Source organism: Notolabrus celidotus, chromosome 6, assembly GCF_009762535.1.
Source record: "Notolabrus celidotus isolate fNotCel1 chromosome 6, fNotCel1.pri, whole genome shotgun sequence".
Lineage (NCBI taxonomy): Eukaryota > Metazoa > Chordata > Actinopteri > Labriformes > Labridae > Notolabrus > Notolabrus celidotus.
The window spans coordinates 112390-221918 of record NC_048277.1 but is presented as its reverse complement, the minus strand read 5'-3'; the positions used below and the strand labels follow the sequence as shown (position 1 = coordinate 221918).

Below are 109529 nucleotides of genomic sequence, written 5' to 3'. Positions count from 1 at the left end.
GCAGGTCTAGTGGCTCCTACGTAAGATTGTGGAGTAAGATTAATCTAAACATTGATTAAGCAAAACAAAAGGGGGGGGGATCCCACGTATGCACGTACCCAGGGAGAACATCAGGATTAGATATCAAACAGTGATAATGGGGTAGATTTTTCCAGATTGATCCGAGTTCTGCATTATCTGAACATACCAGTTGATATACGTTATACAGAGAGACAGAGAAAGAGGATGGAGTAGGAGCTGAAGACATGCAGACTGGGGCCTCCACAAGGTGTTCCCCCGGCTCACCCTCAATGCATCTTTAGGGTGACCAGGTCTGAAGGATTGCCTTCTTTGCCACTTGATCCATCTCACCACTAGGTGGTGATCAATTAACAGCTCTGCTCCTGGACACTCAGATTCAGATTTTTGTCATAGAAACAGAGTCCTCATCACCAATGTTTTAAGTAAGATTGGTCTAAACATTGATTAACCAAAACAATGCCCCCCCCCCGATCAGCTGTATATCTTTGTGTTCTTTCTCTCTTCACTTTGATAACAAGTGAAGATGGTAAGTTTGAAATGTGTTGAATGAAATGACCTCTCTGTGGTGTCTTTTCTGAAAGTACATGGAACATGTGTGTTGATGCTTGAGCTGATATTAAGCTGAAACCTGGACACTGGACACTTTTTGCACCAAATGTAATATTTGAGTTTGGTTAAATTCTTCCTGTACACAGTTTTTCAGTGTTGAGAACTGAAACAATGATTGTAATTAACTCTACTCAGGTTTCATTTTTCACACTTGCAGCTTACTCAGACACTGGGCTGTTAAAGTATATACATTTTATCATTATGATGTGCATCTATGTTTTGATGATTTGTGCAAATCTTTTGCTTGTTGTGGTAATCTTTATGAACAGAAGCTTACATAAACCTATGTACATATTTCTCTGCAGTCTGTTTGTGAATGAGCTGTTTGGTAGTACAGGGTTGTTTCCATTTCTCCTGGTTCAGATTCTCTCTGACATTCACACTGTTTCTGCTCCTTTTGGTTTCCTACAGATTTTCTGTTCTTACTCATACGTAACTGTTGAATTTACGAACTTAGCAGTAATATCCCATGACAGATATGTTGCTATATGTTATCCCCTTACAATATAATGTAAATATGACCTCTTTCAAGGTTACCATGCTCATTGCAGTGGTATGGTTACATCCTTTTTTAGGGCTGTTTGTTACGACTGCTTTGACTGCCTCTTTACAGCTGTGTGGAAACATCATAAATAAAGTCTACTGTAACAACTACTCCATAATTAAACTGAGTTGCTATAACACCAAAACATACAATTATTATGAACTAATTGCTGCTACTTCAATAATTTGTGTTTCACTGTCCGTGACATTTACACTTACATGAAGATTCTTCAAGTCTGTTATTCTGGTTCCAAACAGACCCGACAGAAAGCTGTCAGTACCTGCACACCTCACCTGGCCTCTCTGCTCGACTATTATTTTGGGGCTTTTTTTCTATTACTAGAAAACAGATTTAATATGAACAGTGTACCGTACATGTTGCAAATATTACTATCATTGTATTTTCTTATTTGCCAACCACTCCTAAACCCTTTAATTTATTAAATATTTTCTTCCGTTCTTTTGGAAAGATTAAAGGGGACATATCACGCTTTTTTCATCTATATATATTGGTCTAAGAGGTCCCCAAAACATGTCTTTAAAGTTCATGCTCAAAAAAACACTTTGAAATCAGATTTTGGCATGCCTGAAAAGTCCTCTTCTTCATTCCTCATCAGAACACTCTGTTTTCCCTCTGACCACGCCCCCTCAGGAAGTGGATGTGCCTCGGCTCTCCAGCACGTTGATCTAATGTTTACATGTTGGCTGAATATACACGGCTGCTCAGAGATCGCGTTACTTCAACCCTCTGAATCTGATCCTGACGGAGAGGCGCCTGTAGCAGGACCTTTCTGAAGGATTGGTCACAGATTTAGTGTTTCTTGTTGTTTTATTTATCAGTATGTAGACGTGTGTCTTGGTACACAGCTACGAACATGTAGCTATGTGGCTATGCTAACTAGCGCTAGCACTTATCCATGATAAATAAAAATCATCCACTAGATCTTCAAATCTGCAGACGTGGGGAGTAAAACCGACCTCTGCCAGAAAGGCAGCAGGACCTTTTATGAAGGATTGGTCACAGATTTAGTGTTTCTTGTTGTTTTATTTGTCAGTATGTCGACGTGTGTCTTGGTACACAGCTACAGCTACAGCTACAGCTACAGCTATGAACATATAGCTATGTGGCTATGCAAATTAGCTCTAGCACTTATCCATGACAAATAAAAATCATCCACTATATCTTCAAATCTGCAGACGTGGGGAGTAAAACCGACCTTTGTGTTCATTAAGACAGTCAACAACTAGCATGCCTCCCTCCTAAGCTCCCTGTTAGCACACATTTGTGCAGGTAATGAAAAACAGAGGAGGGATTCAGTATTATTTTATACAGTCTATGGGCTTAACAAGCTCCGAGCTCTGACTCCGTGACAGACCGGATATTGTTGTTACGTAACAAAAACACGGAAGTCTGAAACGGCTCGTTTCACACACATTTACAGAAAGGTGGAGAAATCAGAACAGGGGCAGAATGGATTCTTTTCATTCTCGGGGGGTTTGTAGACATGCCAGGGACACATATTTCAGGTAGAGAACCATTAAAAAGTCCATTTTGCATGATATGTCACCTTTAAAACATCCAACTGATCTAGTTGATCCATGGCACTGAGTCTTGAATAGAAAGGTAAATCATCCTCAGTATGAATCTATTTCACTGACAAAATGTGTGGAAATGTAAGAAATGTCTGTGTGTGATAAAATATGTTGCATAAAATAATTTGTATTTGATGGACTTTGGTCGAATATTTCTATTTTTACAATGATTTTACAGTTCTGTAGTCTTGTTGGTCAACACTTTGGCACTTCTTTAGCTTTGTAAACTGATTATCAGTTCGTATACAATAAATATTGTCATGAAGTTATATTACTAGTCTAAGACTACTTTGAGATTCTCTTTCATTGACTTCTACCACTTAATGGGCTTATTTATTTGTGGATTAATAAATATTACCTAACAGTTTATCAGTACATGAAATCGCTAGTCCTATCACCATTTGGACTTTATGTAACACTTAAGCTATTTGATTAACTGTATACATATATCACCATCTCTTGTATCAGTCCTGTGATCTGGATTTTATTCTGGATGGTGCTGTGGTTTGTGAAAATGCTGCACTCAGAATTTCTCACTTTGCTCTGAGTTATGACTCAAAGCTGGTGTCTGTAGTAAGGGAGTGGCCTGATCCAAATGACATCTCACAACTGCGCCACCTCCTGGATCTGGCCTCTTATTACTCCTAATTTATCAAAGACTTTGCTACCATTGCCAGCCCCTGGCACCGACTGACTTAGAAAGGCCAAGTGTACCAGTGGACCTAATACTGTGCAGCCTCCTTTGGGCAGTTAAGGTAGGTGCTAGCTGAGGCCCCAAAAAATGGCTTACTCAGACCCCAAACAGCCTTTAGATGTGGACACAGACACCGGCAATGTGGGTATTGGAGCTGTGCTGTCCCAGGAGGGAAAGCTTGGGGAACTGGTCATTGCATACTACAGTCACCCCGTCAGCAAGATAGAGAGGAACTACTGCATCATACGCTGGGAGCAGCTAGCTGCATCCTAGACAGTTGCTATATGGGCAGAGATTTCTATTGAGCACTGTTCATGCTCCCATGCATGGAGCTGGTCACCTCCATGCAAATGCAAACTCAAACGCAAATGCCTTCTCTCGACGGCCCTGTGAGGAGGACAAACGCAATACAGCTGGCGAGCTGAGGACAGGAAAAATGTCTGCCTGGTGGTCGTGCTCCAAATCAGTGCTGCAGATAGAGATTGACTCCCAAACAGCTTGTGACACAAACTTTGAGCTCATTGATCCCAAATAGTGTCACCAAGACCAGAGCCTGTTCCTCCCAGTGTCCAGGTCTGGGTGGGGACCTGTCAGTGATCAGTGTAAGCAGCTGTTTCAGCATTGGACCCCAAGACCAAAGCCCTCTACTCTCAATGCCAAAACAGTTTCCTATACCGTCATTGGAGGTCACACGGAGGCCACTGTAATCTCATCCAGCTCCTGATTCCTGCCAGCTGAGACAAACTGTCCTTCAGCTTGTCCATAGAGAAGTGGGGGCCGGTCACTCCAGAGTTGCCAAGACTTCACATCAGTTGAACCACTACAGCTGAAGCGTGGTCAATGACATCTTCTATTGGTTTAGAGCACAATGACTAGGTCTGGAACTGTGAGGCCATTGTGTTCAGAGAAGTTTGCCAATGACTGGGTATCAATGAGGCTCAAATAACTTCACTGCACCCATGGTGTGATGGTTTGGTGAAATGGTTTAACCACACACTGGCCACCCAACTTGCAATTTTGACCAACCATTGGCGATGGGACTGGGACTAACATCAAACAAGCCCTGGCCTAGGCTGTTACACAGCAAAAAAGGCCTAAAACTTTGAACCTGTCGCTGTGGTGGGGGTTTATAGTCCAGAATGGAAGAAAAGTCTCCCCAAAAGTTGACAAGTCACAGGAGTGGGCCCTATACAGTCCTAGGGAGACTGTTAGATGTGGTTTATCAGGTCAAGCTGGTGATACTCCAGCGTGACTGTCTTTGGAATTATGGGACAGGTAACTTGTGAAATGTATCTGTAAATCCCTGCACAGTTATCAAGATGTTATGTTACACTATGTGTTCTGTTAATGTTGTGTCAGGCACACAGTCAGTACATGCCGTTATTAAGTGGAGGAAGGTTGAACCATGAGTGACAGTTATACGTCTATGGAGAATGTGTGCCAGTTGTTCATACCGGCTGCTCCACCTGTTCGATGTGCAAAACAGTCCTGCATGTTTCTGTGCTGAACTACCCACTAACAGTTACCACCAGCACTCATCAGATTGTAAATATTTCCCACTCCAAGCACGAACACTTTCCATGAAGACATTTTACATAAAGAGCAGATCTAGACTGGACTCTTAAATAAAATAATCATTGTGCATCAATCCACTTTATTTATACAGCTTCAAATAGCATTTAGACATGCAGAACACTTTACCAAAACCTTACTGTGTTGAAATCCGAGCTGTTGGCTCAGGGCAAATGGAACTGTCAACACATTAAACACATACACAGTTCATCTAAATGAGTGTTTACATTTGCTCTTCAAAAACCAGCTCAGCTGTTTGTGCTGTTATCAAGTGCATGTTTGATTTCTTGTATGACAGTACAGTGACCCTTAGACATCAAGAAAACTGGACTCATTAAAAGGTATTCATAAATATTTGATCTCAACGATTGAGTTGGATAATCAGAGCTTTAGAACAAAACAGGCTTTTACATATATTGAATATTTTGGACATTTTCAGGCCGTACATGACCGGGTTTAGGATCGGCTGACATGTAAGAAGGTATGAGGACAAAAATATAGACAGCAGACTTGGTACTCCGCTCATATTCAGCCTGCTCTGAATAACTTCGAAGCTAATTCCAAAAGCAAAGTTGAGCAGAGAGGCCAGGTGAGGTGTGCAGGTACTGACAGCTTTCTGTCTGGTCTGTTTGGAACCAGAGAAACACACTTTAAGAATCCTCATGTAAGTATATAAGATCCAAATCAGAGGAGCAATAACTGTCAATGCAGAAATAAAGAGCCCGTAAATGTTATTTATTGTGGTGTCAGAGCAGGCCAGTTTAACTATGGAGTAGTTATTACAGTAAACATTGTCAATAATGTTCCCACACAGCTGCAGAGTAGAACTCAAGGACACTGTGCCAACAACAGAAAGACAAGCTGTTAACCATGACACTGCAATAAGCACAGCAACCTTTTTAAATGTCATAAGAGAGTTATATTGCAGAGGATAACAGATGGCAAGATACCTGTCATAAGAAATGACGGCTAAAATATAAAACTCTACACAAAAATATGAGTACACACAGAAGATCTGCAGGAAACACAAAGGAACAGAAACAGTGTGACTGTCAGAGAGAATCTGAACCAAGAGGAGAGGAAGGGACCCCGTACTACCAAACAGCTCATTAACAAACAGACTGCATGGAAATATATACATAGGTTCATGTAAGCTCCTGTTCTTACAGATAACAACAATGAGCAACAGGTTGGCACACAGAATTAACGTGTAGATAAACATTACAATCATGAAAAACAAGTGTTTTAAAACCCTGGTTTCAGAAAAGCCACCGAGCCTGAAATGAGAAAAATGTGTAAAATTGCTCATGATTGATCACCACCCATTACCTCATTAACCATAAGCAGAGGACCTGCAGCAGGACCAGGTTGTATGGAGACATTACACAGACTCAAGATACTTACAGAGCTGGCTCACTTTAATATTGTAAACCCTGTACCTTTAACTCCAATGGCATGGAGCTGTGCCCGTGCTTCCCCATGTTCACCTGTTTTCAGCTTCAGTAGAGCAGCTGCACATTAAGTGCAGGTGAGTTTACTTTGGATCACCTGATTTGGTTGTGATTAAATACCTTCTAAGATAGTCACATGACTGGCCCTGTGGCCAGTCATGTGGCTGTCTGGAACAGCTGAGGGATTCAAAGTGATGACAATAACTCAGAAAACTGAAGATTGACTCCAGGACCTTTGTGGAAAAATACTTCTAGGGCCATAAATGAAGTTTGAAGACATGGAGTTGGAGGTCTTTGTGGAGGAGGGAAATAAACACATCTGTGAACTCCAGCAGAGACATCTCAGCGTTAGAAACGTGATTTGGGAGGCCATCTGTGAAAAGGTGAATGATGTGAGAAAAAACAGAAGATCTGCCGATGAAATAAACGCATCTACTCTTCTCCAAAACGCAATCAGTGTTTTGATGGAGTTTAGAGAGCGATTTGATGAGACTTAGTCTGCCACTCTTGCTCTAGAAAAGTTAGGCGTCACTTAGATGAAGACAGTCGCCTCACTGTCCCAGGGAGCAACTTTCGGGTGAACGTTTTCAATGCCTGATATCATCATCCAGCAACTGTCCCAAAGGTTCACCAGCTTAAATGGAACTGGGAACATATTTGAGTCAATTCGCCCCAACACACAAAAGCCCTTGATGAGCACGATGGGACAGAATAGACAGAGTGGACATGTCATGTTATCTATTGAGAATGACAGATCAAAGAAAATGGACATACAGTGCATCGTGGACAAGTCCGCGGAGCTTAAGGCTCGTCCAAACAGTGGTGAGTAGGCCGAGTACTTCATGTTGATTTTTTGTTTGTATGTGAACATGTGGGCCGCTGTGCCAATTTGATTAAACTTTATAGCTGTTGATACAGTGACCTACTGTGCTCTCATTAGTTGAAAAAGTTAGTCCTTGGTGCTCCCGGTTAGTACGTCAGCTTTGCGCGCGCTATCAAGTTTGCATGTGTTTTTATACACGCAAACCTTTAGTAGATCGGGCCCTTAGTACGGTAATTAACTGCAAGGTAATCTCCCTGCCGACCAGAGATTGGGCGGTTCTCATGCTCTGGACTATGCTCTCTGTCCAGACCCCCTTTTTCCTTGTTACTTAATATTTTTTCAGATGAGTGGAAGTTCATGCCTCCTTCACCAAATGGAACCAGAGAAGATAAAGGTGTCACATTTAATTCCCCAAAAGTTTCTTTTAGCGATGAAGACTCTCTCTTCAAGACCACAGGTCATATAATATGATATAATATAATGGAGGGGGAAGATTAACCTCCAACCCCTCCCCTGTCTTTGTCTCAACCTTGGGATGAAAGAGACATCTCTCTAAACGAACTATTATCATTCACCAAAAGACGTGAACAGATTGGGAATTAGTGCTGTGAAAGTTTATTTGAAATGTGTTAAAAAGTAATTTTTGATCTCTAATGCTGGGTTTACACCAAACGATTTTCACAGTCTCAGACTAAAAATTGAAAATCTTCAGTAAATCTGGGGGTTTTGGTGGAGTCACAGCGCGCCCCCGTCTGCTCGACCGTTAGGTTTAAGGTGGTAGTCTGCGCTGTTTTCTATCAGTCTTCTCCTAGTCTTTGGTCTGCGATAATATCAAACGCGTTTGATATTATCGCAAGTCGCAGTGACGTAACACAATCAACAACCAATAGATGAGCTCTGACAAAAGCGGAAACAGGAAACCGTACATTCAAAGTGGAGGAAAACATGGAGGAGCGTGAGAGAGAAGTACCGGCGGTGAAACGACGAAAGTGGACCGTCCAGAAGGAGGAGCGGATGGTGGAGCTGTGGGCAGATCAGCCCTGCCTGTTCGACATAAACTCTCGTACATACCACGACAGAGTTGAAAAGGACATATCGGAAATAACACAACATAATAAACATTCCACCATTCCCCCCCCTCTCCCGCCTCCCTTCCACCCCCTTATTTTAATGCACCTCACTAGATACTGATATAGGTAAAGACATGGGGTGGGCCGGTTTTATACTGGGGGGGGGCAGATTGTGGTGCAGTAGTGCGCTACGGCTCTCCCTCCTCTCTCCCGCCCCCCCATCCCCCCTATTTTAATGCACCTCACTAGATACTGATATAGGTGAAGATATAGGGTCGGGGGGGCGGGTTTTATACGGGGGGTGGGCAGATTGTGGTGCAGTAGTGCGCTACGGCTCTCCCTCCTCTCTCCCGCCCCCCCATCCCCCCCCCCCCTATTTTAATGCACCTCACTAGATACTGATATAGGTGAAGATATAGGGTCGGGGGGGCGGGTTTTATACGGGGGGTGGGCGGCGGATTGTGATGCAGTAGTGCACTACGGCTCCCCCCCCCCCTCTCTCCCGCCTCCCTTTCTGCCCCCCCTATTTTAATCCACCTCACTAGCAAACATACATACAATGAAAAAACAAACAAAACAAAATTGAAATCATATCACACACACACAGATCAGGTTTGGCGGGGCCTTAGTGTTTGGCTCAGCCCTACTCGTTGGGGCTCCATCGGGGCTGGGTGGGTGGCTGGTGTCCCTGTCACCCTCCGTCCCCCTGCTGCCCCCTCCCCTGTGGGGGCCTGGTCCGCGGCTGCCCTCGGGCCGGGTTTCCCAGGGTTCCCTCGCGGTCCTCTTGGGGGGGTGGGGGGGTGCGCAGCTGGGGGGGTGTTACTACAGCAGCCATTGGGGTGTCCCTCCATGCCTCCGCGGCCTGGTCCATCAGTCGCAGGGCGTGGGTGGGGGGCGCGGCTGGGGGGAGTGGTCGGGCCGTCTTGGGGGGGCAGGGGGGATTGGCCCTGCCGCCTCCGCCCTCCCCCCGCTCCGGCGCGCCGGTTGGCGGGCTCTGGTCCTGGTCCTGCCCGTCTGCCTGGCTGTCTGCTCCTGGTGCCGGGCCCCCTCGGCCCTGGTGGCTCCTTTGGCTCCGTCTTGGGGGGTTGTGGGGGCGGTGTTGTGGGGGTGTCCCTTGGGGGGGCTGCGGGATCTCTCCCCCCCTCGCCCCCCTTTCCTCCTACTGGGTGACCTGGGGGTCGCCCTGGGTGCTCCGGCGGTACCTGTTTGCTTCCGGTCTGGGTCCTTGGCTTGTCCCCTGGCCTGGGTCTCCCGCGGCGGGTTGGGTCCTTCGGTCTGACTGCTCTCGCGGCCCGGGTGCCGGGCCGTACCGCTCGGGTGATCTGACCCAAGTGGTTTCATCTGCACCAGTGGTGGTCTTGTTACACAAATAGAACACAGCACGGTAGCAACCCTCTGCGACCCAAGCTTCAGTAATGATTGTGGACACTAAGGGTTGCTTAATCATTAGTATCACCCCACGGATTTTTTTTGGCATCATGGTGAGATGGTCCCTCTCCATCTAAGTGTGTTAGGTCTCTCTCTCCTTCTCTCTCCATGTCCCTTTGTATCTCCTTATGTAATCTTTCTTTCACTTTCTCTTATTTATATTTTTTTGGTCCACCTAGGTGTGCACAGCCCTCTTTTACAGAACATGATATTAGCTGTCAATAAAAGATAGGCCAGAGTTCTAAGAGGGATGGTGATGGTTGCATGCACACAGTCACAAGCACAGAAGAAAAAGGCTTTCTTTCTTTTCTTTTGCTGCAAGAATAAATTGCATTAATATTTGACAGTTTGTGACAAACATGACACAAACCAGAAATATATATGCAGACAAGAGAAAGAGAAAAAAAAAAAAAGAAAAAAAAAAAAAAAAGAAAAAAAAAAGAGTTGAAAAGGAGAAGCAATGGACCGAGATAGCAGAAGCCTTGCAAATGCCCGGTAAGTGTGCAAGTAGCTAACACGCTAATAACGTTAGCTCTGTATTGAACGGCATAACGTGCTAGTTAGCTCATATTTGCTCGTGATAAGAGCACGAACGAGAGACAACATATGTGGGAGTGAGCAAACTTAACTTTATACAAAGAAAATAAACATGTCGTTTGGGCTAATGCAACCAATTTATGTTTCAGTTGCTGAGGTGAAAACAAGGAGCCTGTCTCTGAGGACACAGTTTAGCCGTCTCCTACGACCTCGACCAAGTGGAAGTGGGGAAAAGACTCTCACTTCCAAACAGAAGTGGATCTTGAGAGGTTTGGACTTTCTCAAACCGTTCGTCACCCCTCGTAACACTGAGACCAGTCTTGTTGTGAGTATTCACCATGCTCTATAGCACACTGTGTTCGTAATTTGTTTTGTTGTACAGCACTTTGGGTTCAATTTCTTGTATAAGGGTGCTATAAAAGAAAAATAAGTATTGTTTTAGTCCAAAATTGGTATTGATATAGCTTCATAGCCCCCCTGACTGGATATGGTTGCTCTAAAGTTACCACCACTGTACTTTCAAACAGATTTTGAAGTCTATACAACAGTATAATAAATGATGGAAAACCACAAAAAATGGCAAATTAATGTGTTTAAACAAATGATCTCTGTATAGTATCAATAAACTTTTGATAATGTTTCCAAACTGCTAATAGAATTTCCACTATTATGACAAATACTTTGTCAATCTTATCCAACAGATTGAAGACGATGAGACAGACACACAGGGGACAATGGCTGATGATGAGGTATCCTCTCTCGTTGAAAATTCTACTCTGGACAAGGACATCACAGAGTCTGTGTTCAGGCCTTGTACACCAGGCTCATCAAGGTCCTCAAGCCCACCACCATCAGAGCCCAGAGTCCACCAGTCTTTAAACAAAAAAGCAAGACGTGTCAGTGACAATGAAATTGAGCTTGAGAAGCTTGAATTGCTGAAAGAGATGTCCAAAGCTGTTAGATGTGGTTTCAACACAGAAAAAGATGATAAAATAGAAGGAGAGTTAAGCTTTGGACGGCAGGTTGCAGTTGAGATCAGTCACATCAAAGATGCAACTTTAAAAACAAGAGCCAAAAAAAAAGTCATGACTATACTGTATGACTTTCAAGAAGCAGATCAACAGCAACTGACAGGCACGGCACAATACAGGCCACAACCTAATGATCAGCTTAACTTTTGGCCACAGCCAACAGCATCACAATACATAACTCAGGGTCTGCAAAATAGTCAAGTCCAGCCTTACATTCGTCCTCAGACATTACAACCACCACCATCACACCAGCACACACACAGCCTACCTCAGGGGCAACCAAGTTTCATGCAACTCCTTGAAGACAGTGAAGATAATTAAAACAAGTTTGAGTTTATATAGTTAACATTGTGTATATTGTTTACATTTTACAGTTGAGGTACTGTTTTATATTTAATTTGTTCCGATGTGTAAATTACACAGGAAGTATATGTTTAAATAGTGCTGATGTTCAGACACTTGCATAACTGAAACACAATGTTTCAACGAGAGTATTTTTTTGGCACTTTTACCTCACAGCTAATGTGGCTGAAAAGGCTGTTCTTTTCAGAATGTTGTGTATGCACTGTGAAAATGGCATTTTGCTGTGAATATCATTTTTTCTAAGTTTTAATTCCAAAGATTGTAGCCTGTGTTTGCTCCAGTGTGGAAGTGCCTATTCTTCTCAGAATAACAAATAAACAATTTTTCAATAAGTACTTGATTTTAATTTAACTTATTTGCTTTACAACAAAAAAAGCACAATGGTGATTTATCCGATACCAGTACAATACAACAGTACAGTTGAGCCAGTACAACAGAAGTTTTTTCCTTTTTAAATTAAAAAAGGCAGACTTGAATACAAACATTTACAGTATTTCCATAATATAGAGGAGTGTGTCCCTATGAGAACATAGTCACAAAATAGATTTTGAATGGGGGAATAACAGGCAGTCAGGGATATTGCATCATTGCACTTGTGCACACATTATATGTGGTGCTCCTGCCATGGCACTTGGCCTTCTGGTGAGTTGAAGTACTCCTTCATCATGTCCCTCAGATCTTTAGCCCTTTGTGTTGGATTGCGTGCTCTGTTGTTTGCCAGATCATGGAACGCCCACTGGCCTTCTTGCCTCCAGGATCCAGGGATGAATTCATGGTCATCAGTTTCTCGGTCTGTCAAGGTAGGCGGCACATAGGGCTCTGATCTGTGTGCTCTCAAGAAATTGTGGATCACACATGAGGCAAGTGTAATTTTGACGACCTTGTCCGGATCTAGACTAATGGTTGTTCTGAAGACCCGGAGCCTGTTGGCAAGAATTCCAAATGCGTTTTCCACAACCTGCCTAGCTCTCGACAACCTGTAGTTGTAGATTCTCTGGTCATGGTCCAGCTGTCGGTGTGAAAATGGCTTCTGTAGATGAGAGCGTAGGGGAAATGCATCATCTGCAACAAGCATGTATGGCATGACAGTCTCTGTGTTAGGGAGGGGTTCTGGTGGGGGTACATTGAGAAGGCCTGCTTCCATTGCTCTGCGGAGGTCAGAGTGGGCAAACAAACCACCATCTGACAGTCTGCCCTGGGCCCCTACACTCACATACACAAATTTGTACTGTGCATCCACAACTGCCATTAATACCACAGAAAAGCGGCCTTTGTAATTGCAGAAAGTGCTGCCCGAATGACCAGGGGGCTGTATATAGATGTGTTTGCCATCCAGTGCACCCAGGCAAATTGGGTACTGCCACTTCTCAAAGAAGTCTGCGGCAATAGCTCTCCAGGCAGCCTCTGATGTTGGTGTCTACAAAACAACGGAAAACACACATATCCAGTACGCCTCAATTAGTGATAATGTTTCATTTACATATGGTTACTGTCCAATGTAAGAGCACAGATGTTTTGTTAAGTTTTAGTGTTTCACCTTGAGGTAATCCTCCTTCATGACCTCATAGAGAGCCTCACACGTGGAGAGGATGATCTGTGATACAGTCGTGCTTCCCATGCGGTATTGGAAACCCAGAGATTTAAAGGTTTCACCTTGAATGGAAACAGTACACAAATACAAGACTTACCATTTAACTGTAACAGAGCAGGTGGAGACATGCAGAATTACAGTTGTGTGTGAAAGTTTGTGCACCCCTTTAAAAACAGCATATGATATGGTAATATTTTAATTGAAAAGGTGAAAAATTCTCTTGGGTATATGGAAAAAGGACATTTTTATGCATATCTACATTTTATTTGGGGGGGGGGGGAGAACCCAAGTATGCACATACCCAGAGAGAACACACTCACTCCAGGGATTAAATCCAGGAGCCTTCTTGCTGTGAGGCAACACCTCTATCAAGATTAGATATCAAACAGTGATAATGGGGTAGATTGATCCGAGTTCTGCATTATCTTAAAGTACCAGTTTATTTTCGTTATTTCGACCATTGATGGACTCTGTTTCTATGACAACAAATCTGAGGAGTAGAGCTGTTAATTGATCACCACCTAGTGGTGAGATGGATCAGATGGCAAAGAAGGCAATCCTTCGGACCTGGTCACCCTAAAGATGCATTGAGGGTGAGCCGGGGGAACACCTTGTGGAGGCCCCAGTCTGCAGGTCTACTGGCTCCTACGTAAGATTGTGGAGTAAGATTAATCTAAACATTGATTAAGCAAATGGGGGGGGGATCCCACGTATGCACGTACCCAGGGAGAACATCAGGATTAGATATCAAACAGTGATGATGGGGTAGATTTTTCCAGATTGATCAGAGTTCTGTGTTATCTGATGTACCAGTTGATATACGTTATGACAGAGAAAGAGGTTGGAGTAGGAGCTGAAGACATGCAGACTGGGGCCTCCACAAGGTGTTCCCCAGCTCACCCTCAATGCATCTTTAGGGTGACCATGTCCGAAGGATTGCCTTCTTTGCCACTTGATCCATCTCACCACTAGGTGGTGATCAATTAACAGCTCTGCTCCTGGACACTCAGATTCAGATTTGTTGTCATAGAAACAGAGTCCTCATCACTAATGTTTTAAGTAAGATTGGTCTAAACATTGATTAACCAAAACAATGCCCCCCCTCCCCCCTGATCAGCTGTATATCTTTGTGTTCTTTCTGAGACGTTAAATCAACTCTCCATAAAAGGCTTCTTTTGAACATCAATAATAAAAACAGTATGAGAGGTCCCTTGCATATTAACTTCAGTAAGTTGCTTTGGGTGTCCACTTTCCTGAAAGCTTTAAAAGAACCAGACACAAAAATGTATCTCATGAAGGAGGGACTTGTGTTATATCTCACCGTGTCATTCACTTTGCAGTTTCTCACCTTCATATCACTTTGATAACAAGTGAAGATGGTAAGTTTGAAATGTGTTGCATGAAATGACCTCTCTGTGGTGTCTTTTCTGAAAGTACATGGAACATGTGTGTTGATGCTTGAGCTGATATTAAGCTGAAACCTGGACACTGGACACTTTTTGCACCAAATGTAATATTTGAGTTTGGTTAAATTCTTCCTGTACACAGTTTTTCAGTGTTGAGAACTGAAACAATGATTGTAAGTAACTCTACTAAGATTTCATTTTTCACACTTGCAGCTTACTCAGACACTGGGCTGTTAAAGTATATACATTTTATCATTATGATGTGCATCTATGTTTTTTTTTTTTTAACTTAATTTTTATTCATTTTTCTCATCAACAATACAATGTGAAAAATATGTCTTTTTTTTTTTTTTTCAGCTGTATAGTTACATTCGGACAAATACTTCTCTCCAGAACAAGTTTAGTTTTGGACATGACCAGAAGATGTGGGTATGGTTAGCCACATGGGTTCCGCAATTCCTCCAACAGGAGCTAGGATGTGCCTGGCACATTTTGGATGATATTTCCGGAGTTCTAAAAAATCTAGTAACAATTTTCCATTTAAACTCCCTCCATGTGTTTGAGTTTGTAACCAAGTGTGCTTCTGTACAGACCTCTTCCCAAATGTCTTCTGATATAGCCATGTTTGTTTCGATTTCCCATCTCTGCTTCACCCGCAGTGTGTTGTTTGTATTCATAGTTAAAAATATGTTATACAGTTTGCCAATTATTTTCTTATCACCCTTCCCTTTTTATATAAGCATTAGGAATTCTTCTATGGGGGTGGGATTTATAAGTTTGTCCCACTCCTTTTGAGTCTTCAAGAAGGTTCTTAGCTGTAGGTATCGAAAGAAGTCTGTCCTAGGGAGATCAAATTCAGTTTTCAGCTGTTCAAATGTTTTAAAAACATTATCTCCAAGCAATTGGTGCAGGTAGCACAGCCCATTATCTGACCATCTTCTGAACCCAATATCCAGGTTGTTAGGTGTAAAAGACTCCATGAAGCCAATGTTTGTTAATGGTGAGATAAGCTTTGGCAGCCCAAAAGCTATCTTTATTCTATTCCAGATTTTGAGAGTGGTCTTAGTCCAGTCTGCCAATTCTTTTGAAGATGTATTTAAAAAAGGCAGGAACTGCATAGGCACTGGGCACATATTTTTCTCAATGTTGAGCCAGCGTGTGTATGTGCTATTCTGCATCCATGCTGTCAAGGGCCTCATTTGTGAGGCCCAGAAATAATATTTGAGGTTTGGGAGTTTTAGACCTCCATCTAACTTAGATAACTGTAGGTTTTTCAGCCTTATTCTAGGGCGCTTATTTTGCCAAACAAATTTTGAAATTATTTTATCTAAATTGTCAAATGAAGCTTTTGGAATTTCTACAGGTAGCATCTGAAATAAGTACAACAGTCTGGGCAGAACATTCATACGAATACTTTCAACACGACCAAAAAGGGTCAGAGGGAGCGTAGACCATCGTTCCAAGTCACTATGTATACATTGAATTAGCTTACCATAATTAGATTCAAATACATTTTTTAACGCTGGGGGGATGTATATACCAAGGTATTTAATGCCCTTTTCAGGCCATTTGAATCCACTTTGATGTTTCACACTTTGTGGGATTCTGCTGTTTATGTCCATAGCCTCGGTTTTATCAACATTAACTTTATAACCGGAATAATATCCAAATTTAGAGATAAGCTCCTTTAAATGTGGTATTGTTAGTGCTGGCTCTGTCAAATATAATAATACGTCATCCACATAGAGGGATAATTTGTGCTCCTCTCCATCTATTACAATTCCCTTTAAATGCTCATCATCTCTAATTAACTGGGCCAATGGCTCTACAGTCATGGCCAAACGTTTTGAGAATGACACAAATATTCCATTTTCACAAAGTCTGCTGCTTCAGGGTTTTTAGGTGTTTTTGTCAGATGTTTCTATGGTATAATGAAATACAATTAGAAGCATTTCATAAGTATCAAAAGTTTTTATTGAGAATTACACAGAATTCATGCAATAAGTCAATATTTGCAGTGTTGACCCTTCTTTTTCAAGACCTCTGCAATTCTCCCTGGCGTGCTGTCAATCAACTTCTGGACCAAATCCTGACTGATGGCAGTCCATTCTTGCATAATCAATGCCTGGAGTTTGTCAGAATTTGTGGGTTTTTGATTGTCCACCCGCCTCTTGAGGATTGACCACAAGTTCTCAATGGGATTAAGATCTGGGGAGTTTCCTGGCCAAGGGCCCAAAATCTTAATGTTTTGTTCCCCGAGCCATTTTGTTATGACTTTTGCTTTATGGCAAGGTGCTCCATCATGCTGGAAAAGGCATTCTTCATCACCAAACTGCCCTTGGATGGTTGGGAGAAGTTGCTCTCGGAGGACGTTCTGGTACCATTCTTTATTCATGGCTGTGTTTTTAGGCAAGATTGTGAGAGAGCCCACTCCCTTGACCGAAAAGCAACCCCACACATGAATGGTCTCAGGATGCTTCACTGTTGGCAAGAGACAGGACTGATGGTAGCGCTCACCTCGTCTTCTCCGAACAAGCCTTCCTCCAGATGCCCCAAACAATGGGAAAGGGGATTCAACAGAGAAAATGACTTTACCCCAGTCCTCAGCAGTCCAGTCCCTGTACCTTCTGCAGAATATCAGTCTGTCCCTGATGTTTTTACTGGAGAGAAGTGGCTTCTTTGCTGCCCTCCTTGACACCAGGCCTTCCTCCAAAAGTCTTCGCCTCACTGTGCGTGCAGATGCACTCACACCTGCCTGCTGCCATTCCTGAGCAAGCTCTGCACTGGTGGTGGCCCGATCCCGCAGCTGTAACACCTTCAGGAGACGGTCCTGGCGCTTGCTGGACTTTCTTGGGCGCCCTGGAGCCTGTTTGGCAACAATTGAACCTCTCTCCTTGAAGTTCTTGATAATTCGATAGACGGTTGACTGAGGTGCAATCTTACTCGCTGCTATAAACTTCCCTGTTAGGCCCTTTTTGTGCAATGCAATGATGGCTGCACGTGTTTCCTTGCAGGTAACCATGGCTAACAGATGAGGAACAATGGTGTCATGCACCATCTTCCTTTTAAAGTGTCCAGTCACTCAATCATGACAGATTGATCGCCAGCCTTGTCCTAATCAACACCCACACCTGTGTTAATGTGTGTGACACCTGTGTGTCATTGAAATGATGTTAGCTGGTCCTTTTGTTGCAGGGCTGAAATGCAGTGGAAATGTGTTTTTGGTGATAAAGTTCATTTTCAAGGCAAAGAGGGACTTTGCAATTAATTGCAGTTGAGCTGATCACTCCTCATAACATTCTGGAGTATATGCAAATTGCCATTATAAAAACTGAAAGAGCAGACTTTGTGAAAATTAATAGTTGTGTCATTCTCAAAACTTTTGGCCATGACTGTACTGTACTAAGTGCTGTTTTTTTATTTTAATAAACAAAAACAAATTTGTTTAAGACATAAAAAGTTTACAAAAAGTCCTGAAAAAGCTTGAATATAGCTGACTTGAAATTAAGTTTGTGCCTTCTGAACAATGCAATCATAATATTCCTTATTCATATTGCACTTAATGTTAACACTCAGTGATGAAAATAAACAGGATTTTGTTGTTAAAGCTCATTCATTCATTTATTAATTCATTCAGTCATATACCAAAATCCATTTAAATTGAAAAATGTTGCTTCTCGTGTCAAATATTGATATGCGATTAATTGAGATTAATTAATTACAAAGCCTCTAATTAATTAGATTTTTTTTTATAGCGTTCCACCACTAGTTTTTAACTTATGAATTAACATGTTAATGGAGTCTAAAATAAGTTTTTGTTTTTTTTTTCTCTCGACAGATTTCTTCAAGCCCTCTCATGAAGTGGAAATGTAAGTTTTGTGCATTTTCAACTAATTGCCAAGGGAAAATACTACAGCACTACAAAGAACGACATGGGCATCATCGAAGGAGTTCAGGACTCCTCTGTATTCACAAAGACTGTTTGAAAACTTTTCAAACACAGGCTGAACTTAAAATTCATTTGAAAGATCATACAAAAGCTTCTACAATCAGAACCAAATTATCTTTGTGTAAATTCTCTGATATTAGTGACATTAACAAATACTTTGCTCACTTGAAGACTCATTTGAGAAAGAGAGAAACTGTTAAATGTCCCTTTGTGGGGTGCTTTTTCAAGTCTTGTGTTGTCAACTTTTACAGCTCATAGAAGTCGCAATCATAGATCTTCCATCTTGGAAGATTTCAGGCCAGAGCTTTTTGCACAGAATACTCTTTCATTGCCTGTAATAGCGGAGGATTTTGTTTCAGACACTGAAGATTTACCTGAATCTGAATCTACAGTCATGGCCAAAAGTTTTGAGAATGACACAAATATTACATTTTCACAAAGTCTGCTGCTTCAGGGTTTTTAGGTGTTTTTGTCAGATGTTTCTATGGTATAATGAAATACAATTAGAAGCATTTCATAAGTATCAAAAGCTTTTATTGAGAATTACACAGAATTCATGCAATAAGTCAATATTTGCAGTGTTGACCCTTCTTTTTCAAGACCTCTGCAATTCTCCCAGGCATGCTGTCAATCAACTTCTGGACCAAATCCTGACTGATGGCAGTCCATTCTTGCATAATCAATGCTTGGAGTTTGTCAGAATTTGTGGGTTTTTGATTGTCCACCCGCCTCTTGAGGATTGACCACAAGTTCTCAATGGGATTAAGATCTGGGGAGTTTCCTGGCCAAGGGCCCAAAATCTTAATGTTTTGTTCCCCGAGCCATTTTGTTATGACTTTTGCTTTATGGCAAGGTGCTCCATCATGCTGGAAAAGGCATTCTTCATCACCAAACTGCCCTTGGATGGTTGGGAGAAGTTGCTCTCGGAGGACGTTCTGGTACCATTCTTTATTCATGGCTGTGTTTTTAGGCAAGATTGTGAGAGAGCCCACTCCCTTGACCGAAAAGCAACCCCACACATGAATGGTCTCAGGATGCTTCACTGTTGGCAAGAGACAGGACTGATGGTAGCGCTCACCTCGTCTTCTCCGAACAAGCCTTCCTCCAGATGCCCCAAACAATCGGAAAGGGGATTCATCAGAGAAAATGACTTTACCCCAGTCCTCAGCAGTCCAGTCCCTGTACCTTCTGCAGAATATCAGTCTGTCCCTGATGTTTTTACTGGAGAGAAGTGGCTTCTTTGCTGCCCTCCTTGACACCAGGCCTTCCTCCAAAAGTCTTCGCCTCACTGTGCGTGCAGATGCACTCACACCTGCCTGCTGCCATTCCTGAGCAAGCTCTGCACTGGTGGTGGCCCGATCCCACAGCTGTAACACCTTCAGGAGACGGTCCTGGCGCTTGCTGGACTTTCTTGGGCGCCCTGGAGCCTGTTTGGCAACAATTGAACCTCTCTCCTTGAAGTTCTTGATAATTCGATAGACGGTTGACTGAGGTGCAATCTTACTCACTGCTATAAACTTCCCTGTTAGGCCCTTTTTGTGCAATGCAATGATGACTGCACGTGTTTCCTTGCAGGTAACCATGGCTAACAGATGAGGAACAATGGTGTCATGCACCATCTTCCTTTTAAAGTGTCCAGTCAATCAATCATGACAGATTGATCACCAGCCTCGTCCTCATCAACACCAACACCTGTGTTAATGTGTGTGACACCTGTGTGTCATTGAAATGATGTTAGCTGGTCCTTTTGTGGCAGGGCTGAAATTCAGTGGAAATGTGTTTTTGGTGATAAAGTTCATTTTCAAGGCAAAGAGGGACTTTGCAATTCATTGCAGTTGAGCTGATCACTCCTCATAACATTCTGGAGTATATGCAAATTGCCATTATAAAAACTGAAACAGCAGACTTTGTGAAAATGAATAGTTGTGTCATTCTCAAAACTTTTGGCCATGACTGTACTGTACTAAGTGCTGTTTTTTTATTTTAATAAACAAAAACAAATTTGTTTAAGACATAAAAAGTTTACAAAAAGTCCTGAAAAAGCTTGAATATAGCTGACTTGAAATTAAGTTTGTGCCTTCTGAACAATGCAATCATAATATTCCTTATTCATATTGCACTTAATGTTAGCACTCAGTGATGAAAACAAACAGGATTTTGTTGTTAAAGCTCATTCATTCATTTATTAATTCATTCAGTCATATACCAAAATCCATTTAAATTGAAAAATGTTGCTTCTCGTGTCAAATATTGATATGCGATTAATTGAGATTAATTAATTACAAAGCCTCTAATTAATTAGATTTTTTTTAATAGCGTTCCACCACTAGTTTTTAACTTATGAATTAACATGTTAATGGAGTCTAAAATAAGTTTTTGTTTTTTTTTTCTCTCGACAGATTTCTTCAAGCCCTCTCATGAAGTGGAAATGTAAGTTTTGTGCATTTTCAACTAATTGCCAAGGGAAAATACTACAGCACTACAAAGAACGACATGGGCATCATCGAAGGAGTTCAGGACTCCTCTGTATTCACAAAGACTGTTTGAAAACTTTTCAAACACAGGCTGAACTTAAAATTCATTTGAAAGATCATACAAAAGCTTCTACAATCGGAACCAAATTATCTTTGTGTAAATTCTCCGATATTAGTGACATTAACAAATACTTTGCTCACTTGAACACTCATTTGAGAAAGAGAGAAACTGTTAAATGTCCCTTTGTGGGGTGCTTTTTCAAGTCTTGTGTGTTGTCAACTTTTACAGCTCATAGAAGTCGCAATCGTAGATCTTCCATCTTGGAAGATTTCAGGCCAGAGCTTTTTGCACAGAATACTCTTTCATTGCCTGTGATAGCGGAGGATTTTGTTTCAGACACTGAAGATTTACCTGAATCTGAATCTATATCTGAAGCTGAATCTGGACTTGATAATGAAACGTCCATTCAACATCAATTGGGATCTCTGTTTCTCCGCATGCAAACACTTTTGCATGTATCAATTTCAGCAGTACAGGAAATAATTGATGAGTTATTTGACATTGGAGAATTAGCTCATCGAAATATAAAGACAGTTATCCATAAAGTTTTGAAAGACAATAATTGGATAGCTGATGCCTCTGTGGTAGCTTCATTGACTGAAGAATTGCAAGCTTTGAACCCACTCAAATTTCTCTCAAGGGACGGGCCTCTTGGCACTGATCGCAAAAGACAGTCATTTTATAGAAAGAACTTTAAAGTTATTGAACCAGTTGAATATTTGTTAAATGCACAAGAAAAAAAGTGCTCATTTGTTTATGTTCCTAGTTTAGAAGTGCTTTGTAAACTGTTGGAAAGAAATGAAATCCTTCAGACACTAAAGACCTCCTGTCAACGAGATGGTCATTACAGTTCTTTTCAAGACGGAGAATACTTTAAAGAGAACAAGATTTTTACTGAAGGATTAGGAATAGCTCTTGGATTATATATTGACGATTTCGAAATTTGTAATCCATTAGGCACTTCAAGAAAGAAGCACAAAGTTTGTGGTATCTATTGGGTGATTGCCAACTTACCTAGAAGACTCCGATCATCATTATCCTCAATTTATCTAGCTGTGTTGTGCAAAACTGTCCATGTAAAAGAATATGGTTACAGCAAGGTTCTAGCACCTCTAATTAGAGATCTTGAGCTCCTTGAGAGAGAAGGTGTGTTTGTTCAGCGTCTTGGCTCAAATATTAAAGGAACAGTTTTGTGTGTATCTGCAGACAACTTGGGTGCACACTCACTTGCTGGATTCCAAGAGTCTTTCAATGTTGAAAAGTTTTGCAGATTTTGCTTGGCAAATCATGTAGATATTCAGAAATATGATGTTAAATGTGGGGTTTTTAACTTTAAGAACACCAGCATTGTTTGATGAAGCTGTTAATGTGCTTAAGCAAAGGGATGTGTCTTGTGTTGATGGTGTGAAGAAAGACTGTCCTTTAAACACTCTGACCCATTTTCATGCTGCAAAAGAATTTCCACCAGATTTTCTACATGACGCATTAGAAGGAGATCTCATTAAGTTACTAACCATAGACCTTTCTGGAGTCCCTGAGCTCCATTGTCTCGTAGGTTCCTCTGAGCTGCCGTAGACGTCCCCCTGCTGTGGACGATCTGGACCCCAGCTGATACGGACGTGCTGGACTCCAGCGGCAACAGCTTCTACGACTCGTCTCATCACTATCACTTTTCTCTCTTACTCCCCTCTATCTGTCTTTCCAGACCCAACTCAGTCGAGGCATGATGGCTGTCTAACATGAGTCTGGTTCTGCCTGAGGTTTCTGCCTGTTAAAAGGAAGTTTTTCCTCTCCACTGTAACTAGCTAAATACTGCGATGTGCAATGCTCATGATGGATTAAGGTGGGGTCAGACTGAGTCTTACCCTGTCTTGGTGTTGGGTCTCTGTTCATAATTTGACATAGTGTGGTCTAGACCTGCTCTGTTTGTAAAAGCGTCTTGAGATAACGTTTGTTGTGATTTGGCGCTATACAAATAAAGATTGATTGATTGATTGATTGCTAAGAAGTACTTTACATTGACGGAACTTAATTGTAAAATAACAACATTCCCCTTTCAATTCTATGACAGAACTAACAGGCCTCAGACAATACAGACATACTTTCGAAAAAATTGAACTATTGGTGGCAATGGACATGAGAACTGGGCGCTTCTGAGATTTCTTCCGCTGTTTGTTGGCCATCAGATCCCAGAGGATGAAAAAACTTGGCATATCATTCTTGAATTAAAAGACATTGTTGAGTTGTTAGCCAGCCCCTCATTCACGACAGAAACCCTGTGCTACCTACAAGCTAAAATCTCTGACCACCGACAGTTGCTTTTAGAAGTTTTTCCTTGTACTAAATTGCGCCCTAAACATCACTTTCTGGAACATTATCCGACATTAATCAAAAAAGTTGGTCCTCTAATTGAATTTTGGACAATAAGATTTGAGGCTAAACATTCTTTTTTTAAAAAGGTGGTTCGTGATGCTGGCAACTTCAAAAATATTTTGCACACTTTGGCTACAAGACATCAACTAATGCTGGCATATTACCTAGAGATGCCAAGTGTTTTTAAACCAAGCATCGAAACTGGACGGGTATCTGTTGTCTCTGTGGATATTTTGGATGATGCTGTCAATGTGGCTATACGGAACACGTTTAGAGGTCTGGACTCTGTTTCACTCACCTCCACTGCCTTTTTGAATGGGACAAAATATTCAAAAGGAATGGTACTCTCAGTTGGGCACACAAGTGGACTGCCAGATTTTGGGAGAATACTGGACATTTGTTTAGTAGAGTCCAGCATATTTTTTGTTATTGAACTCTTTACAGCTGGATTTTTGGACCATCTGAGGTGTTACCAGCTGACCAAAAAAGAGCCTGCAGTAACTGTGGTTGTTGACCCGGACCAGCTGAATGACTACATCCCTCTGGCTGCATACCTTGTTGATGGAAAGCTGCTCATCACTCCAAGGACATTCATGATAGAATAAGGTATCAATAAAAACACCCATGCTCATTTAAACCCTTTTTATTTAACACCTGTTAAAGTTAAGCCTTGCTAACTTACTGCTTGCCTAACATAATCATACACATTATTTCAGACTATACATTTCTTCACTCTTATACTACAATTTGTAGTCCAGGCTGCTTCTACTGTTTGCAGTTGTTTTGAGCTTTGTTTTTTTTTCTTTGTGTGTCACTCTGTTAAAGCGGTTGGTGCCTCCAAGATGCTTCTCCGAGTTATTGTGTCCCCTCAAGAGATAAGACATGTCACCTTAGAGACCATTCCTGAGTCTGTCGACAAGTTATGTGAAGAACTGCGCGGCAAAATGGGCTTGCGAGATCAGGTTTGGCCTTAGTGTTTGGCTCGGCCCTACTCGTTGGGGGCCCATCGGGGCTGGGTGGGTGGCTGGTGTCCCTGTCACCCTCCGCCCCCCTGCTGCCCCCTCCCCTGTGGGGGCCTGGTCCGCGGCTGCCCTCGGGGCCGGGTTTCCCGGGGTTCCCTCGCGGTCCTCTTGGGGGGGGGGGGGGGTGCGCAGCTGGGGGGGTGTTACTACGGCAGCCATTGGGGTGTCCCTCCATGCCCCCGCGGCCTGGTCCATCAGTCGCAGGGCATGGGTGGGGGGCGTGGCTTGGGGGAGTGGTCGGGCCGTCTGGGGGGGGCAGGTGGGATTGGCCCTGCCGCCTCCGCCCTCCCCCCGCTCCGGCGCGCCGGTTGGTGGGCTCTGGTCCTGGTCCTGCCCGTCTGCCTGGCTGTCTGCTCCTGGTGCCGGGCCCCCTCGGCCCTGGTGGCTCCTTTGGCTCCGTCTTGGGGGGCTGTGGGGGTGGTGTTGTGGGGGTGTCCCTTGGGGGGGCTGCGGGATCTCTCCCCCCTCGCCCCCCTTTCCTCCTACTGGGTGACCTGGCGGTCGCCCTGGGTGCTCCGGCGGTACCTGCTTGCTTCCGGTCTGGGTCCTTGGCTTGTCCCCTGGCCTGGGTCTCCCGCGGCGGGTTGGGTCCTTCGGTCTGACTGCTCTCGCGGCCCGGGTGCTGGGCCGTACCGCTCAGCTGGTCTGACCCAGGTGGTTTCATCTGCACCAGTGGTGGTCTTGTTACACAAATAGAACACAGCACGGCGGCAACCCTCTGCGACCCAAGCTTCAGTAATGATTGTGGACACTAAGGGTTGCTTAATCATTGGTATCACCCCACTGAGTTTCTTTTTGGCATCATGGTGAGATGGTCCCTCTCCATCTAAGTGTGTTAGGTCTCTCTCTCCTTCTCTCTCCCTGTCCCTTTGTATATCCTTATGTAATCTTTCTTTCACTTTCTCTTATTTTTTTATTTATTTTTGGTCCACCTAGGTGTGCACGCCCTCTTTTACAGAACATGATATTAGCTGCCAATAAAAGATAGGCCAGAGTTCTAAGAGGGATGGTGATGGTTGCATGCACACAGTCACAAGCACAGAAGAAAAAGGTTTTCTTTCTTTTCTTTTGCTGCAAGAATAAATTGCATGAATATTTGACAGTTTGTGACAAACATGACACAAACCAGAAATATATATGCAGACAAGAGGAGAAAAAGAAGAAGAAAAAAAAAGAAAAAAAAAACGAGAAAAAAGGAAAAAAAAAGGAAAAAAAAAAAAAAAAAAAAAAATGGGCTTGCGAGGAAACTTCCTTCTGCAGTTTGAAGATCCAGACTTTGGAAATGAGCTCTGCAATTTGACAGATATCAAAGAACTACCAACGGATCGAGCAACGCTGAAAGTTTTGATCACATTTTCTGATGCTGTTTCTGACTCAACATTGGATACTGCAAGTTTGAGTTCCCCAAGTAACAATTCATCAGTGGAATGGCCTGATCCATTTATTATCCCTGATTTCTCCCATGATGTTGAACTTCAGCTGACCGCAGCTAATGATGCCTATGCCAAGGAAGGAACAGTGATGGTCGTCTCCAAGGGCGTCAAGAGTGAAATACTGGACAAACTAGCCGATATGATATCCAAAGTCACCGCCTATCCGAGTAAGGAACATTACGAAAGTGTAGCCACAGCTCTTGTAGCAAAGCACCCTTGTCTCAGAGAGCTGGGTTCTGAGAAGGGATGGTATTGCTGGGTATTCAGCTTGAAATTCAAGATGGGCAATTACCGTCAGCGATTGATGGCAGCTGGATGCCCTGAAGTTGTTGTAAATAAGAGAAAGAGGGGACAAACAAGCAGCAAGGTGTTAAAAAAGTCAAAGAAGGGAGAGGTCCACTACTTGCCAGATCCACCTGCAGGACAAAGCGCATTTACATCTGAGGAGAATCGGAAGACCATGCTTCTAGAGGTGCAGAAGTGTGATCCAGACTTGCAGCTCCTGGATGAAATGATGACTGCAACATTCTCTCAGCGAAGAAAAGAAGTAATTGGTGACGAGCCACCCGTCTCTGAACTCGTGAACAGATGGCCTGCATTGTTCAATGAGAGACAGGTAACTAGTGCTAACTCAGACATCCACAAACAAAAATGTTCTGTATTTGTCTACTTTAGCAGCATTGCTAAAGATAGGTTGTAATCTTCATATATCATAATTTGATCTGTACTGGCTACCCCACTACTTGTGTTTCAGATCAGAGCTGAGTTTGGAAGAATAGTCACCACAGATCTGCTGTCCTTCCTGGAGGGACTTGATGCTTGGACGCCGAGTCTCTTGCAGTTGTGTAAAGCAGCCATTTCATCAAGCAGGAGGTTGACCCTTCAAAGTGTTATGCAGTGCCTTGAGAAAGAGGTATGTATAGTGTGAATTTGTCAATGTGAACTTCCATAAGAACTTTAGTTTAAATATTGCATGAACTCACTTTTGTCTAACTTTATGTAGGACACAAATCAGAATAGGAGGACAGCTGTCCTTCTTGGTCTTCCAGGTTTCTTCGCAGAGGATACTTCAGAGATCATCAGGATGTGTGATGTAAGAAAATATATTAACATATTTATGTAATACTAATGATTGACTAGATTTACATGTATTCATTTTAAACAGAAGTAAACATCCCTTTTTGTGGCTGTGGCCAGGGGCCGGAGCCACCTATACAAGTCAATGTTTATTTTCGGTCACTCCCTGATTGAGTCACTCACTCACTGCAACTGTTGAACTGCGCATGCGCAGCCATCAACTTCGGCCACAGCCACTAAACCAGGCATCTGGTTCTTGTTTTCCACAACATTGCAGAACCTTTTTCATTCAACGTTTAGTACATAATTCAAAAGTTACTGGCTGTTCAAATGCTTTAAAATGAACTGACAGGCAGTTTTAAAAAGAAAATGTGATGATGATGATGATGATATAGACTGCTGAACTTCATAATTTAATCACAATAAATGCATAGCTGCGTATGAGGTGTATTGTAATGCAACTACAAATTTTAACCACTTCCAGGCAGTTTTTATTTTTGTTTTGTTTAAACTTTGCTCTCCATGCTTGTAGCCTGCTCCTCAGTACCTTTGAGGTAGGCAGTCCAGCGGTACAACTGAATGATAGGAACCAAAACTAAGTTTGAACGGGGTTGTGTGGGGATCTTTCTTGCATCAAAAATATGCCAATAAAAGTGTTTGTTTTCATATTATTGTAAGTATTTGACAACATTATAAAGAGAGTCCACAAATCAAATTCAAATACCACATCAAAGTATTCAGAATTGTCTAAATATTCAGCCATGACTTCAGAAATAAACTATAAGTTCCCTGTCAAACTTACTTTTGGTTTCAGGCAAAAATGAAACTCACTGAATGCAGCATGGATCAGCCTGATTTTGGTTCCTATCAAAGGAGAACTTAGGGATTTTTGTACCTGGGCTGTATTTAGGGTTGTCCTGTGGTGCACACAGGACAACCCTAAATACAGCCCAGGTACAAAAATCCCTAAGTCATCCTTTAAGGATAGACAGAAGTTCTATGGGTTCAACAATTGTCGGAATCAAGATTGTGTGAAAAGAGGACGATGGGCCCCCTGAAATTTTTAAAGGCAGCAGGGTCACTGGTCTATCTAAAGGGGACAAACATTTTTTTTTTAAACAATACACCTGTTGAATTGCAATAATATATAATAATGTACACTTTTATTAGTTGAAGAGGTACATGGTTGTTTCCTCTTGCATACTCAATCATGAATAAGTTTTGCCAATTTAGTGTCAACGTATTACTAACATTATTTTTCCGAATTACATGCAACAAAATAACGATTTAATTTGTCCAATTGTTTCAGGTTCATGGTGAAACCCTGGACGTCTTAATGAAGGGAATGCGTGTCGGACTTCTCATTGGACATGAAGGCGTTCTGCACGATGCGTTCCCAATGCAAGTCTTTCATGTGGCTGTGGTGGTAGAGGAGACGATCATTCTTCATGACATACCAGATGTGGCCACTGGTTTCGCTTTGCTAATGGGAACAATCTACTGCCTGAATCTGGAGTACCCTTCTGAGATGAAGTGCTCATTTGAATTCATGCAAAGGGTCGTCATGAAAATAAAACCTGACCACTGTTCAGCCAGGATACATGGACTCAGAAACAAGCTACTGAGGTATCGTCTATAAACTGAAAAGGGCACCTTTAGGTGCAGTTTATGTACCTAAGAAGGAAAAATCGAAAACAATACACAATTGTTGTGTCCTCTGGAGAAGAATAAAGAGCCTTCTGATCCATTCAGAACTACCGGGCCATGTCAAACCAAATTGAATCACTACTATAAAAACTGTTAGAATAAATGTCTGCACTTGTTTTTATATGTACTTTTTTGTTGTTGAAAAAAATAACATTGTGAAGTCTTAACTGAGGAAAGTCAGTGAAGTTCATGTTCTGCATTGTTCATAACTGCGCTTGCACAGAACGACTTGATACAATATTGTTAAAGCAGTGACCTTCGTGATGTGTAAACCAATGTCATAGCGCTAAACCTGTTCATATTGAAGCAACTTGAGCATCACTGTATATATTTTGTTGTTGTTGCAAAAACAAGGTCTTAACTGAGAGGAACGTTATCGAGGTTATTGTTACTCTGCGCTGTTCATAATTGCTTTTGCACAAAACGACTTTATGTATTGCTGAAACAGCCATTTATGTGTGATGAGCAAACTAAGATCAAAAAGTCACCTTTAACTTTAAAATAATTGTTAAGCAATATTGTTATGCTCCTTATCCATAGTCATTCGTTCCCTCTGCCCACATACCTTCCTCTGACAAATTCAATATCTGTTTTCCTCACTTTTATCTCCATCTCATTTCATCTCTCTTTTTTTTATCTCTTTGTCTTCTTCACTTGTCTTACTTCTTTTGTACCAATTCTGTTAAACCTTAGAGAAATCTGAAATCTATTTTGACAGATGTTTGAGCAGTTTTGTTGAACAGCTTTTAAAAACTTGTAAAGCTATGTAAATGTTTCAGTACACCTTGCCAACTACTGAACTGCTGTCCTCAACTCCACCTTTTAGTGTTGGATGGGGACAATACATTGCAAAAGTTGAGGCATGAGCGTTGTTAAAATAAAGTTTGTTTTCAGCTCTAAATTGATTCATTATAAAGTCTAAATATCTAATCTAAGTATAGTCAAGATGAGGAATAAAGTTGAAAGGTTAGAACAATTTAAAAACATTAGCCCTTTTAACTTAGAATAGCAATTAATATGAAATATTATAAAGTCATCTTAACTTAAAAGTGTAAGTTGAAATGACAGGGAATTGTAAGTTTACAAGACAAGATAACGTGAGTTTTCATAAATGGACAATTCAACATAGTAACTCAACTTAACTTTGAGACTTAAGTTGAAAATACAAACTACCATTAGTTAAACAACTTTTATAACTTAACAGTCTGAGGTGAAACAATGGTTACTTTCAACTTGAGTTTACTCACATTTGTAAGGCAGCAGGTGAACTTTCGTTTCTAAGTTTAACTGACTTAAAATGTCTTACAGTGTGTGTTTACCTACTTTATTGTCTAAATCCAAACATCAGAACTCATCTTTCACTTATTGTTTATACTTGATGACCCATTGATAACTGGTATGCATGAATAGGAACATGTTTAAAACTAAAAAAAGATCAGATAAGTGTTTCCATATTCTTTGGTTCAAAGTCAGATTAAACAGAAATACCAGAACAAAGATGAAGAAAACAAAAAGTGTTCTTAGTTTATTTGTTATTGGTCTGAGGTGTTTGTGTGTGTGTGTGTGTGTGTGTGTGTGTGTGTGTGTGTGTGTGAGTGTGAGTGTGTGTGCGTGCGTGCCTGCGTGTGTGCATGTGTGTGTGCTGCTCTGAGGTGTGTGTTTTGGTCTGAGGTGTGTGTGTGTGTGCTGGTCTGAGGTGTGTGCGTGCTGGTCTGAGGTGTGTGTTTTGGTCTGAGGTGGGTGTGCTGGTCTGAGGTGTGTGTTTTGGTCTGAGGTGTGTGTGCTGGTCTGAGGTGTGTGTGCTGGTCTGAGGTGTGTATGCTGGTCTGAGGTGGGTGTGCTGGTCTGTGGGGAGGTCATTACAGTGTCTCTGAGGACCAGTGGATCCAGTGCTGAGGTCTGCATGCTGATTGGTCTCACTGGTTAACAACTCTGACAGTAATTTGCTTCAGGGGGAATTGGTGGAAACTGTGGCTGAAGTGAGGACACCTCAGGGACACACATGTTGACAGACTGGATTGACCTTTGACCTGGTAGAGTGACCTCACCTTAGCCAACAACAGCAACCTTTCTGGGTTTTCGTTAGTGTGTGAAATGTTTTTATTTCTGAGAATGACTTCAGAAGACTGCTTGGAGCCTGATTCTTGGTTTAGTTTGCTTTTTAAATTATGATCCTGTTAGTTTACTGTTTAAAGATATTGGATCATGAAACATGACTCATCGATTCAGGATGATGATTAAAATGACAACTATGATAGAACAGAAAAGAAAAAGAAAATTAGAAATATATTAAAAATTACATTAAAATTTTAATTTAAAGTGGGTTAAAATAATCTAAGATAGGAAGGCAATGGCAAATAAAAAAGTCTTAGTCTTTGATTTAAAAGAGGTGAGAGTTGGAGCAGACCTACAGCTTTCAGGGAGTGTGTTCCAGATATGTGGTGCATAATGACTAAACGCTGCTTCACCATGTTTTGTTCTGACTCTAGGAACTGAAAGCAGACCAGTACCTGATGACCTCAGAGGTCGAGGTGGTTCATAAAGTAGTGGCAGATCAGCAATGTATTTTGGGCCTAAACCATTCAGGTCTTTATAAACCATCAGCAGGATTTTAAAGTCTATTCTCTGACAGACAGGAAGCCAGTGTAGAGATCTAAGAACTGGAGTAATGTGGTCTAATTTTTTGGTCCTTGTTAGGACTCGAGCAGCAGCATTCTGTATGAGCTGCAGCCGTCTGATGGACTTTTTAGGGAGTCCTGTAAAGACCCCGTTACAGTAGTCTAGTCTGTTAAAGATAAATGCATGGAGGAGTTTTTCTGCATCCTGCTGAGACATGAGTCCTTTAATCCTTGATATATTCTTAAGGTGATAGTAGGCAGACTTTGTAATTGTCTTAATGTGGCTGCTGAAATTAAGGTCTGAGTCTATGACTACACCAAGGTTTCTGGCTTGGTTTGAACATTTCATTTCTGAAGAAAGTTCTGACTCGTCCAGTCATTGATTTGTTCAATGCATTTACTCAGTGTTTGTATGGGACTATAATCCCCTGGTGATATGGTGATGTAAATGTGTGTGTCATCTGCATAGCTATGGTATTTTATTTGGTTGTTTCTTATTATCTGACTTAAGGGGAGCATGTAGATGTTGAATAGTAGAGGCCCCAGAATGGATCCCTGAGGTACTCCACATATGATTTTCATTCGCTCAGATGTGTATTTACCTATAGACACAAAATAGTCCCGGTCATTTAAATAGGACTTAAGCCAATTTAGTACTGCACCAGAGAGTCCCACCCAGTTTTCAAGTCTGTCCAGTAGTATCTTGTGGTCAACTGTGTCAAAAGCAGCACTAAGATCAAGTGATACCAAAACTGAGATTTTGCCATTGTCTGTGTTTAAATGAATATCATTGAGGACCTTGACTAGAGCGGTCTCTGTGCTGTGATGTGATCGGAATCCTGATTGGAAGACATCAAAACAGTCATTTATCATTAGATAATTGTTCAGTTGTTGAAAAACAGCTTTTTCAATAATCTGACTTAAAAAAGGGAGGTTTGATATCGGCCTATAGTTGTTAATTTCTGATGCATCTAAATTGTTCTTCTTCAGGAGGTTTAATTACTGCTGTTTTCATGGCCTGGGGGAAGACACCTGAAAGAAGAGACATGTTGACAATTTGAAGCAGATCTGAGGTCATGCAGTCTGAAACCTTTTTGAAAAATGGTGATGGTAGAATATCAAGGCAGCAGGATGAGGATTTCAAATGTTGTATTATATCTTGTAGGTTTTTGTAATTTATTGGATTAAATTGTGTCATAGTGATTGAGTTGTTTTTTGGTGGACACACAGATAACACATTCCCAGTACCTCGTACAGTAGTGCTGACTGCTTGTCTGATTTTCTGAATTTTGGCAGTGAAGAAGAATGCAAATTCATTGCAGGCCTTGGTAGATAAATGTTCAGAGGCCACTGGCACAGGGGGGTTTGTTAGCCTGTCGACTGTAGCAAACAGGGCGCGTGCATTATCTTTGTTTTTGGTGATAATGTCTGAGAAGAAGGTCTGCCTTGACTTTTTCAGTTCTAGATTAAACATGTGAAGTCTTTCTTTATAAATGTCATTATGAACCTGAAGCTTTGTTTTACGCCACCTGCGCTCAGCTTTTCGACATTCCTTTTTTTCATGTTTGACCTGCATGGTATTCCTCCAAGGCGATTTTTTCTTATTGGAGACCACTTTTACTTTAGTTGGTGCAATGGAATCAATAATGTTTGTAATTTTTAAAGTGAAATCTTCTACAAGTTCATTTGCAGAGAACCTAGAGAGGGGGGTTATGGAAGAGAAAGCCTGAATAAATATATCACTGGTACTTTCAGTAATGTAACGTTTTGAGATAACCTCAGTTTGAACATTAGTGTTCACAGATAAATCACTTTCAAAGAAAACACAGCAGTGATCAGAGAGAGCAACATCAGATACCAGAACCTTGGAAATGTTTAGACCCTTGGAGATAACCAAGTCTAGGATGTGGCCCCTGTTGTGTGTGGTCTGCGTCACATGCTGAGTGAGTCCAAAGTTGTCAAGGACATAACACAGTTCTTCAGTCACTCTGTCCTCAGGTTTGTCAACATGGATGTTAAAATCACCAACAATTAAAACAGAATCAAAGTCAGTGCAGATAAGAGACAGTAGTTCAACAAGGTTATCAAAGAAATCAGACAGTATTTAGGTGGTCTGTAAATATTAAGAAATATAGACCGAGAGGATGTATTTAACTGAAGAGCCACATATTCAAAAGAAGTGAAATTTCCATAAAACACCTGCTTGCATTTGAATAACTCATTAAAAATTATACTAACACCTCCTCCTTTTTTATGCGTTCTAGTCTCACTCACAAAAGAGAAGTTTGGAGGGCATGATTCAATGTGTACAGCAGCACTGTCATCTTGGTCCAACCAAGTCTCCGTTAAAAACATAAAATTGAGATTATGTTTAATAATAAAATCATTTATTAAAAAAGATTTGCCTCCCAGAGACCTGATATTTAATAAAGCTAAGTTTAGTGAGTTAAAACCAGTTGTGTTATTTTTTACAGCTGTTTGTGGCTGACGAGGAATTGGAGCTAAATTTAATAAGTTGGCAGAATTAGTCGAGTATCTTCTGTTTCTCAGCAGATTTACCCTTTTTCTATTACCTGCCAACAGAGGAATTGAGGAGGCTACCTGAATTCCACAGGGCCCCGGCTTTTCCTGGTTGAAAACATTAATGATATCAGCTTTGAAGCCTGGACCCGGCCCATATCAGTTAGAATTGTTATGATGATGACGATTCTGAGGAGGTGAAGGGGCTTTGTGAAGTTTGTGAAGATTAAAGCTCAACACATGTTGAGCACGTTGGATATTCCAGTCTATATGTAACATAGAACCTGCGAGCTGCTCCTCCCTGCCTGTAGCAATATGGGACAGCAGATTAACAGAAGTTGAAGGACCGCTGGAACCTCTTTATTTACTCCTCAGACACCTTTGAAACTAGAAAGACCAATGAAAGCTCTGCACAGTTGCTGCATGTTTGGACACTGAGCAGAAGGGAAAAATGCAGATGTGGAGAAAGACCTTTTTTTTTTGTATTCAGTTGCTGTCTGGTGACAGGGCGTGCATCCCAGGCTCTTTCACCGTCAAGGTGGGGGCTACATAGTGTCCAAGTATGTGGGCATGTTTGGACAGTCGTCTGGAATTATGGGACAAGTAACTCGTGAAATGAGAGAACTTTGAACCTGGTTCTGTGGTGGGGATTTACAGTCCTGAATGGAAAAAGATTCTCCCCCAAGTTGACAAGTCACAGAAGTGGGCCCTGTACAGTCCTAGAGAGACTGTCAGATGTGGTGTATCAGGTTAAGCTTGTGAAACAGAACCAGCTGGCGATACTCCAACGTGACTGTCTTTGGAATTATGGGACAGGTAACTTGTGAAATGTATCTGTAAATCCCTGCACAGTTATCAAGATGTTATGTTACACTATGTGTTCTGTTGCTGTTGTGTCAGGCACACAGTCAGCTCATGCCGTTATTTAGTGGAGGAAGGTTGAACCATGAGTGACAGTTATACTGTTGTGTCTTAAACAGATAAAAGTAGGATTTCATATTCCTCAGCTGAAAGACGACAGTGCTGCGAGTTCTCAACATGGTTTCTTTATTGAACTCTGACTCTGACAGGGGCAAATCAACGTGGCTCAGCAGAGCTCTCACAATACAGCATCGCCCTCTAGCGGCGTTGACATGAAACAACATGGTGATTCCACACAAAACCTAAATGAGCACACACAACTTCTGCTTACTGTGCTTATCCTTTTTAAACACCACATATACGTCTATGTAGAATGTGTTCCAGTTGTTTATACCGGCTGCTCCATCTGTTCGATGAAGAGCCTGTGGATGAGCCAGAGTCCTGTTTTAGGTTTCTGTGCTGAACTACCCACTAACAGTTACAATAGTGCTGGGCCTGATCTACTAAGATCCCAAATAACGAGCGCTAATTTGTGTGGCCTTAAGCGATAAATGAAGTTTGAAGTCATGGAGTTGGAGATCTTTGTGGAGGAGAGAAACAAAAACATGAACTCCAGCAGAGACATCTCAGCGTTAGAGACACGATTTGGGAGGCCATCTGTGAAAAGGTGAATGCTGTGAGAAAAAAACAGAAGATCTGCTGATGAAATAAACGCATCCACTCTACTCCAAAACACAATCAGTGTTTTGATGGAGTTTAGAGAGCAATTTGATGAGACTTAGTCTGCCACTCTTGCTCTAGAAATGTTAGGCGTCACTTGGATGAAGACAGTCGCCTCACTGTCCCAGGGAGCAACTTTCGGGTGAACGTTTTTAATGCCTGATATCATCATCCAGCAACTGTCCCAAAGATTCACCAGCTTAAATGGAACTGGGAACATGTTTGAGGCAATTCACCTCAACACACTGCTGCAAGCATGAGATGAGGAATTACACAGAGCTGCCTGGCGCAGCTCAGTGAGCGCTCATTCTCCAAGTTAAAACTAACTAAAAACCCCTTGATGAGCACGATGGGACAGAATAGACTGAGTGGACATGTCATGTTATCTATTGAGAATGACAGATCAAAGAAAATGGACATACAGTGCATCATGGGCAAGTCCGCGGAGCTTAAGGCTCGTCCAAATAGTGGTGAGTAGGCCGAGTACTTCATATTGATTTTTTGTTTGTATGTGAAGATGTGAGCCGCTGTGCCAATTTGACTAAACTGTATATCTGTTGATACAGTGGTGTACTGTGCTCTCATTAGTTGGAACAGTTACAGTGGGTGTCAGAATGATGCGGTCGCTATCCGTGGTACTGAACTCCTTTGAATTTGATTTGTTTTATTATTATTATTATCATTAGGGCCCGAGCACCGACAAGGTCGGCAAGGCCCTTTTGAAACCCTAAGGATTATTATTATCATTCTTTGTTTCTTTCGTCTGACTTTTGAATCCCCAATGTGCTTGCCTTAACGCGGTTCAAAAGTCCACAATTATTGCACATGCACCAGGCCTGGCAAAAATTTCGAAATTTTTGCGGTCCCGAAAAAAAATTCCCCAAAATGGCTAAACGGCGCCCCCTTGAAGTTGAAAATTTGAGAGGCCAGCCCCATAATACGGTTCAACATACATGCATGTCGGGGGTCGGTATCATGCCAAGACCTACAAAAAATTCTCTTGACGTCGTGGTGAAATCCCAACAGGAAGTCGGCCATTTTGATTTGACCCGATTCGCAAGGGTACGTATTTATGTAAGCTCCTCCTACAATTTTGCTCCGATCAACTCCCAACCACGCACATTTTGAAGTAGACACATTGACGATCAAAAGCTATCAGACAGAATTTCTCTAAGTCAATCGGTGTGGGCGTGGCACCTCGCTACATCTGGAGGACATTTTGAAAAACTCTAAACAGTAATATCTCTCATATGCAATAATGGATCAGGCTCAGGCCGGTCATGCATGATAAGTGCCCCAGCCTGAACACCTCTATAGGCAAATATTCACCAATATCATATAGCGCCCCCTACTGGCAGCAGAAAATCACATGTCCTACAGTTTTTGTCCAATCAACTCCTGCGTCGCACCCAATGTCGTTGTCACACTGCAGATGAACATTTGTCAAAGGGTACCTCCTAAGTCAATGGATGTGGGCGTGGCCACGCCTCAAACTCTGATGTCTCGCCGTGAAACAGGAAATACTTATAGCTCCTTCATACAGTGTTCAATTTGTTTGATCTTACATACACATGATCAGGGTCCATCCCTCAACACACCTATGGACTCATTTATCTACTACAGCCATAGCGCCACCCACAGGAAATACATGGTACTGACATTTACATACAATCTCCGATCTCTTCCAAATTTGACATGTTTCATCATGGACCCAGCCTGAACTCATCTATATACACATGTTTGTCATATGATTAGCGCCACCTATTGGACACAATGAGTATTTACTCTCAGAAAATGTTTTTAACATGCTTGTGATCCCAACTCTTTCTATAATGATCTGTGATGAACAATCCTTCAGAACATAATTAAAGACACAGCAGCACCTACTGGTGACAGGCAGTACTGCAATGTACACAATGCTGATAACTGCACAGGTAAGCTCACAGTTTCAGCCTAGGCAGCACAGCAACACCTGCAGCACATCAGGCGGTGGCTTAAATCAGGCGGTGGTGCACATCTGGGACTTGCGCACATCAGGCGGTGCTTGAACGAGGGCCCGCACATCACCGCTTGCGGCTTTAATTATTGTTATTTTGTTCTCTTGGTTTGATTGACTAAAAACTGTAGTAATGCTTGTAAGCCCCACTGTTGCGGGCATGTTGTAAAGTTATGATGAGCTTTACAGTAACCGCAGCCATGTGTGCGTAACGCTGTGCCAGTTTGCACCTGCCTTTCAAACGTGCTAAATATAGACACAAAAACACATTGCGTGTGCTAAATGATTACATTGCATCTCCTCCCAGTATTTTGCTCGTTCTGATAATCTGCATGTAATATTCATATGCATGAAGGCAAATACGCTAAATGGATAGCGAGTGCTATTTTGCTCGCAATCCTCGGCGCACCCGGTTAGTACATCTGCTTTGCGCGCACTATAAAGTTTGCACGTGTTTTTATACACGCAAACCTTTAGTAGATCGGGCCCTTAATGTACAGATAGGTTTTTTTAAAGTCATGCGGCAGTGGAACTATTGTTTAGAACACTGAAACCTCCTCATCTCTCACAGTTGACAGATGCTTTTTTTTCAGTCTACAATTTAAAGTTTCACCGCCCACCACACTGCCTCCCCCTGCCTCCCCTTGCCTCAACGCTCTGCCACTGTCTCAGTTCTTCCCTGTATCCCCGACGAAACGGTTCACCATCAACGCAGGTGTTAAAAATTCAACCAGTATTCTTGACCCCATTACCCTCATTCTCAAGAAACCTTGACTCAGTGCACTGGGGCGCTGGTGGCCTAGTAGTCTAAGCGCCCCACATATTGAGGCTGTAGTCCTCATTGCAGAGGTCGCCTGTTTGACTCCCGACCGGCCGACCATTTACTGCATGTGTTCCCCCGCTCTCTACTCCCCACATTTCCTGTCTCTCTTCAACTTCCTGTCAATAAAGGCGAAAAAGAACACCACTGACCCTTCCACATTCAACTCACTGCTCATAACTCACTATTAATAACTCACTGTTAATAACTAACTGTTCATAACTCACTGTTCATAACTCACTGTTCATAACTCACTGTTCATAACTCACTGTTCATAACTCACTGTTAATAACTAACTGTTAATAACTCACTGTTCATAACTCACTGTTCATAACAAACTGTTCATAACTCACTGTTAATAACTAACTGTTAATAACTAACTGTTAATAACTCACTGTTCATAACTCACTGTTCATAACAAACTGTTCATAACCAACTGTTCATAACTCACTGTTCATAACTCACTGTTAATAACTAACTGTTCATAACCCACTGTTCATAACTCACTGTTCATAACTCACTGTTAATAACTAACTGTTAATAACTCACTGTTCATAACTCACTGTTCATGACTCATTGTGTATAACTCACTGTTCATAACTCACTGTTCACAGCTCACTGTTCATAACTCACTGTTCACAAATCACTGTTCATAACTCACTGTTCATAACTCACTGTTCATAACTCACTGTTCATAACTCACTGTTAATAACTAACTGTTAATAACTCACTGCTCATAACTCACTGTTCATGACTCATTGTGTGTAACTCACTGTTCATAACTCACTGTTCACAGCTCACTGTTCATAACTCACTGTTCACAACTCACTGTTCATGACTCACTGCTCATAACTCACTATTAATAACTCACTGTTAATAACTAACTGTTCATAACTCACTGTTCATAACTCACTGTGCATAACTCACTGTTCATAACTCACTGTTCACAACTCACTGTTAATGACTATCTGTTCATGACTCACTGTTAATAACTCACTGTGCATAACTCACTGTTCACAACTCACTGTTCATGACTATCTGTTCATGACTCACTGTTAATAACTCACTGTGCATAATTCACTGTGCATAACTCAATGTTAATAACTCACTGTTCACAACTCACTGTTCATAACTCACTGTTCATAAGTCAATGTGCATAACTCTCTGTTCATAAGTCATTGTTCACAACTCACTGTTCATAACTTACTGTTCATAACTCACTGTTCATAACTCACTGTTCATTACTCACTGTTCATAACTCACTGTTCATAACTCACTGTTCATAACTCACTGTTCATTACTCACTGTTCATAACTCACTGTTCATAACTCACTGTTCATTACTCATTGTTCATAACTCACTGTTCATAACTCACTGTTCATAACTCACTGTTCATAACTCACTGTTCATGTGTGATTGTGCTGTTATTTTTTGTTTGATTTGTGTGTGTTTTTTTTTTTTCCTTTGTATTTTGATTTTTTTGTTTTAACTATTGTTCGGTGTCTTTGAGTTATTGAAAAATGGTTTGTAAAATAAATGTGTAACTATTATTTTTTTTTTACAGTTGGAGCTATCAACACCTATAAACATTGAGGTGCAGTTACCACCAGCTCTCAGCAGATAGTAAATATTTCCCAATCTAAGTGAGCATGGCTGTTAGCACCAGTGTTCATAAATTAGGTGTGTTTTGCAATAAGCCTTGCTTGCATAGAAAAGGGTCTGTTTTGCTCCAAATAAATGCACAGTGGATCGTTTTAATGTATGCAAACAGCTCTGGCGTACAGAGACACTATACACTCAGCAGAGCAGTTTATTGAGCATTGAACCCTTTGTGGGTGCTCTGTGAATTAGACATATACAGCTGAGGACTTTTAGTCTATTTGCACAGATTTAGCAGCTGTAAAAGATGCACAATCTCCTAATGAATCAGGACCTGAGAGTTAATTCAGAGCCTTGTAGTGCTATTTGATGATGGGAAGGCAGTCTGTAGTTTGCTGGAGACTTTTCTCAGCTTCAAAAAGTAAGACATCTCTCTGTGGAGCAAGCAGTGATCTGGCTCCGACTAAAACAGCTTAACTGATGTTGGTAGTGAAGGAATTGGGTGCATCAGAGGAGGGAACTATTGCTATAACCTCAGATGATAAATAAATGACTCATAGTTGGTTGCTTTGTGCCATGTTTTACATCTACAGCTCTAAAATGCAACAGCTTTACTGTCACACTATGTTGCACAAGAAAATGTGTAAGCAAACAAGCTTTGGAGGAATCAATATCAGGAAACTTCCCACTAAGACAATCAGCCTGTCAGTCTAATATTTGTCTAGCACCAGTTCATAACAACTGTTATATCAGGACACTTTCCATGAAGACATTTTACAGAAAGAGCAGATCTAGACTGGACTCTTAAATAAAATAATCATTGTGCATCCATCCACTTTATTTATACAGCTTCAAATAGCATTTAGACATGCAGAACACTTTACCAAAACCTTACTGTGTTGAAATCCGAGCTGTTGGCTCAGGGCAAATGGAACTGTCAACACATTAAACACATACACAGTTCATCTAAATGAGACACACTAGGATTCAACAAGTGTTTACATTTGCTCTTCAAAAACCAGCTCAGCTGTTTGTGCTGTTATCAAGTGCATGTTTGATTTCTTGTATGACAGTACAGTGACCCTTAGACATCAAGAAAACTGGACTCATTAAAAGGTATTCATAAATATTTGATCTCAACGATTGAGTTGGATAATCAGAGCTTTAGAACAAAACAGGCTTATACATATATTGAATATTTTGGACATTTTCAGGCCGTACATGACCGGGTTTAGGATCGGCTGACATGTCATAAGGTATACGGATAAAAATATGGACAGCAGACTTGGTACTCCGCTCATATTCAGCCTGCTCTGAATAATCTCAATGCAAATTCCAAAAGTAAAGTTGAGCAGAGAGGCCAGGTGAGGTGTGCAGGTACTGACAGCTTTCTGTCTGGTCTGTTTGGAACCAGATAAACACACTTTAATAATCCACATGTAAGTATAAAAGATCCAAATCAGAGGAACAAATACTGTGATTACAAGCATAACTATGCCGTAAATGTTATTTATTGTGGTGTCAGAGCAGGCCAGTTTAACTATGGAGTAGTTATTACAGTAAATATTGTCAATAATGTTCCCACACAGCTGCAGAGTAGAACTCAAAGACACTGTGCAAGCAACATTAAGACAAGCAGCTAACCATGACACTGCAATAAGCACTGCAACCTTTTTAAATGTCATAAGAGAGTTATATTGCAGAGGATAACAGATGGCAAGATATCTGTCATAAGAAATGACGGCTAAAATAAAAAACTCTATACCCAAATATGAGTACACACAGAAGATCTGCAGGAAACACAAAGGAACAGAAACAGTGTGACTGTCAGAGAGAATCTGAACCAAGAGGAGAGGGAAGAACCCTGTACTACCAAACAGCTCATTAACAAACAGACTGCATGGAAATATATACATAGGTTCATGTAAGCTCCTGTTCTTACAGATAACAACAATGAGCAACAGGTTGGCACACAGAATTAACGTGTAGATAAACATTCCAATCATGAAAAACAAGGGTTTTAAAACCCTGGTTTCAGAAAAGCCACCGAGCCTGAAATGAGAAAAATGTGTAAAATTGATCATGATTGATCACGACCCATTACCTCATTAACCATAAGCAGAGGACCTGCAGCAGGACCAGGTTGTATGGAGACGTCACACTGGCTCATTTATATTGTGAGCTCTCATTTGAAATGTTAGTTCCGATTGCTGGGACCGTCTGTGCCTCCCAGTGTTCATCTTCTTTTGGGTTAACTAAAGCAGCAGAACAATGTTAGTGAGTGCAGATGAGTTTACTGCAGAGCTTGTGTCTTGTTGAGTAAATACCTTCTAAGATAGTCACATGACTGGCCACAGGTCTGGAACAGCTGAGGGATTCAAAGTGATGACAGTAACTCAGAAAACTGAAGATTGACCCCAGGACCTTTGTGGAAAAATTCTTCAAGGGCCAAATATGAGTCAGGGATTAGATATCCATCCATCAACCTTTGACCCCTTATTACATTCAGGGTAGCAGGGGGGGGGGGAGAACCCAAGTATGCACATACCCAGAGAGAACACACTCACTCCACACAGAGAGGCACCTGCCCGTCCAGGGATTCGAACCAGGAGCCTTCTTGCTGTGAGGCAACACCTCTATCAGGATTAGATATCAAACAGTGATAATGGGGTAGATTTTTCCAGATTGATCCGAGTTCTGCGTTATCTTAAAGTACCAGTTTATTTTTGTTATGTGCTCTTTGTATCAGAACATGCTAGGCCAAAGACCATTGATGGACTCTGTTTCTATGACAACAAATCTGAGGAGTAGCGCTGTTAATTGATCACCACCTAGTGGTGAGATGGATCAGGTGGCAAAGAGGGCAATCCTTCGGACCTGGTCACCCTAAAGATGCATTGAGGGTGAGCCGGGGGAACACCTTGTGGGGGCCCCAGTCTGCAGGTCTAGTGGCTCCTACTCCAACCTCTTTCTCTGTCACACTCCTCATCACCAATGTTTTAAGTAAGATTAATCTAAACATTGATTAACCAAAACATTGACACCGGACACTTCTAGTTCAAGTATCTCAGGGTCTTCTTTGTGGGATAAAACATATTGCGAGATTGAAAAATGACATGTTTTTGTTTAATTGAACCTGGATTGTTGTTAAATTATATGTACCTGTCTCAGACTCATGGTCAAACTGAAGACTGTACAGAAGTCTAACAAAGTCCTAACAAAAAAGGAAACAGTCTGTCACATCAGCCTAGGTTCAGCTTCTTGCTCTGGTTACCATTTACTTTCAGAATCCTTTAAGGCTTTACATTGTCAGGGCCCTGCATACCTCATTGTTCAACCCCTCATTGTCCTAAAAGACTGTACTGTATGATAACTTGGTGTTTGTAAACCCTAGTACTAGAATATTATTTATGTTTTGCAATAAGCCTTGCTTGCATAGAAAAGGGTCTGTTTTGCTCCAAATAAATGCACAGTGGATCGTTTAAATGTATGCAAACAGCACTGGCGTACAGAGACACTATACATTCAGCAGTGCAGTTTATTGAGCATTTAACCATTTGTGGGTGCTCTGTGAATTAGACATATACAGCTGAGGACTTTTAGTCTCATTTGCACAGATTTAGCAGCTGCAAAAGATGCACAATCTCCTAATGAATCAGGACCTGAGAGTTAACTCAGAGCCTTGTAGTGCTATTTGACGATGGAAAGGTAGTCTGTAGTTTGCTGGAGACTTTTCTCAACATGAAAAAGTAAGACATCTCTCTGTGGAGCAAGCAGTGATCTGGCTCTGACTAAAACAGCTTAACTGATGTTGGTAGTGAAGGAATTGGAATGCATCAGAGGATGGAACTATTGCTATAACCTCACAGGATAAATAAATGACTCATAGTTGGTTGCTTTGTGCCATGTTTTACATCTACAGCTCTAAAATGCAACAGCGGAGAGAACCCACGTATGCACATACCCAGGGAGAACACACTAACTCCACACAGAGAGGCTCCTGCCCGTCCAGGGCTGTGAGGCAACACCTCCTCCTCCTCCTCACTCCTCATCACCAATGTTTAAAGTAAGATTAATCTAAACATTGATTAACCAAAACACTGACACCGGACACTTCTTGTTCAAGTATCTCAGAGTCTTGTTCGTGGGATAAAATATATTGCGAAATTGAAAAATGACATGTTTTTGTTCAATTGAACCTGGGTTGTTGTTAAATTATATGTACCTGTCTCAGACTCATGGCCAAACTGAAGACTGTACAGAAGTCTAACAAAGTCCTAACTTTACTTTTGTTTTTACTGTCTGGTAATATTGAACTCAACCCCAGTCCAGATGTAAATTGTCTGAGTACTCCAACTGAATTTAAATCTAGATCAGGGCTTGGTGTTATACACCTAAATGTTAGAAGTCTATTGCCAAAACTTGACCTAGCTAAAATCTGGGCTAAATCGACTGATGTAGACATTCTTGTCTTTTCTGAAACTTGGCTAAAGAAATCCATCACAGATAAAGATATTGCTATTGAAGGTTATAATGTTTTCCGTTGTGACCGCCCCAGAAAAAAAGGTGGTGGCATAGCAATATATGTCAAATGGAAATTTCATGTTACTGTTCAATCATCTCTTTCCCTCAGCAGTCAATTTGAATTTCTTACTCTTAAGTTGGAGCTGCTAAACGGCCACTTTCTCACCATCGTAGGCTGCTATAGACCGCCCTCTGCTAGTAGTGAGACTTTATCTTCACTGACTACACAGCTTTCAACCTTAGCCTCCAATGAGTTTCTTCTCACAGGAGATCTGAACTGGGATTGGTTATGTTCAAGTTCTGATAGTTTTAAGTCTATGTGTGATTCTTTTAACTTAAAGGTGACATATCACGCTTTTTTCATCAATATATATTGGTCTAAGAGGTCCCCAAAACATGTCTTTAAAGTTTATGCTCAAAGAAACACTTTGAAATCACATTTTGACATGCCTGAAAAATCCTCTTCTTCAGTCCTGCTCAGAACACTCTGTTTTCTCTCTGACCACGCCCCCTCAGGAAGTGGATCTGCCTCGGCTCTCCAGCACGTTGATCTAATGTTTACATGTTGGCTGAACATACACGGCTGCTCAGAGATCACGTTACTTCAACCCTCTGAATCTGATCCAGAATCTGATCCTGACGGAGAGGCGCCTGAAGCAGGACCTGCCTGAACAATTTGTCACAGATTTAGTGTTTCTTGTTGTTTTATTTATCAGTATGTTGACGTGTGTCTTGGTACTGTTGTATCTTGACCGCCCATGATGTGTAGATGTAGAAGGAATCTTCGTGACACTGGCTTGCTTGTTTAGTAATATATTTATTACTAGAAAACAATACCAGTATCGAACAAGCACCCGGAATGCTTGGGAGAACAGCTCTGCAAATCTGCTGACTCTCAGAATGCTGTTGACCAGCACCTTTTATAGGTCTTTGAGCCAATGACATAGCCTACTGCAAAGCCCAAACTTGTCCTGATCTCTAGTTATTTACTATACCCTCCTGGGCTCTGCTAGCCTAATGGTTACAAAACTTGTCCATGTATGTCACTAAATTGGAAGGGGGTCTCAACCAAAATTCCTTGAATGTCTGGGGCAACATAGGTTTCTCTTTGACTTGTTTTACGTCAGTTACTTATTAACTATCAGATACTTCAGTACACAGCTACGAACATGTAGCTATGTGGCTATGCTAACTAGCGCTAGCACTTATCCATGATAAATAAAAATCATCCACTAGATCTTATAATCTGCAGGCCTGGGGAGTAAAACCGACCTCTGCCAGAAAGGCAGCAGGATCTTTCTGAAGGATTGGTCACAGATTTTGTGTTTCTTGTTGTTTTATTTATCAGTATGTAGACGTGTGTCTTGGTACACAGCTACAGCTATGAACATGTAGCTATGTAGCTATGCTAACTAGCGCTAGCGCTTATCCATGACAAATAAAAATCATCCACTAGATCTTCAAATCTGCAGACGTGAGGAGTAAAACCGACCTTTGTGTTTATTAAGACAGCCTACAACTGGCATGCCTCCCTCCTAAGCTCCTTGTTAGCACACATGTGTGCAGGTAATGAAAAACGGGGGAGGGATTCAGTATTATTTTATACAGTCTATGGGCTGAACAAGCTCCGAGCTCTGACTCCGTGACAGACCGGATATTGTTGTGACGTAACAAAAACACTGAAGTCTGAAACGGCTCGTTTCACACACATTTACAGAAAGGTGTAGAAATCAAAACAGGGGCAGAATGGATTTTTTTCATTCTTGGGGGGTGCCATCCATGCCAGGGAAACATATTTCAGGTAGAGAACCATTAAAAAGTCCATTTTGCATGATATGTCACCTTTAACACAAATAGTCAACGGGTCAACACGCCCAAACCTTAAATGTCCAGAGAAATCTTCTCTCCTTGATTTATTTTTAACTAATTCTCCTCATAAATATTCAGATATTGGTATTTTTGCCAACGGTTTGAGTGATCATTGCGTTATAGCCACTGTCAGACGAGCTAAGCTCCCCAAATCAAAGCCACGTATTACTTTTAAACGTGATTATTAACGTTTCTGTGTGCAGGGTTTTCATCATGATTTATGGCACTTTGATTGGTCCAGGGTCTCACTTTTTAACGATGTAGAGCTGGCCTGGAAGTACTTCTATGATGCTTTTAATATTATCATAAACAAACACGCCCCTCTTCGCAAGCTTAGAGTGAAGGGTAAAAACAATCCTTGGTTCTCCCCTGAGCTGTCCAGTCTCCTTAAAGCAAGGGATGACGCCTGGGCTAAGGCCAGAAATTCTAAATCCCAGGGTGATTGGCTGATTTTCAAGCAGCTCAGAAATCGCTTTACTTCCCTTGTTAAAAAGGCTAAGTCTGATTTTTATATTGATAAAACTACTTATAACCTAAATGATCCCAAGAAGTTCTGGAGAGTAGTTAAATCTTCATTTGGGGATGAAATCACAGATGAATTGCCTGCTTGCATAGTAAAAGATGCACATATTCTAGCTGACAAACCAGCCATTCTTAATTATATTTAATGAACACTTTGTTTCATCAGGATCTCTATTTGAGTCCTCATATCCTTCTGAGCAGGGGTTCAGCCCTCAATCACCATCTGCTATTGCCATGGCTCCAGGATTTGATCTGACTCCTTTTGATGTAGCCGAGGTCCACAGGGCTTTACAGCAACTGGATTCAGGTAAATCTGCAGGACCTGACAATCTCAAGCCTTTCTTTTTGAGGTCAGCTGCAGACTTTATAGCAGGACCTTTGTGTTATATTTTTAATCTTACTCTTTCTGAAAATGAGATTCCAAGAATATGGAAGTCTGCTTATGTTTTTCCCCTGCTGAAAAGTGGTGATCCCTCTGTAGTGAACAACTATAGGCCAATTTCCAAATTGTGTGTTCTCTCCAAAGTTTTAGAAAAGTTGGTCGGTGAACAACTGAAATGTTTTTTAGATGCACATGGTGTCCTCTCACAATATCAGTCAGGTTTTCGTAAACAGCACAGTACAGTAACTGCTGCTGTTAAAGTGCTAAATGACATTATAGAGGCACGAGACGGCCGAAAATATTGTGCAGCTCTCTTTATAGACTTGTCAAAAGCCTTTGACACAGTCGATCATGGCATCCTGGCAGACAGACTCCACAAGTTTGGATTATCAAACCAGGCTGTTAATTGGTTCTCTAATTATTTATCAGGTAGAACACAGTGTGTCCAAGCCGCCAGGTTTTCTTCCTCTTTCCTCCCTGTTCTGAAGGGCGTGCCTCAAGGTTCTATATTAGGGCCACTGTTGTTCACAATTTATGTGAATAATCTATGTGATAGTTTGTCTAATGCTGTGTCTCATTTATATGCTGATGACACAGTAATTTATTGTTCATCTTCTTCAGTTTTAAAATCCCTTGAGTTCTTGCAATCAGCCTTTGATAATGTTCAGTCCCACTTGACTCAGCTCAAGTTAGTGCTGAATGCGGACAAATCAAAGACCGTGGTATTTTCAAACAGCTTCCGTCTCACCTTCCCAGGCTGTTTACGGCTCATGGTATTGAAATTGAAATGGTCACATCTTATAAATACCACAACTTCTTTACCCTTATGGAGAGCTGCTTTTTATGAATGCTCCTGATCAGTTTTTAAAGAAATTAGATCCTGTGTATCACTGTGCTTTGCGTTTTATTACTGGTTGCAGCGATCATGAACATCACTGTTCCTTATACGCTGCCGCACACTGTCCGTCTTTCAGGGCTGGACTGGGACCAAAAATGGCCCTGGCATTTTTGGCCACGGCAGCCCACTATGATTATTTATATGATATGCAAAGGCACACAACATACCAGAGGATATATGTACTCATTGTGTTGTTTCAAAAATTAAAATGAAGCCCAGCAGCCTATATGGAAGAGAGTAACCATGTTAAAAATGGATACGCTCTTTCACTACTCACAGAGACTTTCATCATGGGAGAGATGGCCACAGTGTCATAATTCCCATCTTGAAGTGGAAGTGGATGTCAAAGAAACACTGCTAGTGATGTCTTTTCAATGTTTAATGAAATATACTGTTTATACAAATACACAATTTAAGACCCACAGTAAGACCATATATCCCTGTAAAATAAAGAGCTCCTCATCAAAGTGGCACCTTAAAGGATGAAAAACAGAGAGAGAACGAGAGAGAGAAAGAGAGAGAAAGAGAGAGAAAGAGACAGGCAGACAAAGAGAGCAGGGATCAGTGAAGGTATAGTTTAAATAATGTTTAGGTGAACAGAGAGATAACAGCTTATTTTGTACTTACATATGCTGAGACAGAAGGTTACATGGACCTTGGTGCTCTGAGGGAGACAGAAAGCAGAGGTGAGGTCAGATATGCTAGATTCATCTGATACTGTCTCTTCTGTAATGAAAATAAGAGCTCTTTAATAAACTCACAATGAAAGAAAAAGAACACATGTAAACTCCACATCAGGGAAAGGCAAACCTTCACTCCAAAGGGAGAGAAAGAGAGGACAAGTGGGTCAAGAGTGAGGATGAGACTATTTCAAAACATTTATGTTGACAGTATCGGTGTATTTAAAATAATGCAATAATAGATGGTTGCATTCATTACAGTCACTCTGTAAGAGTAGTAGCCTTTAGGACCATCCAGGTTGATGTCAGCAAGAACACATAACAACAGTATACAGTGTAGTAAACTTACAAATGTGAAGAGCAAGAACACATAACAACAGTATACAGTGTAGTAAACTTACAAATGTGAAGAATGCCTGTGAAGTCCACACCAATGAAAGGCACATCCCTGGAACACCACAGAGGGACAGGGGCCGCACCTGCTGCCGCAGTCCAACTTGAGGTGGCGATGGCAAACATAGCAGTAAGTTTGGCACACTTTGCTGTGTCCACTTGTTTTTAGCTTTTTTCTCACAGCTTTTCTACGCCCCCCTTGCGCTTTTGTTGTTTATCCATTTCCACTCACTTCTGTCCAACTCCTGTCAGCTCTAATGGCAACATTTGATAACCTAGGTCAAGCAGACTGCGGTCAAGTGAGCCGTCTTTTGCAAAACCGTCGTCAAGCCAGCCGCCCCTCGAAAAATGATACGCGACTATACAGGGAGTTACGGTACGGCTGCTGCGAGTGACAAAAAAGGAGGAATGAAGCCGTGTAGTTCCAAAATTTGTTATTGAATATGAAAATGAAAATAAAGAAATACGGAAAAAGTACCAGTTCTCAGATTATTTTTAAATTCTGCTCAAATTGCACACTTTGATATTTTGTCATATTGATCATTTTATTTAGAAAAATTTGGGAGCGGTGACAAAGATCTTTCAATGCATTATTGTTCCTCAAGTCCATAGTTGTTACCCTGAAATTTCTCAGCAGATTTTACTGTGTAGTTTTTGAGAAAAATAATGTTCAATTCTGCTCAAATTGCACGGAGACGCTTTGATATTTTACTCATTTTCATTATTTTATTTTGAAAGATCTGGGAGAGGTGACAAAGATCTTTCAATGGATTATTGTTCCTCATAACAACTGTTATATCAGGACACTTTCCATGAAGACATTTTACAGAAAGAGCAGATCTAGACTGGACTCTTAAATATAATAATCATTGTGCATCCATCCACTTTATTTATACAGCTTCAAAGAGCATTTAGACATGCAGAACACTTTACCAAAACCTTACTGTGTTGAAATCCGAGCTGTTGGCTCAGGGCAAATGGAACTGTCAACACATTAAACACATACACAGTTCATCTAAATGAGACACACTAGGATTCAACAAGTGTTTACATTTGCTCTTCAGAAACCAGCTCAGCTGTTTGTGCTGTTATCAAGTGCATGTTTGATTTCTTGTATGACAGTACAGTGACCCTTAGACATCAAGAAAACTGGACTCATTAAAAGGTATTCATAAATATTTGATCTCAACGATTGAGTTGGATAATCAGAGCTTTAGAACAAAACAGGCTTTTACATATATTGAATATTTTGGACATTTTCAGGCCGTACATGACCGGGTTTAGGATCGGCTGACATGTAAGAAGGTATGAGGTGAAAAATGTGGACAGCTGAGTTTGTGCACCGCTCACATTAAACCTGCTCTGAATAACCTCAAAGCCAATTCCAAAAGCAAAGTTGAGCAGAGAGGCCAGGTGAGGTGTGCAGGTACTGACAGCTTTCTGTCTGGTCTGTTTGGAACCAGAGAAACACACTTTAAGAATTCTCATGTAAGTATATAAGATCCAAATCAGAGGAACAAATACTGCGATTACGAGCAAAGCTATGCCGTAAATGTTATGTGTCCCGGTGTCAGAGCAGGCCAGTTTAACTATGGAGTAGTTATTACAGTAAACATTGTCAATAATGTTCCCACACAGCTGCAGAGTAGAACTCAAGGATACTGTGCCAACAACATAAAGACAACCTGTTAGCCATGCCACTGCAATAAGCACAGCAACCTTTTTAAATGTCATAAGAGAGTTATATTGCAGAGGATAACAGATGGCAAGATATCTGTCATAAGAAATGACGGCTAAAATAAAAAGCTCTACAATTACATATGAGTACACACAGAAGATCTGCAGGAAACACAAAGGAACAGAAACAGTGTGACTGTCAGAGAGAATCTGAACCAAGAGGAGAGGGAAGAACCCTGTACTACCAAACAGCTCATTAACAAACAGACTGCATGGAAATATATACATAGGTTCATGTAAGCTCCTGTTCTTACAGATAACAACAATGAGCAACAGGTTGGCACACAGAATTAACGTGTAGATAAACATTACAATCATGAAAAACAAGGGTTTTAAAACCCTGGTTTCAGAAAAGCCACCGAGCCTGAAATGAGAAAAATGTGTAAAATTGCTCATGATTGATCACGACCCATTACCTCATTAACCATAAGCAGAGGACCTGCAGCAGGACCAGGCTGTATGGAGACATTACACTGGCTCATTTATATTGTGAGCTCTCATTTCAAATGTTAGTTCCGATTGCTGGGACCGTCTGTGCCTCCCAGTGTTCACCTTCTTTTGGGTTAACTAAAGCAGCAGAACAATGTTAGCGAGTGCAGATGAGTTTACTGCAGAGATTGTGTGTTGTTGAGTAAATACCTTCTAAGACAGTCACATGACTGGCCACAGGTCTGGAACAGCTGAGGGATTCAAAGTGATGACAATAACTCAGAAAACTGAAGATTGACCCCAGGACCTTTGTTGAAAATTACTTTAAGGGCCAAATGTGATCAAGTAATCTAAAGATAGTGAAGCAGACATCTGAGGGAGCCTGGAAATATTTTATATTATACTCTTTTTATTTTTGTGTGTGTTGAGCTCAACCTCAGCCTGCTGAGTTTACAGGGCAGGGGAGATTTATCTTTGCTCTTGTTGAACAGAAGAAAACCCAAAGGAAGAAATAATCCCAGGAATGTCTGTGAAACCCAAAGTGATGACAATAACTCAGAAAACTGAAGATTGACCCCAGGACCTTTCTGGAAAAATACTTCTATGGCCAAAAATGAGTAAGGGATTAGATATCCATCCATCAACCTTTGACCCCTTATTACATTCAGGGTCGCAGAGGGGGGGGGGGGGGCGTGGAGAGAGCCCACATATGACATACCCAGGGAGAACATGCTAACTCCACACGGGCACCTGCCCGTCCAGGGATTAAATCCAGGAGCCTTCTTGCTGTGAGGCAACACCCCTATCAGGATTAGATATCAAACAGTGACAATGGGGTAGATTTTTCCAGATTGATCCGAGTTCTGCGTTATCTGATAATGTGGTTACTTGAACAAGGCATGTGTTTGTGAGCTGTGTGCGAAAACCACATATGGAGGTGACTGTGAGTACTTTCCATTAATTCTTAACTTTTGGCATTCAGCCCGAGCTCAGGCTGCTGAGTTTGAAGGGCAGTGGTGAGAAACCAGATTTTTAGTTTTAAGCAGCGGAGAACTAACAGGAAGAATTCATCAGTGGGATGTTGGTCACACTGGGTTTACAACTGATAATGTTGAAGAACAATGCTGATTTCATCCTGGCTGTGGGACAGTGGACCACCTCTTCACCCTTGCAGGACCCCTGCAGGGAGCAGGGAGTTTGTTCGTTCAGTTGACATGTGTTTGGTGGACTTAGTGAAGGCTTTGAATCGAGTCCCTTGGGGTCTAGTGAAGGGTACCATGGGAGTATAGGTTTTCAGGACTTTTCGACTTGCTATCCAGTACCTGTATGACCAAAGTGAGAGCTGTGTCTGGCACTTGCCAGGGTTACCACTGCTTCCTGTTGGCTTTTTCAGGCTACTTCTAGGTCCAAGGCCATGGTTCTTTGCTTGATCATGGTGGATTGTTCCCCACAGGGGAGAAATGAGTCCTCGCTCCAAGTGAAGAAGTTTAAGAACTTCATGGTCTTGTTCACAAGTAAGGGATAAGGGACCATGAGATTGAAAGACAGGTTGGAGTGGGCAGAAGTCGTCCCAGACCATTGTGATGCCTATAGCAGCATGACAAAAGCTGGTCCAAGCCTGATCCAGCTTAACTATAAGCTTTATCAAAAAGGAAAGTTTTAAGTCTACTCTTAAAAGTGGAGAGGGTGTCTGCCTCCCGGACCCTGACTGGTAGATGATTCCAAAGGAGAGGGGCCTGATAACTGAAGGTTCTACCTCCCACACTACTTTTAGAGATTTTAGGTACAACTAGCAAGCCTGCATGTTGGGAGCGTAGAGTTCTAGAGGGGTAATAGGGCACTATGAGCTCTTTAAGATATGAAGGTGCCTGATTTTTAAGGGCTTTGTAGGTTAAAAGAAGGATTTTAAATTCTATTCTACATTGTATTGGGAGTCAGTGTAGAGAAGCTAACACTGGAGAAATGTGCTCTCTCTTCCTAGTTTTAGTCAATACTCGAGCTGCGGCGTTTTGAACTAGCTGAAGAATCTTTAGAGACTTATTGGGGCAGCCTGATAAGAGGGAGTTACAGTAATCTAACCTGGAGGTAACAAATGCATGGACTAGTTTTTCTGCGTCGCTCTGAGATAGGAAGTGTCTAATTTTAGAAATATTGCGCAAGTGAAAATAGGCTGACCTTGAGATTTGCTGAATTTGGGAATTGAAGGATAAATCTTGATCAAATAGGACTCCTAGATTCCTAGCCGAGGTCCTGGATGCCAGACTAATGCCGTCTAAGGTTCTTATATTATTAGAAAAGGTCTCTCTGAGGTGTTTGGGGCCGATAACAATCACTTCAGTTTTTCCTGAGTTTAGCAGTAAGAAATTTCTGGTCATCCAGGTCTTTATGTCTTTTAGACAGGCTACTAATTTAGATAACTGATTGGTTTCTTCTGGCTTCACTGATAGATAGAGCTGAGTGTCATCAGCATAACAATGAAAATTAATAGAGTGCTTCCTCATGATGTTACCTAGAGGAAGCATATATAAGGTGAAAAGAATTGGTCCTAGCACTGATCCTTGTGGAACTCCCTGACTAACCCTGGTCTGCACTGAGGACTTTTCATTAACGTGAACAAATTGAGATCGATCTGTTAGGTACGATTTAAACCAAGCTAACGCAGTTCCTGTAATGCCAATTAGTTGCTCTAATCTCTGTAACAGGATTTGATGGTCAATCGTATCGAATGCAGCGCTAAGATCTAATAAAACAAGTACGGAAAGAAGACCACTGTCTGAGGCCATTAGTAGATCATTGGTTACTTTTAACAGTGCAGTCTCTGTGCTATGGTGGGCTCTAAACCCCGACTGAAAGTCCTCAAACAAACTGTTGCTCTTAAGAAAGTCCCAGAGCTGAACTGACACCACTTTCTCCAGGATTTTAGAGATAAAGGGGAGGTTAGATATCGGCCTATAGTTAGATAAGGAGCCTGAATCAAGAGTGGACTTTTTAAGGAGAGGTTTAATTACAGCTACTTTAAATGATTGAGGTACATAGCCTGTCAGTAAAGACATATTAACCATACTGAGTAAAGAACTGCTAACTAGTGGAATTACTTCTTTTAGCAGCTTAGTTGGGATTGGGTCTAAAAGACAGGTCGATGGTTTAGCTGAAGAAACTGTTGAAACCAGTTCAGGAAGGTCAATGGGTGAAAAACAGTCTAGGTATACATCTGGCTTTAACGCCGTTTCAATGGTCCCGCTGTTGGTAAAGGGTCCTACACTAGTTAACCACATTACTCCTCATCTACCGGCCGCCAAAACCAAATACAGCTTTCATCACAGAGATACATGACCTCCTCTCAACTGTATACACAACATCTGCCAATGTTGTTATACTTGGTGATCTCAACATCCATGTCGACTCACCCACCTGTAAAACCGCAGCGGAATTCATACAACTACTCGACAACCTCAATCTGACACAACATGTTCACGTCCCCACACACGTCAGAGGACACACCCTAGACTTGGTCATCACTGACTCCGCCCCCCTCAGCAACCTGCAAGCCTACGACCTGGGTGGTTCCGACCACAGAGTCATCTCACTGGACTTAACACTACAGTACCTCTGCACTAAACTCAAGCGCCAAATCTCCTTCAGAAACATCAAAAATATAGACCCAGATTCAATAACACAAGACTTCCATCACCTCTGCTCCTCCATTCAAGTCTCATCAGCCAACAACTCAGTAGATATATACAACAAGACCATGAGCAACATCCTCGACACCCATGCCCCTGTCAAAACCAGGACAGTCACTTTCAAACATTCAGTACCATGGTTCAATGATGAACTTCGAAAAATGAAGACAGCTGGCCGTGCTCTGGAGCGGCGGGCCAAAGTCTCTGGACTCACTGTTCATAAGCTGGCACACCGTGATCACCAAAAGCTCTATGCCAAAGCTCTCCAGGATGCCAGATCTCAGTTTTACTCCACAATCATCAGCAGAAACCCTGGTAACTCAAGACCATTGTGATGCAGAGGGATGTGAGCCTGAAGGCCAAGCTTTGCATGAACCAGTTGATATACGTTATGTGTTCTTTGTTTCAGAACACGCTAGGCCAAAGACCAATGATGGACTCTGTTTCTATGTCAACAAATCTGAGGAGCAGAGCTGTCAATTGATCATCACCTAGTGGTGAGATGGATCAGGTGGCAAAGAAGGCAATCCGACAGACCTGGTCACCCTATAAATGCATTTAGGGTGAGTCGGGGGAACACCTTGTGGGGGCCCCAGTCTGCAGGTCTAGTGGCTCCTACTCCAGCCTCTTTCTCTGTCACACTCCTCATCACCAATGTTTACAGTAAGATTAATCTAAACATTGATTAACCAAAACACCCCCCCCCCCCCCCTCCTTAAACTGAGTTGCTAAAACACCAAAATAAACAATTATTATGAAGTAATTGCTGCTACTTCAATCATTTGTGTTTCACTGTCCGTGCCATGCTTGAGCTGATATTAAGCTGAAAACTGGACACTCCATCGTGACTGTCTTTGGAATTATGGGACAAGTAACTTGTGAAATGTATCTGTAAATCCCTGCACAGTTATCGAGATGTTGATTAGGTGTGTTTTGCAATAAGCCTTGCTTGCATAGAAAAGGGTCTGTTTTGCTCCAAATAAATGCACAGTGGATCATTTAAATGTATGCAAACAGCACTGGCGTACAGAGACACTATGCACTCAGCAGAGCAGTTTATTGAGCATTTAACCCTTTGTGGGTGCTCTGTGAATTAGACATATACAGCTGAGGTCTTTTAGTCTCATTTGCACAGATTTAGCAGCTGCAAAAGATGCACAATCTCCTAATGAATCAGGACCTGAGAGTTAACTCAGAGCCTTGTAGTGCTATTTGACGATGGTAAGGCAGTCTGTAGTTTGCTGGAGACTTTTCTCAACATGAAAAAGTAAGACATCTCTCTGTGGAGCAAGCAGTGATCTGGCTCCGACTAAAACAGCTTAACTGATGTTGGTAGTGAAGGAATTGGATGCATCAGAAGATGGAACTATTGCTATAACCTCAGATGATAAATAAATGACTCATAGTTGGTTGCTTTGTGCCATGTTTTACATCTACAGCTCTAAAATGCAACAGCTTTACTGTCACACTATGTTGCACAAGAAAATGTGTAAGCAAACAAGCTTTGGAGGAATCAATATCAGGAAACTTCCCACTAAGACTATCAGCCTGTCAGTCTAATATTTGTCTAGCACCAGTTCATAACAACTGTTATATCAGGACACTTTCCATGAAGACATTTTACAGAAAGAGCAGATCTAGACTGGACTCTTAAATAAAATAATCATTGTGCATCCATCCACTTTATTTATACAGCTTCAAATAGCATTTAGACATGCAGAACACTTTACCAAAACCTTACTGTGTTGAAATCAGAGCTGTTGGCTCAGGGCAAATGGAACTGTCAACACATTAAACACATACACAGTTCATCTAAATGAGACACACTAGGATTCAACAAGTGTTTACAATTGCTCTTCAAAAACCAGCTCAGCTGTTTGTGCTGTTATCAAGTGCATGTTTGATTTCTTGTATGACAGTACAGTGACCCTTAGACATCAAGAAAACTGGACTCATTAAAAGGTATTCATAAATATTTGATCTCAACGATTGAGTTGGATAATCAGAGCTTTAGAACAAAACAGGCTTTTACATATATTGAATATTTTGGACATTTTCAGGCCGTACATGACCGGGTTTAGGATCGGCTGACATGTAATAAGGTATGAGGAGAAAATTATAGGCAGCAGAGTTTGTGCACTGCTCACATTAAACCTGCTCTGAATAACCACAAAGCAAATTCCAAAAGCAAAGTTGAGCAGAGAGGCCAGGTGAGGTGTGCAGGTACTGACAGCTTTCTGTCTGGTCTGTTTGGAACCAGAGAAACACACTTTAAGAATCCTCATGTAAGTATAAAAGATCCAAATCAGAGGAACAAATACTGTGATTACAAGCTTAACTATGCCGTAAATGTTATTTACTGTGGTGTCAGAGCAGGCCAGTTTAACTATGGAGTAGTTATTACAGTAAACATTGTCAATAATGTTCCCACACAGCTGCAGAGTAGAACTCAAGGACACTGTGAAAACAACATTAAGAAAAGATGTTAACCATGACACTGCAATAAGCACAGCAACCTTTTTAAATGTCATAAGAGAGTTATATTGCAGAGGATAACAGATGGCAAGATATCTGTCATAAGAAATGACGGCTAAAATAAAAAGCTCTACATTTACATATGAGTACACACAGAAGATCTGCAGGAAACACAAAGGAACAGAAACAGTGTGACTGTCAGAGAGAATCTGAACCAAGAGGAGAGGGAAGAACCCCATACTACCAAACAGCTCATTAACAAACAGACTGCATGGAAATATATACATAGGTTCATGTAAGCTCCTGTTCTTACAGATAACAACAATGAGCAACAGGTTGGCACACAGAATTAACATGTAGATAAACATTACAATCATGAAAAACAAGGGTTTTAAAACCCTGGTTTCAGAAAAGCCACCGAGCCTGAAATGAGAAAAATGTGTAAAATTGCTCATGATTGATCACGACCCATTACCTCATTAACCATAAGCAGAGGACCTGCAGAAGGACCAGACTGTATGGAGATGCTACACAGGCTCATTTATATTGTGAGCTCGCATTTGAAATGTTAGTTCCGATTGCTGGGACCGTCTGTGCCTCCCAGTGTTCACCTTCTTTTGGGTTAACTAAAGCAGCAGAACAATGTTAGTGAGTGCAGATGAGTTTACTGCAGAGCTTGTGTCTTGTTGAGTAAATACCTTCTAAGATAGTCACATGACTGGCCACAGGTCTGGAACAGCTGAGGGATTCAAAGTGATGACAATAACTCAGAAAACTGAAGATTGACCCCAGGACCTTTGTGGAAAAATACTTTTAGGGCCAAAAATGAGTCAGGGATTAGATATCCATCCATCCATTGATGCCCTGCCTCAACACATGCCACGCCCACAATTTTAGTTTGAACAGAATTCCTTTAACACTAATTTAATCGGTAATATGTCTGCTATAGAATGTGCCTTGTTTGAACTGAATCGGAGAAAAACTGTAGAAGGAGCTCTCAAAAGTATGCACCCTTATTTTAGCTGCGTTTTTTATGTTCAAAGCTAGGTGGCGCTCTTCCTGTTGAGTTTGGGATATGGGTGCAAGAGGCTTTTTTGTGCGTCCGGATGGCATGTATATGTGTAAAATTTTTCAAGCATGTAGCTCAAAATAACCCCTATGGGGAGGGGTTTTTGAAAACTGTAGGGGGCGCCAGTGAGCACATTTTTGCAACTTTTTTTGCGAAACCCATAAAATGTCGCAATTTTTTCCCTGGACTGACGAGTGAGTTGGATGAGGTGAAATTACGCGCATTTTAAAGTCACAAAATCCATTTTTTGACGTTTTTTTTTTATGCCCCTCCCCAAAGTCCGACACGCCCTCATCTTTCGTCTAAATGGAATGCCTTTACTTTGTATTAATCGTCAATGGGTTTACTATAGAATGTGCCTAGTTTGGACTGAATCGGAGTATGCACCCTTGCACAGACCCATTTTGGAGCAATTTTGCATGTTCAAAGCTAGGTGGCGCTCTTCCTGTTGAGTTTGGAATATGGGTGCCACTGGCTTTTTTGTGCGTCCTGATGCCATAAATATGTGTACAATTTTTCATGCATGTAGCTCAAAAAACTCGAGGCGTAGGGTTTTATTTTTACCTCTAGGGGGCGCTACTGATAATTTTTTTGCGAGACCCATAAATTAGTAAAATTCCACCAGGCCCGATGAGTGTGCAAAAATACTCGCACTTTCATTAACGTTCAGGGGTCCAAAACTGCAATTTTCTATAATATGAAACCCTTAGGGTTACAATAGGGCCTTCGCCACCATCGATGCTCGGGCCCTAATTAATTGAGTGTTTCCTCATGATGTTACCTAGAGGAAGCATATATAAGGTGAAAAGAATTGGTCCTAGCACTGATCCTTGTGGAACTCCCTGACTAACCCTGGTCTGCACTGAGGACTTTTCATTAACGTGAACAAATTGAGATCGATCTGTTAGGTATGATTTAAACCAAGCTAAAGCAGTTCCTGTAATGACAATTAGTCGCTCTAATCTCTGTAACAGGATTTGATGGTCAATCGTATCGAATGCAGCGCTAAGATCTAATAAAACAAGTACGGAAAGAAGACCAATGTCTGAGGCCATTAGTAGATCATTGGTTACTTTTAACAGTGCAGTCTCTGTGCTATGGTGGGCTCTAAACCCCGACTGAAAGTCCTCAAACAAACTGTTGCTCTTAAGAAAGTCCCAGAGCTGAACTGACACCACTTTCTCCAGGATTTTAGAGATAAAGGGGAGGTTAGATATCGGCCTATAGTTAGATAAGGAGCCTGAATCAAGAGTGGGCTTTTTAAGGAGAGGTTTAATTACAGCTACTTTAAATGATTGAGGTACATAGCCTGTCAGTAAAGACATATTAATCATACTTAGTAAAGAACTGCTAACTAGTGGAATTACTTCTTTTAGCAGCTTAGTTGGGATTGGGTCTAAAAGACAGGTCGATGGTTTAGCTGAAGAAACTGTTGAAACCAGTTCAGGAAGGTCAATGGGTGAAAAACAGTCTAGGTATACATCTGGCTTTAACGCCGGCTTCAATGATCCCGCTGTTGGTAAAGGGTCCTACACTAGTTAAAGGTAAGAGGTTACTAATTTGATCTCTAATCTTTATATATCTCACCGTGTCATTCACTTTGCAGTTTCTCACCTTCATATCACTTTGATAACAAGTGAAGATGGTAAGTTTGAAATGTGTTGAATGAAATGACCTCTCTGTGGTGTCTTTTCTGAAAGTACATGAAACATGTGTGTTGATGCTTGAGCTGATATTAAGCTGAAACCTGGACACTGGACACTTTTTGCACCAAATGTAATATTTGAGTTTGGTTAAATTCTTCCTGTACACAGTTTTTCAGTGTTGAGAACTGAAACAATGATTGTAAGTAACTCTACTAAGGTTTCATTTTTCACACTTGCAGCTTACTCAGACACTGGGCTGTTAAAGTATATACATTTTATCATTATGATGTGCATCTATGTTTTGATGATTTGTGCAAATCTTTTGCTTGTTGTGGTAATCTTTATGAACAGAAGCTTACATGAACCTATGTACATATTTCTCTGCAGTCTGTTTGTGAATGAGCTGTTTGGTAGTACAGGGTTGTTTCCATTTCTCCTGGTTCAGATTCTCTCTGACATTCACACTGTTTCTGCTCCTTTTGGTTTCCTACAGATTTTCTGTTCTTACTCATACGTAACTGTTGAATTTACAAACTTAGCAGTAATATCCTATGACAGATATGTTGCTATATGTTATCCCCTTACAATATAATGTAAATATGACCTCTTTCAAGGTTACCATGCTCATTGCAGTGGTATGGTTACCTCCTTTTTTAGGGGTGTTTGTTACGACTGCTTTGACTGCCTCTTTACAGCTGTGTGGAAACATCATAAATAAAGTCTACTGTAACCACTACTCCATAATTAAACTGAGTTGCTATAACACCAAAACATACAATTATTATGAACTAATTGCTGCTACTTCAATAATTTGTGTTTCACTGTCCGTGACATTTTACACTTACATGAAGATTCTTCAAGTCTGTTATTCGGGTTCCAAACAGACCCGACAGAAAGCTGTCAGTACCTGCACACCTCACCTGGCCTCTCTGCTCAACTATTATTTTGGGGCTTTTTTTTCTATTACTAGAAAACAGATTTAATATGAACAGTGTACCGTACATGTTGCAAATATTACTATCATTGTGTTTTCTTGTTTGCTCGTCTATGGAGAATGTGTGCCAGTTGTTCATACCGGCTGCTCCACCTGTTTGATGTGCCAAACAGTCCTGCATTATGTTTCCATGCTGAACTACCCACTAACAGTTACCACCAGCACTCAGCAGATTGTAAATATTTCACACTCCAAGTGTGAACACTTTCCATGACGACATTTTACAGAAAGAGCAGATCTAGACCGGACTATTAAATCAAATAATCATTGTGCATCAATTCACTTTATTTATACAGCTTCAAATAGCATTTAGACATGCAGAACACTTTACCAAAACCTTACTGTGTTGAAATCCGAGCTGTTGGCTCAGGGCAAATGGAACTGTCAACACATTAAACACATACACAGTTCATCTAAATGAGACACACTAGGATTCAACAAGTGTTTACATTTGCTCTTCAAAAACCAGCTCAGCTGTTTGTGCTGTTATCAAGTGCATGTTTGATTTCTTGTATGACAGTACAGTGACCCTTAGACATCACGAAAACTGGACTCATTAAAAGGTATTCATAAATATTTGATCTCAACGATTGAGTTGGATAATCAGAGCTTTAGAAAAAAACAGGCTTTTACATATATTGAATATTTTGGACATTTTCAGGCCGTACATGACCGGGTTTAGTATCGGCTGACATGTAATAAGGTATAATGACAAAAATATAGACAGCAGACTTGGTACTCCGCTCATATTCAGCCTGCTCTGAATAACCTCGAAGCAAATTCCAAAAGCAAAGTTGAGCAGAGAGGCCAGGTGAGGTGTGCAGGTACTGACAGCTTTCTGTCTGGTCTGTTTGGAACCAGAGAAACACACTTTAAGAATCCTCATGTAAGTATATAAGATCAAAATCAGAGGAGCAATAACTGTCCATGCAGTAATAAAGAGCCCGTAAATGTTATTTATTGTGGTGTCAGAGCAGGCCAGTTTAACTATGGAGTAGTTATTACAGTAAACATTGTCAATAATGTTCCCACACAGCTGCAGAGTAGAACTCAAGGACACTGTGCAAACAACAGAAAGACAAGCAGCTAACCATGACACTGCAATAAGCATGGCAACCTTTTTAAATGTCATAAGAGAGTTATATTGCAGAGGATAACAGATGGCAAGATACCTGTCATAAGAAATGACGGCTAAAATATAAAACTCTATACCCAAATATGAGTACACACAGAAGATCTGCAGGAAACACAAAGGAACAGAAACAGTGTGACTGTCAGAGAGAATCTGAACCAAGAGGAGAGGGAAGAACCCCATACTACCAAACAGCTCATTAACAAACAGACTGCATGGAAATATATACATAGGTTCATGTAAGCTCCTGTTCTTACAGATAACAACAATGAGCAACAGGTTGGCACACAAAATTAACGTGTAGATAAACATTACAATCATGAAAAACAAGGGTTTTAAAACCCTGGTTTCAGAAAAGCCACCGAGCCTGAAATGAGAAAAATGTGTAAAATTGATCATGATTGATCACGACCCATTACCTCATTAACCATAAGCAGAGAACCTGCAGCAGGACCAGGCTGTATTGAGACGTTACACAGACTCAAGATACTTACAGAGCTGGCTCACTTTAATATTGTAAACCCTGTACCTTTAACTCCAATGGCATGGAGCTGTGCCCGTGCTTCCCCATGTTCACCTGTTTTCAGCTTCAGTAGAGCAGCTGCACATTAAGTGCAGGTGAGTTTACTTTGGATCACCTGGTTTGGTTGTGATTAAATACCTTCTAAGACAGTCACATGACTGGCCACAGGTCTGGAACAGCTGAGGGATTCAAAGTGATGACAATAACTCAGAAAACTGAAGATTGACCCCAGGACCTTTGTGGAAAAATACTTTAAGGGCCAAATATGATCAAGTAATCTAAAGATAGTGAAGCAGACATCTGAGGGAGTCTGGAAATATTTTATATTATACTCTTTTTCTTTTTGTGTGTGTTGATTTCAAGCTCAGCCTGCTGAGTTTACAGGGCAGGGGAGATTTATCTTTGCTCTTTTTGAACAGAAGAAAACCCAAAGGAAGAAATAATCCCAGGGATGTGTGTGAAATGAAGTTTACAGCTAATTCTAATAGTTTTTTATGTAAGTAAGTAAGGCTGTGAGTAGGACTGTCCCGATCTCAGAATTTCACCTGTGGAATATCATGGGCAAAAAAATGTGCCATATCAAATATGCGATCAAGTTTGCACGTGTTTTTATACACGCAAACCTTTAGTAGATCCGGCCCTAAGTTGGGCGGCTTTGGTGAAAGTTTGAGTGGATTTTGATCCAAAATGATGTGGCCATTGTCACATCTTCCATTTGTTTGTTTTTGAATTTTTGTTCTGTGAGCTTCATTTGTAAGCCTCAAAGGTTCCTGTCTGATCACAGGTTAAGTGTTACATTACCTCTTCTGGGTTGTTGTGTTTACCTACATTATTGTCTAACTCCAAACAGCAGAACTCATCTTTCACTTAGTGTTTACGCACTTTATGTGTGTGTGTGCGTGTGTGCGTGCGTGCGTGCGTGCGTGCGTGCGTGCGTGCGTGCGTGCGTGCGTGCGTGCGTGCGTGCGTGCGTGCGTGCGTGCGTGCGTGCGTGCGTGCGTGCATGTGTGTTGGTCTGAGGTGTGTGTGTGCTGGTCTGAGGTGTGCGTGCGTGCGTGCATGCGTGCGTGCGTGTGTGCGTGCGTGCGTGCGTGCGTGCGTGTTGGTCTGAGGTGTGTGTGTGCTGGTCTGAGGTGTGTGTGCTGGTCTGAGGTGTGTGTGCTGGTCTGAGGTATGTGTGCTGGTCTGAGGTGTGTGTGCTGGTCTGAGGTATGTGTGCTGGTCTGAGGTGTGTGTGCTGGTCTGAGGTGTTAGTGCTGGTCTGAGGTGTGTGTTTTGGTCTGAGGTGTGTGTGCTGGTCTGAGGTGGATGTGCTGGTCCGTGGGGAGGTCATTACAGTGTCTCTGAGGACCAGTGGATCCAGGGCTGAGGTCTGCATGCTGATTGGTCTCACTGGTTAACAACTCTGACAGTAATTTGCTTCAGGGGGAATTGGTGGAAACTGTGGCTGAAGTGAGGACACCTCAGGGACACACATGTTGACAGACTGGATTGACCTTTGACCCGGTAGAGTGACCTCACCTTGCCCAACAACAGCGACCTTTCTGGGTTTTCGTTAGTGTGTGAAATGTTTTTATTTCTGAGAATGACTTCAGAAGACTGCTTGGAGCCTGATTCTTGGTTTAGTTTGCTTTTTAAATTATGATCCTGTTAGTTTACTGTTTAAAGATATTGGATCATGAAACATGACTCATCGGTTCAGGATGAGTTCAAATTAAAGCACAACACATGCTGAGCACTTTGGATATTCCAGTCTATATGTAACATAGAACCTGCGAGCTGCTCCTCCCTGCCTGTAGCAATATGGGACAGCAGATTAACAGAAGTTGAAGGACCACTGGAACCTCTTTATTTACTCCTCAGACACCTTTGAAACTAGAAAGACCAATGAAAGCTCTGCACAGTTGCTGCATGTTTGGTCACTGAGCAGAAGGGAAAAATGCAGATGTAGAGAAAGAAACATTTTTTGCATTCAGTTGCTGTCTGGGGACAGAGCGTGCATCCCAGGCTCTTTCACCTTCTGCACCTACTGCGGAGGGACAGTCCCATCCACTCCGCCATCGTCGGCTCCCAGGGGATTTGTGAGACGTTGTTGTGGGTAGATGGATTGCTCGGGACAGCTAACCGTCAAGGTTGGGGCTACATAGTGTCCAAGTATGTGGGCATGTTTGGACAGCCGTCTGGAATTATGGGACAAGCAACTCGTGAAATGAGAGAACTTTGAACCTGGTGCTGTGGTGGGGATTTACAGTCCTGAATGGAAAAAGATTCTCCCCCAAAGTTGACAAGTCACAGGAGTGGGCCCTGTACAGTCCTAGAGAGACTGTCAGATGTGGTGTATCAGGTCAAGCTTGTGAAACAGAACCAGCTGGCGATACTCCAACGTGACTGTCTTTGGAATTATGGGACAGGTAACTTGTGAAATGTATCTGTAAATCCCTGCACAGTTATCAAGATGTTATGTTACACTATGTGTTCTGTTGATGTTGTGTCAGGCACACAGTCAGCACATGCCGTTATTAAGTGGAGGAAGGTTGAACCATGAGTGACAGTTATACTGTTGTGTCTTAAACAGATAAAAGTAGGATTTCATATTCCTCAGTTGAAAGACGACAGTGCTGCGAGTTCTCAACATGGTTTCTTTATTGAACTCTGACTCTGACAGGGGCAAATCAACGTGGCTCAGCAGAGCTCTCACAATACAGCGTCGCCCTCTAGCAGCGTTGACATGAAACAACATGGTGATTCCACACAGCACCTAAATGAGCACACACAACTTCTGCTTACTGTGCTTATCCTTTTTAAACACCACATATACGTCTATGTAGAATGTGTTCCAGTTGTTTATAACGGCTGCTCCATCTGTTCGATGAAGAGCCTGTGGATGAGCCAGAGTCCTGTTTTAGGTTTCTGTGCTGAACTACCCACTAACAGTTACAATAGTGCTGGGCCTGATCTACTAAGATCCCAAATAACGAGCGCTAATTTGTGTGTGCAAATAATAATTTTGCACGTGTTATTTCTGGGCGTGTTGCGGGTGATCCACTATGACTGCGTGCGCAAATGATAACAAGTGCAAAAGTGGTGAGGACCGCCCTATTTTACGAGGATTTTGCGTGTGCTATCGGCTGTCACCATGGAGAGTTTGAGAGAGCAGAGTGGTCTTAAGCGATAAATGAAGTTTGAAGTCATGGAGTTGGAGATCTTTGTGGAGGAGGGAAATAAACATATCGGTGAACTCCAGCAGAGACATCTCAGCGTTAGAGACACGATTTGGGAGGCCATCTGTGAAAAGGTGAATGATGTGAGAAAAAACAGAAGATCTGCTGATGAAATAAACGCATCTACTCTACTACAAAACGCAATCAGTGTTTTGATGGAGTATAGAGAGCAATTTGATGAGGCTAAGTCTGCCACTCTTGCTCCAGCTACTCAATTGGGAAGTCAATCTCAGTTTTGAAACAACCAGGGCCAGAAAAGTTAGGTGTCACTTTGATGAACATCTCACTGTCCCAGAGAGCAACTTTCAAGTGAACGTTTTTAATGCGTGATATCATCATCCAGCAACTGTCCCAGATATTTAAGAGATGAGGAGTTACACCAAGCTGCCTGGCGGCTTAGTGAGCGCTAGTTCTCCAAGTTAAAACGAACTAAAAACCCCTTGAGGAGCATGACGGGACAGGAGAGATTGAAAGGACATGTCATGATATCTATTGAGAATGACAGATCAAAGAAAATGGACATACAGTGCATCGTGGACAAGTCCGCGGAGCTTAAGGCTCGTCCAAACAGTGGTGAGTAGTCCGAGTACTTCATATTGATTTTTTGTTTGTATGTGAACATGTGAGCCACTGTGCCAATTTGACTAAACTGTATAGCTGTTGATACAGTGGTGTACTGTGCTCTCATTAGTTGGAACAGTTAAAGTGGGTGTCAGAATGATGCGGTCGCTGTCCGTGGTGCTGAACTGCTTTGAATTTGTGTTGTTTTATTATTATTATCATTATTTTGTTCTCTTGGTTTGATTGACTAAAAACTGTAGTAATGCTTGTAAGCCCCACTGTTGTGGGCATGTTGTAAAGCGATGTTATGATGAGCTTTACAGTAACCGCAGCCATTTGTGTGGAAAGCTGTGCCAGTTTGCACCTGTCTTTCAAACGTGCTAAATATAGACACAAAAACACCGTCCGCTATCTGTTTCAGGTTTGATAAATCACATTGCGTGTGCTAAATGATTACATTTGCATCTCCTCCTCCCAGTATTTTGCGCGTTCTGATAATCTGCATGTAATCTGCATATGCATGAAGGCAAAGACGCTAAATGGATAGCGAGTGCTATTTTGCTCATTTGACAGACGCAATCCTCGGCGCACCCGGTTAGTACATCTGCTTTGCGCGCGCTATAAAGTTTGCACGTGTTTTTATAAATGCAAACCTTTAGTAGATCGGGCCCTTAATGTACAGATAGGTTTTTTTAAAGTCATGCGGCAGTGGAACTATTGTTTAGAACACTGAAACCTCCTCATCTCTCGCAGTTGACAGATTAATTTTTTTCAGTCTACAATTTAAAGTTTCACCGCCCACCACACTGCCTCCCCCTGCCTCCCCTTGCCTCAACGCTCTGCCACTGTCTCAGTTCTTCCCTGTATCCCCGACGAAACGGTTCACCATCAACGCAGGTGTTAAAAATTCAACCAGTATTCTTGACCCCATTACCCTCATTCTCAAGAAACCTTGACTCAGCCCTGATAGTATGTGTAATTTCCAGCCCATCTCCAACCTCCTATTTCAATCCAAAATCCTGGAACATGCTGTTGCCTCTCAAGTCAAGTCACACCTCACCAATAACACCCTATAACACCAATAACACCAGTTCAAACTGGTTTCTGTTCCCAACACAGCATAGAAACAGCGCTCCTCAATATCACCAATCATCTCCTCTCCTCGGACTCTGGCACCCTCAACATCCTCATCCTCTTCGATCTCTCTGCGGCCTTCCACACCATACACCACACTATTCTTCTCTCCCACCTAGAAGAGACACTCAACCCTGGCACTGCTCTCTCTGGGTTAAAATCCAACCTCACGACCTACAACAACTCATTCACATTAACAACTGCTCCTCGTCCAGAGCACCTCTGTCTCAAGGCTTCCCCTAAGGCCTGGTCCCTTCCTGTCCATCAAATGCTTGCTCCCCCTGGGCAACATCATCCATCAGCATGGTCTCTGTTGTCATTATTCCACGACGACATCCAGCTTCATTACCATTAATTCCATCACCACAGAAACCCACTCCACGCTAACAAACTGCCTCATCAAAATAAAGAACAACTATTTTTAAACTATGACAAGTCTGACCTTATTAGCCCAAGTCCCTCACATATTCCACCCCACGCCTTCATCACATCCTGCCTTGATTACTGCCCTAGCATCCTCTACATCAAATCATCCAAAGTCCTCTGTAAACTTCAATACATCCAGAACTCTGCTGCAGGCCTCCTCACCCGCATGTGACCACCCCTGTCCTGCAACACCTCCATTGGCTCCCTGCACCTTACTGCTTCCACTGTAAAATCCTGCTCCTTACCAACAAGACCCCCCACCACCAGGCCCCTTCCTACCTCACTGACCTCCTCCACCATCACACTCCCTCCCTCAATCTCTGCTCTTCAGACACCAACCTCCTTCCTCCACCTCTCTGACCCAGGCACTGAACCTGGAGGAACAGAGCCTTCTCTGAATTCACCTCCTCACTCTCCACACATATTCAGATGTGCACTGGGGCGCTGTTGGCCTAGTAGTCTAAGCGCCCCACATATTGAGGCTGTAGTCCTCATTGCAGAGTTCCCCTGTTTGACTCCCGACCGGCCGACCATTTACTGCATGTGTTCCCCCGCTCTCTACTCCCCACATTTCCTGTCTCTCTTCAGCTTCCTGTCAATAAAGGCGAAAAAGAACACCACTGACCCTTCCACATTCAACTCACTGCTAATAACTCACTGTTAATAACTAATTGTTAATAACTCACTGTTCATAACTCACTGTTCATAACTCACTGTTAATAACTCACTGTTAATAACTCACTGTGCATGACTCTGTGTATAACTCACTGTTCACAACTCACTGTTCACAACTCACTGTTCACAACTCACTGTTCAAAACTCACTGTTCACGACTCACTGTTCATAACTCACTGTTCATAACTCACTGCTCATAACTCACTGTTCATAACTCACTGTTCATAACTCACTGCTCATAACTCACTGTTCATAACTCACTGTTCATAATTAAATGTTCATAACTCACTGTTCATAACTCACTGTTCATAATTAAATGTTCACAACTCACTGTTCATGACTCACTGTTCATAACTCAATGTTACTAACTCACTGTTCATACCTCACTGTTCATGACTCACTGTTCAATACTCACTATTCATTTCTCACTGTTCATTACTCACTGTATATAACTCACTGTTCATAACTCACTGTTCATAACTCACTGTTCATAATTCACTGTTAATAACTCACTGTTCATAACTCACTGTTAACAACTCACTGTTCATGACCGACTGTTCATGACTCACTGTTCATGACTCACTGTTAATAACTCACTGTTAATAACCCACTGTTCACAACTCACTGTTCATAACTGACTGTTCATGACTCACTGTTCATAACTCACTGTTCATGACTCACTGTTCATGACTCACTATTCATGACTGACTGTTCCTGACTCACTGTTCATAACTCACTGTTAATAACTCGCTGTTCACAACTGACTGTTCATAACTCACTGTTCATAACTCACTGTTAATGACTCACTGTTAATGACTCACTGTTCACAACTCACTGTTCATAACTCACTGTTGATCACTTTGTGATTGACTTTGTTATTTTTTCGTTAGATTTGTGTGTATTTTTATATTTCCTTTGTATTTATATTTTTTAGTTTTAACTATTGTTTGGTGTCTTTGAGTTATTGAAAAATGGTTTGTAAAATCAATATGTAACTATTTTTTTTTTACAGTTGGGGCTATCAACACCCATAAACAATGAGGTGCAGTTGCCACCAGCTCTCAGCAGATAGTAAATATTTCCCACTCTAAGTGAGCATGGCTGTTAGCACCAGTGTTAGTAAATTAGGTGTGATTTGCAATAAGACTTGCTTGCATAGAAAAGGGTCTGTTTTGCTCCAAATAAATGCACAGTGGATAATATAAATATATGCACACAGCACTGGCGTAAAGAGACACTATACGCTCAGCTGAGCAGTTTATTGAGCATTGAACAGCTGAGGTCTTTTAGTCTCATTTGCACAGATTTAGCAGCTGCAAAAGATGCACAATATCCTAATGAATCAACACTGTAAGAAATCTCTCTGTGGGGCAAGCAGTGATCTGGCTCTGACTGAAACAGCTTATCTGATGTTGGTAGCAAATGTGCATACTGTGAAGTTTTTAAGACATGCAGAACACTTTACCAAAACCTTACTGTGTTGAAATCAGAGCTGTTGGCTCAGGGCAAATGGAACTGTCAACACATTAAACACATACACAGTTCATCTAAATGAGACACACTAGGATTCAACAAGTGTTTACATTTGCTCTTCAGAAACCAGCTCAGCTGTTTGTGCTGTTATCAAGTGCATGTTGGATTTCTTGTATGACAGTACAGTGACCCTTAGACATCAAGAAAACTGGACTCATTAAAAGGTATTCATAAATATTTGATCTCAACAATTGAGTTGGATAATCAGAGCTTTAGAACAAAACAGGCTTTTACATATATTGAGAATTTTGGACATTTTCAGGCCGTACATGACCGGGTTTAGGATCGGCTGACATGTAATAAGGTATAAGGATAAAAATATGGACAGCAGAATCGGTACACCACTCAAATTCAACCTGCTCTGAATAGTCTCGAAGCAAATTCCAAAAGCAAAGTTGAGCATAGAGGCCAGGTGAGGTGTGCAGGTACTGACAGCTTTCTGTCTGGTCTGTTTGGAACCAGAGAAACACACTTTAAGAATCCTCATGTAAGTATATAAGATCCAAATCAGAGGAAGAATAACTGAGATTATGAGCAAAACTAGGCCGTAAATGTTATTTATTGTGGTGTCAGAGCAGGCCAGTTTAACTATGGAGTAGTTATTACAGTAAATATTGTCAATAATGTTCCCACACAGCTGCAGAGTAGAACTCAAGGACACTGTGCAAACAACAGAAAGACAAGCTGTTAACCATGACACTGCAATAAGCACAGCAGCCTTTTTAAATGTCATAAGAGAGTTATATTGCAGAGGATAACAGATGGCAAGACATCTGTCATAAGAAATGACGGCTAAAATATAAAACTCTACACTAACATATGAGTACACACAGAAGCTCTGCAGGAAACACAAAGGAACAGAAACAGTGTGACTGTCAGAGAGAATCTGAACCAAGAGGAGAGGAAGGGACCCCGTACTACCAAACAGCTCATTAATAAACAGACTGCATGGAAATATATACATAGGTTCATGTAAGCTCCTGTTCTTACAGATAACAACAATGAGCAACAGGTTGGCACACAGAATTAACGTGTAGATAAACATTACAATCATGAAAAACAAGTGTTTTAAAACCCTGGTTTCAGAAAAGCCACCGAGCCTGAAATGAGAAAAATGTGTAAAATTGCTCATGATTGATCACGACCCATTACCTCATTAACCATAAGCAGAGGACCTGCAGCAGGACCAGGTTGTATGGAGACGTTACACTGGCTCAAGATACTTACAGAGCTGGCTCACTTTAATATTGTAAACCCTGTACCTTTAACTCCAATGGCATGGAGCTGTGCCCGTGCTTCCCCATGTTCACCTGTTTTCAGCTTCAGTAGAGCAGCTGCACATTAAGTGCAGGTGAGTTTACTTTGGATCACCTGATTTGGTTGTGATTAAATACCTTCTAAGACAGTCACATGACTGGCCACAGGTCTGGAACAGCTGAGGGACTCAAAGTGATGACAATAACTCAGAAAACTGAAGATTGACCCCAGGACCTTTGTGGAAAAATACTTTAAGGGCCAAATATGATCAAGTAATCTTAAAATAGCATCAAGGTCGTAGTTATTATCCACCGTCTGGGTATTAAATCTGGACACAAGCATCATGGTAGACTTAGAAACAAACTGAAGAAGTAGAGAGCGGTTTAAGGGAAGTGACGTGATGCTGGGAACAGCACCAGATACACCACACCACCAGGAGAAGTGCCCCTCAGTATGACCGCAGCAGAGGTGAGGAGGACCCTGCAGAGGATTAACCCCCCTAAAGCTGCAGGCCCTGACAAAAGCCACAGTACAGAGAGACTATGCACACTAGCTCACTGGACATTTTGAATGACTTATGGCCAATAGCCCTCACCCCAATAGTCATGAAGTGCTTCCAGAGACTGGTAAGGATCACACTGAGAGCTCCTTCAATGTCCCTGTGGACCTGTACCAGTATGCTACCAGGAAAACAGTTCCATTGATGATTCCATCTCACCTGGAGAGCAAGGATGCTTATGTTCAATTGCTCTTCCTGGACTTCACTTCCTCCTTCAATGCTATCATCGGTCAAACCCAGGTGTAAAAACTTGGAACAACCAGACTGAGCCCCTCCATAGGTAACCGGGTCCTGGACTTTCTACCAAAATCCCTGACAAATCTTCTCCCCCCTGTTACACTCAGCACTGGCTCCCCCAGGGCTGCTTGCTGAGCCCCTCCAGCTGATGAACGACTGCTCAGCAAAATACCCAAGCTGTCATATTGTGAAATTTGTGGATGACACAGCAGTACTGAGACATGACACCAGCAATGATGAGTCCCAGTACAGACAGGAGGGGGAACACCTGGTGGGTTGGTGCAGGGAAAACAAGTTCTGCATCATGAAAAAACTAAGGAGATAATCGTGGATTTCAGGAAGGGCAGACATGCCCCCCCGTTCCCTGGACATCTGTGGAAGTGGTCTCCAGGCAGGTACCTGGGCATTCACATCTTTGAGGACCTCAAGTGAAGCATGAGCACTTCAATGATATATCTTTTGGTTATTTCGCTTTTGTTGGATAGAACAGCTGAAGAGAGTGGGGGAAGACATGCAGCACATGGTCGAGGCCGGGAGTCGAACCTGAGAACCTGCGACCCCAGCGACGAGGACTAAAGCCTCTGTATATGAGGCGGGCGCTTAGACAGTGAGGCCAATGGCGCCCCAGGCAAGTACATTACCCGCCTGGTAAACCGGCGCCTCTACTTTCTGAGGAAGCTGAGGCGTGCAGTACTTGGGAGCTCAGTCCTGAACTCGTTCCACAGATGTGTGGTGGAGAGGGCCCTGTGCTCCTGTGTGGCGTGGCAGCTGGTCTGCTGTAGAGAAGAAGGCCCTGCAGAAGGTGGTGACAGCTGCATAGAGGATTTAGGGGAGCGGCCTACCATCCACCAAAGGGGCAGTGGACAGTCATTTTTGCTCTTTTAAACAGAAGAAAACCTTTCCTCCCCTGTATTGTTAGACAAAACACAGCACAGGACACGTGGACACACCTCTCCCCTCTCTCTCTGTTTATCGTCTCCTCTCAGGTTGGCTCTTCTGTCTGTTGTGCCCTGACCTGTTGGACACACTGAGGAATCAGCTTTGATGTGAGTTACTGTTTAATTTCATCAGGCTGGAATCAGTCTGGATGTTTGGAGGATAGCACAATGATGAGAAACAAAACTATCCCATAATGATCTTATAATGCGTCAAAGCTGAAGCTCCTTCAAACTGTGAAACTAAATATTGGCTTTATGAGGAAACAAAACATCACGAGGAGAAAAGATAGAGGAGGATGTTGTGACATTGACTTGTTTGCACACCAGTAAACAAACAGGTCACCTGATCCAGGTGCAGCCACTGTTGGCATTTGATTGACTGTGTGCCACGGTCATGGGGGGGCGTGTCGTCACTGCACTGTGTGAGGTGTATAAGAGTGACTGCAGGCTGAGCTCCTGTCGGCTGCTCGCTTGGCGGCTCGTCTCTCTGTGATGATGTGATGTTGTGACTTCCTGTTAGCTCTGATTAATTCGTTCATGTGTGTTTGCTTGAAGTGTAGCTCAACTAGTCGGGGTCAAGCTGCAGAACTGTGTCCCTGAGTCACTGAGCTGAGGTCGGTCTGACCTTTAAACCACTCTGAATCTGCTCCTCTCTCTGCTTCTTCATGTGGAGGATTATTTAACCTCAGGCTGTTTCTCAGGTTTTAACAGGTTGCACATGATGATAAATATTTCTGTTGTATCATGTTGTACATTTTCTGCAGCAGCTCACGAGGACAGACTGTCTCTGGGGATTTCATCTGTTTGTCACAGGCTGTAATGAGTCAAACACAGAGCTCAGTATTTCTGTGCTGGTGACAAACAGCTGAGCCTGATGCAGTTTGATCATCTTTGCTGAGAGCAGCTGATGATTCAGATTTTCTGCTTTGAGAAAAATCTAAGTTTGATGATCTCATAACTAAAAGAGTTCATCATCATCAGAAATGAGTCCCTGAAAGGGTTCAAACGTGGTCAACATAAGAGTCTGAATATTTCTTTGCAAAGAGGTGAAACTGTTTATTCTGAAGGTGAAGAGATTCATCCTGTTGTTTGAGTTTTCATTTGTTCTCTTGGTGGAAGCTGGTGGCATATGACAGACTTATTTCTCTGGGTGTGAATCTGTGGACAGAGAGTTTGCTTCCAGTCGGGTCTCTGACTCTCTGAGGTTGAATGTGAGAGACATGATGGAGAATCGCTCTGAGCTCATCTTTGTTCTTCAGGGTCTGAACGACTCTCTGACAAACCGTCAGATCTACTTCTCCTTTGCTCTCCTGTCGTATCTTTGCACCATCTTTGTTAACCTGACCCTCATCGTGGTGGTCTGCCTGGAGAAGTCGCTTCATGAGCCCCTGTACGTCTTCCTGTGTAACCTTTGTGTTAACGGGATCTGCGGAGCATCCAGCTTCTACCCAAAGCTTCTCCACGACCTCCTGGCTGACTCTCATGTCATCACGTACGCCAGCTGTCTGACTCAGATCTTTGTGGTTTATGGTTACGTGTTTGTTGAGTTCACCAGTCTGACTATCATGGCGTACGACCGCTACCTGGCCATCTGCAAGCCGCTGCAGTACCACACACTGATGACGGCACAGCGAGTGGCTCAACTGCTGCTGCTCACCTGGAGCTTCTCGCTGCTGGAGATTTCCGTGGGCATTGCCCTGACTGCCCGCCTGCCGCTCTGTGGACGCCACATCCCCAAGATCTTCTGCACCAACTGGGAGGTGGTGAAGCTTTCGTGCTCAGACACCACGGTCAACAACATCTATGGCTTTGTGCTCATGTTCTCACACATCTCTCAGACTGTACTCATCCTGGTGTCCTACACACACCTGGTCCACGCCTCGCTGCACATGCAATCCAACCGCAGGAAGTTCATACAGACGTGTGTGCCGCACCTCATCACACTGCTCGTCTTCACCGGCTCACTGCTGTTTGACGTCATGTACTCTCGTTACAGCGGCAGCAGCACGCTGCAGACGCTGCACAACATGCTGGCTGCAGAGTTCCTGGTGGTTCCGCCCCTCGTTAACCCCATCATCTACGGCATCAACCTGCATCAGATCCGCTCCAAGATGCTCCACTACTTCACACACAAACCACAGACTGTAAGACCACATCCATGAAAAACAAGATCACTATGAAAACAATCTACTGACACTTCCTCTCAACTCTCCTGACTGAGAGCATTTCTGTTTCAACTTTCCTCCTGAGGACTGAAATGAAAGCAAAATATGAAACCAGGTCTTTAGTCCTACTTCATGTTTGACCAGAGCTCTAAAGCAGACAGAGGGTTCCTGTGGAGATGAAGAACGTTTAGTTTGCTGTCTGCTTGAGTTCTGAAAGTTGTGTGTTGTTGTATTTTGGCCAGGACTTCTTTGTAAAAGAGGTTTTGTATCTCAGCGGGAAAATTCCTGATCAATGAAGCTTAAATAAAAAATCAAGCTGTAACATTTAAATCAGAAACAATCCAAGTAAAGGAGAAATATTCTCCTTATAATGAACCAGTGAAAACGTGACGCCTCATGAAAGCTGCAAAAAGAAAAATCTGAAACAGATTAACAAGTAAAAGTATAAACCAATGTTTGGTCATTTAAATGCACAAAAACAAAGACTGATGACTTCTTTAGATTCCACTAAGTTATAGAAACACCACGACACAGAGGAAACTAAATCTATCGTGGAACATGCTTGTTCACAAAATTCAAACATGTTTGAGAACGTTTTTAAGAAAATACTGTTTAAAGCTATGGTAGTCACAGAAAACTAGCATGAATTTGAATGTAGCACTTCCTCAGGACTCCGTCTAAGATCTTTGAAGAGTTAATTTCTCTTGGTGAATAAAGTGAAACAAAGTGAGGCAACATGAAAAAACAAACACGCCAAAGTTTCAGACTTTATTGGTGGATTGTCGAAGGAACCACAGTTACAGCAGTCCTCATGTTCACCGCTCTGTTCTCCATTCAAACAACTAAAACACGTTTTACCCACTTTACAGTGACCCCTGAACACATCACGGCTTCTGTGCAACCTGAACGTCACATAAATATCTTTTTACGGTAACAGTATAAAAATAAACATCCTCAACATTCAGCCCAACATCAAAACACAAAGAACACACACATCTGACTCCCTGTTTGGTTAAAGGGACATTCCTGTTTTTTATATGGAAGTTTGTTCAGGACAAAACTACTAACTGAACAGATGACTGCACTAAAGAGCAAACAAACAAACAAACAATAACTAAAGTACCTGTAAAAACTGAAAACTGTAATTGAACCTGCACATTTCGTTTCTTTTAATTCTCTTTGGTTGATGAAATGTTTGTTCTATGATTTTTATAGAGTCACAAAAAAAATAAAATTAAACATGAACGCATACAATTAATCAGAGAGACAGAAGGTTTTTGGTATCTGCGTAAATGAAATGATTGTGACTGTAGAGATGAAAATAAGTGTTTTTATAAAGTATTCAGATATTCTGTTTGTTACAGCAAACATCTCCACACTCTTCTTCTTTGGTTTACACTTTGATTAACGTCACTCTTAAATTAAAAATAAAGGTTTGTTTGATAGGGCAGAGGATTAAATATCTGAAGTCTTCATATTATCAGAATGAAGCTCTGCCTGTTAGCTCTGCTTCAGAACAGAGGTTACGGAGTGTGCTCAGTCTGCCTGTTAGCTCTGCTTCAGAACAAGCAGTTTGTCCTGGTGTGGAGCTGATGAGCTGAAAGTTATTTATGAAACATACTCAAAGTCTAATTTTACAAGAAGCTCCACGTTCCTTATTTTAGTGCAGGAAGCTGCTCCTCTGATTTTCTCCTTCAAAATAAAATACTTTTTCCTCTTATGTTCACGACTCCTCTCTTAATATGATGACTCCTTTAACAGTAGACTAAATACTCGTAGACATACGTCTTTCTCCTCCTCATATTAAGACTGTTCTTATAAATTAAGGACTTGATGACTTCTATAACATCACTCAAACACCCCGCTGTAGGTCAGCATGTGGGGGAGCTTGTTTTGTTTGGGATGATTCGTTAAAACTGAGAGAAAGATAAAAACCTCTCAAACAAACAAACAAACAAACAAACAGCTATGAGGCCTGAAACAGGCAGCAGGGAGTTCCTGTAACAATAATAACAAAGTGATGAAAATTTTTCTTATGAAGAAATCTTAAAGTAAAGACTCTAAAAGGGTTTTTTTCTTCTTCTCTTCTCCTCCATGAAAATACTTTTATGTTCCCGCACACGCTCAGTCTCAGCACTGCCCTTTTTACCCATCATGCTCTCTGCTGAGTGATAGAGGATGGAGGACACAACAGTTCAGGTCGGGTTTGGACTCAGGGAGGCAGCAGTTGGGTCTAAGAGGACCGACTCGTCTACAAGCAAGACAGGATGTGATGTCATCAACAGGAATCAGCTGTGGGCTGAAGGGACAGGGTACACGAGAGGCGGAGCTAGACACAGCCACGAATCAGGTTGTTCCTCTAAGGCTCCAGGAAGTCATCAAGCAGAGCAGTGGTGACCTTCCTCAGCTCCTCCTCCAGACGGGACACCTCACTGCAACAGACACACACTGATGATGTCACTGATGATGTCACATTAAATGCTCCTTCGGGACGTATCCACAGCAACACAGAGGTGATAAGTCAAACTGTGTGTGTGTGTGTGTGTGTGTGTGTGTGTGTCAGTCAGCTGACCTGTTCCCCGGCGTTGCGCAGTACTCTGTGTATAATTTGATTTTGGGTTCGGTACCGTTGGTTCTCAGCGTGGCCACGACGCCGTTCTGCAGTGTGAACGTGATCATGTGACTGTTTCTGGTCACAGGAAGAACCTCCACAGGAAACAGGAACTCACAGGCTGTAATGATGTCATTTTAACTGTGTGAGACTCTGCATCAAGTTTGGCTCTAAGTCAGAAGAACATTACGTCAGCTCTTATTCTGAAGGCAGGATTTCAGCCATGTAAAGTTAGCTGTTATTCAAAAGGCAGGATTTCAGCCATGTAAAGTTAGCTCTTATTCTGAAGGCAGGATTTCAGCCATGTAAAGTTAGCTCTTATTCTGAAGGCAGGATTTCAGCCATGTAAAGTTAGCTCTTATTCTGAAGGCAGGATTTCACCCATGTAAAGCTAGCTCTTATTCTGAAGGCAGGATTTCAGCCATGTAAAGTCAGCTCTTATTCTGAAGGCAGGATTTCAGCCATGTAAAGTCAGCTCTTATTCTGAAGGCAGGATGTCAGCCATGTAAAGTCAGCTCTTATTCTGAAGGCAGGATGTCAGCCATGTAAAGTCAGCTCTTATTCTGAAGGCAGGATTTCAGCCATGTAAAGTTAGCTCTTATTCTGAAGGCAGGATTTCAGCCATGTAAAGCTAGCTCTTATTCTGAAGGCAGGATTTCAGCCATGTAAAGTTAGCTCTTATTCTGAAGGCAGGATTTCAGCCATGTAAAGTTAGCTCTTATTCTGAAGGCAGGATTTCAGCCATGTAAAGTCAGCTCTTCCCATAGGAAAAGAAATTTAGAGAGGAGATCTCAAAAGTGTCTCATTTATGTCTCCTAGACAACAATGAGATCTGTTTGAAAGCAAAATGAGACTATAGCTTATGTCCCCTGATTCTCATTCTTGCCTCCAGAAAAAAAGTTTCAAAAAGTCTCAGCTTCGTCTCCCTTTCAGTTCAAAAGGAGACCTCGTCAAAATCTGAAATGATTCTCAGGTATTTCTCAAGTGTTGTGACTCCTTTAGAGCTCAGGTGGAGAAACCAGGGAGCTCTCTCAATTGTCTCAATCTAACCTCATCCATTTGTTTTTGTCAGACTCAGTTTTTGTGTCTCAAGCTGAGCTCAGATGGAGCAAAGAAAGAGCCTGAGCTTGTCTTTTCATGAACATTTATAGTGTCCTGCAAAATTAAGATTTGAATGTAATCGTCCAACAGTTCAGGTCGGGTTTGGACTCAGGGAGGCAGCAGTTGGGTCTAAGTGGACCGACTCGTCTACAAGCAAGACAGGATGTGATGTCATCAACAGGAATCAGCTGTGGGCTGAAGGGACAGGGTACATGACAGAGGCGGAGCTAGACACAGCCACGAATCAGGTTGTTCCTCTCAGGCTCCAGGAAGTCATCAAGCAGAGCAGCGGTGACCTTCCTCAGCTCCTCCTCCAGACGGGACACCTCACTGCAACAGACACACACTGATGATGTCACTGATGATGTCACATTAAATGCTCCTTCGGGACGTATCCACAGCAACACAGAGGTGATAAGTCAAACTGTGTGTGTGTGTGTGTGTGTGTGTGTGTGTGTGTGTGTGTGTGTGTGTGTGTGTGTGTGTGTGTCAGTCAGCTGACCTGTTCCCCGGCGTTGCGCAGTACTCTGTGTATAATTTGATTTTGGGTTCGGTACCGTTGGTTCTCAGCGTGGCCACGACGCCGTTCTGCAGTGTGAACTTGATCATGTGACTGTTTCTGGTCACAGGAAGAACCTCCACAGGAAACAGGAACTCACAGGCTGTAATGATGTCATTTTAACTGTGTGAGACTCTGCATCAAGTTTGGCTCTAAGTCAGAAGAACATTACGTCAGCTCTTATTCTGAAGGCAGGATTTCAGCCATGTAAAGTTAGCTGTTATTCTGAAGGCAGGATTTCAGCCATGTAAAGTTAGCTCTTATTCTGAAGGCAGGATTTCAGCCATGTAATGTGTGCTCTTATTCTGAAGGCAGGATGTCAGCCATGTAAAGTCAGCTCTTATTCTGAAGGCAGGATGTCAGCCATGTAATGTGTGCTCTTATTCTGAAGGCAGGATTTCAGCCATGTAAAGTCAGCTCTTATTCTGAAGGCAGGATTTCAGCCATGTAAAGTTAGCTCTTATTCTGAAGGCAGGATTTCAGCCATGTAAAGTCAGCTCTTCCCATAGGAAAAGAAATTTAGAGAGGAGATCTCAAAAGTGTTTCATTTATGTCTCCTATAGACAACAATGAGATCTGTTTGAAAGCAAAATGAGACTATAGCTTATGTCTCCTGATTCTCTTCTTGCCTCCAGAAAAAAAGTTTCAAAAAGTCTCAGCTTCGTCTCCCTTTCAGTTCAAAAGGAGACCTCGTCAAAATCTGAAATGATTCTCAGGTATTTCTCAAGTGTTGTGACTCCTTTAGAGCTCAGGTGGAGAAACCAGGGAGCTCTCTCAATTGTCTCAGTCTAACCTCATCCATTTGTTTTTGTCAGACTCAGCTTTTGTGTCTCAAGCTGAGCTCAGATGGAGCAAAGAAAGAGCCTGAGCTCGTCTTTTCATGAACATTTATAGTGTCCTGCAAAATTAAGATTTGAATGTAATCGTCCACAAAGTTACAATTCTCATTAAAACATTTGAACCATTTGCAAGATCAGCTATTTAGATGTGAAATGATCTCTTCTTTGACTTCACAATATGGTCCTTTCTTTACAAGTCTGTTTGGAACAAAACAACTTCACAAAGATTTAGTGGATTTGAGAGAAATTGCAAAATATAGAGATTTCATACCAGGTATGACCGACCATTTATTTAAAATATGGACCGCAAAAGAGCTGACCAGATTTAGCCAGATTATTACAACTCAAGAGATTGATTGGCAGAAGCACTGGTGGCCTAGTGGTCTAAGCGGCTCACATACAGAGGCTACAGTCCTCGTCGCAGGGGTCGCTGGTTCGATTCCTTGCCGGTCAACCATTTCCTGCATGCCTTCCCCTGCTCACCACTCCCCACATTTCCTGTCTCTCTTCAGCTGTCCTGTCAAATAATGGCCAAAAATATATTTTAAAAAATAGAAGAAAATTCGCCATTAATGAGATCTCTCATTGAAGAATAAGACTCATGTCATGGTCTCAACTACTTCTCCTAGTGAATTTTAGGAGAAACTAATGAGAAATGAATGATAACAATTTGAAACTTGAATGAGGCTGAAGTGAGAATCTCAATTTGGTCTCCGGAGACTTAGAAGAGAAAGCCCTGAGCAGTAAAATTTTCCTCTGGGTTATTCTGAAGGCAGGTTTTAGGTGATCTGAACTTCAAGTTGTGTGTTTGAAGCCTTCACTGTTTGCAGGTTTTATTATGAAAACAAAAACAACTTAATAAAGTACTCGTGAGACGGAGCATGACTCCATGACTTCCTCTTCATCAGGACTGAAACAAACCGTGTGGTTTCTTACTGATCTGAGGTTGGGCTGGCTGCTGTCGCATACCGTTCTTACGTCTCTGACGTGGACAATGTGGACATCACCGCACGCCTTCGGGTACAAACTGTTGCCGTCAAAGTTTTGTATCTGGCTGAAGATCCCATGGATGGTGGGGGGCTCGTTACAGACCACATATGAGGTTTTAGACAGGTGATGGCCGTACCTGCAGACAGGAAGTCACAATCAGCTGTCAGGGAAACACTCTGTGGCGTTGATTCTGATCCAACCTCAGGACCAGGACATGATGATGACACGCTCTGAGGACGCAGCCTCACTTTGGCTTTCAAACTGTCCCTCACAAGCTCTCCCCTCGTCTCCGGAGGACCAATCACTGCTGGATGCTGACTGCAACCCAAGTTCATAACAACAACAAATACTGACAGAGCTGCAGGTTTCAGGCCACAGACCCCATCCCCTGAGTGTTTACTCATCCAGCTACTGACTGAGACCGAGGAACAGGTCCTGAGGGGGTCACACTCAGACTTCAGAGGCTGTTAACATCCTCAGTGAGCTCTTTAAAGGATCAACAACCTGAACACACAGTGACACAGTGCAGAGCTGGTGTTTGCTGCCCTCTAGTGGTGAAAGATGAGTAATAACATCATTTATTATAGAGGGGAGCACAGTAGAGGAACGCTTCCCTGCATGTTAACTCTCTGCTGATCACACTCAGCCTCCACATCGTGTTGCTGGTCCACTCTTTCACAGCAATGTCAGCTAACACGAAATCTTACGTCTGGTAGATGTTGGCGAGTTGTTGTCTCAGACTCAGGTTCTTGGTGTGGAGGTACGTCGCCATTTCAGCCACGACCACTGCTGCGCTCACGCCGTCTTTCTCAGGGACCAAACCGCCGCACAGGAAACCTGTTCACACAGAGACAGAGGACTTCAAGAGAGACCTCTTCATCCTGCAGCATTCAGACAAACCAGCAGACTGAAGCGGAGACAGGACGGTAGAGTGATCAGCTTCTCTGAGTCCAGATCATCACACACCTAACACACCTGAGAGGCAGCCATAAACCTGTGAGTCTCTAATGAGGGTTCACAGAGACTCAGAGACCTCAGCCTGACTGTGGACAGGGTCTGGACCTTTGAATAAAACACAGTAAATAGTTTGTCTGTTTACCGATCAACTGCTCGAAGGCAAAAATGACGGTGTTTCCTGTTTTGGACAGTTCATGTATCCTGTTCCCGATCCACTTAAACCCAGGAAGAGTTTCCTATTGAGCACAGACACAACAACATCATCATCATCATCATCCTCTTCCTCTTCCTCCTCCTCCTCCTCCTCATCATCACCAACGTTCTAAATTTACACCGTCAGACCTCGAAGTGGAACCCCTCAATGCAAGCAATGGCCTGCAGGATCTTGGAGGACACCATGGTGGCCAACATGTAAACTTTCTGAGAGTCTGCAGGATCCGGGTGAGCTTCCTTCCAATTAAAGAACTTCCACCAACCCAACAGAGCCGCCAGCTCGTTACCTGTGAACACCTTCCACCCCCACCTGTGAGACAGACACACACACCTCAGTAGAGGGACAGACTGTGTCTCCTACAGCTGGAGTTTCAGAGTCTGCTTGATTTAAGTGAAACAGTCTTCAGGGCCTTTGAGTAAACATCACTGACCCGTCTGATTTCTCAGCAACAGCTAAACGAATGATACACGGATTCTCAAATCATTTGTACATTTGATTTTCAAAATAAAACCAAAAATGAAAACACGAAGAATACAACTTATTTTCTCAATATTCATTTCTAAAACGAAAATGAAAACACGGATAACAACTCTATTTCCGATTTCCATATTTGTGCTCATATGAAATATGGGGAAAACGGATAATGAGAGTTTTATCTGATTTCAACATTTTCATCTGGCTGAACTTGAGTGACCCGGAAGTGAACTTTACTCAGACGTCAAGGGAAGAAGAAACAGGCTTTAGCGTGAATGTAGCACCAGTAAAAAGATGTTTTGGTATATTCATTTTATATTAATATTCAGTAATCTTTATTTACTGTAATGAAAAGCAATCTTCTGTATTACAGGATTAGTGACAAGTTATGTTCTACTGCACTGTCCAGTAGGTGGCAGCATATACTGTTTTATAGCACAAGAAAGGAAAACAAAGAGGAAGTTCCAGAAAGTAGTCCACTCGGAGCTCGTACAGCACTTTTTCGGGATGGCAAAACCTATGTAGACATTTCCACCGTGCTGCAGGAGGTCCAAACCTTTCTGTTTGTCTGTGTCCCCACAGGTACGCAATTCAACAGCACACCTCTAACGAGTAGTTCTCCACCAGAACAGATGGTGGCGGTAATACCTGTCTATGGGTAATACACTCAACCTGAATGTCAACCACAATTACAGGAGAAGAAGTAGTAATTATTGAGGTTCACCCAAGCGGCAAACTCCGGTCTCAAACGATGAAGACAATACGGAAGTGTTATAAACTGCAATACATGGAGAATCCACCTGAGGCTGGCTGCAGAAACACCGGAAACCACATAGACATGAATGGGAAAAAGATGATCTTTACAGCATTAATAAACATGTTTACAGCCTGGTTCAAAAAACAGCTTGGCCCTATGAAGCTAATCTCTCTATCGACACACACTGTACAGGGGATGAATTTTTTTTCTAACGTGACGGTTCAGAAGATATTAAGATTACCAGTTTTGCCCAAATAAGGACATGACTGACGTGACTTCTGGTCGGGAACACATAGCTGTTGGCTAAGAGGCTCACACTACGTCACACTCTGCCTGGTTGAGTTCTGCATTTCCAATATGGCTGCCGCCATCATCGATTGGCTTCAAAACAGCTCTCAGGAACAGATGGGTGACGTCACGGATCCTACGTCCATTATTTATACAGTCTATGGGTTCACCTCGGGTTGACCTCTTATTACACATGCACGGTTCACCTAAGTGACAAGTGGAGGAGAGTAGTCTTTTTTCCCCCCTGCCAGAGGTCGGAGGTGAGTTTGATTTACCATGTCTGAAAGGTTTCTTTTCTTAATGTATGTATAATTTTGCTATGCTGGGGTTTAAACAGATATGGCAAAGTTTGCTAATTTAGGCTGTTAACAGTGGGAAAATCCATCTTTCCCCCGCTGTGCGTCTAATCTTTCAAGATGGCGTGATGACTTCCTGTGACAGGCTGAGTTATTATCTGAGGGGCTCAGTGCTAGCTTGGTCTCTACCTGCAGCAGGTGTGCTTTATGAACCAGCTCTCCTCACCTCCATGCATCTGTCTCATCTTCATTGAGGATTTTTACCCCCGGTGTGCGTTAGTGACAAAGACACAACCGGGGGACGTCTGTTTAAAATTTGATGTTTGACGTTTTCGCTGCTATTACCGTGAAAAGCTCCGCGTCTACAGCTTGATTTATTCCAGTTTGGTGATACATCAGACACATTTAGTGAGTTTGGATCAACTCCTTGTTGAAAGATGCAGATGCATTTCAGAGTGCCTCTGTCGCTGCAAGGTGCATTCAGGGACCGTCATAAATGTGCAATACAGCCCTTTCATGGCATTTTTCTGTGACTCTAGAGAATTGAGATACATTCATAGAGGTCACATCAAGAATGTTTTCTTTTGACATTTTAACAGGGCCAGGCTGAATTATTTAACTTAGAATGTTTTGAGTTTCTGCCGACTAAAACCAAACAAACTATAAAGGGCTGGAAAGACTAAAACTTGACCAAAACTAACTGGCATTTTCGTCTAAAGACTGAGACTAAGACTAAATCTAAAATAACCACCACAATTAACCCTGGTTTGTCACTCTTTTTTAAAATTGGTTTAGGAATACATTTTAAAATCTTATTATGGGGATTTTCATGATGTGGTAGTCAAAGTGACAGTTACTACATGGCAGTCCCTTCCTGTTTGAGTAAATGAGTAAGTGATTAAGAAACACCATTAAATCAGCCACCCCTGTGTGAGCAATGGTCTCAGTCTGGCCACCGTTTGAAAATTGTCTTGCTCCGCCACTGTGCAGTTGGGAGAGTGCAAAAAGCGATCGATGAGGTGGTGGAGTGGGGGTTGGAGTGGGTTGTAGGTTTTCAGTGGAAAAAACATAAACTGTGATTTTCACATGGAAAAGAATAGAGGAAAGGGTGAACTGAGGATGTATGGCAGAGAATAAGAAAAGGTGGGTGCATTCAAGTTTTTAGGGGTGCTGTTTGATTCACAGTTAACATGGGCAGGTCACACAGAGAATAGAAGAAAAATGCAAAAAAGTAATGTGATGGCATGTTTGTCTGGTAGCAAGTGGGGTGCAAGCTGCTCGGCATTAAAGAGAATCTATGTGGTCTTGATAAGATCAGTGTTAGATTATGGGAGTGTGGCCTATGGGTCAGCTGCCAGGTCTCTTGAGGAGGCTGGATGTGTTACAGGCACAGGCCTTGAGAATTCATTCATTTTTAAGGTGAAGTTGTTTACATTTAGACACTGATTGATTTATTTGTTTATTTTCCAGTACGTGGCCACAACGTCTGCCGTTGTCTGTGCTGCTGCTGCTGTCTTGGCTGTTTGGCTGTCTTGGATTGTAACACTGAAATAACGTGTTTGGTTGAGGAGCACAACGGGCGACTTCACGGGACTGTGTTGGGCGACATAACTGCCCGGTGGCTTTGCTCGGGCCTCAATCGGCGCACCGTGTCAGCTGCCTGCTGGCTGGTGTTTTAAATACACTTGCAGACAAATTATGAGTTTATTTGTTTGACTTATATTCCCTGCTTTTGTTATTTTCTTTCTTGACTTATTGAGTTTGTCTTTTGATTGCTTTGATTTATTGTGTAGTATAAGTATAAGTTTGGGTTTTAGTGGTATGAGGGCTGCCATTATTGCATGACTTTAATTGTGTTTGCTGTTTCCTCCTTTTGTTTTACAGGTGCTGAGGGCCCCAGAACGGCAGCGGTTTCCTGGTGGTTGACCCCTTTTTCACTTTTGGTTTGCTGTCTCACGGGTGTTGTGTAGTTTTGGATCCCTCCCCCTTTTTGTTTCTGCTGTCGTGGTAAGCCCTAGCCCTGTCCTTATTTCCTTTTGGCAGTCCCCATACCACTGATATTTTCCTTATTTAGTCTGCTCTCATTTAGCCTGTTTTAAATAACTGTATAATAAAGTATTTTAATATTTTGAAATCACGTTCTCTTGTCCAGTGGATTAATTCGAACCGCGTGCCCCTTTTCTGTGTTTAGTTTACTTGGTTTACATCCTGGGGTGTAAGTCCCCAGGTGGCGTTGCCCGTATTTGCACATCACTGCTCGCCTTGCCACATAACCAAGAAATGTGTGTGTATGTGTGTCCTCAAGAAGTAGAGGCGGCTCAGGCCCTTTTTGTAGACGGCTTCGGTGTTCCTGATCCAGTTCAGTTTATTGTCCAAGTACACCCCCAGGCATTTGTAGTCCTCCACAATGTCCACAGTGGCCCCCTGGAAGGAAACAGGGGTCACTGGTGCCTTGTTCTTCCTCAGATCCACAATCAGCTCCTTGGTCTTTGTCACATTGAGCTGGAGGTGGTTCTGCTCGCACCATGTGACAAAGTCGCCCACTACAGCCCTGTACTCAGCCTCCTCACCCTTCCTGATGCATCCAACTACATTGGAGGACTTGTTGCCATGTCATCATGTCAAAGCACGCACAGCATCTAAAATAGACAGGAGGACAAACTCACAATAAGAAATGTGATGAAAAATAAATGTGATGATTAAATTTATACGCTGCACTAGGAAACAGAATCTCAGCTGTAGAACAATCTAAATTAGGAACACAGTTAAATGTAAACAACAGTTCTGTTAAAGTAAACACAGATGAGGTATCTGCAGGAAACTGTTTATGGGTTGCTTGGAAACGGTTCAATCTCAGTCAGGTTGGGAGCAGAAGTTGTAAGCAGAGGACCAGGTATGTTTTTTATGATTTAATTGATGTTATTTATGACTTTTTACTGTTTTATGCTGCTTGTAGATCTGTTATATGACAGTAATGTTACACTACAGGTTGGGTGTTGTGATTATATGCATCACTTGATTATCTTTGACGTTCGGCCAGCAGCCTCACAGTGATAACCCAGTCATATATCTGCTGATGTTCAGCAGCACTCTCTGTTGTGATATTTTTGAATGTTCATTGAGGTTAATTAGAAACAAAGAACTGATATTTTAGTTTAGTTACTGGTTCACCTGTGGTCAGGGATTTTAGGTCTGTTTCTCCAGCTTTGTTTGATTTATTTTAAAGAGTCAGAGTCAAACGTTTAAGATTAGCTTGAATCATTAGCTTACATCTTGTGTGTTATTTTCAAAAACAACATAGCCTGACAGTACAGACTGAAAAGTAAAAGAAAACAACAGCACGTGTATTTCTACATTCTGTTGCTAACGGAGTGTTCTGCTCTGTAATGCATCTTAATTAGGACTGGTGCAGGAGAGGATTCTCTCAGTGTTGAGGCCCAGACTGACTTTTTCATAGCACACACAGGTTGACTTTCAGCAGAGCAGCAGAGAAAGGTAAGTTGCTGGGTTCACTGCTGCATGTTTGCACACACTCATAAGCTCTGTCATCAGCGGCAGCAGCCCTGCTCCCTCGCCACGCCACACCTCAGGGCTTTGATTGATCATTGTTTATCAGCCTTGACTTTATGATTTATCAAGTCTCCTTGTGTTTATCTATTTAGCACGCTCTACTTTTATCATCTCACACTGTGTATGTTCTGCTGAATATCACACAATAAGCTTCTAGAACAACTAACTGTATTTTTAAAGATCTCATTGTTAGAGCTCAAGGACTCTCAGCTCTCCACCTTGATTCAGTATCAACCTTTTTCTTTCCCAGCATAATGAATCATCCATCTATGAGACGAAGAGCAACTAAGAAACGGAAGAAAAGGCAGAGGATGAAACCAAGAACATGTTTTGGTTTATCCAACACCCGAGAAGTCATGTCAGGCAGAAGGTAACTTTCACTTTGTTGGGGCACAGTGCAAACATGGTGTAGAGTCTGCTCAGACACTGACTCAGAAACCGACATCCAAGCTTTGACTTGTTGGGCTGTCCCCCTAGGAGGAATCGTGTTCGCCGTAAAACCAGAAACAGGAACAGCTCCAGGTCTTGGTCCTCCGGTTCAAATCCAGTCCAACCCCAGACTGAGTCAATCCTGACAACATCAGTAGAGGTGAGCTCTGGAGTGATAATGGTGGAGCTGTCTGTGTAATGTCTCGTAACAGTGATGATTATTAACAGTGACAGGGCAGTAGGCAGGGTACACCCTGGACAGGTCGCCAACCTATCACAGGGCAAACACTGAAAGACCGATAACCATTCACGTTCATGCTCACACTCACACCTACGGGCAATTTAGAGTCATCAATCAACTTGGTAAGCATATTTTTGGACTGTGGGAGGAAGCCAGAGTACCCGGAGATAACCCACGCATGCACGGAGAGCAAATGCAAACTCCACACAGTTCGGCTGGGGATTCGAACCAGGAACCTTCTAGCTGTGAGGCTACAGCGCTACCCGATATTAACAAAGTTTTGTGGTAATTCAATAACAAGCATCTGTCACATTCAAATGATGTGATAATGCTTTATTTGGCTCATACATGTGAGTTCAAAAATTTTAACTTAAAATATGCATATCTAAAGCAAACTAGCGTTCAGATTTCCAGACTTCCTTGAACGCATCAAAAATGATCAATCTGGCCTCAGACATTTTAATGGTTGTTTCTTATTTCAGCAAAGTTTTGATCCATTTCTTTTAGTGTTTTAAAAAAGATTTTGGTTTTGAGGTTGGACAAAGTGCAGCCTATGTGTGCCTCAACATTTATAACAGTGAAACTGAGACCCCTGATTGATGGGCATGCTTTGAAACAGAGCACTGGACATTCCCTTAAAGTTTACCTAAACCCCAAACCCCCTTTTTTTTAAGCTGAAAACGTTTCGTCAGCCTATTAAAATGATGGCCTAAGTCATTTTTTGACGAAAATGAGTTGGTGGCCTAAATCATCTCTTGATGATTCTGGCCACCTCTGGTAAAATCGCCTTAATCCTTAGTAGAAAGGATTATGCTCTTTATGCCCTTTAGGACAATGGCCTATGTCAAGAGGGTGATTAAGGCCTTTGAATTCCTGTCCTAAGTCAAAATTTTTGATTCTTTGGGATAAAAGCTTTCATGATGGCAGCTGCTTCAAGAAGCAGCAGAATCTATAGTGCAGAAGAAGCTCTAAACACAAACAAAACAAAATATGTTCAAACTAAGCTACGCTTGAACTTACGCACAGCTGGTGCAACCCAGTGCTGGACATGGTACATTTTGTGATTTCTCTGACCTAATCTCACCGACTCTTCTGCTTTGATTCCTCTAACAGCTAGTATTACATCAGGACATCACCAAGAGCAAGTGGCTCGACTATGGAGCTTATGTTGGCAATGAGACTCGCACCATCGAGTTCAAAGCAGGTTTAGGTGAGTTAACAACACAATACACACTGAACAGGCTAACCATGTTTAACATTTGAGTCTTTTGGTGTTTGATTGACAGTATGGGACAAGCTACTTATAAAATAGCTTAGTGAGCTATTTTAAATTAAGTCTTATTACTGTGAAACCACTCCCCAGAGAAATGTAGCATGCTAACAGCAACACTGCAAAAGTATCTTGTTCCATCAAATATGTTTTCTTTTACATTGAACCTCTAAGAGTCAAAGGCAATGCTACTTGGTATGTTTTCAGGACTGGCTGCATTATACGCTGACTGCAATTAAGGTCCCAAATTAACATGCTAGTTTTATTTGATTCTTCTTCTTACTTTGACGACCAGGATTTTCAGCTAAATGAAAAATACATCCATGGGGTAAAGTTTATCTTTTCTGAGCCAGCTTGGAAGGAGACCAGCTCTTTATGATATTAAAGGCTTGTTCGGAGTTAACAAAACTAAAAAGATTTTTGTATTCAGCTGATTAAACACTAATTTAAGCACACTTAGGAATATTGTATTCCATTTCTATCAAGTCTGTTATATTAAAACAGACGCTACTAAATTTACACACTGTACCTTTAAGTTCCTAAATAATACTTTTATTTTTAACATTCTTGTCTATAGCCTGATGGGCAAAGACTGACTTTTACATGTTCTAGTAATTCTTTTTGGTCTTACTGGCAACTTGAAATGCACCAACACTGCAGGAGAGATCAAATCAACAACATGAATTTATGGCATTTTTTGTAGTAAGAATAAACTCCTCTACCTTAGTCTGGTTTTAACTTGTTGAAAGTCAAGCTGCAGATAAGCTAATGTGTCTGATTTCTTTACTTCCTTCAGGAGGTTACATGAAGAACTTTTTCAAGGCAGATGTACTGAGATACGGTTGTGCCTTCCTGAACAGCGATGGAGGAAGTCTAGTGGTGGGAGTGAATGATGACGGCTTCGTTAGAGGGGTGCCCTTCAGCCACAAAAGCGAGGATGAGACCCGACAGCAGTTGGACATTGTGATGCTTGCCTTCACGCCTGCTCTCTTTCCCTTCAACTACAGTTTAAGTTTCCTGCCTGTGGTGAAGCCTGGACAGTCGGAGCATAACCTCAGGGTGCTGTGCCTCACTTTCAAAGCTCCTTCAGGCTCATCTGAGCCCGTCCTCTACACCTCAGGCACAGGGAGGGTGCTTATAAGACGGGACGCAAGTGTGCAGTGTCCACTGGATCTACCTGTCATCATAGAGTGGTACAGACAGGTCAGTAGTTCTTTTATATTTGTCATTTTAGAATTACATGTTTGCATGTTAATATATTGGAGCACTAACATGCTTTTTGTATTACAGAAGTTTCCTTATTTGATGACTCACTTTGTGTGTCAAGTCTTGTCCAGAGAAAACCACTTTGTGGACCACAGAAGCATGATGGATAAGATCATAGCATTGCAAAATATCAGAATGGAGTCCACAGCCAGCGTTTCCCAGACTCCTGCGAGTACTCCATATACCAGAGCAGCTAGGGGCACCGTAGGCAGGTTGAAGTCTGAAAACAGAGAGATGTGAATTCTTCTGTCACGCAAACACCAAATAAAAAACAAAGAGAAGCTTTCAGCCTCAGAACTATTACTCTCAGTAAAACTAGTTTTAACTGATGTAATCATTTATATATACTGAAGTACATGTAATATACATACTATGTAATCCTAACGGAGTGACCATCTGTGAAACAGAGCTTTATAGGTAAGAAATAATGTTAAGTGAATGGCTGGTTATGAGAATCAGAATCAGAAATACTTTACTTATCCTGGGGAGGGAAATTCATTCATTACAGAGCTCTTACAAACAGTATGAAAAAAAGTTGAAATATTAATAGAAGAAGGAATAAAATAAGATATAAATACAAACAAAATAAAAGAATACTAAATTATATAAAAAGCTCAGAATAGTTAGAATTATCTATGTACAAAAAGGCTGGGAATTAAGGAGGTGTACACAAGGATGTTAAAGTATTGCACAGTGTATTGCACGGTTATTGCTCAGTGATCAGAGGGAGGAGTTGTAGAGTCTGCTGGCCACAGGCAGGAATGACTTCCTGTGGTGTTCTGTAGTGCATTTAGGGGGGGATGAGTCATGCACTGAGTGTGCTCCTGTGATTCACCAGCACGTTGTGGAGAGGGTGGTGGATGACTCTACAGCCAGAGAGTCAAGCTCCATCCCAACAACATCACTGGCCTTGCCGATTTAAACTGATGTGTCAGAATCCTGACAGACCCAGATCTAAAGACAAGGGGTCTTGTCCCACCCTTTCAGGATTGTAAGCTCACTATGCATTATCCTGCTAATTACCCAAATAACAACTAAAGACATGAACAAGGTGACACAAAATACTGGTTCAAGTGATTTATTTATACAGCTTAGAAAATGTTCCTTTTGATTCCATGGTCGGTGACACTCCAATGGCAGCAGTTTTCTCATCCACCTCTCTTTAGGATGAATCAACATTAAACTAAGCATGTGAATTCATGGCCAAGCTCAACCATGAGCCTTCTTATTAATAGTAATCCACATGAAACTGACCATTTCAATTGACAGAAATGTTAGACAAGGTGAACAGGACTCCTGCAAGAACATTTATGCTAACATTTCTGACCTCGTTCAGCTCTCCTTCTTCACTTTGACATTGACTCACTTTTAAACATAAATGAGTCAAACGTCTCATCTTTGAACATTGTGTCTGTTATCTCTACCTCTTCTGGTTTCAGTCACTCTGTAGAAAACAGCAGCTGAGAGATGCTCTCTCCAGCTCTGGATCACAGGACAGGATGTTGCTCCTCTCCCTCTCAGAGTTGGTTGGGGTCCAGTAGCTCCTCGGGCTGCTCTCACATCTGCGCCCGCTGACTGTCATTATTTCCCCACTCTCAAGACCAGCCTGAGACCACACTAACGCTTTTATCACAGTGTCAACAGGCAGAGGGGGAATGTGCTGCTCGTGATTGCTGACAGATCAGAATCCAATCTTTGACACAGCTGTGTATTGATCTCTTTAACTCATTGATTTGGTTACCCAAACCTACATACATTAAGTTTTATAAGTATAGTATCAAACACATAAAGTGACTGTACTATGTGTAAGAGTCTAAAACTAAAGCTGCACAGTCACTTCTCTTCCCGGTCTCTGTTTGTAAATTGGCTCTGATGTGTAAAATGGTTGAGTTCTCCCTCAGAAGTGGATAAATGCAGACAGGAAGCTCATTACATCTAATGTGACCATGTGGATCTGACTGCAATGTGACTCAACCTCCAGCAGGGGGCAACAGGGCACCAGCATAGTTTTTTTCCCTGCTCCTCTGCTTGTGGAAAGTGAAAGCTGTGCCCACTCATTGGTGATTAAGGCTCTGCTGATGAGTCACAAAGACGGGGTGGGGCAGAGTGATAGAGCAAAAGAAGGAGAAAGAGAGGAAGAAGAGGAGCGGGTTGGGGGGGATTGCTTGCATTACCTCCAGGGGTGCATCTCAAAGCTCTAAACCACAGTCTCCTTCGCTCCTCGCTCCTTCGCTCCTCGCTCCTTCGCTCCTCGATCCTCGCTCCTCGCTCCTTCGCTCCCTCGCTCCTCGCTCCCTCGCTCGAACCAGAATTAGTTACTGACGCGCCATTTCAACTTGCGTCCCAAAGCTCTCTCTCCCACTCCCGCACTCTCTCCCAAAACTCTGCTGGAGGAGCGAGGAGACTGATCGGAGGAGGGGTAACCGAGGAAACACCAGAGCAGACTTTGCCGAAGTCTTTTCTCTGACAGACACGCCCCCTTATCGAATATCACTCATTGATTGGACACTGCAGCGGCTCAGACTTAACCGAAACTTAACACCAGCTGAGTATAATAACAGAGAAAAGACGGACTTTAAAGGGGACATATCACGCTTTTTACATCAATATATATTGGTCTAAGAGGTCCCCAAAACATGTCTTTAAAGTTAATGCTCAAAAAACACTTTGAAATCAGATTTTGGCATGCCTGAAAATCCCTCTTCTTCATTCCTCATCAGAACACTCTGTTTTCCCTCTGACCACGCCCCCTCAGGAAGTGGATGTGCCTCGGCTCTCCAGCACGTTGATCTAATGTTTACATGTTGGCTGAATATACACGGCTGCTCAGAGATCACATTACTTCAACCCTCTGAATCTGATCCAGAATCTGATCCTGACGGAGAGGCGCCTGTAGCAGGACCTTTCTGAAGGATTGGTCATAGATTTAGTGTTTCTTGTTGTTTTATTTATCAGTATGTAGACGTGTGTCTTGGTACACAGCTACGAACATGTAGCTATGTGGCTATGCTAACTAGCGCTAGCACTTATCCATGTTAAATAAAAATCATCCACTAGATCTTCAAATCTGCAGACGTGGGGAGTAAAACCGACCTCTGCCAGAAGGCAGCAGGACCTTTTATGAAGGATTGGTCACAGATTTAGTGTTTCTTGTTGTTTTATTTGTCAGTATGTCGACGTGTCTTGGTACACAGCTACAGCTACAGCTATGAACATGTAGCTACGTGGCTATGCTAATTAGCGCTAGCACTTATCCATGATAAATAAAAATCATCCACTAGATCTTCAAATCTGCAGACGTGGGGAGTAAAACCGACCTTTGTGTTTATTAAGACAGCCTACAACTAGCATGCCTCCCTCCTAAGCTCCTTGTTAGCACACATTTGTGCAGGTAATGAAAAACGGAGGAGGGATTCAGTATTATTTTATACAGTCTATGGGCTGAACAAGCTCAGAGCTCTGACTCCGTGACAGACCGGATATTGTTGTTACGTAACAAAAACACTGAAGTCTGAAACGGCTCGTTTCACACACATTTACAGAAAGGTGGAGAAATCAGAACAGGGGCAGAATGGATTTTTTTCATTCTCGGGGGGTTTGTAGACATGCCAGGGAAACATATTTCAGGTAGAGAACCATTAAAAAGTCAATTTTGCATGATATGTCACCTTTAAAACAGTCACTAAGGGTGCCCTGAAACAGACCTTAAAACAGTCACTAAGGGTGTCCTGAAACAGACCATAAACATACGTTGGTTTCTAAACAGTTTGTATGTGATGAGCTGAGATCAAAAAGTGTTTGATGTGAGTTTTAAACACAAAATACTGAACACAAAATCATAAATTCAATATAGCAGAGGATGGATTATGTTATATCTGATTGTTTTTGTCAGATTCACTGTCTAATGAAATAGAGTAATAGAGTTTAATATCAGATAGAATTGATATTAATGATCAGTTATTCCTCCTGTTAGTTTCCCCGTTTGATCTCCTTTGCTTCATGAAGAGTAGTCTGACAGTAAAGTTTGTCTGTTAGTAAAAACGCTTGTTATATTTAAAGTAAAGTGTCATATGAGGCTGATCACAAATGAGCACAGGGTTTGAAAAGAGTTGCATGGTAAATATTTTCCCTTGAGGTAATAAATCATTTAATCAGTGGCGGCTGGCCAATAGGGGCGCTAGGGCGCCGCCCCACCACCCACCACAAGACATTAAAAAATAAATAAATAAATAAATAATAAATAATATTCTGAACTGTATATATATATATATTTTAAAATGAGCAAGATTAATATTGTATAGTTAAATAATTATTAGCAAAGCTGTTTCGTTCATCTGTGTTGTCTGATTGGTGACGTATGTTCCCCATGGGTTTTCCCCATAGACTGGTTTTCTCCGGTTTTCCTCCGGGGCGCAGAAATCTTTGGCCATAGACTCTCGTTAAAAGTTGTACATGCGCAGTAGCTCCTCTTCAATACAAGAGATAGGACCGTGTCGGGGCGCACCTTCCCTGCGCCCAGAGCTGAATGCAGCTTGATTTACATACCACCACCCTCCTGTCATGGGGCCGACGTCACAGCCGTCTGTCATCAAGCGCGGCTGATTGACAGCTCGAGCCGTGGGAGTAGGAGACGATCGGACAGAGACGCAGAGAAAGTAAATAACTCAGTGAAGTCACTCAAAACATCACCTTTTGAGAGGAGAACATATCAGGAGAAGCTCCACGTGAAAGAGCGTGGACCTGATCAGCCGAACATCAACATTAATCATCAGTCCAAAGACAGAAGGAGACAATACACCCGGTCTGTTTCCAGGACCTGGTTTAGCAACAAGGCTAACTACATGCAGTGATGCTAATGCGTTAGTCTGCTTTCCCTGCCTCCTTTTCCAAACATCAGGATCTGACCCATCATGGATAAAGACAGGTATTACTGATTTATAGAACTTTTCAGAAAAGTTAAACTGGCAGGAATAGTAATGCTATTATTTGACAGATTATTTGTTAACAAGCATTATACACAGTGTAACAGCGCCCTCTGCTGGCGAGCATGTAATGTCATTACTACACACACATTAATTGGTGATACATGAATAATATCTAAACCTCTTTCAATAAGTACTGAGACAATGATTAGCTTACACAGCTTATACAAATGGTAAACACAAATCTTATTAATCAATGATCTACTGAAGCTATTTAGCCTACTGCACCAGTGGCAGCCTGAATACTACAGTCACGAGACACCATCACCATGGTCACTTATCTATTACAGGTGATGCAGCAAGACAATCAAATGAATGTTGCTGAATCTGAGAGGTGCTTCTCAACACTGAAGAGAATCAAGACCTTCCTCAGGAACACAATGTCACAGGATCGTCTCAATGAATTGGCCGTGCTCTCTATGGAGAATAAACTTGTTAAAAGCATCGCTGACTTTAACCATAGAGTCATTGAGAAATGTATTTCTCTCAAGGAAAGAAGAGCAAAATTTATGTACAAAAGTTAGAACAGTACATTACATTATAATGTTGCTTTTGCTGTTTTCGTGTATGTAAATACACTGGTGTGATACCCCAGACATTTACCAAAAAGCAAGCAAACATGTACTATTTTTGAGTTATAGCCCCCCCTGGAGAAAACTCCACCAGCCGCCACTGAATTTAATAATGAGGCATTTTACCGGTGAATCGATCCGCGATGCTTCAGGACAGAATAAACAGAGAGCAGATTCTCTTCATATGCAGGTGTTTGTTAAACATGTAAACACAGAGACAGAGCTCTGTTACTGTTTATATTGATCAGAGTTATCACAGTGAACATGCTAAACAGGTGTGTGTTAAACAGGTTAAGCACAGAGACAGAGCTCTGTCACTGTTTGTATTTATCAGAGTTATTACAGTGAACATGTGTGTTAAACAGTTGTGTGTTAAACAGGTGTTTGTTAAACAGATAAACACAGAGACAGAGCTCTGTCACTGTTTATATTTATCAGAGTTATTACAGTGAACATGTGTGTTAAACAGTTGTGTGTTAAACAGGTGTGTTAAACAGATAAACACAGAGACAGAGCTCTGTTACTGTTTATATCTATCAGAGTTATTACAGTGAACATGTGTGTAGACACAAACAGCTGTTAAAGCCGTCATCACAAACCGACGTCGCTTCACGTGACGCTCCGGATGAGGACGTCTCATTTCTCTAAATACAAATCTCCTCTCTCCTCTCTCCTCTGGTTTCATTTCCTCGCATCTCTGGTGGGCGGGACTAAGACGCGAGGAAGAGATGTGAGGAACCGACGCGAGGATGGACGTTTAGAGCTTTGAGATCTCTCATGTTGCCTGGAGGCTGACAGTTTTCTACTGTCTGGCCATGAATCTGCCTGCTCTGTGTTCCCCTGCCAGGGCCCCTGCCTGTCCATTTATCTACTGCAACACAACCATTCACAACATGCACCGGCCTCTCCATTAATGAGTTCAACAAAGTCCATGCAGTAAATGATATTTGATGAGGAAAATCTTCCAAATAGCTTTGAATAGATGAGTCTACAGGATAAACTGTCACAAACATCATGTTCCGTTTGATGATTTCTTCCTGTTTGATTTCTATCACCAGTTTTGTCTTTGAATGGTCAGAGATGTGCTCCTAACATCAGTGCAGGACTTATTTAGCAAATATTTTACCTTCAAACTCAACTCTGCAGACTCACTTTCACTCTCCCAATCTCTAACACAGCTCTCTGCCTGCTTCCTCTTTCTGATTTGAGTTTCTTGTTACATATTCGGTTCTGTACTTTTTCTCAGCTCTGAGACACACATCTTGGAAGGTTATAATGGTGTGGTTGACTTAGCTCAAGCAACAGCAGCACAAGCTGTGAGTGATTGTCGATCAGCCAGCTAAGCTGCACGGGGATGGCTGATTAATGGTGCGTACACACCAAATGTGAATGAAAAATTGCGTGAATATCATTCACTCTTTTTGTGAAGCGAATATTTGCTCCTCTGAACACGACAGCGACACGAGCGAGAGGAGGGGTCTGTCTCCTAGATACCATCAGCGTTTGTTTTTGCCTTGTAGTTCTGTCATCAGGTATGACTGAAGTTACTTGTTACTGCTGTTTAATCTATTGTGGAAGTCTCAAATTCGTTGCAGATCAAAACGCCTTCATGTTTGCTGTCACAACCGTCACTGTCTTCCCCTGGAGCTGCGGCCAGAGCAGATACGCTTCCAGAGCTTCTTGAGGCTGACGTTGTCCCAGCTTGACGAGCTCAGGACTATCCCGGCTGCAGCATGCCTGTCTACCTGTCTCAGGTGAGTCACACCGGGTCGCTCCGGGAGTCAAACCGTAATTTACGACAGGGGCCCTTAAACACACGTTGTTTCTGTCACAATGATGCTGAAAAAGCTCTCACTGTGTAGGTATGTCATCCTGAACCAACGCCTTTTATTTCTGCTCACATGATTATAAACCTCCCCTTGTTTACATGTTCTTTTTTATACAGTAAATTAATTTCAGATCAATTGGGTCTGTTAATACTCAATACTCAAATGAAGTCAGATTAATAAATGAAGAGCTGTAAATTATGCACAATTAAGTTCAAACAGTGTCATTTTTGTAAGTTTATAATCCACTACTGTGTAGATGTAAGATTATATACATTGTTAAAAGAAATAAAGGGAACACTTAAACAACCCATCCTACATCTCGATTAATGAAATATTCCAGTTGAAAATCTTTATTCATTACAAAGTGGAATTTGTTGAGAACCAAATAACATAAAAATGATCAATGGAAATCAAAATCATTAACCCATGGAGGTCTGGATTCAGAATCATACTCAAAATCAAAGTGAAAAATCAGATCACAGGCTGATCCAACTTCTGTGGAAATTCCTCAAGACAATTCAAAATGAGGCTCAGTAGTGTGTGTGGCCTCCACGTGCCTGTATGCACTCCCTACAATGTCTGGGCATGCTCCTGATGAGACGATGGATGTTTTCCTGAGGGAACTCCTCCCTGACCTGGATCAGGGCATCAATCAACTCCTGGACAGTCTGTGGTGTCACGTGGCGTTGGTGGATGGAACGAGACATGATGTCCAGAGGTGCTCTATTGGATTCAGGTCTTGGGAATGGGCAGGCAAGTCCATAACATCAATGCCTTCATTGTGGACTGCTGACACACTCCAGCCACATGAGGTCGGGCATTGTCATGCATCAGAAGGAACCCAGGACCCACTGCACCAGCATATGGTCTTACAATGGGTCTGAGGATCCATCCAAGGAGATGCCTCCCCAAACCATTACTGACCCACCGCCAAACCGGTCATGCTGGAGGATGTTGCAGGCAGTAGAATGTTCTCCACGGCGTCTCCAGACTTTGTCACGTCTGTCACATGTGCTCAGTGTGAACCCGCTCTCATCCGTGAAGAGTACAGGGCGCCAATGGCGAACCTGCCAATCCTGGTGCTCTTTGTCTAATGCCAATCAGCATGCACGGTGTTGGGCTGTGAGCACAGTCCCCACTTGTGGACGTCTGGCCCTCATACCACCCTTATGGAGTCTTTTTCTCACAGTTTGAGCAGAAACATGCACATTAGTGGTCTGCTGGAGGTCATTTTGTAGGGCTCTGGCAGTGCTCCTCCTGTTCCTCCTTGCACAAACAAGCAGATAGTGGTCCTGCTGCTAGGTTGTTGTCCTCCTACGGCCCCCTCCATGTCTCCTGGTGTACCAGCCTGTCTCCTGGTATCTCCTCCATGCTCTTTACACAGTGCTGGGAGACACAGCGAACCTTCTTGCCACAGCGTGCATTGATGTGCCACCCTGGATGAGCTGCACTACCTGAGCAACTTCTGTGGGTTGCAGACACCGCCGCATGCTACCTCTAGTGGTGAGGGCACTGGTAAAATGCAAAAGTGACCAAAATCCGGCAGAAAGGATGAGGACAGGGAAATGGTCTGTGGCCTCCACCTGCAGAACCATTCCTTTATGGGGGTTGTCTTGCTAATTGCCTCTCATTTCCACCTGTTGTCTGTTCCATTTGCACAACAGCAGGAGAAATTGATTCACAATCAGTGTTGCTTCCTAACTGGACAGGTTGATATTACAGAAGTGTGATTGATTTGGAGTTACATTGTACTTTTTAAGTGTTCCCTTTATTTTTTTGAGCAGTGTATCACTACCAACCCAACAGATACTGGGTACAATACAAACTGTCTTCTCCATCAGTCACTCAGGTTAAATGTTTCCTGTGCTGCAGGTACCACAGGTGATTCATACAGGAGCCTGGTTAACAGTTCATGTATTGAGGTCTTCACTGTGGCAAGCCGTGAGGTGAGGTGGAGCATCTGTCTGGCCTGGGACCTGCAGCCAACACCTCATCAAAGAAAGCCATCCATGCTGGGAGACCTTAACATCCTCCTCCTCCTCTGTAGGATGAAGTGTCCCATGGCAGGAGATGATGTAGTGCACAAGCATATTTAAAAGGGCTCTTTTAAGAACTACCTACCCATACTATGAGGCACAGCTCCTGGAATATTGCTGTTTGACATTAAAATGATGTGATTTCTGTTATAATAACAAGAGTCATAAAGACAGAAATGACATCCATTTCAGAAAGTATGAAGTATCTCACGTGAAACTGATGGCAAATAAAGAAGTATGATACCATCTAGAACTTTTTTTTTTTTTTTTTAACACTTGATTCTACATATCCATCTTCATTTTGACAACAATTCTGTTTTATTGTAGCACTTAATCACAGCAGTGTAGTCTCAACATCTGACTATCGTATAGTTCACTTCATATATTATATGCAGTACATATTATGTGACTGCAAGTATAAACACCAAGTCAAACCTGGCTGCCAACCTATTTTTTTGATGGAAAAAACAATATGCAAGTTATTTTGAACAACATTCAGTGCCTTTATTTTGCAGACTTCATGGACTGGACTTGAATGGACTTGTTCTTATATAGCGCTTTTCTACTCACTGATGGTAGAGGCTGCTATGTAGTGAGGGACCATCAGTGCTAGCTAATCTCATTCGTACACATTCACACACCTCTGAACAACAGAGGGAGCAATTCAGGGTTCAGTGTCTTGCTCAAGGACACTTCAGCATGTGACTGCCGGAGCTGGGATTGAACCGCCAACCTTCTGATTGATAGACGACCAACTCTACCCACTGAGCCGCCCTAAAAAACAAAGACACCTTTGAACTTTTGACCAACACAAGTGGAATGATAAGGATATGAGATGTGTGTATGGGGGAAAGATAAAAATTGGTAATGGTAAACCTGACTCAGTCCCTACAAAGACTGTTGCCCCAGTAGTGACAGAAGACTAAACAATGCAGTGATGATCTGTCAAGCAGAGCTACAATCAATTATACATGAGGAAACAGCATTTGCACTGTTCAAACTGCGCCGCAAATATTTTGAAAGTGGCGGCAAAGCAGGCAAAATGAAAAAACAATAGCAGAGTCGTCAATCAATACCTTCTATATGTGAAAGTGCGGGTGCAGTCATTTTTGAACAAACACTAATCAACACAGCTTTCAGAGATTTTTACTCTAATCTTTATCAGACAGAAGGTTCTATAAATGAAAAGGATATAGAATCATTCTGTTAGGACATTTCCTTACCAACCTTTAAAGAAGAGGATCGAGAAAGTTAAGAGACACCTGTTAGTGAGTCTGAAATAATTGCAGCTTTGAAAGCCTTCCCAACAGGGAAAGCACCAGGCATTGATGGCTTTTCTATTACATTTTTATTAATGTTTCCAGGGGTGAGTCCGACTAAGGGTTTGCTTAGTCGAATCTGATTCATCCGATTTTGCCCATAGTCGACGAATAGTCGAATGTTTGTTGTTTTTCCTTATTGACCCAAAGTCTGCATGATGGTGACCGCATGACAATATTACACATAACCATTTAGAATTAAGAGACTCGTAGCTTAAAGTAAAATGGACAACAGAATATTATAAGCATAAAACTGAGATTTTTTAAATCTATATTGCAAAAACAACGAGGTGATGGAGAGAAAACTCAAATAAGGCCACCATCAGTTAAACATGGAACAACGCTCCACTATAGAATAAGGAATCAGGAGATATTTAAACAGTGTTCACACAGAGGAGAGCAGCACTGTGGAGGGTAGTTTGTCCAACTTAAGGCTAAACATTTGTATAATGTTCTAAATCAAACCTGAACCAGCTAAAGGGTTTTTAAATCTCTTAACAGAACCTTTTAAAACAGTCTTTCATCACGTCTTTGTCCGCTTGAGTCTTTTCAAATTGTACGTGAGGAAAACCATTGTGTGTACGGGCAGAAGTGCGCTCCTGTGTTGACTGTAAATCCTGTCTTTGAGAATATCCTCTCTGATGGTGTGGAGGTGGATGGGATGTTGTGGATTGTTTTTGAGGCTTCGGACAGCTTTGGGTATCCCTCCTGGTTCTTTTGGCCCCGTACAGTTTTTGTGTGGTCCGGTAATCCTTGATCTCACAGCCCTCTTCATGAAGCTGCTCCTCATCTTCATCACTATTTTTTAGGATCAACTGAAGTTTTATTTCTGACATTTTGAGCTGCCATGAACGTAGAAAGATTTAAAGGCCAGCTGAGGTACGTCTGCTCCACAGGTCCCGCTAAATGGGAGAGTCCACCTTTAATTACCAGGGGAGATTTAATTACCACTTTAAGGAGATTTAACACTTCAAGAGCTGTTCTCAGAATTACATTAAATAAGTCTATATTTATATTTAAACAGGATATATGAGACACTATTTTTATGGGAAACAGGAAAATAATGTAAAATTAGACATTGAGCACCCCCATGGTTTGAATGGAATGATCCACATTTCATATGCAAATATTCAACTATGAGATTGGCAGTCGACTAAGGCTCGTTAGAACGAATCGTCCAATATTCGGCTATTTGGGGTCACTCCTATTTCCAACAAACATTATCTCCAGTGCTTACTTTATTATTTAATGATATATTAGCCGATCAATCCATGCCATTGACTATGCACCGAGCCACCATTTCTTTGTTGCCCAAACCTGGCAAGGATCATTTAAAAATGTCAAGTTTTCACCCTATAAGTATGTTAAATAAAGACTACAAGCTTTTTGCTAAAATCCTTGCTATGCGCTTACAGACTGTCATCTCATTGATTCATCCCGATCAAGTTGGGTCCATTAAAGGCAGACTGGCCCCCAACAACATGAGGAGACTTTTCCATGTCATGGAGAGAGCAGGCACTCTTCAGCATCCAACCATAGCCGTATTGCTGGATGCTGAAAAGGCCTTTGACAGGTTAGAGTGGCGAGCCTGTTTTATGTTCTCTCTAAGTTTGGTTTTGGACCAGTCATTCTTGACTGGGTGAAGACCCTCTATAACAAACCAATTGCATCAATTAAAACTAATGGCTTAGTATCTGAACCTGTCCAACTCCAAAGATCCACCCGGCAGGGTTGCCCAGCCTCACCATCTCTCTTTATTCTGGCTCTTGAACCTCTCACATGTGCTATACGAGCAGAGAGAAAAATCACTGGTATCAACATTGGGGGATATGATTTTAAAGTAAATTATAAAGTTTATTTGCTGATGATTTGTTATAAACAATATCACAACTAAGTCTGTCAATTCCTGAGGTGATGAAAATAATCGATGCGTATGGAAGGTTCTCAGGTTACAAGATAAATAAGATGAGATACTCCTTTATTCGTCCCACAATGGGGAAATTCATGGAGTTACAGCAGCAAACAAGAAGGTGTACAGTGCAATAATTTCAACAAGAAAAAAATGTCCATCAGAGACGACAGCTGGCTATAATCCTCCTGTCAGCCACCACCTCCCCAGGATCCAGGACTGAGCTGACCTTCTTCACCAGTTAGTTGAGTCTTGCTCTCCTGTATCCTGACCGTCCACAGTAGGTGAAATCCTTCCAATGTGGCGTTCGTGTCCGGTGTTAGCTCTGTTAGCATGATGCTACTCTGCCAGTATTCCCTCTGGTGCTGGGTTAGCTCGTCCACCTTATCGTAGATAGATCTTACATTCCCCATAACGGTGGGTGGAAGGACAGGTCCATGTCGTCTTTTTTAGCTTGCACCTCAGTACCAGCACGTCATCCTTGCCTCCTTCTCCTCAGCTCGCAGGGAACATCGGGCCTAGCATCATTTAGCATCGACATGCTACGGGATGCTAACAGCTGATCTTGTATGTAAACAATGCGACCATGGATACACAGGATCTCCATTACAACAAGAGTGAAGCCATCCCTTTCAACCACCCAACCTTCTCTTCACACCTAGGTTCCTCCCTTTATCAATGGAAACCACATGGTATGAAATATCTTGGGTTAAACATTAAGACTCCTATAAAAGAGATTTTTGATTTAAATGGCCCACACCTCCTTAAAAAGATCAGGGATGTTGTCAAAAGATGGACAGTCTTACCTATTTCTTTATGGGGCAGGGCAGATGTGATAAAGTTGAATATTTTACCTAGACTATTATTTCTTATATCAGCTTTACCACTTCAATTCCCCCCTTATTGGTTCAAAGAAATTCACAAGTTATTTATAGGTTACCTATGGAGGGACAAGAAACCCAGAATCTGTTTTAAAAGATTGACCATGTCAAGGAAAAATGGTGGACTGGGAGTTCCAGATGTTTTTATTGTTTTCAATGCTAGATTTCCTTTGTTATGGGCCTACACATGCAAGAATGAGGCAGGCAGTTGGAAATGGATCGAGGAAAATATCCAATCTCCAAATAGCAAGTCTGTGTTGCTATCATCTTTATGGTTTCACCCAGAAACCAACTGTGAAATAGACAATTATTTAATCCAGTTTTCATGTGAGGTTGTAAAAACCTGGCAGAAGTGTTTATCCTTCAATGGGTTGTCTTTACCATCATGCACTTTATGGAATAATCTCCTATTAACAGCTGGTGGTAGAACGCTGAATGACAAATTATCGCAACTTCAAGGAATAAACCAACTAAGACGATCATGAAGGATGCTGAAATGGTGCCTTTTAATGGGTTAAAGAATAATTTTGACTTAAGTAAGGCTGACTTTTTCTCATACTCATACTTACAACTAAAATCAATTGTGGAGCTACTTGTTTCAAAAAGCACCTCCACAGGCCTTGAAGGTGAGTTGGATAGCAAACTGAGGGAGATCTTATTTATTTAACCTTTATTTAACCAGGTGAGTCATTAAGAACAAATTCTTATTTGCAGTGACGACCTAGCAAAAGGCACAGGGAGATTGCTTCAGGGAAAAGATTAGTATCTAATCTATGGAGTTTATTTTCCACTGCCTCCTTGGACAACTTATCCTCCATCAAACACCAATGGGAGAGTGACTTGGGCATATCCCTGACCACTGTACAGTGGGAGATTGTTCTTAAAAACATAACAGCCTTATCTAAATGTGTTAGATATGAAATTATTAAAATCAAAATTTTACATAGGACTTACATCACGCCAACCAGATTAAAGAACATCAATAATTCCCTCTTACATTTGTGCTGGCATGGCTGTGGCGAGACAGGAACACTGATCCACCTATTGTGCCACTGTCCTTCCCTGAGGAGTTTCTGGAATGAGGTTATCTCAAGATTGAGTTTTCTCGGCACCAGAGTAAGAACCATACAGTCAATGCTCACACAACGAAACATCACGTTAGCCTTTTTGTCAGTGAAGCGTATTATTATGATGAATAGGAAAATATGTAGACCAAATTGCTTTAACATTGACAATTGGTTAAAAGAACTCATGGATTTATTGTCAATGGAATGGTGAAGCTTCATCCCTCCCTGAGTTTGACTGTGGTGATGAAGGACCCTGGAACTTTATAAGGCAATTTTTGGAAAAGAATGTTATATGATTGAACTTTCTGTAAATGAACTGAAAATGATCTCCCTCTTTCATAGTTTTGCCTCGGAGCCGGCATGGTCTGCAATCATTGACTACTATTATGTTCTGGTGTAATACACAGAGGACCGACACTGACAACTTTTTTGGCACTTTATTCTATTCTATTCTATATAATTCTATTTAATTAGAGCAAAAGATGAGGATTGGAAGTCTGAAAAAAAGGGAACAATACAGGAAGCGTTGAGATAAAAGCGATGGAAAGATAGTGTGCCTCGTAGACAGTTGTGAAGATGCATTAGGTTAAAGAACACAACTCAAGGAGCTCACAGTTTGTTCCTGACTCTGCATCACATCGGAAACACACAAGAAGACTTTTAGCACTTCATGGTGATGTGATGTGTATAAGTAGATGTAAAGTATTTAGCTAAGATCATACAAAGGTTCCAAAAGTGTGACCTCTTTTGTCATTTGCAGACAGAAAAGATTGGCAAATCTCCCGTATGTCAACTTGTTTATGTTTTTCTTGGTGGACATTGTTCAAATGGACCTCAACTGCATCCAACATTCTGAAGAACTGTGTTCTTAGAACTCTGAAGTTTCTATGTTCTTAGCACATATCTTTTTATTTTTTTATTATATTACCTATTTGCACTTTCCTGCTCTACTCTGGGAATCTGTGTTCAGGTCTGGAGTGACCCAGCACTTGGTACTTTGGTCATTATTGTGGTGATGTTAATTGTTGATGATGATAATGAAAGGTCTTAAATGGTTTGGTTGCTTCATTGTAGATGTTCTTTATTAAAAAAAACTTACTAAAATTTAAAAAATTTACTTTTGTGCATTGCCTTTACACTGCTTGGCAGTACCTGCACCCAAATGGACTTGAAGCACTTTGTTACTCTTACTGATCTTGTTTCCTCTTGTCTAGATCTTTGCCTATGTTGTTCTTGTTCTAGTATGTACGTCGCTTTGGATAAAAGCATCTGCTAAATTACATTGTAACATTGTAACATTGTAACATTGCACTGGAATAAGATTGTACTTAATTTCGTTTTATTTGCAACAACGACAACAAAGATATTCTATTCTATTTATTTATTTATGTATTTATTTGAGTTTAATCAAACTAAAGTTTGATACTTACTCTTGTAATTGTGTGTAATTGTGTGTAAATGTTTCGGGTAAAACCTGCCTTGGACAGCTCATGGAAAACAAATAAATTATTCTTGTACGTGAGCATGATCTCAAATAGCTTTTCCTGGAAAATGTTTCCTTGTTAGTTAAGTATTGTTACACATGACTGTGTAAACACAGGTCTCAGACCATTAAACAGCTTTGAGCAAAGTCTGAGCTATCTCAGATCTTAGCTGAACATGAAAGCGCAGAGCAGGGAGCATATGTTTGCATAAAACCTAACTGCACATGGCCACAGGGAGAGACTGTGGTTAAAAAATGAAATAGCAAGGAACATTTGTGATCAAGACACAATGAGAACAGTGTGTTTTTTAACTTTTAAATTACTTGAGCTTTAATTATTTAACCTCAAGATGAAACACAGCTTCAGGTGTATTAGACTTGTTCAGTCATTTAGCTGTGTCTAAAGACGAAGTTCAAATGACCACTCAATTTATGGTGGATAATGTGTCTCTTAGTTATCAAGGAAAAATAAATTGTACTCATCAATTGTGTCTGGGTTTGTTAGTTGTTAAAGTAAGATTGCAGATTTCAAAGCACTTTTTGTGTTTAGGGCTCATAAAGTGTATCAATCTATTAAAACCTGCTGATACAACTCGTGAATGCTGAGCATCCTTAAAGAAGCCAGTTTCAGTAAAGTTCCTCTCCTTACCACTTGTTCACAGGCTTCATGATTCATGAGCGTATCACATTCAATGTTGTCTGCTCTGCCGCTTCAAGGCCCACAACTTCAGAGTTTAGATGAGTTTGTGACATGGAGGGAAAGAGGAGTGCCTAAATACATGCTGAGATTTCTGGCTTCCTGTGCCAGTAAAAGGAGGAAACTTTGTCTCAGTCTATTTGAGAGTCAGTAACAGTACCATCTTTGAATCCATGATCTATTCCAACAGTTCAAAGCTTGTAATACTGATAACAGTCCAGGTAACTGTCTCATACATGCAGATGATCTGGTTGTCCGTTACAGTGCTGATGAGTACAATGTCAAGTAAGAGTGCTAGGTTGATCTATTGCACCACAGAGGATAAGACTCTTTCATTTAAATTGGCTAACAATAATCTTAAAGACCATGATACAGTGAAATATCATATTGATGTTTTAAGAACCAAACTGAAAAGACATGAATGGTGCAGTGAAGTGCCAGTGATTGCAGTGACTGATGTATACATTTAACAACAGGCTTAATGCCTCTGCATACAGAGCTGCACATTAACAATTCCAGCTTCAGAGACATTTGTACAAGTTCCTCTTTAAAAATGTAGTTTTTAAATATTGTTTTCAACAGGGCTGTGAGTTTGTCATAAAGTTTGAACTGAAAAACTTCTTAATGCTGAAAACAGTAACAGTAGTCTTCTCTCAGCCCACCGTGAATGTGTCTCTCCCGGTGTTCCGGTTTTAAAAGTGACCCTGTAAACTGGAGACCGTCCGCTGAACGTGTCAGTGTTTGTGGAGTTTACACAGCTGTTGAAACACAGAGGGAGTTCCTGGGAATGCAAACTAGTTTAGTTTTTATTAAGATTTCAAAATATCCTCATCAGATATTTAATGATCGTCTAAAGACGTTTATGAGGGATGCATCCGGCTGAAAGTCTCCAGTTAACAGGGTCGCTGTTTAAACCAAAACACCGGCCGACCTCTGCCACGGCTTTTTGAGTTCAAAAGGATTTTAAAGCCGTGTTGAAACGTCTTTGCTACTCGCACTTATCTCCTCTCACGTGTTGATTCAGTGAATCCATCTGTGATGAAATATAGCACCATCTAAAACAGCGCCAGCTGTGTCTCTTCATGCTAACAGGCTAACTGTTGTGTTGCTCGTAATGATACTCATAGACATATATACGTAGACGCTGCATTGACTGGCTGAGTCGTACGTCAATGTCGCTGCCATGTTGAATGTGGCAATCTGTAAAGATGCGCGCACACAGATATGTAGAAACCTCCTGATTGTTATTATATGACCACACCGGTATA

The 109529-nt window shown here is 41.9% G+C and overlaps 11 protein-coding genes, 2 long non-coding RNA genes and 1 pseudogene across 13 annotated transcripts; 5 read left to right on the top strand and 9 right to left on the bottom strand.

Annotated features, from left to right (window-relative positions):
- The first annotated feature begins 741 nt into the window (after positions 1 to 741).
- Positions 742 to 1617, top strand: LOC117813882 (annotated as a pseudogene).
- Positions 1618 to 5272: 3655 nt separating this feature from the next.
- On the bottom strand, positions 5273 to 6341 carry LOC117813879 (olfactory receptor 2K2-like). Its single transcript, XM_034684929.1, has one exon. The coding sequence runs from the start codon at positions 6339 to 6341 to the stop codon at positions 5394 to 5396; it is 948 nt and encodes a 315-aa protein (XP_034540820.1). The 3' UTR covers positions 5273 to 5393.
- A 1665-nt stretch (positions 6342 to 8006) lies between these two features.
- wu:fb74b10 lies at positions 8007 to 12052 on the top strand. The gene is made up of 5 exons (XM_034684925.1): positions 8007 to 8395; positions 10257 to 10299; positions 10491 to 10666; positions 11043 to 11297; positions 12041 to 12052. Exons 1-5 carry the CDS (start codon positions 8252 to 8254, stop codon positions 12050 to 12052), a joined length of 630 nt encoding a protein of 209 aa, XP_034540816.1. The 5' UTR covers positions 8007 to 8251.
- A 4-nt stretch (positions 12053 to 12056) lies between these two features.
- Positions 12057 to 13522, bottom strand: LOC117814732. Its single transcript, XM_034686214.1, has 2 exons — positions 13273 to 13522; positions 12057 to 13152 (listed from the first exon to the last, which is right to left on the bottom strand). Exons 1-2 carry the CDS (start codon positions 13351 to 13353, stop codon positions 12340 to 12342), a joined length of 894 nt encoding a protein of 297 aa, XP_034542105.1. The 5' UTR covers positions 13354 to 13522; the 3' UTR covers positions 12057 to 12339.
- Positions 13523 to 24462: 10940 nt separating this feature from the next.
- On the top strand, positions 24463 to 29134 carry LOC117814722. Its single transcript, XM_034686202.1, has 5 exons — positions 24463 to 24546; positions 25855 to 26660; positions 26799 to 26957; positions 27048 to 27137; positions 28431 to 29134. The coding sequence occupies exons 1-5, from the start codon at positions 24534 to 24536 to the stop codon at positions 28758 to 28760; spliced, it is 1398 nt and encodes a 465-aa protein (XP_034542093.1). The 5' UTR covers positions 24463 to 24533; the 3' UTR covers positions 28761 to 29134.
- An 11964-nt stretch (positions 29135 to 41098) lies between these two features.
- LOC117813874 (olfactory receptor 477-like) lies at positions 41099 to 42046 on the bottom strand. Its single transcript, XM_034684924.1, has one exon. It carries the CDS (start codon positions 42044 to 42046, stop codon positions 41099 to 41101), a length of 948 nt encoding a protein of 315 aa, XP_034540815.1.
- Positions 42047 to 48564: 6518 nt separating this feature from the next.
- On the bottom strand, positions 48565 to 49350 carry LOC117815024. Its single transcript, XR_004631683.1, has 3 exons — positions 49239 to 49350; positions 48785 to 48821; positions 48565 to 48631 (listed from the first exon to the last, which is right to left on the bottom strand). It is a non-coding gene; the product is annotated as an uncharacterized LOC117815024 (long non-coding RNA).
- Positions 49351 to 56951: 7601 nt separating this feature from the next.
- On the bottom strand, positions 56952 to 58009 carry LOC117813872 (olfactory receptor 1078-like). The gene has a single exon (XM_034684919.1). It carries the CDS (start codon positions 58007 to 58009, stop codon positions 57062 to 57064), a length of 948 nt encoding a protein of 315 aa, XP_034540810.1. The 3' UTR covers positions 56952 to 57061.
- A 3837-nt stretch (positions 58010 to 61846) lies between these two features.
- LOC117815007 (olfactory receptor 6N1-like) lies at positions 61847 to 62794 on the bottom strand. The gene has a single exon (XM_034686629.1). It carries the CDS (start codon positions 62792 to 62794, stop codon positions 61847 to 61849), a length of 948 nt encoding a protein of 315 aa, XP_034542520.1.
- Positions 62795 to 70652: 7858 nt separating this feature from the next.
- On the bottom strand, positions 70653 to 71600 carry LOC117813866 (olfactory receptor 11A1-like). The gene has a single exon (XM_034684916.1). The coding sequence runs from the start codon at positions 71598 to 71600 to the stop codon at positions 70653 to 70655; it is 948 nt and encodes a 315-aa protein (XP_034540807.1).
- A 3082-nt stretch (positions 71601 to 74682) lies between these two features.
- On the top strand, positions 74683 to 75876 carry LOC117814724 (putative gustatory receptor clone PTE03). The gene has a single exon (XM_034686204.1). The coding sequence runs from the start codon at positions 74683 to 74685 to the stop codon at positions 75619 to 75621; it is 939 nt and encodes a 312-aa protein (XP_034542095.1). The 3' UTR covers positions 75622 to 75876.
- Positions 75877 to 76377: 501 nt separating this feature from the next.
- On the bottom strand, positions 76378 to 78330 carry LOC117814506. Its single transcript, XR_004631583.1, has 2 exons — positions 78197 to 78330; positions 76378 to 78056 (listed from the first exon to the last, which is right to left on the bottom strand). It is a non-coding gene; the product is annotated as an uncharacterized LOC117814506 (long non-coding RNA).
- Positions 78331 to 79460: 1130 nt separating this feature from the next.
- On the bottom strand, positions 79461 to 85417 carry LOC117813865 (glucose 1,6-bisphosphate synthase-like). Its single transcript, XM_034684914.1, has 7 exons — positions 85412 to 85417; positions 83024 to 83251; positions 82824 to 82917; positions 82432 to 82561; positions 81671 to 81860; positions 79839 to 79972; positions 79461 to 79666 (listed from the first exon to the last, which is right to left on the bottom strand). Exons 1-7 carry the CDS (start codon positions 85415 to 85417, stop codon positions 79564 to 79566), a joined length of 885 nt encoding a protein of 294 aa, XP_034540805.1. The 3' UTR covers positions 79461 to 79563.
- A 2055-nt stretch (positions 85418 to 87472) lies between these two features.
- LOC117813778 (schlafen-like protein 1) lies at positions 87473 to 91774 on the top strand. Its single transcript, XM_034684812.1, has 7 exons — positions 87473 to 87603; positions 88112 to 88205; positions 88531 to 88650; positions 88758 to 88869; positions 90064 to 90160; positions 91017 to 91423; positions 91511 to 91774. Exons 3-7 carry the CDS (start codon positions 88535 to 88537, stop codon positions 91724 to 91726), a joined length of 948 nt encoding a protein of 315 aa, XP_034540703.1. The 5' UTR covers positions 87473 to 87603; positions 88112 to 88205; positions 88531 to 88534; the 3' UTR covers positions 91727 to 91774.
- The last annotated feature ends 17755 nt before the right edge of the window (positions 91775 to 109529 follow it).

Coding starts and splice junctions, on each gene's coding strand:
- LOC117813866 (XM_034684916.1), bottom strand. CDS start 71,600: ATGAGCAATTTTACACATTTTTCTCATTTCAGGCTCGGTGGCTTTTCT.
- LOC117813874 (XM_034684924.1), bottom strand. CDS start 42,046: ATGATCAATTTTACACATTTTTCTCATTTCAGGCTCGGTGGCTTTTCT.
- LOC117814724 (XM_034686204.1), top strand. CDS start 74,683: ATGGAGAATCGCTCTGAGCTCATCTTTGTTCTTCAGGGTCTGAACGAC.
- LOC117815007 (XM_034686629.1), bottom strand. CDS start 62,794: ATGATCAATTTTACACATTTTTCTCATTTCAGGCTCGGTGGCTTTTCT.
- wu:fb74b10 (XM_034684925.1), top strand. CDS start 8,252: ATGGAGGAGCGTGAGAGAGAAGTACCGGCGGTGAAACGACGAAAGTGG. Junction 10,300..10,490: donor AGAAGCCTTGCAAATGCCCG/GTAAGTGTGCAA, acceptor TTTATGTTTCAG/TTGCTGAGGTGAAAACAAGG. Junction 10,667..11,042: donor ACACTGAGACCAGTCTTGTT/GTGAGTATTCAC, acceptor CTTATCCAACAG/ATTGAAGACGATGAGACAGA.
- LOC117814722 (XM_034686202.1), top strand. Junction 26,661..26,798: donor CATTGTTCAATGAGAGACAG/GTAACTAGTGCT, acceptor CTTGTGTTTCAG/ATCAGAGCTGAGTTTGGAAG. Junction 26,958..27,047: donor TGCAGTGCCTTGAGAAAGAG/GTATGTATAGTG, acceptor AACTTTATGTAG/GACACAAATCAGAATAGGAG.
- LOC117813879 (XM_034684929.1), bottom strand. CDS start 6,341: ATGAGCAATTTTACACATTTTTCTCATTTCAGGCTCGGTGGCTTTTCT.
- LOC117814732 (XM_034686214.1), bottom strand. CDS start 13,353: ATGGGAAGCACGACTGTATCACAGATCATCCTCTCCACGTGTGAGGCT. Junction 13,153..13,272: donor TGAAGGAGGATTACCTCAAG/GTGAAACACTAA, acceptor GTTGTTTTGTAG/ACACCAACATCAGAGGCTGC.
- LOC117813865 (XM_034684914.1), bottom strand. Junction 82,562..82,823: donor TGCCTTCGAGCAGTTGATCG/GTAAACAGACAA, acceptor CTGTGTGAACAG/GTTTCCTGTGCGGCGGTTTG. Junction 79,667..79,838: donor TGCGCAACGCCGGGGAACAG/GTCAGCTGACTG, acceptor TGTCTGTTGCAG/TGAGGTGTCCCGTCTGGAGG.
- LOC117813778 (XM_034684812.1), top strand. CDS start 88,535: ATGAATCATCCATCTATGAGACGAAGAGCAACTAAGAAACGGAAGAAA. Junction 88,651..88,757: donor GAAGTCATGTCAGGCAGAAG/GTAACTTTCACT, acceptor CTGTCCCCCTAG/GAGGAATCGTGTTCGCCGTA. Junction 88,870..90,063: donor TCCTGACAACATCAGTAGAG/GTGAGCTCTGGA, acceptor TTCCTCTAACAG/CTAGTATTACATCAGGACAT.
- LOC117813872 (XM_034684919.1), bottom strand. CDS start 58,009: ATGAGCAATTTTACACATTTTTCTCATTTCAGGCTCGGTGGCTTTTCT.